Source organism: Fistularia commersonii, chromosome 6 (assembly GCF_037954325.1).
Source record: "Fistularia commersonii isolate RoL2024-O1a breed Wild chromosome 6, RoL_Fcom_v1.0, whole genome shotgun sequence".
Lineage (NCBI taxonomy): Eukaryota > Metazoa > Chordata > Actinopteri > Syngnathiformes > Fistulariidae > Fistularia > Fistularia commersonii.
The window spans coordinates 1866940-1992370 of NC_141289.1; the positions used below are offsets into that span (position 1 = coordinate 1866940).

The following is a 125431-nucleotide window of genomic DNA, read 5'->3' on the forward strand; positions in this document are numbered from 1 at the left end:
CGGCCAACTGCACAAAGTGCATGTATTCACATTGAAATTTAAATTTTGTTTTGTTTCTTTCTTTTATTTTAATTCTCCAAGCTTCTTGCCGGCGAGGTTTGTTTTTGTTTGCAGTTGCAGCACTTGCGTATCCTTGTCGAATGTCGTCCTCTCGTCTTCAGATCTAAAACACCAAGTTGGTCGTCGGTCCAAGTCCGGAGGGTTTGTTGTGTGAATGAACGAGTTATTGCATTATTTTATTGTGTAATTGTGTGCGTCGTTTGGGAGACAAAGATATTACTTGAAAATAGGATTTTTCTTCTTTTCCTCTGGGCTTTTCCCTTCAGGGGTCGCCACAGCCAATTAACCCTATTCTCTGTATCCTCCTCTCTCGCGCCAACTAACTTCATACCATCTCTCACTGCATCCATAAATCTTCTCCTTGGTCTTCCTCTAGACCTCCTACCTGGCAGCTCCACCTTCAGAAAACTTCTACCTAGATTTTCACCCTGATTTGGACGTGAACAGAGGAGTGTTCATGTCCAAGCCATCTCTTTGTCTTGGTCATACATGTCCTGCGCCCCTGTGACAAATTCTTCTTTTCCTTTGGGCTTTTCCCTCCAGCGGGTACCTCAGCCAATCAACCATCTCCATCAGCGTGTGTGTGTGTGTGTGTGTGTGTGTGTGTGTGTGTGTGTGTGTGTGTGTGTGTGTGTGTGTGTGTGTGTGTGTGTGTGTGTGTGTATTTGAAAATGTACATGAATTTCAGCAACTATTTTGGATGTTAACTTTATATATATGTGTGTGTGTGTATGTGTGTGTATATATATATAATTTTGTACATGTATATTTGTGTTTATGTATGTATGTGTACATAAATGTGTGTGTATTTGTTTTTATACAGGTATATTTATTTTTCATATTATGTCATGTTATTTAAACATACTATATAATATATCATATTATGTATTGTGTATTTATATATGTATTACTATGTATTTATATATTATTTATATCTATGTGTGTACGTAGGTATATATGTATGTGAATACATGTGTGTGTGTGTGTGAATATATTTACATACTCACATATATATACAGGTATATGTTTGTTATATGAATGTGTATTTATATATGTACAAAATTTACATGTGCACATGTTTTTATGTTTTTCTATTTACGTATACATATGAATTTATACGTGCATACATGTACAGGTATAAAAATACATATATATTCATAGGTATGTTTGTATGTAAAAACATGTGTACATTAATTTTTGAATGTCTCTCACATTAATATTGTTGTGTGTCTAAATGCACATACACGCTAACATATGTATGTATGTATACATATGTCTGTGTGTGCATGTACATACATATGTGTATACATGTGTGTGTGTGTGTGTGTGTGTTTACATTTATGTCTCTCTGTATATTAGGATATATTTATGTGTTTACATACAAATATATGTGTGTGTGTAAGTGTACATGCTTACAGATATTTATATAGGCACACCCATATGTATATACATACACATGTGTGTGCATTTGTTCATATGTTTCTGTTTTGGTTGTATGTATTTACATACACATATACTGTGTGTGTGTGTGTGTGTTTATAAACATATGTGTATGTAGGAAAGTGCATACACACATTTATGTGTGATCATAAATGTAGTTTTCATGTCTATGCATGTATGCATGTTTGTACATATACTGTACATCTATGTGTGTGTGTGTGTGTGTGTGTGCATATGTTTATATATGTATGTGTGAATGTATTTACATACTAACTGTCTGTATATACACCTTTTGAATATATATGTATGTATGTATATACATACATATATTTAACATACTTAACATATACTTATACATATGTACATAATCAAACATGAATACATGTGAACATGTATGTGTACATCCAAGTACATATGGAAACCAAATTATATATAATATTATAATTATAATTATTATTATTATATTGAAGTATTTGTTTTTGTATTAATACATAAATATGTGTATATGTATCCATAATTGTATGTACATACACACACACACACGTGTATATATGTTTGTGTGTAGGAATAAACGTGTAATATAATGTCCGTGTAATTATAAACGTATGCGTATATTTATTAACACATATATGTCATGTAGGTATATACAGTCACAAAGTTAAAAGTGTAAACATATGTTCATATATGTACATTCATATGTATGTTTGTATGTTTGTCGTTACACATATGTGTGTATTGATAAGTCTTTTACATATTTGTATATATGTACATATTTGTATGTATGTACATACACATATATGTTTTTGTATGTATATGTTTGTATGGACATATATGTGTTAATATGTATTTGCAGGTATGTATGTACATATGTCAGCATATCTACAAACATAAATATATGGTATATATGTCTTAATATAGATATTTAATATGTATATATATATATATGTATAACAGTGTGTGTGTTTGTGTGTATATACATAAAACAAACATGTGTATGTGTATGTATGTATGTATGTGCAAATGTATTTATATACACACATTTATACATGTATATATTTTTAAGTGTAAATGTGTATTCATGTATATATGTATGTACGCAGGAAAACGTGGAAAAAATATGTATATAAATATATACACAAACACATATATATATACATGCATGTAAATATAAAACACATAAAATTTATGCATGCATATATATGTTTATGTCAATACGTACAAAATACATTTATATATTTCAATACTTAAATATGTAAATAATTGCACATATATGTACATGAATTTCGTTTCGAATTTGAATTTGGTTATTACTTTTTATTATTATGTATAATTTTATATATAATATTTTATACTCTATTTTATATATATTTAAATTCTATACAGTTTACATATTCATATTAATTAATTTGTATTGATTTATAAATACATTATATCATGTATATATGTGAGAATGAGAACAACTTTATTTATCCCAAAGGAAATTGTTGTGCCAGAGTTTCAAGCAAAAACATTACAATAATAGATAACAGTAGGAAGGAGAGAGAAAATATTTAATTTATATATAGTAGTACGTATATGTATTATGTATTTTGTATATATTATATAAGTTTAATCATTTCATATTGTTATTAATTATTATTCTTCCTAAATATGTGTGTGTATATCTATTTAATGTATAAATATATAGATATCATATATATCTATATATATATTAGTGTATGTAAGTACATATATGTGTATGCATGCTTACATTCATACACATATATATACATACACACACATGTATATATTTGCTGTGTGTGTGTGTGTGTATTATATATACATATTTAGGTATTTACCTATTTTTTGTATGAACTTACATAAACATATTAATGTATGTATATTATGATTTTTTCATTTCTGATTTATTTTATGTTTTAAATATTGTATTCTATGAATGTATATCTTTTCATTTTATGTACACACATATATATATAAATATGTGTGTTTATTTAAAATTACGTATTTACTCATACATTTATGGATAGGAACATATTTGTACAAAAATATGTTGGCAGTGTATTTTTGTATGTGTACACACATACACACATGTGTGTCTTTATATATTTGTGTACAGATGTAGGTGCATTATTTAAATACATATATTAAATATACACATGTTTTATATATGTCTATATATAGAGAGATATAAATATATATATATATATATATATATACATATATATATATGTGTGAAAAACCTTGTATTTAAATGTTTATATTTATAGGCATGTATATCTGAATATATGTACATACACAAATTTTTTACGGACATATGTTTTTCTATCTCTGCACTGGATGTAAATTTGTCTTTATTTGTATATTTCTATATTAGTATTTATGCCAATGTAGAATGTATAAAAAGCACTATATATATGTATAAATATAGATGTATGTATGTATATACATGTATAAATGTACAAATGTTTACTGTGGATTCACTATTTTCTGTATTTTTGTACAATATGCGCACACAAATATATATGAATATATATACATATACATATATATATATTTGTATATGTATGTATATGCTTGTATGCTCATACACACATATGTTTATATATATATATATATGTGTGTGTGTGTGTGTGTGTGTGTGTGTTTGTTTGTCTTTACATGTAATAATGTTGTGTATCAATACACATATGTATGTTTGTATGAACATATAAGTTTACATAAAAATTGTTTGTATGTACATACATACATAAATATACATATACATATTGACATATACATACATATATATCCATTTGTGTATTTAAGAATTTTAGTATTTATGTGTGTGTATATATTCATGTGTACGTCATTATGTATATGTATATTTATGTACATATGTATGTATGTATGTATGTAAGTACGCACGCACACATATGTAGGTATAAATATTTGTAAATATATGTATGTATGAATGCATGTATTACCTATATATATGCATATTTATAAATGTATAGATGTATAGTTTTATGTATAATTATATGGATAAATGTACATGTTTAATTGTATGTACTTATGTAAAAATATTAAAAATATAAATATAATAATCCATGTATACACACACATACATGTGTGAAAATATAAAACAAACATACATTTAATATATACATACATATATACATATATATGTTTATGCAAGTGCATACAAATACATTTGCACTGTCGATACCTGGGTATTTAAATATATATTCATATATAAATGTATAAGTGTATATATGGAATTCAATTATTCCTTTTAATTTTAATTAATAATATATATATAAATATATATATATAATTTATAATATATAGAAACTATTACATGTATATATATTTAATATATATAATTTATATGTATATAATTTAATTTACTTTTTAATTATTAAATTTATATTTATAGCATTTTATATTATATTATATATATTTATATAAATTATATTTCATTTACATATTTATATTTATCGATTCTATACATATATTACACAATTTATATATTACTTTATATATATATACGTATATATATGTTATGTATTTTATAAATATTAAATGTAATAGTTATTTCTTAATATGAATTATTCTGTAATTCTTAAATCATATTCTATGAATGTATGTTTGTTTGTTTTAATGTGTATATATTTGTGCGTTTATATATTTACATATAATTGTACATTTTTGTACAGAAATATGCTGATTGTGTATTTTTGTGTATGCACTCATACATATATGGTGTCTTCATATATTTGTGTGCAAATGTATGTTTATGTATTTATATACATATATTATATATACACACATTGAATGTATATGTATGCATGTATATGTGTATAGGCATGTGTGAATGTATGTACATACATATACAAATGTATAAATGAACATATGAACATATGAACATATGTATACAGTGCATATATACACAAAAAAAAATCACACATATATGTATATCAAGGTGTGTTTTTATGTGTATATGCCTGTCTGTAAATCATTTGTATGTATGTATACATACACATAGGACACAAAATACACGTGTGTGTGTGTATATATGTATTGTTAAGTTTGGGTACATGTACATATATGTATGTCTATATTTTTATGTGTCTTTTTGTGAGTCTATATTTCATTTTTAAACACATTTATATATATATGTATATGTATATATAAATTTTAATTTTGCATTTGTGTATATATATATATATATATATATTTATATGTCTCTATGCATTTCTATACAGAAAAGTATGTGTGTATATGTAGGTATGTACATATAAACATAAAATTGCACATATGTATGTATGTATATACATATACACACAGATGTTCATATACATTTATGTATATATGTATACATTTATATGTTAACATCTTTATACATCAATCATTCGTATATGTTTGTGTTTTTATGTCTTTTGTACATGTTTGTATGTATGTGTATACACTTAAATGTGTAAATATGTATATATGTACATGTATGTGTAGAAATACTTACACCCACCTTTTTGGTTTGTATTTATGTATTTTTTCCATGTATGTATGTATGTATGTAGATACACATAAAAAAGTTTGTAAATGTGTTTTTAATGCCTGTACTTGTATTTACTTTCTGTATCCGTGTACATATGTATGTAAACGTACACACACATGGACACAAAATATATGCGTGTATGAGTATACCCACATTTTTGTATACATTTTTATCTTTCCATGTATGTATGTATGTACATTCATTTATGTACATATATTTTAATGCATTTTCTTGTATGTACTGAAGGTATGTATGTAAAATATGTATGTACACATACACACACGGACACAAAATACATGTGTGTATGCATATATATGTATTTATGTTTGTGTACATGTACATGTGTATGTGTGTATATATGAATATAAATGTGTGTGTATGTATGTATGTATGTCTATGTGTCTGCATGTACAAATATACATGTATATATGTGTTTATATATGTATGTGTGGACATTTGCACATATCTATATGTATATATATGTTTATATATATATATGTAATATATGTATAAATATGTGTGTGATTATATGTATGTATGAATGAACATATACACACAGATGTTCATATACATATATTTATACATTTTTGTGTATCTGTAAATCCACAAACTGACAAACTTGCATATGTTTGTGCATTTGTGATTATATCTATGTCAATATATACTTTATTGGTATGTATGTGTATAAGATAAAATTAATTGATCCCATAGGGGGATCCCTTTATATACACATATGTGTACACATGTACATGTATGTATGGACATATTTACACCAACTTTCTTCTGTACATAAAAATACATCCATATATATTTATATATATATTTATATGTATGTATATATATATATATATATATATATATATATGTATTTTATATATCTATATGTATCTTCCGAAGTATGTGCTAATGTACAAACAACTGCGTATTGATATCTCTGTTAATATATGTGCATACATAAATACATATGGAATACGTATATATAACATATTATTATATAAATATTACATATGTATATAAATCATATATAATTTATTTGAATGTATATAATCAAACTTTATGTTCAAATTTCTGTTGAAATTATATATATCATATTTTATAATCATACAATTCTATCATATTATATATATTTATATATATTACATATAATTTATGTATTTATATTAAATAATTTGTACTGATTTATGTACATATATAATTTATATATGGCTTTTTATTCGTTTATACATAATTATATAGTTATATAGTTTAATATATATATATTAATTTAATAATTTTTTTATTGTTATTCACAATTCTTTCTATACGTATGTGTATGTATATATACATATTTAGGTATTTGTTTATGTATTTTGTGTATACGTATGTATGTATGAATTTCTTTCATTATGATTAATTTTATGTTTTATATTTCATATTCTATGACTGTATATTTGTTTTTATGTACACACGTGTGTATACATACATATATATGTGTGTGTATTTATATATTTACAGATTAGGTATTGCATATACATATATGTACAGGCACATTGGTACATGAATAGTTATATGTATATTAACAGTGTATTTTTGTATGTGTATACACACACACACATATGCCTTTTTTTGTTTGTGTGCAAATTTATGTGTATGTATTTATATACATATATCATATATATATATATATATAAAACCTTGTACTTACATGTATATATGTTTATGCATATATAAGTGAATGTATATACACATAGTTATATAAGAACATATATTTTTCTATCTTTTCATGTTTATTTGTCTTTATTTGTGTATTTGTATTTATGTCATTATGTATTTATTGTATATATGAATGTATGTAAAATGTATGTGTAAAGCACTACATACGTACATATGTGTTTGTATGTATGTGTATATACACATATGTGTAAATATGTATATATATTTACATGTATGTGTGAAAATATTAACACCCACATTTTTGTATACATTTTTATCTTTCCATATATGTATGTATGTACACACACAAAAATAAGTTTGTAAATATGTATTTTAATGCATTTTCTTGTATGTACTGAAGGTATGTATGTTAAAATATGTATGTACACATACACACACATGGACACAAAATACATGTGTGTATGCATATATATGTATTTAGGTTTGTGTACATGTACATGTGTGTATATATGAATATAACTGTGTGTGTATGTATGTACGTATTTCTATGTCTATGTATATTCATGTATGTGTACAAATATACGTGTATATATGTGTTTATATATGTATGTATGTATGGACATTTACAAACATCTATTTTATATTTATATGTGTGTGTGTGTGTGTGTGAATGTATGTATGCACATATAGACACAGATGTTCATATAAATATATGTATATATGTATACATTTATATGTATCTGTAGATCCACAAACATAAAAACATGCATTTGTTAGTGTTTATACGTATTTATGTCAATATATACATATTTGTATGTATGTCTATAAGACAGGATCAATTTTATTTATCGACATAGGGGAGTTCCTTTATATACACATATGTGTATATATGTACATGTATGTATGGATATATTTACACCCATTTTTTTCTGTACATAAAAATACATCCATATATGTATGGATGTTTTTTTATATTTTTATATGTATCTTTCCATGCATGTATGTATGGACACACAATTGTGTATTCATGTCTGTGTATGGAAGTATTTATGTATTCATGTGTGCATGTATGTATGTACATACACATATTTATTTGTATGTGTAATTTTCTCTATATGTACATGCGTATATTTCTGTATTTTTTATGTTTATGATTAATACACATATATGTGTGTTTGTGTATACATATATGTATATACATGTATGTATACACATATTTGTTTATGAACATAACAAAAAGTGTATACATTTGTATATGAATATTAATGTATTAACATACATTACATGTTTATGTGTTTAAACATACATTATATATTTATATGTATTATATATTTGTACATGCATGGATGAAAGAATGTAAAAATACAGATATGTATATGTATATATATGTTTTTACATGTGGCATTAAGGTATGTATGTGTGAACATATTAATATGTGTATATATGCTTTTTTATGTCTGTATGTATAGGTGTCTGTATCTGTAAGGATATACATACATACATTTATCAAAATATATATGTATAAATCTATAGATTATTATGTATACATATATGTGTGTATATGTATGTATATACACACATATGTGTGTGTGTATGTGTGTGTATATATATATATATATATATATATATATATATGAATATAACACATATATACATATATATATATGTGTGTGTATGTATTTATGTTTATGGTTAAGTATGTACACACCTTTATGTACACACCTTTACGTGTAAATATTTGTATATGTAAATGTATTTTTCAGTGTATTTGTATATTTATCTGTTTCTATATATTCATTAAGATGTTTATATATAGGTGTGTATTTATATATGTGTTATTGCATGTATGCATATGCAAAGATATGTTTGTATATACTCTTGTGTATATGTATATATATGATATATATGTGTGTATACATATGTATGTTTGTGTATATGGGTATGTGTGTATATACATACACACATATGTTCATAGACATATATGTATATATGAGAAAATCTATATGTATCTATGTATATATAAAAACATGCGTATATGTTTGTGTTCATATGTAATTTTGTCCATACATACATGTTTGTATGTGTATATATGTACATGTATGTGTAGGACTATTTATACCCACTTTCTTCTGTCCATAAAAATACATCCATATATCTGTATGTATGTATTTTATATGTTTATATGTATCTTCCTATGTATGTTGAATGTACAAACAACTGTGTATTTATGTCTCTTTTTATATATGTGCATACATATATACATATGCAGTACATATATATAACATAATTTTATATACATTTTACAAAGGTATATAAATGATAATTATTTAATTTATATGTATATAATCAAATTGTATTTTTAAATTATTGTTGAAATTATATATAATAATATAATAGTTTATATCATATAATTATATCATATTAAAAATATATATTTACATGTCTATATATAGAGATTTACATATATATACATATATCTATATCTTTGTATATATATATACATATTAAGGTATTTGCATATGTGTTCTTTATGTATTTACATAAACATATATATGTATGTATGATTTTTTTTCATTATGATTTATTTTATGTTTTATATTTTTTATTCTATGAATGTATGTATATTTGTTTTGAAGGAAACACGTGTGTATATATATTTGTGTTTTTATATATTTACAAATTAGAATCGCACATAAACATATATGTATTGGTGCATTGGTAAATGTACATGTACACTTATATGTATATATTTACAATGTATTTTTGTATATGTATACACGCATACATATATGCGTTTATATAATTTGTGTGAATTTATGTGTATGTATTTATATACATACATTATATATTCACATATATAGATATATATATATATACATATATATATATAAAACTGTGTATTTACATGAATATATGTGTAGGTATATATATGTGAATGTACATACACACAGTTATATATGTATATGTTTTTCTATGTTTGCATGTATATTTGCCTTTATTTATTTGTGTCCTTGTATTTATGTCAATATACAATGTATGCATAAAACGCTATATATATATATATATACATGCATATATGTTTGTATGTATGTGTATATACACATATGTGGAAATATGTATAAATGTGCATGTATGTGTGGAAATATTTACACACACATTTTTTATGTATTTTATCTTTCCATGTATGTATGTATGTACACACACACAAATAAGTTTGTAAAAATGTATTTTAATGCCTGTACTTGTATGTACTGTACGCATGTACAGATGTATGTACACATACACACACAAGGACACAAAATACATGTGTGTATGAGTGTATATATATTTATGTTTGTGTACATGTACATGTGTATGTGTATATATATGATTATAAATGTGTGTGTATATGTATGTATTTCTATGTCTATGTATAAACATGTATGTGTCCAAATATATGTGTATATAGGTTTATATATGTAAGTCTGTATGTATTTATGGACATTTACACACATATATTTTATTTATATATATGTGTGTTAATGTATGTATGGACATATACACACGGATGTTCATATAAATATATGTATATATGTAATCTTACGTGTGTATAAATGTATTTGTATTCTTCATGTATGTTTGTATCTTTCTATGTATGTATATACATGCACACATATATGTTTATATTTGAGTATATTTGCTTATCTGTGCATGAATGTATGAATGTATATGTATTAGTATATGTAGGAAAATAAATGTTTATACATATGTATGTCTATACATATCTTACATATATATCTATACAACAAAATTGACAGTGTATTTGTTTATATTTCTATTTTGTGTGCGTATATACAGGTTTGTCCATTTATGTTTGTGTGTATATGTATGTATGCACATACACACACATGTGTTTTTAAATGGAAATTAAGGTATGTATGTGTGAATATATATACACACATATTTTTATGTGTATCTGTATGTATAGTTGTGTGTATTTGTATAGCTGTACATACATACATTTATCAAACTATATATGTATAAATCTATGGATTATTATGTATACATATATGTCTATATGTATGTATGTATGTATGTATATACACACACATATGCCCTTTGTGTGTGTGTGTGTGTATATATATATATATATACATATCTATTTATATATACACATATATATGTATGTATTTATTTTTCAGGGAAAGTATGTACACACCTTTACGTGTAAATATTTGTATATGTAAATGTATCTTTAGTGTATATCTATTTCTATATATTCATTAAGACGTGTGTATATATATGTGTGTATTTATATATGTGTTATTGCATGTATGCACATGCAAAGATATTTGTTTGTATATACCCTTGTGTATATATGTGTGTATATATATGTATGTTTGTGTATATATGTATGTGTGTATATATACATACACGCATATGTTCATAGACATGTATGTATATATGAGAAAATCTATATGTATATGTACAAACATGCGTATATGTTTGTGTTCATATGTAATTTCGTCCATAATTCATGCTTGTATGCATATATATGTATATATAGAAAAATTTCTACCCACATTTTCACATGTGTTTTTTATATGTATTTGTATCTTTCTATGTATGCATATATTTACATACACACATATGTTATTAAATATTTGTATGTATAGATATGTATTTAAAAGTCTATGTATTTGCATGTATGTACACAAATGTATATATGTATGTATGTATGGACATACACACATGGATGTTCATATAAATATATGTATATATGTATACATTTATATGTATCTGTCGATCCATGTAGAACTTGCATTTGTTAGTGTTTAAACATATTTATGTCAATATATACATATTTGTATGTATGTATATACGATATGATCAATTTTATTGATCCCCCCAGGGGAATTTCTTTATATACACATATGTATATATATACATGTATGTATGGAAATATTTACACCCATTTTTTTCTGTACATAAAAATACAGCCATATATATGTATGTATGTTTTTATATTTTTATATGTACACACATGTGTATTTGTCTGTGTATGGAAGTATTTATGTATATATGTGTGCATGTACATATGTACAAACACATATTTATTTGTATGTGTAATTTTCTATATATGTAAATGTGTGTATTTGTGTATTTTTTAAGTTTATGATTAATGCAAATATATGTGTGTATACATATATGTATATGTATGTATACACACATGTTTGTCTAAGAAAATAACACAAAGTGTATAAATTTGTATAGGACTATAAATGTATATACATACATTACATGTTAATATGTTTATACATATATTATATGTTTATATATATTATATGTTTGTACACACATGGATGAAAGAATGTACAAATACATATATGTATATATGAGAAAATGTGTATGAATTTATATGAAAGTATATATAAATATGTGTATCTGAATTAACACAGATAAAATGTGCATATATATTTGGATATGTATACGTATGCACATACATATGTTTACATATGTATATATGTACATAACTATATGTATGTATATATGCATACATGTACATATTGAAAAAAAAAATATATAGGTATGTATGTATGTATAAATATGTACACACACGTACATATGTGTCTATATATATATGTGTGTGTGTGTATATACATGTACATGTATATACATATGTGTAAATATATACATGTACATGTATGCATATACATATATATGTATATATATGATAAAACATATATAAATATATATATGAATGTATATGTATGTATATACATATACAAACATTTATACAAATTTGTGTTTATACGTTTATTTGTAAATCTGTCTGTACATATCTATAGGTATGTATTAAATAAGTATGTATGTATGCACACACATACCTATACATATCTGTGTATATATGTGTATTTGTATATGGAAGTTTTCCACCCTGATTTATGTGTGAAAAAATGTATTTGTATTCTTCATATATGTTTGTATCTTTCTATGTATGTATATACATGCACACATATATGTTTATATTTGTGTATATTTGTGCATGAATGTATGGATTGATGTTTGAATGTATGAATGTATATGTATTAGTATATGTAGGACAATCAATGTGTATACATATGTATTTATATACATATCTTACATATATATATATATTTATACAAAAAATTGACAGTGTATTTGTTCATATTTCTATTTTTGTGTGCTTATATACACGTTTGTCCATTTATTTTTGTGTGTATATGTATGTATGCACATACACACACATGTGTTTTTACATGAGGCATTAAGGTATCTGTGTGTGAATATATATACACACATATTTATATGTGTATATATGCTTTTTGTTTATCTGTATGTATAGTTGTGTGTATCTGTATGGATACACATACATACATTTATCAAACTATATATGTATTAATCTATAGATATTATGTACACATATATGTCTGTATGTTATGTATGTATGTATATATGTGTATTCACACATATGTGTGTGTGTGTATATATATATATATATAGTCATTAAGACATGTATACATAGGTGTTCATTTATATATGTGTTATTGCATGTATGAACATGCAAAGATATTTGTTTCTATATACCCTTGTGTATATGTATATACATATATTATATATGTGTGTGTATATATATGTATGTTTGTGTATATGTGTATGTTTGTATATACATACACACATATGTTCATAGATATATATGTATATATGAAAAAATCTATATGTATCTATGTACATATACAAACATCCGTATATGTTTGTGTTCATATGGAATTTTGTCAATATACATGTTTGTATGCGTATATATGTATATATGTACATGGTTCTATAGAAATATTTATACCCACATTTTCACATGTATTTTTTATACGTATTTGTATCTTTCTATGTCTGCATACATATGTACATACACACATGTTATTAAATATTTGTGTGTATAGATATGTATTTAAAGGCCTATGTATTTTCATGTATGTACACAAATTATATATGAATGTATGTATGTATGTATTATGGACATATACACACGGATGTTCATATAAATATATGTATATATGTATACATTTATATGTATCTGTCGATCCATGTAGAACTTGCATTTGCTAGTGTTTAAACATATTTATGTCAATATATACATATTTATATGTCTGTGTATAAGATAGGATCAATTTTATTGATCCCCATAGGGGAATTTCTTTATATACACATATGTATATATATACATGTATGTATGGGAATATTTACATCCAATTTTTTCTGTACATAAAAATACAGCCATATATATGTATGTATGTTTTTTATATTTTTATATGTATGTATGTATGTACACACATGTGTATTTATGTCTGTGTATGGAAGTATTTATGTATATATGTGTGCATGTACATATGTACAAACACATATTTATTTGTATGTGTAATTTTCTATATATGTAAATGTGTGTATTTGTGTATTTTTTAAGTTTATGATTAATGCAACTATATGTGTGTATACATATATGTATATGTATGTATACACACATGTTTGTCTAATGAAATTAGCACAAAGTGTATAAATTTGTATAGGACTATAAATGTATATACATACATTACATGTTAATATGTTTATACATACATTATATTTTTATATATATTATATGTTTGAACACATATGGATGAAAGAATGTACAAATACATATATGTATATGTATACATAAGAAAATGTGTATGAATTTATATGAACATATATATGAATATTTGTATCTGAATTAACACAGTTAAAATGTGCCTATATATTTGGATATGTATACGTATGCACATACATATGTTTACATATGTATATATGTACATAACTATATGTATGTATATATGCATACATGTACATATTGAAAATATATATATAGGTATGTATGTATGTATAAATATGTACACACATGTACATATATGTATATATATGTGTGTGTATATACATGTACATGTATATACATATGTGTAAACATATACATGTACATGTATGTATATACATATATATTCCACCCTGATTTATGTGTGTATAAATGTATTTGTATTCTTCATATATGTTTGTATCTTTCTGTGTATGTATATACATGCACACATATATGTTTATATTTGTGTATATTTGCTTATCTGTTATAATTGATGTGTGAATGTATGAATGTATATGTATTAGTATATGTAGGACAATCAATGTGTAGACATATGTATGTATATACATATCTTACATATATATATTTCTATTGAAAAATTGACATTGTATTTGTTTATATTTCTATTTTTGTGCGCGTATATACACGTTTGTCCATTTATGTTTGTGTGTATATGTATGTATGCACATACACACACGTGTTTTTACATGTGGCATTAAGGTATGTATGTGTGAATATATATACACACATATTTATATGTGTATATATGCTTTTTGTATATGTGTATGTATAAAAAAAAGATACACAAAAAGCATATCTGAATGTATAGTTGTGTGTATCTGTATGGATATACATACATACATTTATCAAACTATATATGTTTTAATCTATAGATATTATGTACATATATATGTCTGTATTTTTATGTATGTATGTATGTATGTATATATGTGTATTCACACATATGTGTGTGTATATATATATATATTCATTAAGACATGTATACATAGGTGTTCATTTATATATGTGTTATTGCATGTATGAACATGCAAAGATATATTTTTTTTCTATATACCCTTGTGTATATGTATACATATATTATATATATGTGTATATATATATATGTATGTTTGTGTATATGTGTATGTTTGTATATACATACACACATCTGTTCATAGACATATGTATATATGAAAAAATGTATCTATGTATATATACAAACATGCGTTTATGTTTGTGTTCATATGTAATTTTGTCCATATATACATGTTTGTATGCGTGTATATGTATATATGTACATGGTTGTATAGAAATATTTATACCCACATTTTCACATTTATTTTTTATACGTATTTGTATCTTTCTATGTATGCATATATGTACATACACACATATGTTATTAAATATTTGTGTGTATAGATATGTATTTAAAAGTCTATGTATTTGCATGTATGTACACAAATGTATATATGTATGTATGAATGGACATTTGCACACATATGTAAATTTACATTTATACATATAAACATGGCTGTTCATGGATGTATATGTAGACGCAACTATGTATTTATGTATATTTGTAGATTTAAGTTTGGAAATATTTACAACCACATTTTACATATATGTGTATGTATGTATTTTTATATGCATTTCCATCTTTGTATGTATGTACGTATGTACATACCCACATATATGTTTATAAATATGTGTATCTATATTTGCCTGTCTTTGTATGTATGTACAAAAATAAATGTATATGTATATATGTGTGTGAATATATGTATGTATTCATATATATATGTACACATGACATTAAATACGCGTGTGTATGTGTATATTTTTATTTATTTTGCGTACATGTACATATATGTATATGTTCATTTGTATCCGTCTATATCCGCCTGTGTGTATATATGATTATTAATGTGTGCATGTACTGTATATCTCTATGTATATGCATGAATGTACACAAATGTATGCGTTTATAAATATTTATATATGTATGAATGGACATTTAAACGTGTAAATTTATGTATATATTTAAATATATGTAGGTCTGCGAAAAACACAGATATTTATGTACGCATATGTATATATGTAAATTACATGAACATATACAAACGTGTATATGTTTGTGTTAATATGAATTTACATACATAGAAACATGTGTGTATGTAACGTATGTATGGAAATATTTACACCCACATTTTCTTGCAACATATATATACATGTATATGTATTCTTTATATGTATTTGAACCTTTCTACATATGTATATACACACAAATGTGTTTTTATATATGTACAAACACACATACATATGTGTCTATATGTATATGTCAGTATCTGTACATGTAAGTGTATATATTTGCACATATATATGTATGCATGCACGCATGTACATACACACGTTTGTGCATTTGTTTTTCTATATATGTATATATGCATGTTTATGTATCATACATACAGGTATATGTATATATGTACATATATGCATATGTGTGTATGTACATAACAAATATGAGTATAACTATATTTGAATAATGTATGTAAATACACATATTTCTGTGTATATGTATGTGTGTATATTTTACGTACATTCAAAGAGTTTATATGTGCATCTATATATATATATATATATATATATATATATATATATATATATATATATATATATATATGATATGCTTATGTAAGCACACATCTGTGTACGTATATGTACAAAACTATATGTAAACATACATACTTTTACATGTACATACATGTAAATAAATGTTATTTTATGTGTCTGTGTATTTTTTGTAGGCGTGTATCATACAGTTTCTGTATCATACAGATAAGTGTGTATGTAAACATATATACGTATGTACATAACACATATATGAGTATAAATATGTATATAAATATATGTTCATGGATGAATGTATGTACAAACACACATACATGTACATATATATAGATCATTATAGATATGAATGTATATTTTTATGTGCATATATATAGAGACGTTTGTAAACACACGCATATGTGTACATAACTATATGTATGTATACATACATTAATAAGTGAAATATGTGCTTATATATGAGTATAAATTTGTATAAAAATATATATGTTCATGGATGAATGTATGTACAAACACACATATGTGTACACATATGGAATAATATAGATTTGAATGTATATTTTTATGTGCATATATATATATATATATATATATATATATAAACAGATGTATGTACACACACACATGTGTACACAACTATATGTATGGCTACAATCATACATTAATAAGTGTATATATATGCTTATATATATAGGAATATAAATTTGTTTAAAATATATATATTCATGGATGAATGTATGTACAAACACACATTCGTGCACATATATGGATGAATATAGATATGTATATTTTTATGTTCATACATATATATAGATGTATGTACACACACATATGTGTACACAACTATGTGTATGGCTACATACATACACTAATAAGTGTATATATGTGCATATATATATATATATATGTTTGTAAATAGGATTTAAATTTTTACACGTAGTTAAAATTCTCCCCTGTAGATGTCGTTGTTGCTCACTTTACCTTCGGACTAACAGCGTCCTGTCCAGGAGGACGAGGCCTCTCTTGCAAGTGCTGAACCCTAGAAACACATTTGCACCATCAAATTTTCCCAAAACTCAAATGTTACGATATTCTTTCAATCCACCTCTCGGTCGCGACGGACAATCAAGATGTTGTTCTCCAGGGGGAAACATCTCAGTCACCTCCACAGAATCACGTAGGGCGATGGCGTAAAATATTAAGCGCCTCAAAATTCCTCGCTAACTCAAAAGGAAAGTTTCAAAAGTTTTTTTTTTTCTGCTCTCCCTCCCACGGCTCCTCATTTATTTCCGCAGTGGGAGATCCGGAGGATCCCGGCCGCCTGGAAGAGATGAAGGAAGTGTGGAAGGGTGGGGGGAAGGGCGTCTGATCTTTAATTCATACGTATGGAGGAGCTACAAAGGTCCTGCGCTGATCCGAAAGAGGAACGGTGATAAAACGAACGCCTGCTGTTCACTCTGTTCTTCCACGTGAGAGGCAGGAGAAGCGTTTGTCCAATCCTGAAGGGGAGTAAAAATAAAAATAAAATAGAAAACCTGCAGCGTCAACCTCTCCTCAGGCCTTTTCTACCCATCTTTGAACCTCTGGTTGTCCCGAGTCCTTGGCTTCTCCTCCGCTGCAGCTTCTCACCAGGCGTCCCACATTGCTACTTCTTCTAATAATATTAAAGCTACTATTGTAGCATGTTAGCGACTAGCATGTAACTGTAGGCGCTACTGTTATAAGTAGTAATAGCACTATGCTAGCACTATGTTCATAAATTTTCAATGTTTCAAACGTTGCTAAACCGCCTACTTCTCGTGTTTGCTTAATGTTGCAGAGTTCGTCAGGTAAAGCATCCACTAGAGAGTGCAGAGTTTACTTCCGACTTCTGAGTTCGGATGCTAATGAAGCTGGTGCCGGTGCAGGAGCTGGTTATCATGTAAATTTTAAAAGACAAAATTCGTCGCCTTGGTTATAATGACACCTTGTTGTCTTCTTCTGCTTCGCCACTTGAGCATACAAGTCTTCCCCCCCAAGGATTCTGGTGGTACCACTACGTTTGTTGGATGGATGGATTGATGTAATGATGACATTGACAGTGGGACAGACAAGATGGATGGACAGACGATGGACAATATTTGGTTGGACGGATGGATGAACAGACGGACGAGCGAATGGACGGACGGACAACAAAAAGACAATTGGGTGTTTGGCTTTATTACTGGATGGAAAGACAGACAATGGAGAGCTTTTAGGATAACGGATAGATGGACAGATATTTGAATGGATGGATGGACAGACGTACTGATGGACATTTGGACTGGTTGACAGATGGACACTACATTTGTGGGACATTAGTGCCAAAAGGTACAAAGTGAGCGCAGACGATGGACAGCTCGTCTCCGAGGCACGGCAGCCGCATTGCGTGGACGGACGATGGATGATCGGATGGTGGATGGATGTTTGGACTGATGGACGAGCAGATGGACAATGGACAGATGTTTGCATGATGGACGGATGGACGAATGGATGGACGAATGGACGGATGGATGGATGGATGGATGGACGAATGGATGGACGAATGGATGGATGGATGAATGGATGGATGAATGGACGAATGGATGGATGGATGGACGGATTGATGGATGGACGAATGGACGGATGGATGGATGGACGGATTGATGGATGGACGAATGGATGGATGGATGGACGAATGGATGGATGGATGGATGGACGGATGGATGGATGGACGAATGGATGGATGGATGGATGGACGGATGGATGAATGGATGGATGGATGAATGGACGGATGAATGGATGGACGGATGGATGGATGGACGAATGGATGGATGGATGAATGGACGAATGGATGGACGAATGGATGGATGGATGAATGGACGAATGGATGGACGAATGGATGGATGGATGAATGGACGGATGAATGGATGGATGGATGGATGGATGGATGGATGGACGAATGGACGAATGGATGGATGGACGGATTGATGGATGGACGAATGGATGGATGGATGGATGGATGGACGGATGGATGAATGGATGGATGGATGAATGGACGGATGAATGGATGGACGGATGGATGGATGGACGAATGGATGGATGGATGAATGGACGAATGGATGGACGAATGGATGGATGGATGAATGGACGAATGGATGGACGAATGGATGGATGGATGAATGGACGGATGAATGGATGGATGGATGGATGGATGGATGGACGAATGGACGAATGGATGGATGGACGGATTGATGGATGGACGAATGGATGGATGGATGGATGGATGGACGAATGGATGGATGGATGAATGGACGGATGAATGGATGGATGGATGGACGAATGGATGGATGGACGAATGGACGAATGGATGGACGGATGAATGGACGAATGGATGGATGGATGGACGGACGGATGGATGGATGGATGGATGGACGAATGGATGGACGGATGAATGGATGGATGGATGGATGGACGGATGGATGGACGAATGGATGGATGGACGGATGGATGGATGGATGGATGGATGGACGGATGGATGGATGGACGAATGGATGGATGGACGGATGGATGGATGGATGGACGAATGGATGGATGGATGGACGGATTAATGGATGGATGGATGGATGGATGGATGGACGGATGGATGGATGGACGAATGGATGGATGGATGAATGGACGGATGGATGGATGGATGGATGGACGAATGGATGGACGAATGGACGAATGGATGGACGGATGAATGGACGAATGGATGGACGGATGAATGGATGGATGGATGGACGAATGGATGGGCGGATGGACGGATGGATGGATGGATGGATGGATGGATGGATGGATGGATGGATGGATGGATGGATGGATGGGCAGGCAGATGGACGATGGACAGCTGAATTGATAAATGATTGCGGGACAGATGGATGGACATGAAGGATGGATGAGGGACAGATGGAGGGATGGTTGGATGGACAAATATGTGAATGGAAGGACGATTGCGGGACGGATGATGGATAGATGTTGGACGATGGACGTCTAATAGACAAATATCTGAATCGATGGGTGACTGCGGGACGGACAGATGGACGAGGAGATGGAAGGATGGATGATGGAGGACGGATGGACTAACAGATAAAGGTTGGACGTTGGACAGATGATCGGAGGGACGGACAAGGACTAGATGTTCGGACGATGGACGGCTGGATAGATGGACAAATATTTGAAGACGGACAATTGCAGGATGGACGGTTGGACGGACGATGGGTAGATCGTGAATGGACAAAAAGACTGACGATTGGACGGACAGATGGACAATGGATAGATGTTTGGAAGATGGATGCCTTCATAGATAAGCAGATATTTAAATGGTTGGACAATTCAGATGGACGAACCATGGATGCAACGTTTGTGCCGAAACGTACGAAAACGAACGCAGACGACGGACAAAAGGCGCCGTCTTTTGTCGTCTTATTGTTTGTCAACAAGACAAAGAAATCGTCAGTCAACTAACAGAAAGAGACAAATGGATTTTAAGAGATTTAATCTTCGGAGAACTTATTCCTGCGTGAACTGAATAATAAAAAAAAAAGGACACGAGGTGAGTGAGTTAGATGGTGGATGGATGGTTGGACGAGTGGATGGACAGACAGACGGATAGGTGGACAATGGATGCATGGATGGAAGTGACCAGGCTTGTTGCTCCTCATCAGTGACTTAAAGGTAATTAGTCCACGTTGTCACGGAAACATGTCTGAGAAATTCCCCGGATGGGCGTAAGGAAAGCCTGTCCTCCCTGGACTCCCTTGAGAAATTTAGGCCCAAAGTCAATGTAAGAAACCACTTTGAGGTCCAACTGTTGTCCATTTTTATTTTTATTTTGCTTTTTGACCACATGAAACAGCCCACCATGAGGTTCTAAGGCAACGTGTCCTTTCCCTGATGGCCTTGTCATCTGGAATTTTGTAGAAGTTTCCTTCTTTTGTCAGGATCCAAGCGCCAAAAGACGCATGAGCCTCTTCGGCAATGTAGGCACTTTTTGCAGTTCCTGGTACCTTTTCAGGAACTGGTCTTCTCAGCTCATCGGGGACAGCAGAGGAACGAGGGACAGTGGACCTCGACTCCTTGAACCATCTTAGCTCCTACTCAGAGGCAGGGTCTACTTAGGGTACCAGAGTAACTTTTGTGACGTGGGTGCTTGGTCTATTACCAGATGCTTCCAGTGGACCACAGAGCGTCATTTTTAAAAATTCAGTCACTGGTTGTCTGTTTTCTTGAGACAAAGTGGACGGAAGCGGCAACCTGGCTGACCTGGGAACGCCTTGGGATCCCCCAGAAGAGCTGAGCCAAAAGATCCCCCAGAAGAGCTGAACCGTGTGGCTTGGGAGAGGGAAGTCTGGGCCTTCCTTTTCCAGCTGCTACCCCCACAACCCGACTTCGGATAAGCGGTAGAAGATGGATGAACTCAAAAAGATGAGGGCAGGAACCTCAAAGAGGCGAGGTCAGTACCATGAGAATGCTGCGGTTCAGAAAGGTAGGTCCGGCCAACAAATCCCCAGGATGACTCGCCCAGCATCAGCATGGAGGGAGGGAAGATAGCCAAAGGCGACAACACCTTTGGACAGACCAAGAGAGCAAGGGTAGGAGTAGCCTCTCCATGCATACATAACAATGAGGAGTAGCCCCTGTACAAACATGAACAAGTGTAGTATGACCCGATATCTAGTCAGTCTGAGGCTTTTAAGCCCTCACTAATTGCAGGTAATAGGCGACAGCCTTGTGGGGAGGTGGGACTAAGACAGTACCCCATCTCTTTGAAGGGACTGCTTTAGATGTCCAAAGAAATCATATGAGACCACAATGGGGGGCAAAAATTGGAACTCAGCAGGGAAAGATGTGGTAGTCTATCCCCTTGTTGTCAGATGCTTGTGGGAAGCAATGCGGCTGGGTGCATGGTTGGCCAGGTCATACAAGGGGGCTGTGCAAAGACCCAAGTCAACAAGAACTTTTCACCCACAGAGAGAACGCAAAAACAAGTTTACTTCAGAGTCCAGCAGCAGATAAACAGGAAAACCATTGAGGGCAGGGACGGGAGACGGACATTTAGCAACGGGGCAGGGAATTTGAAGAGGCAACATCGGTATGGGGGAAACCCAGCAGGAGAATCGAGAGTTCAAAAATCAAATTTACTTACAGTTACACAAAAACAGGAGGCAAAGTAGGGGGACGCCAGGATACAACAACGAGGCAGAGAACTCGAAGAGGCTCGGTCATACCGGGAGGCCACGTAGGAGAAGGCTAAAGTTCAGAAAGTCCGTCCGACAAACCGCTGGGAAGGATCCCTGTCACTGGACCTGCAGAAAGAAGTAGGACAGAAAGGGAGACACAGCCCCTCCTAAAGGCTCAGAGTGAAAGGCGATGTCACCCAGGGAACAGCAAGAGGCAGCAACAAGGCGGCAAGACATGACAATGAGGCCCCTGGATAAACTCAGCGCAACAGCCTGAAGGGAGTGGCAGGACCTGGCAACTAGTGAGGCTTCTGAACCCTCACAAATTGCAGGTGATAGGCGGTAGCCTATACATGGAGCTGGAACCATGACAGCACCCCAACACCCCCAAAGGGGAAGTTCCAAGGGGGCAAACAACAGAACTCAAGAGGGTGAGGCGCAAGAGTCTATCCCCTTGCCAATAGATGCACAAGTTTATTTAGATGAAGGGCAGGAATGGGAGTCAAGGTAGGGTACACAGACATCCACCAAGGGGGCAGGAATCTCGAAGGGGAAAGGTCGGTACCGGGAGGCCTGGCAAGAGAGTGCTGAGGTTCGGAGGACTTCCTTTCACTGGTCCTGTAGGGGGAAGCAAGACAGAACAAGAGACAAGGCCTCTTGAACAGGCCCAGAGTGGACGACAGCAACATCCAGGGGGCAGGAAGGGGACTCGAAGGGGACAGGAAAAGTTGGCGATGTCCCTGAAGAGACCCAGAACGAAACAGAGGAAAACGAGGACAGAGGAGAAAGGAAGAGGAGTAGACTCCCCATGGAGGCGAAGCCATGACAGAAATAATCTTTTTAATTTTTTTTTATTTCAAATTTAATTTTTAAATAAGTCTTTCACCAGGACTCGGTGTACACTAAAAGAACCCGCTACAGGAATCAAACCTGGGACCTCATTGAGAGGAAAGCGCTAACCGCTAAATATTAAAAGAAAAAAAAACATATTTTTATTTATGATTTAATTTTTTTTTCAAATATTGCAGCGACACATGCAAAGCACATAAAATAACAGCTAACTGACATATATGCATATATATATATATATATATATATACATATTTTAAAAAGACTGATTTGAGACAAATAATGCATAAATTAAATACTAAATAAATTACCAATCTAGGAAAAATTCTCAGGAAATCATCAGGAAACGTTGAACTGAAAAGCTCCTCCCTGGACGACAAAATAGAAACTATACTTTATAGATTGCATTGAGTAATTGGATTAAATAAATCAATTAAAAAAAATTATTTGTGTTAAAAGTCATTAAAAAAAGATAAAGAAAAAAAAGTTTAAAAAAAGCTGATTTCACAATTATGAAAAATGATTAATTCTGCAAAAATGTATAAATTACTTTCAAAAAAAAATTTGAAATTGTACAGCTCTTTGAATTTTTCTCTTCATTACTTATAGTTTATTATCTTTATTTTTGTATTTTCTTATTTCATGAATATATGAATCAAAACCAGATTATATAATAAAAATAAATTTTTGATCCCCTGTTGGGAAAAAAAGTTAAAATATCCTTTGCTTGTGTTTATCATTTCTTTTTTCATTTCTATTTATTTACTACTAATTTATTCTACATTTTCAGTCAGTGGAAATCCTTTATATGCTCCATCATGCATCAATTTTTTTTTTTTTTTTAATTGTTAGAATTGGAATTAATCTGATTTGCTTCTCTGATCACGTCTGTTGTGTCAAATAAAATATTGAAAAAAAAAAAAAAAAAAAATTCTCACAGCTTTTCCAAAATGTCAGAGGAGGCATTCAGAGCTGCAGTCACTCTATTATTATTATTATTATTATTATTAAACCTGAAAATATAGATCATCCACTTAATATGTATGGAAAGACAGTGTTTAGATTCGGGGCGTCTGCGCTGGATCTAAATAATTCACTGCCTCCCACCTAACAGCCGAGCGCAGCGTCGCCGGGGGCGATGCATTTTTAATGCATTAAGACTTCATTATCGACTCTGGGATTTATTTTATTTTTTTTATTTTTTTATTTTTTTGCAGAAAACGTGTGAAGCCGTATCTAAAGTTGGAAGAAAACTTGTTCTTTTCAGTAATTATAAAGAAAAAAAATATGTTTTTTTTTTTTTTTTTTTTGGAGCAAGACAAGATTACGGGAAGGATTTTTGAAAAGAAAATTTATAAATCTGGGTACGGGCTAATTCCTGGATTTGAATTTTATTTCATGTAAAATCTTTTTTTGAAACATTCAACCCCCAGGAGGGAAGTCTTAAAATTGATAAATATACATAAATATATGAATTCTGTTTTTCCCTCTGATTCAGTTTTGTTTAAAAACTATAATTCAACATTATTAGAGCTTTTTTTTTTATTTTATTTTATCATTATTATTCAGCATTATTATTTTGCAGAAAAAGGAAAAACTTTGTATGCTGACCTCGCTCTTTTCAGTAATAATAATAAAAAAAAAAGTTTTTTACGAGCGAGAGAGGATTTTGAATAGCATTTCGTGAAGAATGTTCTTTAATAAAATCAGAATTTGGGTCCTAACTCTCATTATTTGACTGATTAATTCCTTGTGTAATTTTTCTTGTGTAAATTTTTATTTTATATATTCGACCCCAGGAAGAAAACGTAAAATATATGAGCTGTTTTTACCCAAAATTAATGTGATTGAATCGGTTTGGCTTGAAGATATAGAAGATGCTGGAAGTGGAGAAAACGTTGTAGACCAACCTTGTTTTTTTTAAGTTATAATTTTAAAAAAAAGACATTGAGAAAAAAAAAGAAAAAAAAAAAAGCCTTCATGAATTTTGAAGCGGGAGAGGAATTTGAGTATGAATTAGCAAAGAATATTTTAAAAGGAAAAATTAGAATTAGATTCCAATCTCGTTATTTGACGATCCCTCTGAATGTGTATGAAAAATAAAAATAAAAAATAAGGATTATAAAAAAAAACAGATCGGAGGCCAATTCTAATTTTTATTTATGAATATTCGTCACAAAATTATACTCAAATTTCATTCCCGCTTCAAAACACATAATTTTATTTTGTTTGTTTTTTTACACATTCAACCCCCAGGGAAAACTGTAAAATAATTTTTTGTTAATTTTTTTTTTTTTACATATTCAAAATAAACAAGAATTATATAATTCCTCACAATTAATATGATAAATCCGTTTGGCTGAAAAACTACAATTCAACTTTCTTGCATTATTTTCGTGCAGAAGATGTTGGAAGCAGAGAAAACTTTGTACTCCGACCTTGTTTTTTTTAGTTATGAAAAAAACAAAACTGTATTTTGAAGCGGGAGAAGAATTTGAGTATAATTTAGCAAAAAATATTTTTAAAAGAAAAAATCAGACTTGAGCTCTAATATTGTTATTTGATGATCGTTGTTTTTTTGTTTTTTTTAACTCATTCAACCTCAAGAAGGAAATTGTAAAACAAATAAATATGAATTATGCATTTCCTCTCAATTAATAAGATTAATACATTTTGCCCCCCAAAAAAAAACTACAATTAAACATTTTTTCAGTATTTTTGTGCAGAAGATGTTTGAGTTGGAGAAAAATTTGTACACCAATTTCTTTCTTTTCATCAATAAAGTACACAAAAAAAAAAGGATTTTTAAGCGGGAGTATATCTGAGTATAATTTAGCAGATAATATTTTAAAAGAAAAATCAGAATTGGGCTCTGATTTGTTATTTGATGATCTTTCTTGTATTTTTTAATTTTATTTTTTATTTTTTTTAACACATTCAACCCCAGGAGGGAATCTGTAAAATAAATAAATATGAATTTTTTTATTTCCTCTCAAATAATATGATTAATCCATTTTGCAAAAAAAAAAAAACTACAATTCAACATTTTTTCATTATTTTTGTGCAGAAGATGTTGGAGGTGGAGAAAAATTTGTGCACCAATTTCTTTCTTTTCATCAATAAAGTACACAAAAAAATGTATTTTGAGTATATTTGAGTTTAATTTAACAGAGAGAATATTTTAGAGGAAGAATCAGAATTGATGATCGCTGTTTTTTTTTTTTTTTCTAACTCATTCAACCTCAGGAGGGAAACTGTAAAATAAATAAATATGGATTATGTATTTCCTCTCAATTAATATGATTAATCCATTTTACAAAAAAAAAATAACTACAATTCAACATTTTTTCATTATTTTTGTGCAGAAGATGTTGAAGGAAGAGAAAAATATGTGCACCGAATTCTTTCTTTTCATCAATAAAGTACACAAAAAAAAAAATGTATTTTGCAGCAGGAGTATATTGGAGTATAATTTAGCACAGAATATTTTAAAAGAAAAATCAGAATTGGGCTCGCTGTTTTTTTTTAACTCATTCAACCTTAGGAGGGAATCTGTAAAATAAATAAATATGGATTATGTATTTCCTCTCAATTAATATGATTAATCCATTTTGCCAAAAAAAAAACAAACAAAAAAAAAACTACAATTCAACATTCTTGCATTATTTTTGTGCAGAAGATGTTGGAGGTGGAGAAAAATTTGTACACCAATTTCTTTCTTTTTATTAATAAAGTCCAAAAAAAAAAAAAAAAAAAGTATTTTGAAGCAGGAGTATATTTGAGTATAATTTAGCAGAAGATATTTTAAAAGAATTAACTCATTGAACCTTAGGAGGGAATCTGTAAAATAAATAAATATGAATTATGTATTTCCTCTAAGTTCTGCTTAAACACTATAATTCAACACTGTTGCTTTATTTAATTTTTTTGTGCAGAATACATGCGAAATCGCATTCACGTTGGATTTCCCTATTTTCCCCCTTTTTTAACCCTGCAAAAAAACAAACCGTAAAAAAAAAAAGCGGCGTCCGTTTTCCCGCGAGGAGCCGACGACAGGACGAGACTCGTGGACGAGAGTTAGACATCGTTTATTCCAAAATAGAAAGCTCTAAGGCAAAAACAGACAAGAGAGGAAAAAAAGTGAACGACGCTTCGTAAAAAGCGAAGATGGGACGCGGGAAGTGGGAGGCGGGAGAGAGTGTGTGCGCGTGTGTGTGTGTGTGTGTGTGTGTGTGTGTGTGTGTGTGTGTGTGTGCACCTCGGTTCTGGTGGAGGAGCAGGAAGAGGAGGAAGGCGAACTTCTCAAGTCTCGCCTTTGCGGGAGGGAGAGGACAGAAAGCAGGGTCACCGCGAATATCGACAGACGACTGTTGTACAGTACAATATTACAGGAAAATAAACAAAAACAAAATCAAAACAAGAGGCACCCCGAAAAAATTGTGCAGTAACAAACCGACTTCGATCTCCACTTTGTGTTGGAGGTGGAGGAAAGGGGAAAAGGGGGGGGGGGTCAGTCCCAGTGCTTAGGGCCGGCGAGGCCGCCCTGTTTTTCCGACGCGTCGGCGCGTCCTCGTACATAAATAAAACATCCAGACGGCGCTCAAGAGTCCGTGTGTGTGTGTGTGTGTGTGTGTGTGTGTCCACCTCGAGACCCTTCGTTGATTGTGTGACTAGCATAGTGTTCTGGATTGTGCATTTTTCGGAGAAAGGGAGGTTGGTGCCTACGACTACTTTTGTAAAAATCGGTTAAAAGACGCGCTTGCATGGTTATACACAAATGTGGGTGTTTTAAAAAGGAGACAGACGGAATGCTGCGCTTATTCGGGAGGCAGCGTCGTTTCTTCATGTCGCGTCGGGTTTTTTTTTGTTTATTTTTTAGTGTTTTGTTTTTTTTTTTTTTTTTTTTTTCGACCGATGAGTCGAGACTCTCGTTTGTGCTTCTTGGCAAAGGATTCTTAAGAAAAAACAAAAAAAAAACAAACAAAACAAAACACAGGTAAGGCCTTGTTAGTATCGTAAGTTTAAAACCAATTAAATAGCAACTTTTTTCCTTTTTTTTTTTTTTTTTTTAAACAGCATTCAATTTCTTTGTTTTGTTTTTTTTTAAACCTTTTTTTTTTACATTTTTTTTTTTTTTTTAGAAAACTTCAAAGAACCCCGGAAAACAGGGGTCGCTAGCTTTTTTTTTTTTTTTTTTTATGAATATGTACATAAATATTCATTACAAAAAAAAAAAAAAAAAAAAAAAAATACAACACTAAATCCATGTTTGTATATAAAAATAAGCATCTCTTTTTTTTTTTTTTTTTTCTTTTTTTTTTGAGTGAAGCTCTCGCGTCTGTGGAGTCGGTTTGTCGTAAGAGCGCGCACATCTACTCAAAACACAAGCATGCAAAAAAGTGAAGACAAACCCCTACAGATACATCTTTTCCACCGTTAGGAAGGGGATTGGCGAGAAAAAAAAAAACAAAAAAAAAAACAACAAATCAGTCAAACACTTATTAACGGAGCGTTTACGAAAAAACTCGCTTCAGGTGTTTTTAACACTATTTTTTTCTTTTTTACCATCTTAGTTTGATTTTAATCTTTTTTTTTTTTTCCGAGCTTAAATATACAAAAAAAAAAAAAGAAAAAAAAAAAAAAAAGTGCACTCGCCTACTTTGACTAAATCATGAGGAAGAAAGGAAGGGAAAAAAGTTTCTGAAATGAAACTCCTGACGTTCACACGTGCGGCAGGGAGAGCCGCGTTCAGCAGGGCGGCGTTTTGTTTTTCTTTTTTCGGAAGAGAAAGCAGGGACTTCCTGGTCGTCCTGTGGCGTTTGTGCTCTGTGGAAACCCAATATGTGATCGTTTTGCAAGACGGTAACGTGGGCTATTTGTTTTTTTTTTTTCGTGTGTGTGTGTGTCGTTTCCGCGAAACCCATTTATTCTGCACAGCTAATTTACACGTGCCTGGTGTGTGTGTGTGTGTGTGTGTGCCTGTGTGTGTCCTCTACTGCAGGGAGTCGCTGTTGTCCAGGCCCAGCCCGGCCATGTCGGCGTCGTCGTCCTCGTCCCCGCTGTCCCCCGACTCGTCCTCGCTGTGGCCGCCCAGCATCACCTGCTGCACCGCCAGCGTGGCGCTGTCCGACGTCAGGCTCTGTAGACCCTCCACGTTCATCGTCACCATGGTGCCTGCAGGAGGGGGTTACCAGGCCGGAATGAACGACTCGACGACGCGTGAATGAATGAGTGAGTGAGCGGTTGTTTGTAGCTCATGGCTAATTTCCATCCAAAATAGACAATATATATACAATATACAGATAGGCAATGAAATAACTATACGATATGTAAACAGGCGATAAAATATGTATTTTTGCAAGTTGAAAGTGATATTGTTGTGATATTATTGCTTTGGTCATCATGTTTATGACATGTGAATGGATGAATTGTTTTTTGTCTGACATGTGAAGAAATAAGTGAATGGTTGCGTCACTGATGTGTGAATGAATAAATGAATGTTTATGAAATGTAAAGGTTTTCTGTCTATATGGCATGTGATTGAATGGGTGAAAGTCTAGTTTGTACATGTGAATGAATAAATGAGTGAATATTATGACATGCTAAGGTTGTATGTCTACATGACATGTGAATGAATGAATGAATGAATGTCTGACATGTAAAGGGTTGTATTTCTATATGACATGTGAATGAATGAATTAATTTATATTATGACATGTTATGGCAGTATGTCTATATGACATGTGAATGAATGAATGAATGAATGGGTCCAAATCTATGACATATAAAGGGTTGTATAACAATGACATGTGAATGAATAAATGAGTTAATGTTTATGAAATGTTAAGGTTTTATGTCCATATGACGTGATTGAATGAGTGAATGTCTGAAATATAAAGGGTTGTATTTCTATATAACGTGTGAATGAACGGGTGTATGGCTGACATTTGAATGAATGAATGAATGAATATTATGACATGTTATGGTGGTATCTATGTGACATGTGAATGAATATTATGACATGTTATGGTGGTATCTATGTGACATGTGTATGAATGAATGAGCGAATGTCTGAAATATAAAGGGTTGTATTTCTATATGACATGTGAATGAATGGGTGTATGGCTGACATTTGAATGAATATTATGACATGTTATGGTGGTATCTATGACGTGAATGAATGAGTGAATGAATGAATATTATGACATGTTATGGTGGTATCTACGACATGTGAATGAATGAATGAGTGAATGAATGAATATGATGATATGTTATGGTGGTATCTACGACATGTGAATGAATGAGTGAATGGGTGAGTGTCTATTACATGTGAATGAATGAATGTCTGACATGTAAAGGGTTATATGTCTGACATATGAATGACTGAATGGGTTTTTCTCTGACATGTGAATGATTCTACATCTGTACATGTGAATGAACGAGTGAATGGTCGCGTCTCTAAATGACATGTGAATGAATGAGTGAATGGGTGAATCTCTACATGTGGTCTGATGAATGCTAAGATGGGCTACCGCACCCCCGCCGCCCTGACGGCAGGGTAAATGTATCCATAATGAATGAATTAATTCATTAATTAAAATAATTGAAGATGGTTCAGTGTATTTTCACGATTTCTGATTATTGAGTAAATGAAAAGAGGAAAAAAAGGATATATTTGCCACAGTAACGATAAACAGATTTTTCTTCTCCATTCTGTTGTCTGTTCTTATCCTTGTTATTGTTTACTGTTTTTTTTTTGCTATCTTTTGTCTGTTATTTATATTTATACGCATATTGATTGTCACAATTGCCATGGTTGCGCTGCTGTGACTAAAGAATTTCAATAAAGTATATCTTATCTAAAACTACCCTAAACAAACCGTTAGCACGTCCATATTAGCATCTTTAGCACGGAAGGGAGGGGGCGGGGATTCGCCATTTCTCCCTCCTCCTGATTGGACGGCTCCAAGCTGGCGTTCAGCCAACGGCCTATCGTGACACACACACACACACGCACACACGCACGCACGCACGCACACACGCCAGCCGAGTCGAACCTTCTCAAACGATGCAAGCCTTCCCATGAAATGCAACTTAAAAATTTGGTTTTTCGCATTTCTTTCGATTTTACGGTCCACTTTGTGCCTTAAAAAAAAAAAACAAAAACAAACGCCACGTACCGTCTGGCATGGTGACCTGCTGCTGGGTGCCGCCGCCCGCCGCGATGGAGTCCGGCCAGAAGCGCTGCAGCGGCCGGTTCTGAGGGGTCTTCTTTTTGGCTTTGGGTGTTTCGGAGGAGCTGGCGTCCAGCATGGGCTGCAGGATTCGCCTCCTCGCGTTTATGAACCTGGAGAAACCAGGGGAAGGTCGGGGTTAGCAGGTGATTCAGGAGGAAACTTCTCCAGACGCTTGCAGAAGGTGGTCGGCGACAAGCGGAGCTTCTTTATTTTGAGCCGAGAATCCTGAACTCGCGGCGTCCTCGCCGTACGAAGAGACGTTTCTCCAGATTTGGCCCCTGCGTCACGATCTTTTTCTAAAAAAGTCCTTCTCAAAAGTCAAAATCAGTCAGATCCTTAGGTGACCCAAAAAAAAAAAAAAAAAAAAAAAAAAAAGCTGAGCAGAAGACAGGAAAAGACCAGCGTGAATATATAAAATATATGAAATGATTTATTATTAGTATTAGAAAAAAAAAAAAAGCATTCCCTGGAAAGTTTTGTTTCCGTCGCTGAGGTGGGACAATTCATCTTATTATAATTTTTATTTTCATTTTTACCACCCACATCTTTTCCATTACCGTTCCCTGCACAAAGCATTTATTTTACCGTATTTTCCGGATTATTGAGCGCCCTTGAATATAAACTAGCTTAAAAATAAGCTAATAATCATACGTATAGATATAAAGGCCGTATTTGACTATAAGCCACACGTTGTAACGGGAGATATTTACTGAGAAACTTTATTTTTAAACATTTAATTAAATACATTACCGGTAACATCCACAAATACGTATATTATTATCTATAATGATAAATAAGACAAGTTAAAGTCAATCCTCGTCTTCTTTCTGCTAAAACCGTTAAAGTCGTCCTTTTGAGATGAGATGGAGAACAACTTTATTTATCCCGAAGGAAATTGTTGTGCCAGAGTTTCAAGCAAAAACATAACAATAATAGATAATAGTAGGAAGGAGGGAGAATAAGAAATACAATAAAATATAAATTGTCAAGGTTAAGGCTATCAAGTGTTTTAAGGTCTTAAATACAAAGATTTGATTTGACAAATCAACATTTTTCAAATTCAAATCAACACTTTTCGGTGTTGGAATTGAACGGCATCAGAATTTCATCGTCCCGAGGTGACGAGAAATATTTTGGCGGCGTGAAGCTTGAAAAAAAATTAAAAAAAAAATCCATAAATTAGCCACATTAAGCCGCAGAGTTCAATGCCTGTGAAAAAAGGAGCGGTTAAAAGTCTGGAAATAACGGTATTTCTTTTCTTATTATGTAATCTATTGTACATAGTCTGTTTATTTCCTTTTTTTTTTGCGGATTATTTGTATAATTCTCTACCCTCGAGTGCCGCCGCGACAACTGAATATCAAATAAATATCAAATCTTTTTATCTCCAATAAAACGTTCAATCACGTCAGCATTCAAACAAGTTCTCAAAAACGGCGACTGATTTTTTTTTTTTTTCCTTTCTTATATGTCATATGTACATTTTTAGACATTGTAAACACTCACGGAAAACCATCATCTCGCATCTAAAAACCAGGTTTTAGAGATTTTACCGAGACTGAATCTTCCAGGGTCACAATTTTTTTTCTTTTTTCCCACCATGCGACGTATCTTCAGAGCTTCTGCTATTTCATTCCTTCTCCACTGGATGGTGACACTTTGGAGAGCCGACGTGGTCCAACCCAAGTTGGATATTGTCGTAAAAACCAAGATTAGGAGACTGATCCAACACAGCAGCTTGGATTACCATTTTAGTCGTAACAACCAAGATGACGGGAGAATTAAGACGCCGGAGAAACTCCTAAAATTTCTGTTTTAAGTCTACGACAGCGAAAAAAAAAACGTTTCGGTGTGGAAAAAAAAAATCCTCTGCTGTCAAACGTCTAAATGAGCAAAATGGGGCGCGACGGAAACTCACCAGTTATTGACCTGCAGCAGCGTCAGGTTTGTCTGGGTGGCGATCTGTTTCTTCTCGTCCTCCGTTGGATACGGGTGCTTTCGGAAAGGTGGAAAACAAGCGAAATAACTTATTTTTCCACCACTCTTTTGAGTTTTTTTGTTGTTTTTTTTTTTTTTTTTGCTCGAGGCCCACTCACCCCGATGTGCTGGAAGAGCCACGAGCGCATGACGTTGGTGGCATGTTTGGGTAGGACGCCGCGTTTGTTTTTCGTGGAGCTGTCGTCGTGGTTGAAGAGGTTCAGGTCCTGGTGGAACTGCAGCTGGAGCTGTGGAGAGCAGCGGCGCATTAAAACCCAGCGTAGAACTCGATACGGCGATACATATTTTTAGAGGACAGAGGGTCCTGAATGTCTGGAACACTGGAGAAATAAAATAAAATAAGGAACGACAGTCATAGTGACGGTTCAACTCGTGTTTTAACAAAAAAAATGGGAGGTAGTATATGAGGGTATGTTATCGTATACTGTATTTTTTGGTTAGCGCTAGGCTAGCCCCTAGCTATGCTGCCATAGGAAGGTTATTCTCTCATTTTGTCATCAGTTCACGGTAGCTTTGTATCTTCTACCAAGTCCCTGGACTTGATCTACAGTTTTTTTTTTTCTTTTATGCATATCTGGGCTTACGGGCGCCCATAATCACGAACGAATCGGCCTACGAACAAGGTTTCCCATCAACGTTTGAATCACACAAACGCACAAACTAACCCACTGGCTTTCTGGGTTGTAGCATTGTAGCGTAGCGGCAGTCGTGCGCGCTAGCCTGCATTGTTTACATTGTTCAGTTCTGCTGTTATAATGCTTTATTTGTGCTTTTTTTTCAGTAAGCTAGGCACCCAAAAAGTTAAAAGTGCGGTTAAGGGGACCTGCAGAAGGAAATAATAGCTAAACGTGAGAGCGGTGTTTAAAGCAAAGGTCTCAACTGTTAGAAGATGTATAAAATGTATTAGTTTGCAGACACCGTTAGCGCATAGCATTAGCAAGGGTGTCATATGCGAGAAGGCTTTACTTTTGCTGATTGAGTGAGAGAAACGTTGCTGGCAAGAAAAGAAAGAATAGCAGAAACACTAGCAACGAAGCTTATCTTTAATTTCCGTATTATTGCCACTGATAAACCCATAGAAAAAGGTTCGATATGTTTTGGGCGCTGGAGAACGGATCAATGGGATTAACATTGATTTCATTGGGAAAAATTGATTTGGTTCAGTTTCTACCAAATTAGAGCTATTATAGTATCATGTCAGCTATTAGCATGTAACTGTTAGCGCTACTATTATTATTATTGGTGATGGTGATTATTATTATTATTTTTATTATTGCTTTTGCCAAATGCTTGCTCATGGGTGAATGTTAGGTAAATCAGCGGTGTCCAAATCCAATAAACAGTGGGCCAGAATTTTAAAAACGTATTGAAATGATCTTATTTAACATGCTGAACCTGGAACTAGCAATGCCTATCAGTTATAGTGTAAAAAAAAAAGGAACTAACAATGTATATCATAAAATAAATGAAATAAAAGCCAAATAAAATCAGTTGCACTCATCTCTTAAGGGTGTCTGCAATATAAATTCAAGTGAAAAGGTTTATCTGAAAATGTAAACAAGAGGGAAAAAATTAACGAAACTGCATTATGATCAGCTATTATTTAGCTATTATCGTGTCTGTTGTGATTTGGCGGCGTACAAATAAAACCCGACCTCACTGGAATTACCCTGCAATTAACTTTGAGGTGGAAAATATAGGTGTATTTAAAAAAAAAAAAAACTAATTTCTGGAACTGAGCTAGCAGCAAGGGGAAGTTGCTGTTGGCAGAGATCTACAATTCTGTAGGTTTGCGGTAATGAGCTGTAATTCCAATGCTGTTCTGGATGAGCAGAAAAGTGCAATTCCAGCGCCTGAATGCCGCAGACTTTACTGATAACTGTCGGCGCCGGAGGCTAAAGGAAACTAATGAAAGCCGTTAAAGTTGTACCAATGAAATGAGCACCGCGTTTCCTCTTTAATGTCTCCAGAAGGACATCGGGATTACTTGAGGATGTGTTTTTTTTGGCCCACTTTGGCCATTTCATTAAAACCAATCTCTTAAACCTCCAGGAGCGGATAAAAATGGCTCCCAGACGTGAAGGTCCCACGCTGGAGGCAAAGCGGCTCACGTGGCGACGTCCAAACCGACGTTATTTACATTCAAAGTGTGAAATGAAATGTGTCCGAACCGCATTTTAACACTATTTCGGAAAGGATTCACACAGTGACGCCTTGACTTACCGCATATCAAATTAAATGATCCCATTAAAAATCATATTAAAACGCTATTAGTCCGTTCCAGCAGCCTGTTTTATTACATGCTTTCAAATAAGAAATATTTGCTTTAATAATAATAATAATTATTATTATTATTGTTGTTATTATGGTTATTATTATTATTGTCATTATTATTATTGTATCGTATATATCTATATATATTATCTCTCTCTATATATATATATATATATATATACATATATACACATATATATATATATGAATATATTATACATATATTATACATCACATTTTTGCACTTAAGGCCTTAAAACACTTTACAGCGTTGTGACTTTGACACTTTATAGTTTTATTTGTATTTGTTATTCTCCCCCCTTATTTAAGTGTTTATACAATTTCCTACTATTATTCATTATTGTTATGTTTTACTTGAAACTCTGGCACAACAGTTTCCTTCGGGATATATAAAGTTGTTCTTATTCTTTTTATTATAAATAATAATAATGTGTAAAAAAATAAATACATAATACAAATTAAAAGCAAACGTAGAGATTGTTTAAATCAAGTGTATTTTCCTTGAAGATTGGAGGAGTTTTTCATTTAGTGCTTCTATCACATCACTTACCGGCTACACTTCACGCTACAATGTTTTGCTAACTTGCGCACTTTGCTATATTTTAAGGCTTCATTTAACGACGGAGTGAATTCCGCTCCTCTTTTTTCCTGATGCCGCTTCACGGAAAAGTACTGCTGAACGAACGCAGAGCTTTGACACGTACCGAGTCACGGAACCGATAAATGTGCATGCAGCCGTGTAGGGTTAAAAGAAAAAAAAAAACAAAAAAAAAAAGCAAGATGTAATACCTGATTGTTTTGGACGCGTATTGTCCCGGGAGAGAGGGCCTGAGTAACCACCTGGCCCTGGGGGGTGACGACCGTGACAGGCTGATACACGGTGCCGCCTGGAGATCAACACACACACACACACACACACACTCATTTAGAGCAATAACATACGCTAAAAGTGCAAGCTAGCAAATTCAGCTGAGATTTAAGGTCCCGCTAGGTGCGCGCGCAACATGACAACATGATCGGTGGCGGTGACAACAGTACAGTACCTGAGGGAGGGGTTGTATGCCATGGTGACATACCTGCGACCACCTGGGTGGGGTTGACGGCCGTCACCGTGACGTTCCCTTGCTGCAGGGCCGAAGCCGGCACCACGATTTGGCCCTGGGGACTGAGGGTCCCGGAGATGGAGCTGGGGGTCTGCGAGAGAAAAGGTCGACGTTGGTCGCCTGGGGTTCTGGGAGTGTGAACGGCGGGTTCGTTTGCGCGTCGCGCCGACCTGAGTCTTGGTCGGCGAGAAGCTCGGGGCCTGGCCTTGCACGGGGGAGTACGGGCTCCCGGGGTCCCCGCTCAGCAGGGTCTCGCTGTTCATCTTAGTCTTGAGGCAGGCGATGTAGCGGCTGCAGAAGTCCTTGCACAGGTCGCTCACCTTCTCCAGCTCCAGCAGGTGGATCCGCAGCACCTGGATGGCTTTCACCATCTGCGCGGCGGATGGTTAACAAGCGCAGAAATTAAAAAAAAAAAAAAAAAAAAAAAACGGTTCCCCTGGAGTTTGTACTGCAGAGCAGGTGGTTAAATGATATTAAGCGGATTTTACGGCTGTTTTTTTTTTGGATGTTATTCACAAATCAGTAGAACAGGAAACAGAGCGGTGAGCCGGGAAACGTCAAGAATAAATCAAAATCAGTAAATATTCAATAGCGCTTCGTTTGGACGTCAACAAATGCTCGACCGGCAGAAGCGAAGCGGGCTTTCAGAAGTATCGCTGTCCGTCTGTCTCCCCCCCGCCGCCTCTCTCTTTCTGCTCTGCTAAAAATAAGCGCCAGGTCTATTTTTGACAGGAGACGCGTTCGTTTACACCGAGCAGATGGATCCAGGGCACCGACAACGACAGCGTATCTGATCGATTTTCAAAATAAAACACCCCGCGAGGGACTCCGTACGGTCGACTTTCAACAGTGTGTGTGTGTGCGCGTCAACAATCTAAAACCTACGTTGGCTGATGTGCACAGATACGACAACTTTCCGCAGATTTAATGGATATAGCCTCCCGGGAATATTTGCGGAGGTTCGACGCCATTTGGAAAAACTTATTTTACATTACATTTAGCAGACGCTTTTATCCAAAGCGACTTACAATAGAGGACATAGGGACTGCAAATACACTTATTTTCGAGTCTGAGCAGGTTTCCGACCAGAATAAGCGATATAAAGAATGAATTTTCATTTAAAGCGGCATCGGGTTTCATTTTGCCTTCGAATCATCTGAATTCCCCGCATCGGGAATCAATCTGTCTCTCGGGATTCTGTTTGGTGGACAAATGAAGTTGAAATCTACTTGGATGGAAAGTTTAAAAGGTAAAGAACTCGTGTCCGGATAAATAAATCTATTAAAAAAAAAAAAAAGGGAAATCGTCCACGAGGGGATTTCCTCACCAGGTTGTCGAGCTCCGGGTCCTCGCTGAAGAAGGGCTTCCCCTCTTTCTCCTGGCTGCGGACGAAGTTCTCGATGTCCACGTCGAAGCTGGCCGAGGTGATGCATTCGGAGCTGAGGGTGGACTGTTCGCATTTCTCGAAGAGCAGGGCCAGCAGCGGGAAAAGGGGGTGTCTGCGAAAGGTCGGACGAGGTGTGTTTAACAGAGAAATTAATACAATTTAAAAAAAAAATAATAGTTTCTGCGACACGTCATGAAATCGGTGCGAATTTCCAACTGTTTTTGTTTTATTCGCGAACTCGAAATAGGCTAGATAACGATAGGAAGCGGCTGCATGCAAAACGGTTCGAGGACTTCTTTTTTTTTTTTTTTCCCGCCGAGCCTAAAAATGCAAAGATCCCACACACACACACACACACACACACACACACACACACAGTCGAGACACCCTGCAGAATGCGAGCGGCGGGACGCGGCGAGGGTCACATGAACAAATGGGGAGGACTCGGTGGACGTCATGAGGTTTCTTAGTGACAAGTTTGTTGTTTTTTTTTGACCAATCTTAAAGCAATGCCTCCAGGATAGGAACAAAAAAAAACAAAAACTCCATGTTATTCTCACTAAACGACAACACGGACAAGACACAAGAGAGTTAGTTCTACCGATATATGGAGGCTTTGTCCACGTCCATGGGCGTCTGTGGCTCTGTGAGTGTCGGGCTGGGCGCCTCTGCTAACGTCCCCTCAAACTTCTGCTCCGAATCACTGTCTACTTTTACCACACCTTGCATCTGCCGGGGGAGGGAAGGGAAGGGAAGGGGGGGGGAACAAAACACACAAAAATTAATGAGCGAAGGAAGCGATGGGAGTGATGGAGATGAGGACAGGAACTGACAGACGAGGTGAAAAGAAAGGCGGGGAATGGGAGTCATTTACACATCATGTGAAGGGTTGCTGGGGGGCAAAGACGCGATCAGACAGAGGGCCGCTTCAATACCAGCGCCCTGGAAATTCAAGATGACAAGAGTGTGAATGCCACTTCTTTTATAGTTTACGGTCGTCAACAACGCGGAAGAGCGAGGTTCTTGACAGCATCATGGGTTAGCGGATCCCGATGTATCCGGCTTTAGAATAACTTTATTTATCCCCGAAGGAAATTGTTGTGCCAGAGTTACAGGAAAAACGTAACAATGAGAAATAATATTAGAAAATGATTTGAACAGTGGAAAAAAAAAAAAAAAAGTGTATTAAGTAATGAGTGAAGTGTCTTCAGGTCGGGAGTGCACAAGAGTATGAAAAGTATTGTATATGTAGCTGTTGTAAAATGAAATATTGCACAGTTATAAACATAAAACAGATAAATCATTACAATTTACAATAAGTGGGTGAGTTTTTTTTTAAGTTTAAGATTTAAGATTTTAGAAATTGGGATTCTGGACATACCTGCTTTCACACTTGGATTTTTTATTTATACTTGAGGAAAAAGACAAACGGTTAACGCGGGTAGGGAAGTAAAAATAAAACGAATGGCGAGATGGGATCTTGGAGATAAATATGGAGTCATTTATGGGATTCATAGGCCTGGAAGAGTTTAAATAATTGTTCCTGCGAATGAGGAAAATAAATAATTGTACTGCTGTTAAGAAGAAGAAGAAGAAGAAGAAGAAAGTGCATGGTTTGAGTAGAGCTGCACATGATTTACTGCGTCAATACAATTCTCCCAGTGTTGCTCTGGTGACACTACAAACGCATCACAATCCCTCTACTGTATCAACAATGGACTTTTAACCTTGATTTATACGTAACGTTCGGCTCCCCCCGTGGAGGAAACCGTCCCGCTTGTCGCGATACACGCGAATCCCGAACTCATGACACGCGGTTACGTATCCGGGAGTCGGGCTGATTACGAAACGTGGAAAGGAATCGTCCCGACGCGGAATCCCACGTTAAATCACCGCGTCGTCGAGGATCGTGCTGGATTGTCACGTGACTGGCTTGCATGACAAATCAAAAAAAAAAAAAAAAAAAAAAGGCGGTTTGTCATTCCAAAGAAGACTCGATTTAAACAACCGAGTAAATGTTTTTAAATAAATTATCAATGAAATTCAACCCCCTCCCCCCCTCCCGTGATTTATAGCTTCATAACACTGCGCCAGACATTTTTAGTTACATCCTATTCCTAGCCTCCCTACCATGTACTAGATGTGCTTTCTGCTGAATCCTAATGACCTTTATTAACTTTATAATTTGATAAACAACCTTCCGAAGCCTTGTTTATTATTGTATCGGTTTTAATAATTAATACGATAACGTTCGACAAGATGACTGGACGACGTCCGGCCGAGTGCTTGCCCGGGACGATTCTGAACGAGGTTATATCTGATTTCGAGGTGAGAATATAAAACCAGAGAGTGTGTGTGTGTGTGTGTGTGTGAGCACTAATAAAAACGTCAAAATGTCAGCCCGGCCCACGTTCTGCTGCATCTAAACTGCGTTGACTCATTTAGAGACTTTTTTTTTTTTTTTTTTTTTTGGTATGTGTTCATGCGGCGGCTCTCTAGAAGCAATCCGGTTATTCCTTCCAGGAACAGAAATCCCATCCCCGGCCGTGTGACTGCGACCAACAATGACTTAGATTGCGTGAACGGGCTAAAAATAATCACTTGCTTTGTGTTTTAAATTTTTGCAATTTGTCACAGATGGCTCTAGGTGCCGGATTGCACACATTCGGCACTAAAAAAAGAAAACGTGCAAGTGTTTTGCATGGGAACAAACACCCCAAAACGAGACGCGACGCCTTTTCGAGCGGCGTTTCGTTCGACGTCGACGACTTTTAACTCGAATCCCGTCTCCGACATACATGCTACTTTCCCCGCGTGGGTTATTCTGAGATGTTCAAACTAAAATAACTGGTGTTTCCAAGGGTAAAGCGCCGCTCCGAACGTCACCCGCGTTCTTGTGTGTGTGTGTTTGTGTGTCAACTGGAACAGAGAAAAGCCAAAACAACAACGGTTAGTCCAGTTTGCACGAAGTGTGTGAACCTTAAGGACGAAATTTGTCCCTCTCACCCACCTGCTGCTCTCCCTTGGGATATTTGTCTATGGAAACCGAGTGGGCTGCCATCACGTTCACTGCAGCTGCTGCGAACACTGGGGCATTATAGGGAGCGTGGACAGGCGGCCCAACCTGAAGAATAAACAATTTTCAACAAAAATTAGGTTACCTGTCAAAAGATGTGATGTGGAAAGTGTCTGAGAAACATGAGGTCAAAATATAAACAGAGCTAGTTAGCAATGGGCTGATTCGGTGTGTGTGTTTGTAGAAGTTGGAATTGTTATAGGCGTGGATGAAAACGAAAAAAATGTAGTTAAAGGCAAAAACAGTGAAGTGAGAACATGTGAGATAAGATTTTAATAAGTGGGAGATGTTAAAACAAACAAAAAATGTGTTTTTTTTATGGTGAATTAGACCAAACAAGGGTAGAAGAGGGACCCTCGAAATCGACCCCCACCGGGGAAGGGGGGCGTAATATAATGTGAAAGGGTTAAATAAGTTAGTTTTTTTCCCATTGTCAATGTACATAAAGTTGTGGTGTGATTTATTAGTTTTTGGGGAGGGGTAGAAAACCCCAAAATGTATTAATATTAGCGATAATGATGTGGACGACGGCCGGCAGTCGCTTTTAAACACACCCACCACTGTGAAGTTAGCTTTCTGGCTACGTGCTAGTAGCTAGGAGCACTTTCTGGCGCCAAAAAAAAACAGTTTAAGACCGTTTTCCCGGTTCGGATCATTTAGCTAGACTTTAACAGCGACCACGTCCGAGGACAAAGCACCTCGGCCGGGGAAAACCCCGTTATTTCGCCCCTGAATGTGTCGCTTGCCTTCATCGCCGGGGAGGAGGAGAGGAGGGGGGGGGGCACATGCAACCGAGCTAGCTCGGCTACGGCTAACGTTAGCACAGTAGCTAACTTAACTGTTAACTTGAAATGTTTCTCAAGCTAGGCTCGGCTCAAGCCAGGAAAAAAATAAAAAGGCAAAACCGCCATATTTAGCGAGGGAACATGAGAGGAAGGAAGAGAGAGAGAGAACCGGCGCCTTAATGGCGAGCTAACCCCGCTACCCAGGTATCCAAAGAAATAACGCCGCCGCGGATTAATACAAAACGGAGCCGTGTGGCGAAATAACATCACGGCGTCGGGATGGATTGTGTCGTTTAAAAATAAAACAAAAAAAAAAACGAATCGCTTATTCAACTGTGGGTGTGTTGTAACTCCAGCGCGTTCGGAATAAAGGGCACTGGCTGTAGCCCAGTGTAGGTTGATCCCAATTCTTCCGACATCAGTCAATCATACGGGGGACAGCTGCCGTCTCCTTCCCCTCCCCTCCGCGCTAGCATTACAAACTGCCGGGCCTCGCTCCTTAGCTTTCGCCCTTTGCTTTTCCACAATCCTCCTCTGCCCCCAAAACGCCGACATATTTTTTCACCCCCCTCCTCCTCCTCCACTTCCTCCTCCCTCCCTTGTATATATTTTATATATATATATTCTTCCCGGAGCTCTTGCCACTTCTGCCTGTCTTCCCCCCCAAGAAAAAAAACAACAAAAAAAAAAAAAACCCAAACAACCCGTCGCTGCCCGCATCTACGTCCACGCTGCTCGCCCCGGGGCATTTTTTGCGTGCGGCCCAGATTGTTTGATTGATAGGGAACGGAAAAAGAGGGATTTTGAGTGACAGCTTACCTGAGTGCCAATCTTCGTCACACTGACAAGCGGCTGCAGCAATCGGGACCCGCAGTTGTCGCGTTGCGTCATCACGTAAGGGCACGCAGGGACGTCCGGCTCATGAATATTCATGAAGTGGGCGGAGTCATGACGTCCTGCTCGCCCTGTCCGGCCCCGCCCCTCCCCGCTGCACCACGCTGTGTTTTGTGCCTGCCTTATTTCTCTGGCGTCTCATTTATGTAATAACATTTTCCATGTATACACCGTCCTTCTTTGTGCACATTGCTTTTCACATAAAACAAAACAAAAAAAAAAAAAAAAAAGCACATAAACCCGCACACCACCACGCATCCTGCTTGTAAGCATAATAAGGGAAGCATTTAAAATGAGTGGAAATTGTAATGGCTAAAATAGAAACACAGATAACACGACTTGCACACTCAGCTCTATTCAAATGCCCCTGCACCCCCCCAAGGCAGAGGAGCTGCATAAAAGAGGTGTTTGATCTCCGTCTTATCCCTTTACATGCCTCTCCCCCCCCTTTTTTTTTTATTTTTTGCAACACAAAGCCTAGCGACACCAGACACAAGCAGGTCTCCCTTCTCGTTTTAGCGTTTTTAATAATGTGACATCTTTTTTTTTTTTTTTAACAAGCATATTTGACGGAGGGGGGAGGGGGTAACGTTACTACCATCGGCCCAAAATCGAGGCCTGGAGCCGGGTCGGATCCCCTAGTGTCGGGGCGAGGGTCTGCCGGAGGACGGCTGCGGGAGGCGATACTTGGCCATCTCCAAATCCAAGTCCGCGAACGTGTACGGGTTGTAGCCGTGGTGCTCGTAGTTTTTATACGTGCTGTTGTCGAAAGGCTCCTCGGGCTCCGGAGGCGCCGCCGCTGCCTCTGCGGAGAGGTGGTGGAAGAAGGGTGGGAGAAGACAAACACACACAAAAGAGAAGTATGTGAGAAACATGCTAATCCTGCATAAAAACAGTTAGCAAAAAAAAAACTGGGTCTCTGTTTTCGCTGCGACGCAACGAAGACCGATGCTTCGATAAGTTATAAAAAAAAAAAAGACAGATGCTTCAATAATTTAAGGATTTTTTTTTCTCTCCCCCCCTCTTTCCAGAGACTATGCATTAACATCTTCACACCTGCTGACAAAGGAAGTTTTACGGCTAGGTATTTCCTATGGCAGCAGGCTCCGTTGCCCCCCAACAGAGAGCGGAGACGCGGTGGTGTGAAAAGTCTCAAGAATCGGGTTTTCTAGAGGTTGGCGGGGCGGTGGGAGTGGAAACCATGTGAAAGTAAACATCAGACACCGAGGAAATCCCATAGCGGAGGCGATCCTGCACCCAAAAAAAAAAAAAAAAAGATTTTAAACTCGTGTTTTGAAAGAGGAGTCATGACCGAGGAGGAATGAGGAAGAAAAGAAACGGTGCGAAGGGAGGTGGGGTTCGTCCCGGGAAGCGGCATCGCACAGTTGGCCGGGACGCCGTGACAAATGGGGTTTTTTTTTTTTGTTGCCGTGGCGCCCGCCGGACGGAATATTTCCCTCCTCGGCGATTGAAACTTGTGCGATCCTGCTTTCCGGCGTCCTCCCTCCCCTCCCCTCCTCGCTCCGGCCCGTCCGGCCGCTTTCTCCGCTGTAATCATTAACGTTACCGGGAAGAAGGAAATCAAACATCAATATGCGGGAGAATTAACGGTAATCCTGGTGACACCTTATACACAAAAAACCAGAGGAACCGGGGGGGGACGAAAAATAAGGAAAACGGAGCCGCTGAGAAAGAGCGATTGAAAAAGAAAGTATGGGAAAATCTGTCGGATTAGCAGAGACACATGCGGGTTGATTACACATTGACGGCATCACTGTGTGTGTGTGTGTGTGTGTGAGACAGAGAAATCGGAAACTTGACCAGAAAGCGAAGGACGGCGACCGCGCAAACCAACCTACCGCCGCGCTGATCCGTTTTCATGCTAGCAAACTGATGTTTTGAATCACCTGGGTTGGATTAGCGGCGTGTTTTTTTTAATATTTTACAGGGTTGCCGCGGACTTTTCCGCAGCTGAGGCCCCGTCCAAACAATCAAAACAAATTTTCAACTTTTCATTTTGGAAAATCTAACAGAGACGCATCAGCGCGGGGGGGGGGGGTTTGCGACCGGTAGCCGCCTCGTGCACGATGACCGGACTGGAAAACAATGGCTTGGTTAGATGTCGATGACGGGATGATTTCTAAGGAGCAAAAAGTTGTGGAAGCAAAACAGCTGCTATGTGTTGGCGTCGGTGAAAACGCCTTAACGGTAACTGGTTGGAAAGCGGAGTCGTCTGTGCGGGCGAGAAGATCCGTATATGAGAGAAGGGGAAAGTATAGATTTGATTGGGCGGATCGGGTGGTGTGGTGTGTACCCTCAGGCGCTTCGGCAGGGGACTCTGCTTGCAGCTCCTCCCCTGCAGCTTCGGCTACAACCGGAGCAGGATCCGCCAGCTCCTCAGCGCTCCGTGGGGAGACTTCGGCCGCGGGGTCAACCAGAGGCTCCGTGGCGGCGGCGGCGGCGGCGGCGGCGGCTACAACGGGGGGTTCTGCAGCTTCAAAGATGGCTTCCGCAGCTTCGGCGGGCGCTTCCGCAGCTTCGAGGATTTCTTCTGCAGCTTCGGCTGGGGCTGCTACAGCTTCAACGATGGCTTCTGCAGCTTCAGCTGGCGCTTCTGCAGCTTCAACTGTGGCTTCTGCAGCTTCAACTGTGGCTTCTGCGGCTTCAACTGTGGCTTCTGCAGCTTCAACTGTGGCTTCTGCAGCTTCGGCGGGCGCTTCTGCATCTTCACCTGTGGCTTCCGCGGCTCCAGCTGTGGTTTTGGTGGCTTCTACGGGTGCTTCTGTGATTTCTGCCGGGGTTTCAGCGGAGGTTGCGACAAGTGCGGGTTCCTCGGCTGTTTCTTCGACCGCAGCAGGAGGCGTCGGGTCTTCTGTTAGCGGTGAAGAAGCGTCGGCGGTGGAAGTGTGTATCGCAGGAGCGGGGTCCACTAACTCCTCCGGGACACTCTGGGCGGCTTCTACCGGCTTCTCGGCAGCACGGCTGAGAACTTCTCCGGGTTCCGGCGAAACCTCTGTTTGAGAGTCGGCCGCTTCTACCTTCACTTCGGACGCGGCGTCCGACGGCTTCGCTTCTGACTTCTCGTCGTCCGAGTCGGAATCGGAGTCCGAGTCGGAGTCGCTGGAGGATGAAGACGCCGCCGCGTCTTCGGAGGGGGCGGTTTTAGCGGCGTCATCTGTAGCGGAAACCTCAGGAGCCGCTTCGGCGCTAGGCGGCTCAGGAGCTGGATCCGAGGAGGCCTCCGGTTCGGATGCAGCCGCTTCGCTTCCTGCGGCGACAGGCGCCGTCGCCGTTGCGGCTGCGACCGATTCGGCCGCACCTACGGACTGCGGGAAAACTCCGGGGATGGAAAGTCTAACGGGAAAGGCAACTTGGGTCTTGTAGGCGAGCAGGGTCGCTCTTTCATCGGGAGCCTGAGCTGCTGGGGGGGGGAGGAGGTGGTAAACGGGAAAAGGGTGGTTAAACAGAAAGTGACATCTCGCCGGCTTGAATGGAAACGAAACAAACGTACAAAGTGAAATACAACACTGTATCTGGAGCGGGTAGCCGAGTAGCATGACAAGCTAGGTTTTTTTAGCGACGCCAAACACAGTTTGAGGCTTAATGTAGCTTTGAGTGTGCAAAGCAAAAGCAAAAAGAAGCCAAATTGTATTCACTTTTAGCATTTTCACAAGGAAAACGAAGGGAGAGCTCGGCAGGCGCCTCGGCGGAGGAACGTGTAGTGTCGCTTGTCATCCACCTGGGGGCAGCAGAGCGTAGATTTGGCATTTTTAGGGGTTTAATTGTCTCCGGACTGCAAAAGGTTCAGGGTAAAAAGATCTTCGGAGCTATTTTTCGTCTGCTGCCTTAAACATCTTTACGCGTGAAGCTGCGTGTTGTGTTTCACTTCACGTCTTTGACTTCGACCTTCGCGTCGGCGTTTTAAAACCTTATAAGATTTCCAAAGTCGATAAATAAAAGCGTCATCTCGAGCCACGAGATGCCGCCCTGGAATATCAAATATTGAACCTTAAACACAAAACAAAAAGACGGGGAATTGAAAATACCAGATGCCGCTATCCGTACCATGAAGTCAACATACAGGCAACTTACACACAATTAAACATTTTCTATAAACTTAATTTTAAAGTGGAATTCTGTATTGTCAACCAGGAGAGTCAATCATGGAAATTATTTTTTTTTTTTCTGTGCTCAGGAAGAAAACTTTTACATCAGCAACTCATATGGAAATTATCCTTTTCTCAGAAAGTGGGGAAAAAAAATAAAAAAATAGAAAATCACCGCATTCTTCACATGTTTATTTGTAAAGAAAAGACTGACGATCTTACTTTTGTTCACTGCGTCTTTTTTCGTCGTGGGTTCTTCAGCCTGAGTGCAGAAGGAGGCGGCTGTGCGGCCCCTCAGGAGCCCCAAGCGCCCTCCCCGGAGACACTGTGGAACACACACACACACACACACACACGCACACACACACTTTAGCACAGGTTGTCCTGGATCGACACGTCAGTTGAGAATAACATTATTGTTTTTGTTATGATCAACAAAGAATAAGACCGGCGGGAAAAAATCTGGTAAGAAGATTAAAAAACAAAAAAAAAACAAACAAAAAAAACAGCCGTCTGTTGCAGCCCTCGGGTCCCAAAATGCTATTAACAAAAAAAAAAAAAAGAAGAAATTTAAGTGTTTTTTCACTAAAGTCTTTGAACAGCCTGATTGTGAACTCACTGATCTTCAGATATGACTCGGTCCCTTTAAACTTTCACGTTTATTATGTTTTTTTTCATCAAAAAAAAAAAAATCACAAAATAATTAATTTGAGAAAAATCAACATTAGCAGTGTGTTGGTGTGTGTCCAAGCAGACCCATTTAGATTAATATAACAGGTGGTGACAATTTGCTTTTCTTTCTTTGGTTTAAATTGGTCTTTATTTTTAGCCGAGAAGCTTCATGTTGTATCTTCAAAGTGTACGGCAGCTTATTTTATCTGCACAGGTGCACCGATGGTGAATGTCTGGTGTGTGATTTTACTATCACTGACATTATCCGCCACCTTTGACCTTTGGCACGTCTCGAACACACGAAACAGATTTTGTCTCAGTGCTGCACGATTGTGCGACTACGCACTAGCTAAACACACATGCATGCAAACACTGTGCAACGATAGCAATGAAAATCCGATTTTCTCTTTTTAATAGTGTTTCAATTACTGCTAGATGTCAAAATGATCATCTTGCATGCATTGGTTTCCAATATTGAAAACCCGACAATTCCGACTGATAATAATAACAGCAATATATAAAATATCTGCAATATGACTTTCATCATCATGGGCTAGATTATTTTTTAACATCATTTACAATATTAATCTCCGTACGATGAGCTATCTTTAGTTCAATATCACGAGCAATATACTTCTCTATTACGTCACGTATTTATTCGATGTGTATTTTCACTGCTATGCACGATATTAACTTTTCAATTTTTTGAGCCATCTAGCGCAAGAATTTCCTTGGGGATAAATTTTTTTTTTTTTATCTCATCAATAAGTTGCCTGATTACACTTTTGGGGAAACGCTAAAGGATTACAACTCTGAGATTGACATTGTTTCCATTTTAAATCCAAACCTGCAGGTGAATTCCTTGTATAAGACAAAAAATAATGCTGGATTAAACATTACTTATTACAATGACTGCTGAGTTAAAACAATGTTGCTGAGAGTTTTGGCCGGGGATTCACATTTCAGTATTATACTTTCCTGGTTAAAGTTCATGTATTTAGTATACACCACACATATTCTATGTATTCTATTTTATTATCAAATAAATATATATTTCAAGAACTTAAAATGTGTAGCAATGGGCTCGAATTACTGTGCAATCGTAGTTTACCTATGAAATAAACAATAGCAACTTGACAGCGGAAGTGGGACAATTATAAAGGCAAACAGCAAACACACAGGCGTCTACGACTATGAATTATTCACTGCCGTTACTCATATATGTGTGGTTTCTTTGCGTCGTTGTTTTGGTTTTTTTTGTTGTTTATTTGTTTGTTTATTAACTATATAAATACTGTGTGGAATAATTAAACAGAAGAGACAGCTACGTTAGCTTGCGAGTTAATCGCTAACGTTAATGTGATGCTAATGCTAAATTTCATGAAGCCAAAATGACGGTTTTAATTATATAAAAGTCACAATAGTATGTGAAGCATTTGACATACATTCATCAAATATCAGAAAAAAAATAATTTAGGTTGTGTCGATTATTAGCAATAGTATTGATAGTTCTTTGCACCTTATCCCTACAACACGTCAAGTGTATATGTTATCATTGCCGCTCTGATTTTCACCTGAGACAGACAGACAGACTCTAAAATAAAATAAAAACTTCTTAAATTCATTCTGAGGGTGAAAAAAGACACACATTTAAAACAATTTAGTTCACATTACCTTGAGAGGACCCAGTCGCCCTAAGCGTAGCAAGGAGGCCGCCATTTTGTGTGTCCCCAGTTTAATGTTCCGGGTGGAAACAATGAGAAACATGTAATGGTTCCAATTGAAAAAATAAAACTAAAATAAAATGAAATGAAATAAATATGTAGACATTCATTTGTGCTTTTAGACATGTGCTGAATCTCATGTAAATTTAAAAAGATTTTGGTGTGTGTGTGTGTGTAAACAAATCTGAACAAATAGAATCTCTATAAAAACTTCTCAACTGATTGAGTCATTGGATTTTGATTCACTTATAGAATTATTGTGTTGTAAATACAGCCAAACAGTAGAGTTTAGTCATAATCTGTGATTATACATAGTTAAAATTAAGATTATAATTTTTGTGCATGATTGAAAGACAGGTTTTTACAAATCACCATTATGTAGATATTTACCAGACGTGTATTTCGGTTCTAAAACCAGCAGGAGGTTCACTGAGTCACCTTTTCTCAAGGATTAAAATTCCACATATTTTTCAAGGCAAAATAAAGAAAAAAACAAAAACAAAATCGTTTGGTTTGAGCAGGTTGCCTTTATTCCAATTTTTCAATGCCGTACAATTAAGATGCTAGCAGTGTGATAGCCGAGTACTTCCGGGCTAACGGTAAGCTTCCGCATTTAGTGACATCATACTAGTTGATGGGATTATGGGAAATGTAGTTCTTTCACCGGACGTGGCGCTCAAAACACCTTTCCAGGCTTGTAATTTTTTGCATTCGCTGCAAATTTTCGGTATTGTCTTTTCCGACACCGGCGTGGAATATTTGCGCATAACGACAAAACATGAGGTGAAAATACATATTGGACATTTGTTCAACAAAATGCTAAAAACACGCATTTCCCCAACAATAATGACAGATATTAATTACGTTCAATCGCAGAGCCACATATTTAGACAAACAACCATTCACCCACTCATTCAATCGGGGAAATAAAGATTAAAAATGTATCAATCAAAATATATGAAATTGAATATAAAAGTATGAAAATATAATTTACTTAAATGCGTTGTCACGGTCTTATCTGATGTTTATAAAGTATCTCAGTACCTGGCGTAGTGCAGAGGTTTAGCTCAGCGGTTACTTCTCCGAAATCCTGAAACTATTGTCCTGCAGGACAAAGGTTCAAGACCGCGGGCGCTGTCCTCTGTTTTGTTTCTTTCCATTTTCCTTAATTTTCTGATGTTTGTTCTCTTCAAAACAGCAGAATTATTTCTACTTCCTTGTTATCTTGCCAAACATTGCCTTACACTGTGTTTTAATGACATGTAATTGAAAAAAATTACCTTACTTACAGGACTTTTTCAAAATTTTCATTCACGCATACAGCTTGTGAACCTTGGTGTCCAGCAGAAGGCACTGTTTCTAAATAATTTTCTTTTAGACGAAGTTCAAAGATGCTGTCTTGATCCCCATAGGGAAAATTCTTTTGTCACAGCAGCATGACAATGAGAATTATCAATAAAAGAGTATAAATATAAATGAGAGACAATTAAAAGACATGCACAAAAAATAGACAGTAAAATGGACAACAACAAGGAAAGAAATAGACAAAAGAATATTAAAAAAAAAAAAAGGCAACAGAAAGGGTGAGAATAGTCAACCAAAACGACAACAAGGACAAGAACAGACGCAGAGTGATAATTACAAAAATAAACTGGTGGAGAATTGGAGTGACACCAACAAGGTTAGGCAATGGAGTTTGGGTATGACTCTTGGGAACAAGTGAGGTAGCGGTAGCAGTGCTGTCTGGACTGCTGTGAACCGTTGGCTGAAGGAGCTTCCCATCAGCCACAGCTCGTGGTGCAGGGGGCGGGAAGGATTGTCCAAGATAGCTCCCGGTTTGTCCTTCACCACCGATTGGAGACGGTCCAGGTTGAGTCCAATTTGTTTGTTGAGCCTGTTGACCTCACCAGTCCTGGCACCACCCCACCAGTATACTATAGCCAAGAAGGTACCATTGACGGTCTTGAGGAGCCAAACAACCTCGGTCTCCTCAGGAAGAACATCCTTCTCTGACCCTTCCAGTAGAGTACATCTGCGTGTCCAGCCCAGTAGGTCTTTGCTAATGTGGACCCCAAGGTACAGTACTTGTAGGAGTCCACGTTCTCCACCTCCTCCTGGGGTATATCTAAAGAGCTGTCCAGCTCGACTGTCCTTCCAAGACAATGGACTATCAGGTGGGTCCAAGCGTTTTTACCTTCTCCCTGGACTGCTTTGCCGTGTGAAGAACCCCGTTAGCTAACTCCACACTTATTTTAGCCGTAATGTTGACATTCTGAGGCGTAGCAGCCCAGAAGAGCTTAGACCTCTTCATCACTCCACTTTGTTGCTTCGGTCCATTTTGTCACAAGAAAATATCTGACAAGTGACCGCAAGGGTTTTTAAAACTGTCACGAAAAGAGATACAGGGTTACAAGTTCCAATCACTTGTTTGGAACTTGATTGGAACTCCAATCAGGAGTTCCTATGGAACCGTAAGAAGAGCTTGCAAGGGGTTAAAGTGGTTCTAGGAACTCAAGACTGTGGTTCCAAGACAAAAAAAAAAGTCCCTGGAAAGGTTCCAGGAATTGGTGCCAAAGTGGTTTTCCGATCCTGCAACATCACCTGAACAAGCGGTACTGCATCGGGAAGGACTGCGCTATTGTTACTGTCAGCAACTTGCGATGGTGATAGCAATGCAACTTCTTGTAACTCCCACTCTGGTACACTAATAACTTGGAGTTAAATACTACAATATCAGCATTTCACTCACTGCTTGTATTTGGGACTGATGAATGAGATCCCCCCCTTAAAACGAGGCGGAAGCGCAACAGAAACCCCGAAACAAACCTGGCGGAGACGTGCGTGGAAATAAACTTGTTTATTATTTTCCCTTCCACATTCAGCGCAGCAATGGATCGATCTATACAAAACTTTTCACCGCGGTAAGCCCACTTTTGTCAAGACAAAGACTGATTTGTCGCTTCATTCCCTTAAAACATTAAGCCACGAAATACAGCTCTACTCTCCTGGTGTACAGGGGCTAGAAGGCGAAGGCTCAGCGGGACGACTGCTCTGGTTCTTACGGAGCACGGAGGTACGAGGAGATGACGACAGTAGAAAAGGTCCGTTCTAAAAAGGTAACTATGCTCACTTCTGGGAGACTTCATCCAACTTGGGCTCTGGAAAGGGAAAAAAAAAAAAAGGGAAACTTTCAGGTTTGTGGTTGAATGAACATGTTCTATAGCAGGCGTGTCCAAAGTCCGGCTCGCGGGCCAAATGTGGCCCGTGTTCAAATTTAGAGCCTCGGTCATAAAATCGACAATAAAATCTAATTTAGTCTGTTTTTCTATTTTGTATTTTTGATCTGAATCTAAAATTGCAGTTTTTCCTTTTTAATAAGGAGTCATACAAGGGCTCATATTGTGCACTCCTTACCTCACTTGTTACTAAGACACTTATAGTTTTATCACTTGTTTACTAAGACACTTTACAGTTTCACTGAGACAATTTATAGTTTATTTTTATTTCTAATTCTGCCTTTTCTTTTTATTGTTTATTACGGTTATATTTTCTGTAACTCTGGCACAACAATTTTCTTCGGGATTAATAAAGTTGTTCTTATCTTATCTTATATAGCAATCAATGTTTTGTACTAGTGAATAAAATCACAGTGTTATTTTTAATTTAGAAATGCATCGTGAGCGTTTAATCATGAATAATATGTAATGTCTAAAATGATTCTTGATATAATTTTTTTTTTTTTTTTGCCAGGCGACCTTTTCTTCATTTTATGTTGTATTCAAATGTGAAAAACAGAGCGATTTTGGTAAAAACTTTAGATTTATGTTCTGTGTTAAGACATGAAAACTATGCCATTTGCAATAAAAAATAAAAATAAATCCTGAATTAGTTTGCATTTCACCTCACCAAATATGGCCCTCTTTGCAAAAACTTTGAACACCCCTGTTCTGTACCAATGTTACTTTTAGATTTAATTTGTTCTCTGACTCTGAATTAATTTTTCTCATTGATGTCAATCCTATTGATCTCTTCTCCAGTACAAAAAAAAAAAAAAAATCTACTGAACTCTTTTGGAACTTTTTTACCGGTTTATTTGGGGTAAAATTACCGAAAGGAATTAAAGATAAACTTAATTATTACTGTTTCTCTTCTTGCCAGCACTTGTACTTGGCGTTTCCTTCACTAAATCAGCAAAAGTAAAGCCCTCTTGCATGAGACCCTCGCTAATGCTATCTGCTAACGCTATCTCCACTAACAATAACTTTCCTTTGATAGCGTAGTCACCCCTTTAGCCACATCGACCGTCTTTAGCACATCGTTGCTCTTCAGGAATATACTGATGGTTGACTTATAGCGCTTGCCAAGATCTGGAACATGAGCACCGCTCTCAAGCTTATTTCCTTCTTCAGATCGGCTAACTCTTAACACCGCTATCACTAGCAACTTTTACTTTTTGGGGGGCCGTAATGAGGGCTAGCTTACTGAAAAAAAGTGTTACAACAGGAGACTACGACGACGTAAAGAATGCGGAGTAGCGCGCACGACTGCCGCTACGCTACAACATCATAAACGTAGAGTCTTGTTCGCAGCTTGATCCAAAATTTGATGTAAAAATCCGATTTGTTCGTAAGCCAGGGTACCACTACATTCATCTACACTAGTTATCCTGCATGTAGTGTTTTGGGTGGCTGGGGTTTGCGAGAGGTGGGGTTCACCCTGGACCAGTCGCCAGTCCATCACAGGGTTCGAATGCAGACCTACAACCATTCCCCAACCGAAGCATACAACCCGAGTGCCTTCTTCTGATTCCCTACAAAGTCTAGTCCATGTTTGTACAATGTTAGGACAAGCTAGCCTCTGAATAGACCACACAAGCAACAAGAAGGAAAACAAAAAAGCATCTAAAATTGGAGAGGGTCATGGACAACGTTGGAAATGGACCAATATGGTGAGAGAACTTTGGTAAACATCTCCCAGAGACGTCACAATAAAACAACCTCTACATGGTGAGTGTCCTCTGTACTTTCTTATGAGACAAATCCCAAATGCCAACCCTCCCGTAAGAATACTTTTCATACAGATGAGCAGTTCTGCATTTCACTCAAGGTGGCTGATCACACTTCTTGGAATCAACTGGACGTGAGATTCTGTCCCTTGGTTGTTGAAGTTGAGGGGAAACCATTGTGTCCAGCGCCACTTTCCATGCTTCCAAAAACCCAATTTCAGGGCAACTTAACAGTTTTTTGAACAACCAGGGGTCTTGGAGCGACCATCTTGTTGGAGGACATGGGGTAATCTACAGGTATCAGGTAGAGCAGCCAGAGGCCATACAGATTACTGTACCGATCAAGAGCGTGGCCTAATGAGGACGACAACATACCTGGGAAGGTGAATTCTGGGAAAGATGTGAGGTCACCGCCACCATACAGCCTCTGGAGCTTTGCAATCTCCTCCGCCAAGGCTTGCTCGTACTCAGAGCCGGCATCCACCAGCCCCCCAGTGGCCCTACAGCAGGAAAGATTTCATTTTTAGAACAAGTGAAGGGCGATTTCCTTCCAGGTTGGCCCAGGGATGGGAGTTTTGGGACATTTGCATGAACAACTGAGCCTGCATAGCGAAACCCCTCTGCCAATCCCGTATGCCTAGTTACGGCCCACTGGTGTAGTAGGAACCCCAGGGTCATACATTAGCACTACAACGTTGGGTCTTTTGGACAACAAGAGTACCTTTTTGCCCTGTCGTTGTGACCTTCGCGAACCGTTCCAGAAGGGTCAACCTTCACCGACTTTATCCGTGGAGCAAGAACGCTACAAAACTTTGTTGCTAACATTCAGTTTTGTCCTCTGCTCCTTGGGTGGCAAAAAAAAAACAAAAAACCCTGGATGTTTTCAAGCCCTGTCGGACTTCTTGAAGTGTCATCTGACTAAACAAGTCGTCTTCTCGAGGTAGACCGGATGTGACTTGTACTTCTCTGGAGGGATCCAACTTAGGCCTTCAAGTGAGCTGATGACATCTAGGGAGTGAGCCTGGGACGCTGGGATTCACAGCTGAACCCTCTGGAGATGTCATGGGCCAATCAGCGAAATATCCATGAAGGAAGGCATCGCTCACTTGAACCCCACAGAGTCTCATCGGTGCCTTAAGTATGCTTTTATCAAGGAATATCAACACCAAGTCCTACACAACAGATCTGTGAAAGCAATGTCTCTCAGGGAGAAGTAGTTTGATCCCCATGACTTACGGGAACTTGTAGTTCCACGGTTCAACCACTACATCTATTTGTCTCTATGGGTGACTTTTTCCGGAGTCCTGCACTTTGGAATTTGGTTTGAGATTGATCCTCTCAATCTTGGTTTCATCCTGAGAAGGGTTGGATGCTACAACTCTCCAGCTGCACTGGCATTCTGGCTGTCTTGATACCTCATTGTAGCCTAAGGTGGTGTTTTGCCTACATTGTTCTTGGTCTTCTGCTTCTGTGCTGAGCTTCCATCAAGTAATAATCTTTGGATGGTTTTCTTTCGAGGGAAGCGGATGAAAAAAAAAAAAAAATCTTAATTTGGATGATCTTGAAGAGGGGTTGTTTGGGGTTGCCTCTTCTGAGGACTTCTTGGCTCAGAATTCTGTCTGTCCAAGCAATGTTTAGCATTCTTGTATGCATGCTCCCCAACTTGAGGAGCAAAAATTTGAACGTAGACTAAGAGGTACTACTTACTGGCTCTTCTCAGAGTAAGTGCGTATGGAGTCCAGGAAGAGCTTCTGAATTGGGTCCATTGGAGCTGAGAAAGACAGGGAATTCAAAATGAGTTGACAAAACCAGGATTGGGCATCCCTTTTTAGGTGACCCTCATGCACAAGACAGAGCCAATGAGTGGTAGAGAGAGGAACCAGACAGAAGGTTGAGAGGTCAGATCAACTGAAAGGTTAAAAAGCTGCTGTGGGCAGATCATGCCGGATTATATACATTTGCAGAACCGCAATACGGTTGCTGGATAGCGACTGCCTCAAGAGGTATCAGCCTGGTTCCTGTGCCTAGCACGCTAGTAAAATGGTGCAACTAGTGCCGGTTAGCGTGACAGGTTTCATTTCTCCACACGGCAATCAGTCCGAGGGCACCTCTCCCAGGTGTTCGGACGGTGAAAGAGAGGGGAGTTAAGATTACATTTACACATTATCCACAAAAGAGAGACATTTCCGATGTTACACATCGTACCAAGCGACCCTCTGGAAAGTGTGAGAGTTGCAATCGGAGAAAAACCCCTCAGCATCGGAACAGTACCTTTAACATTAGCATTCGGTATCAGTACAAAAAAAAAAAAAAAGCCCAAAAAGTTTAGTACAACAGAAAACAGGGGGGAAGACGCTGAAATTCCAAACCGAAGAAATCAAGAGTTATGAGTAAGACGGGGAGCGTAGAAGGAAATTTGACAAATGTTAAGCAATCCAAAATACCGTAGGGGGTTAAATTACATGCAAGACATGACGGACGGCTGAAGTAGGACAAAGACATTAGGAAGACCATTGGTGGATATAGCAGAGAGACGAGTGAATGTTGTGAAATGGCTATAGTGCACCAAGTAACACTACAGAACTACTAGGAAACCAGCGGTGCAGTGCTGAAAAACAAAAGTGAGGTTGGGTAACTTTACAGTTTATCCTTACACTCCTCACAAATGACTATTGTGCAGACATTACTTCAGTAAAATGTAGAAAATAGGGACGAGAATGACTGCTGGTAGACTGCAGGGGAGTCCACATAGGAAAAAAAGTAGGATTGTGGGGATGGGGGAGGTTGTTGTGTGTACCCTCTGGTGCGTCAACCGGTTCAGGTGGGATCTCTGTTTGCGGCTCCTCTCCTGCGGCTTCGGCTACAACCGGAGCAGGGTCCACCAGCTCCTCGGCGCTCTGCACTGGGGCGGAAACTTCAGCAGCGGCTGCAGATTCCACAGCTTCCACGGGGGCAGGTTCAGCGGCAGGTGTGGCCTCAGGGGCAGCATCCGGCGAAGCTTCGGCAATGGCTTCAGCCACAACTTCTGCGACTGCTTCGACCACTGGTGCGGCTTCAGCCACAACTTCTGCGACTGCTTCGACCACTGGTGCGGCCTCGGCGACAACCGCTTCAATCACCGGTGCGGCCTCGGCGACAACTTCGGCAACCGCCTCAGCCACCGCCTCCACCACTGGGGCGGCTTCGGGGACAACTTCTGCAGCTTCTTCCAACACGGGAGCAGTTTCAACCACTGGTGCAGCTTCAGGGACAACTTCCGCGACTGCCTCCACCACTGGGGCGGCATCAGGAACAACTTCTGCAGCTGGTTCCACAATTGCGGCAGCCTCAGGGACAACTTCCGCAGCTGCCTCCACCACTGGGGCGGCTTCAACCACCGGGGCGACTTCAGGGACAACTTCTGCGACTGCCTCCACCACCGGGGCGACTTCAGGGACAACTTCTGAGACTGCTTCCACCACCGGGGCGACTTCAGGGACAACTTCTGCGACTGCTTCCACCACCGGGGCGACTTCAGGCACTACTTCTGCGACTGCCTCCACCACCGGGGCGACTTCAGGCACTACTTCTGCGACTGCCTCCACCACCGGCGCAGCTTCTGGGACAACTTCTGCGACTCCTTCCACCACCGGGGCAGCTTCTGCAACTGCCTCTACCACCGGGGCAGCTTCTGCAACTGCCTCTACCACCGGGGCGGCATCCACGACTGCCTCGGTAACTGGCGCAGCAGCCGCTGAGGCCTCAGCAGCAAGGATGGCTTCCTGAGGTGCAGCAGCAGCAGCGGAGGAGGTGGGCTTAATAGCAGCAGCTGCCGCCATGGCTGCTGTTGAGACATCTTTTTTGGGAGGCTCGTAAGGCTTGTGCTGGACAAGTTTCTCTATATCGAAGTATGTTTTACCCGGGATTTTGTCTGGGATGGGGGAGCCAAGCAGACAGGCATTATTGCATTTAGCATGCGTGATTTTTTTTTTTTTTTTTGGTCTTACATACGAAACATACGGTACAAGGACAAATGACCACATTAAACCCAAATTTTTCAAAACAGATCAGTATTGCCGTATATCTGTAGCCATTACTTATCCAAATGCATTTAGCACAGGCATGCTAGGGGCAGATAATGTAAACATTTCTGTGTCCACTGGATGATTTTCAACCAAATAAGGGAATAATACGACAAAAAATTTTTGGAGAATAGGCACCACCCAAGCTGAGAGAAACAATTGAATGTTCCAGAACATAACACCATCTTCACGCTGAGAATTTCTATTTCAATTAAATCGAAATAAAGAGAAACTCAAGTCAACAAATGGGAGGGGGAAGGGTTAACGAAAGAGCCAAACCTTGGCGAAAAGAATTTTTTTTTTTTTTTTTTAGAAGTTGTGTCTTATTGTTTTTTTTAATTATTTTACAACCTGTGAGAGTGAAAGATTTTCTCTTTTTTTTAGCTTTTCAAAGCAAACGATGATTTTCATTTTTTTTTTTTTTTAATATTAATGAATTTCTCCACAGTTGGCGGCTCTTCTGTGTGCGAGAGTTTACATTATTACAAGTTTAACGGGATCTTGTGAAAACATACATCGGCATCTCATAAAATGAAATACCACGATAAAGCTAAAAAAATAAAAAAATAAAAAATTCTATACAGAGCAGTTGTTATAAAACCGGTTAAAAAAAAAAAAAAAAAAAAAAAAAAACAACTGGAAATGAACGGTAGTTGCAGCCCGATGAAAAGTCATGTGGAAATGATCCGATTTAAAAAGTGAAATAAATGCAGCAAAAACTGCGTGAAACCTACCCGCGTTCTTTTTGGACTTCTTGGATCCGCCAGACTTTGAGCTCAAAGCGGCGGCGACCGGCGTCCTGCTCACGGTGGCCCAGCATGCAGGCTGCAAACACTGCAGAGGCACCGACAAAAACACATTCATACAGAGTGTATATAGGTATTGTGTATATGTGTGTGTGTGAATGTGTAGAAATACATTCACACACACATATATACACACAAACACAAATATATATATATACACACACATACAAATATATATATACACACAAGCACACACATACATGCATGTACACACACACGCCCCACATGCATATATACAAATACACACACACACACACGAATACACACCACACACTGCATATACATGCACGCACACATATGTATACATACAAACACACACACGCAAATACACCCATATATATATATATAAATATACAAACGCACACACACACACAAATATATACACACACACACACATACAAATATATATATACACAAACACATACATGCATATACACACACACCACACATACGCACATATATATGTATATATACAAACACACACAGGCAAATACACACACCCGCCCATATATATAAACACACAGACACACACACCACACACAAATATATATACACAAACACATACATACATGCATATGCAGACACATCACACATACATATGTATATATACAGACACACACAGGCAAATACACACACCCACACCCACACCACACACAAATATATATACACAAACACATACATACACACACACACACATATATATGTATATATACAGACACACACAGGCAAATACACACACCCACACACACAAATATATATACACAAACACATACATACATGCATATACACACACATACTCACACACATATATATGTATATATACAGACACACACAGGCAAATACACACACCCACACAAATATATATACACAAACACATACATACACACACCACACATACACATGTATATATGCAAACACACACACTGCATATACATACATATACACACACGCATATACACACACACACACACACACACACCTCTTTGTGTGTCTCAGTAGCTACAGGTGGACCCAGATCACAGCTGCGTCTCCTCCCCCGACCCACCCCAGCCGGTTTTTCTTTAAATAGTCGTGTGTCCACATGAACATTGTACATGTGAACATTCCTCCTGGACGGGGTCACCGAAGTGTGTGTGTGTGTGTGTGTGTGTGCATGTTACATCCAAGTGCCGGGGTCAAACTCCCAATGTCACGTCAACCGCAGATTTAAATGTATAGCGACGTCAAACGGCCATTTTTTTTAGTTGTTTGACCCAAAGTAGGTCAAATTAAGACCTATTATTGCATTAAATTGAGCTTAAAATTAGTGGATTTAATTTAAAAAGATTTTACACGATCCGTCGACGTTTAAGAGGCTCGGAGAGACAAGTTTTGTTGCTTTCGGTCTCTTACATTCAGGAAAAAGAGCGTGACTAGCTTTCCTTGCTCAGAAATTCCCACAAATCCACTTTCTAGATGTTAAAATGTCACTTTTCCCCCCAAATTTCCCATGTTTTCATCCAAAAATGACCTCAGATTTTTTTTAATTCAGTCACATAAACAATTCCAGACACAGTCCAGTTTGTGGGGTGTCAAAAAAAATAAATGGAAACCCACATTTCATTCATTCCTCACCATATATTGTGCTTATTTCCTACATCACCCATATTTCTATATGCTACAAATTCAACAAGTTTTTTATTTCTTACACATTTTGCAAATTGATAAATCTATCAATTTATCATGTCTGAGTTTTGCATGATGGCGAGAGGCCACGAGTTAGGAGGGTGGAGGGGTTGAGAAAAAAAAAAAAGAAAAAAAATAGCGATTGAGTCCATAAATGCAAAGTCGTAAAAACAAAAAAAAAAAAAAAAAAATGCGTGTTTTGCGTGAAATGGTGCGTTTAAGGGGGTTCGCATACCTTGATGCATCCCAGTCGTCCTATCCTCAACAGGGAGGCCGCCATCTTTCTGCGTGTAAATACCAAAAAAAAAAAAAAAAACATTTAAAATAAATCCCACTGGGAGCTGCGGAAGCGTAATAAACAAGACCGTGAACGCATCATTTGATTGAAAATAATTGGAAATACAAGTTTAGGGGATAAAAAGACACGAAAAGGGGGAATTGAAAAGGGATTTAATCCCTTAAATGGCCGCTGAGGGGAGGTTTTGTTCCGTTTGCATGGATAAATCCGGTTCCCCGGGGCTCTTACCTCTGCAGGCCGGGTGTTCGCGGGGCTCCTGGCCGGTGCTCAGACGTGCAGCCGCGGGTCACTGCAGCGGCGCGGAGACGCTCAACTTATCCCCTCCGGTTTATGTAACAAGCCGACGTGAAACATCCACGCCAACCCCTCCCCCTTCCCCCCTTTTCCAATCCCCTTTCCACACACACGCACATATTTGTTTTTTTCACTGTCAAATCCGGTTTGAATTGTATTGCATTTTCCTTATTTCCAATATTTTTCCTTGCAGGGAGGCGTTTGTTTTGATGGTCTGGGAGATTTATTGACCCACATATTCATGTTCAGATGCACCATTATGAGCTGTTTTTTTTTTTTTTTTTGTCATGCGTTGGTGCAAAAGGAGACAAAAGTAGTCTTATTTCACGGACAAAGGCGTTCTTTGCCCTCTGAAGGGACATTTCGTTGCGTTTGTGTACATTCTGTACTTTCTTGAGGGGGGTGTGTCGCGTACTATTACGGGCCGTGGGAGGTTTCTGCGCATGCGCGGATAAAAACAAAGATGAACTAACAACAAGATGGTTCACCCTCGGTGAATTCACGTGATAGTTTTTTTTTATTTATTCACCTGCGTCTTTTTATAATTAGATTGCAGATTGAAACCCGTAAAATGTCGCTATTTATTTTTTAAAACAATTTTTATATTCAAGTCCCAATTGAGAATTGATTTTTATGCGAACCGCGCAGCGTTTCAAAGTGGTGCGTTTATTCACTAAACATATCATCTTTGGATACCGGAAGTATCCGAAGAAGTATCCGGAAGTAACCAAAGAAACACAATGATCGATTGTTTTAAAAAATACAAAATAAATGCTAAATAAGAGATGAGAATAATGAATTTGAACATCATGAGTGTCAAAACGAAGATAAAAAATAGTCAAGTAAAATAATTAAATGAAAATGTTTTGTGTTTGTACAACCATCTGCCATTGGATTGAGGACTTTTTGCAAACTGTCGAATACTAATCACCCCAGCGTATTATTGATACTTATATTTATACATTCTTCAAGTGCAATATATGTTAAGTGCTATACACCTCAGCATGTTTACAAGAGCTTCTGTTTACAAGGGCATTACAGATTACTACATTCGAGCATCTCACTTTATTACATCGCTTTTTGTTCATCATCTCGCATTATTTAGAAAAATGTTTTATTTTTGCCTTTATCCACCCTTTTGTGTGCTTCCCACATTGTGGAACAGCATTCCAATATAGTTGTGTTTCTGAAACGGAATGACAAAAAAGGTATGTATTCCATCCTAAAAAAAAAGATGAAAAAAGTGGAAAGCAAGCGCAAAAAAATAAGAAATAAAATAAAATTAATAGAAATAAAATGTAAAAAATTAAATGAATCACATCCGCACATGCGCATTAGACGACGGCTATGATGACGTATATTTCCTGCGCCAGGAGAGCAGCAGGAGCGGCGAGTCGGACGCGCAGGCGCAGTAAGCAGCGAATCCCCGCCGTCATGGCCGCCGCGGAGTTCTGCGGACGCTGGTTCTCCGTCGCCGGAGACACGAAGCTGGTCGCGGTTGACCGCCGGGAGAACAGGTGGGGCGACCGGGCTTTCGATCCGGGGGAAACACGGGGCGCCGTGCGGCCACCGGAACCGGAAATGATACATGCTGATCCGGCGGGTGTCGCGGTCTGTGACGTCGGTGTGAGAGTATTTCACTCACTCACTCACTCACTCACTCACTTATTTATTCACTTTTTTCTCATTCATTTATTCAGTAAGTCATTCATTCATTCAGTCAATTTTTCTTTAATTCATTAATTCATCATCTCTACCGCTTATCTTCCACTCGGGGTCGCTAAAGGCTATCGCTGCTGTGATTGGACGCTTGACCTGTCAATCACGCTGTCAAACGGAAACCGTTTTTTAATTTTTATTTTAATAATTTAAAAAAAAAAAAAAATTTATTCTATACTATATTTTTATGTAGTATAACAGACATAACACATGAACAAAACAAATCTGACATACAATATTCATTCTCTCATTCCCACGTTATTTACAGGTTCAACAATTCACTCATTCATTCACATCCTATAAAGACATACAACTATTTTCCTGCTCAATCGCTCACATAAACGCAAAACCATTCACTCTTATAGACATGCAACATTCACTCATTCATTCACAAGGACCGCAAGAAATACATTCAATCTTGTCAGTCACGTGTCATTCAAATGTTCAACAATTCACTCATTCATTCACGTCCGATTGAGACACACAACGAAGCGTCACTTGGCGGCGAGAAATAATAACAGCGTGCAGAAAAACACGTCTGAATGCATCTTCTCCCCCTCAGAGAGCCGTTCGTGTTCGACTGCAGCGCCGCGGCGAGGAAGCCGAAGGATGCAAAGACGGATGACGGGTCAGGATTATGTTTAAATTGAAATTGCTGTTGCTAAGGAGCGTTTGTTTGAAGACTGTTTTGTTTTGTCATCAGTGACGGCGCCGCCTCGGAGGAAACAGGAAGTGACCGTATCCTCGCCTTCGCCGTGTCGCCGTCAGGCAAGCTGGCGGCGCTGACTGACGACTACAAGCGCCTGATGCTGTTCCAGTGCGAGCCGTCGTGGCGGTGCATCAGCACCAGGTAGGGCTCGGGCGCCGACCTCCGAGCTTCGTCACCGAGTAGGAAACGAGTGTGTGTGTGTGTGTCAGGTGGGTGGCGAGGCGGTGCACGTCCATGGCGTTCAGCGTGCCGGAGGACGAGCTGCTTGCGGCGGATAAATCCGGAGATGTTTACTCGTTCTCTGTGACCGAACCGGAGAAGCAGGGCGAGCTGAAGATGGGCCACCTGTCCATGGTGCTGGCTGTGGTGAGGAAACACACACACACACACACACACACACACATGGTGGTGGAATCTTCACGTTTGAAATTCGAAGGATAATTCCAATTTTTGCCGCTTTGTTAAAGTTGGAAAATCAGCAGACCGCATATGGAGACATGCAGCAAATTCACCCTTTCATTCACATGTCATAATTACATACAACCATTCACGTGTCATAGAAATGTACAACCGTTCATTTGCGTCTTATGAGAAACACACCAATTCAGCCTCTCATTTATGTCATATAGTGACACAACAATTCACCCTCTCGTTCACACGTCCAGCATGGAAATACAACCGTTCTCCCTGACATTCACAAGCTAATCAATGTATAACCATTCACCCTGTCACTTGTCAAATAGAGAAATACAACAATTCACCCTCTCATTCACTTGTCACACAAGCATACAAGTCATCACCTTCTCATTCACTTGCCATACAAGTCATCACCTTCTTATTCACTTGTCATACAAGTACTCACCCTCTCATTCACTTGCCATATAAGGATACAAGTACTCACCCTCTCATTCACTTGTCACACAAGTACTCACCCTCTCATTCACTTGTCATACAAGCATACAAGTACTCACCCTCTCATTCACTTGCCATACAAGCATACAAGTACTCACCCTCTCATTCACTTGTCAAATATTCACCCTCTCATTCACTTGCCATGCAAGCATACAAGTCATCACCTTCTTATTCACTTGTCATACAAGCATACAAGTACTCACCCTCTCATTGACTTGTCATACAAGTATTCACCTTCTCATTCACTTGCCATACAAGCATACAAGTACTCACCCTCTCATTCACTTGTCATACAAGTACTCACCCTCTCATTCACTTGTCACACAAGCATACAAGTACTCACCCTCTCATTCACTTGTCATACAAGCATCCATTCACCCCCTCCTGTCGCTCCGCCTAGGCGACATCCCCTGACAACAGGTTCATCATCACTGCCGACCGGGACGAGAAGATCAGAGTGAGTCACCTCCGGAGCCCTTACAACATCCAGTCCTTCTGCCTGGGACACGAGCAGTGAGTCCACCGGTGCCGTGGCTAGCTTGAACTTCCCCAGACAATCCAGACGTTCGGCGGTGAACCCTCCTCTCCGTGTTTCCCTCTCAGGTTCGTCAGCGCCCTCCTGATCCCGTCGGGACATCCACGCCTCCTGCTGTCAGGGTCGGGGGTAAGCGCCTCACCTCACGCCACAATTTTCACCCATTCGTAACATCCCCTCTCAGGAAACTCCCGTGAAAAGGTCACTGCTTTTAGCTGCCAGGCTACCATGGAGTACAGTTTTTTGCAGATGACACTGTGACGTGGAGTGAAAAGCAGGGAGCAGATGGAGGAACATTTGGAATGAGAGGAAACCAAGGGGAACAGTGAGGCTACAAGGAGTGGAGATGAAGAAGGTACAGGGTCCAGAGCAATGGAGAGGGTGGAGAAGAGGTGGAGATAAAGAGTATGAAAGGGAAGGTGGAGAAGGTTTGGAGCCACTGAGGAGAAGGCTGGAGGCAGAAGAGATGTAGAGGTTCTTGTTGTGAGTGAGGAGAATGGAGAGGATCAGGGATGAGTCTGTCAGAGGGACAGCACATGGTGGACGGATGCTAAGGTGGGAGCTGCCAGGCAGGAGGTCTAGAGGAAGACCAGAGGGATGGACAGAAAGAGGACATGGAATTACTTGGCATGAGGGGAGAGGGTAAGAAAAAGGAGCAGAACTTGTATGCTCTGGCAGCCTCGCTCTCCATATTGTACCGTATCGTCACCCTTTTCTTCCATGGTATGTTTTTGAGTGTGGACATTCAGGAACACGTCCCTCACACCCTACCGCAGTACCTTACCTCCTGTGGGAATGCAAAACCAAGAGAGGAGGCTTGTTCCTGGAAGGCAACCACAGCTGGACAGTCCTTAGAACTCTTACCATCTGAAAGCAGCTCCAATCATCAAATAAAAAAAGTGCTACAAAAACTTTTATGCCATGTCAATTCAACATTTATCGGCGTTTCACTTCGTCGCGCACTCGGACATAAACATCTTCATGGTTTTCATCTGCTTTTAAGTGTTTCTTCAAGACAAAATAGCTTCACTTCCACTGGTGTCCACCAGAGAGCGCTGTCGCTCCAAATGACACCGTGTTCCGCGTCCAAAACTCTCCGACCGACTTACCCAAAAGCGCGTTTTGTATATATTACTTTTTCTTTCTGGTCAGGACGGGACGCTGAAGCTGTGGGACTTCACGTCAGGCCGCCGGCTGCAGAGCCTGGACCTCCAGCAGCTCCGGGAGGGAGGCGACTCTGAGGAGGAAGAGAAGAAGGTCACAGGAGGCCAGGAAGCAGAGAACAACAGCGAGCAGGTGGCGCAGTACCACTCCGGTCCACTAGGGGGCGCCAGATCCCAACTGTACTGCCCAAATAGGTGATTATATTAAGCAACAAGCTAGCTGGAGCGCTAATACTTATTATTGATTGCAGATGCTAGCAGTGTGCCGCATCTGCAGCTCCCCGGACGGCCGGCACATCGCTGTGCACTGCGAAGGGTGAGCAAGCACACACACACACACACACACACACACACACACGTACGTGTACTCGTGTTTTGATTCAAATCCATATCAAACATGGGCTCAGCGTTGTTAGCGTTAGCTTCTAAAAGAATGCCGTCTGGACCAGATGCTTTGGTTGCCATGACAACATCTCCGTGCGCGCGCGTGTGTGTGTGTGTGTGTGTCCTCAGGCTCTCCGCAATTCAGCTTTTCACGTTAGACGACCGCCGCGAGGAGACGCTGGCGCCGCACGGCCGCCTGACCCTGCCGCTCTGTCCGCTGGACGTGACCTTTGACCCCGAGGGCCGGCTCTGGGTCCTGGCGGACTCGGCCGAGGAGCCGCTGAGGGTCTACAGGCTCCTGGAGAGCTCCTGGCAGGTGAAGGAGATGCACGTTTCCGTCCGTCTCGGTCATGTCGACGTTCTGCCTCCTCGCTGGTCCTCCTCTGGTTCTCCTCCGACCTCGGCGTCCTTCTCGCAAGATCTTCTCCATCCTTCTGTCCACATCCAAACCATCTCTGACTATCTCAGGAACATCTAGCACGTGCCGTCCCTCTGATGGACTCCACATCTCCATCTCCTGCCCTCGCCTCCGTCTTCTTCTCCGTCTGTCTGTTACCATGGTTACGAGGGAGTTTGTAAACAAATGTCACTTCCTGAGCCTGAGGGGATCTTCATGGTGTCTTCATGTCCTCCTCACCTTCTGCGTTCTGACTTCCAGCGTGAGGTGGATTGTCCTGAGCTGTCCAGGGTGGCCGCCGCCCTCAAGCCCCGCTGGGACACACTCCGCGGTGAGACGTCACACACACACACACACACACACACACACATACTGGTTCCTGTCGGAATGCTGCAGGATAGTGTGAAAGAAGCTTACTCAAAACACACACACACACACACTATACAGTATGAAAGAAGCTAGCTGAAACAGACACACACGCACACACACCACACACAAACACACACATTCTCACACACACGCTGGTTCCTGTCTGAATGCTACAGGACAGTATGAAGAAGTTAGCTTAAACACACACAGACACACACACACACACACACACACACACACACACACACACACACACACACACACACACACTCACACTGGTTCCTGTCTGAATGCTGCAGGACAGTGTGGAAGAAGCTTGCTCAAAACACACACACACACACACATACAAACACTGTACAGTGTGAAGGAAGCTAGCTTAAACAGACATATATATACACACACACACACACACATAACTTTCTGTCTGAATGGTGCAGGACAGAGTGAAAGAAGTTAGCTCAAAATACAAACACACACTGCACAGTATGAAAGAAGCTAACTTTCACACACACACACACACACACACACACACACACGGACAGAGCTTCCTGTCTGAATACTGCAGGACAGTATGAAGAAGCTAGCTTAAACACACACACTGCACAGTATGAAAGAAGCTAACTTGAACACACACACACACACACACACACACACACACACACACACAGCCTCCTGTCTGACTACTGCAGGACACTATGAAAGAAGCTAGCTTAAAAAAACACAACACACAAGAAGATAAAAGCATTAAGCCGCAGTCAAACACTTCCTGTCCTGACCCCTGACCCCTGACCTCTGACCTCTGACCCCCCACAGCCTCCGGCCGAGCCGGCGGCCGCTTCCAGCACCTGCACAAGTCCAGCTTCGACAACGTGACGGTTTACCTGCAGAGGAAGCAGCAGCGGCTGGAGGAGCAGCGGCAAAAGCGGCGGAAGGTGGACGACGGCGAGAAGGCGGAGACGCAGTGAGGAAAACCTGGAGAGATATTTTTTTATTTTATATATTTTTTATTTTCACGCCACAGATGAATTATTTGAAGGCGTGCGAGTTTTTTTTTTTTTTTTTGCAATAAAATTTCCATGAAAAAGTGTGTGTGTGTGTGTGTGTGGACTCACCGCTGTCAGGGTTGTGGGAGGAGCTTCCGCCTATCTCAGCCGTCATTGGTCGAGAAGCACGGTTGCCATGGATACGGATAAAACACACAAGCATTCACTCTTTCATTCACATCTGCAGGTCATTAAAAAGCATTAAAAGTCAAAAAGAATGAGCAAAAATGCCTTCGAAAGCATCAAAATGCATAAATTCAATGTCTAGAGGAAAAAACATTTAAATAAACTTGATTTATTTCAATCAGGCGAGAAAAACGTTTAATAATTTTGATCAGAATAGCGCGATGATCGGGGACGAATGACAATTGGATTTTTTTTGTATTGCTTACAACGGAGTTGGAGCAAAAGGGAAATATAAAAACAATATACATTTAAATTCATAAAAAATAAATGCATCAATAATCAGACACAATTTGAAATCCCTGTGATTGGCATAATTATAAATAAACATCTGCATTTGGACACGGGCATTAAATGTGTTTAAAGTTGCATTAAATTAGCTTTTTACGTCCCATTTGCTCTTTTTATCCGGCCCACCACCTATGAATATTTTAATAGGTATTTTCAATCAATATTGAATTTAGAAACTCCTTTTTTTTTTCCTTTTGTTTACTTTTGTGTGGATGATTCCATACAAATTAGTGTCAGTACATTTATATGATCATTAATGATTTTAAAGTTGAAATAAAATGCCAGAAAAATGAAAATATTTAAATTGCAATTTTCATTTTGTGAGGAACCCAGTGCAGAAAGGTCTCTATTTCATTTCAAAAATGAAATAGTCCCAGTTAAAAAATAGAACTCTATATTAAAAATAAAGAACAAAAATAGCGAATAATAAAAAATAAAAAGTAAAATTACATAAAAAAATATGTGATGTATGTACTTGTAAAACCACATGTATATACTTATTTTTATTAATTTGAATCTTTACTGTTTAATTATTCACGATTTTTATTCTTCATTTTTATATAGAAGTCTATTTTGATTCTTCCCCCGTATTCTGATCAAGAGTAAATAAATTACCAAAAATGTAATAGTCTTGGTTAAAAAATAGAACTTTATAAAAAATACAGAATAAAAATAGCACATAATAAAGTAAGAATCAAAATAAAGTCAAATGTAAAAATATATAAAAATATAAGTTATGTATGTACTTGTAAATACACATGTATATACTTATTTTCATCTATTTTGATCTTTACTGTTTTTTTTATTTCTATCTTTTATAATTCACAATTTTTATTCTTTATTCTTATAAAGAATTCTATTTTGATTCTTTCCCAGTATTTTGATCGAGTAAATAAATTACCAAAAATGAAAGTCCCTATTAAAAAAATGAACTCTATAAAGATAAATAAAAATAGCAAATAACGAAAAATAAAGATCAAAATAAATAGTTAAATATAAAAATATATAAGAATATGAGTGATATATGTACTTGTAAATACACATGTATATACTTATTTTTATTTATTTTGATCGAGTAAATAAATTACCAAAAATGAAATAGTCCCTATTAAAAAAATGAACTTTATAAAGATAAATAAAAATAGCAAATAACGAAAAATAAAGATCAAAATGAATAGTTAAATATAAAAATATATAAGAATATGAGTGATATATGTACTTGTAAATACACATGTATATACTTATTTTTATTTATTTTGATCTCCACCGTTTTTTTTATTTTGAATTTTTATTATTTGCGAATTTATTCTTTATTCTTATATAGAATTCTATTTTGATTCTTCACCAGTATTCTGATGAAGATTAAATAAATGACCACCCTGATTTATTAAAGATAATAACAACAATAATAATAATAATAATAAAGAGCCAATAATCAATCAATGCATGACTTTTTCATTTAAAGTAGTGCCTTTTATTATTCATTTATTTTCGTAGGAAAAAAAACAAAAAAAAACAAATGAATATCACTAAAAATCTGTACAAATCTGTAAAAAAAAAAAAAAAAAAAAAAAAAGAAAAAAAAAACTTTTCAAATACGAAAGGGGAAAAAAAATAATAAAATTCAAAGTGTGTGTCCTTAAGTTCACCGCAGGATTCTGTACAAGAGGTTTCAGAGCGTCCGTGGAGGATCTGGGACCCGACAGGAAGTTTGTAACTGGAAAAAAACGGCGCTTTCGGGGGCCGACGGGTCCTGGACGTCTCTTGGTTTGGACGGGAGTTGGGCTGGAAAACACACACACACACACACACACACACACATCAAACTATTGCAGATTTAAATGCTGTAAAACTGTTGATGCAACTGCAGTTTAGCACTTCTTGTCACTTTAAAAATTCAAACTAACCTCATCAACCTCGGCGTAACTTGTATTTTTTTTATGCCGTGACAAATTATTTATAATTGTTTTTTGTTTTTGCATCGTGGGTGTTTTAATGTGCTGTGCGTGTGAACGTATGGCAGTATTTACTTGTTTTAAGGACATAAAAATCACAGTTGGTGTGTTTTTCCATTTTAATTTTGAGTGTAATTCAAAATCTAGACTTTCATGGGTTCATAAAAAGGGGAAATAAATTCCCTGACATTTATGTCAGGAAAAAAAAAGGAAAATATATGAATATGTGAATGTGAAAAAAAAAAAAAAAATCCATGAATATTATGTTGATCATTTTTGTGTGATTTTGTTGTTACATTCAACTATGTAAAGGAAAAAAGAATTTAATAAGAATAATATAATTTATTTTTCTGAGCAGCATGTTATCTGTTACACAACCCCGTTTTAATTATTTTATTAAATGAAATTTAGTTTAATTTTGCTATATTTTTGTAACTGTTTTGTTTTCTTTTAAGGCTATAATATAGGTATTTTGTCACAATTTTTTTTTTTTCAAAAACTGCCAAAAAAGAGAAAAAAACGTAAGAATGATAGATTGCGGGAACTGACAAAGTAGCGAGGACGCAAAAACCGAGGAGTTAGAATATGAGAGTTTAATCCCGAAAAAAAAAAATTCAAATACTGCAAAAAAAAAAGAAAAAAAAGATAAATTGTGAGAAATGAATTACAAAAAAAATGAAAATATTAAGAATCTAAAAAAATAAATTAAAAAATTGGTGAAGTAGCGAGGGTGTGAAAGTCAAACCACTAAATAGCGAAGGTGATAAATGAAATAAATAACTAATAAATAAAATAGATAAATTAAAAAAAGCGGCAGAGCAGCCAGGATACAAGGGTATATCACGGATAAAAAAATTCAAATACTGCAAAAAAAAAAGAAAAAATTATGAATCGTGAGAACTGAATTACAAAAAAAAAAAAAAAATATTAAGATTAATAATAAAGTCAAAAATACTGAATTACAAAAAAGAAAGAAAACAAAGGTAAAAACAAACAAAAAAGAAAATCTGCGAAGTAGCGAGGGCACGAAAGCTGAATATCACCGAACAAATTTAAAATACTGCAAAAAAAAAAAAAAAAATTAAATCGTAAGAACTGAATTACAAAAAAATAATCAAAAATATCAAAATCAATAATTAAAATCAAAAATACTGAATTACAAAAAAAGAAGGAAAAAAAACTATACAATACAAAACAATAAATCGGGAGAACCGAATTACGAAATAAAAAACAAATAAAAAAACGAATAAAAAAAAAAAAAAAAAACTGAACTGTAATTTCCAGCCTCTAAGCCGCTACATTTTCGAGAACCTCCAACAAGCAAAGTCTTATAAACAAGGATTCCCAGTCGCTGTAAAATCTCAGTCTGACGCTAAAAACCAATCTTTCGTCGCGAGACGACGGTTTTCTCGAATCTTTAGACGTTTTTTTCGTGTTTCTGCGAGTCGTGATGCGACTCACCTCCTCGCCTTCTTTTCTTCATTTCTTATTTCTTCTTCCCTCCCATCGTCAAGTTCTCGCTTTTCTTTTTCCGCACCTGAAGGGGGAGAAACATGGTTGGTGTGAAGACGGAGGGCGGCGTGGGAAAACACACACACACACACACACACACACACACACACACACACACACACACACACACACACACTCCGCTTACCTCATTCATGGCGTCATCAATCTGTTTGAGTTCTTCATATCGGTCTCTTGACTCTCTGAGTGGCTGCACCATCGCCTCCTCAATCTGTGGGAACAGCTGACACACACACACACACACACACACACACACACACACACACACACACACACACACACACACACACACACACACACACACACACACACACACACACACACACACACACACACACAAGGAGTATCAGTATCATTTCACTGCATATATTGCTTTTTGTTACCTTTACATTTTGTAGAAACGAGTGTGTTTCTAATGAAATTCACAAAGTGCTACGGAGAAAATGTTATTTTATTTATGGGATTAACATATTTTGAATATTTTAAATTTTTAAAAATAAATTGGGAAAAAAAAAATCACTGTAAGTAAAGAGTAAAAAATAAATATTTGGAAAATATATTCATAAATATTTATTTTACCTGGTTTATGGGACTTCTGCTTCTTAACGTCTGCGCACAGAAGTGTTTATTTTATGTTTATTTTGAGCGAAATAATACATATAATTTTATTTTTATATTTCGAGATGACAATAATCTTCCAATTTTGAACTGAAATTAAGAAAAGGAGCTAAAACATATAAAATACACTTATAAATATTTATAATTTAATTTCCCAAGAATGAGTTGGACGTGAAGCTACAAGGAAAAAAAAAAGCTTTGTGTGTGAAATGCAAGTATTTTATTTTTATTTACTGTTTTTTGTTTAATTTTTTTTTACATGCATAATATCTTGTGCCGACCCGGCACGTCTGTAAAATTTTAAAAGTCATCGCGGATCCTGAACCAAAAACTTTGCTCAACCAGTCATTCATTCATTAAATAAAGACATAAAACTATTCATTTATTCATTCATCTAATAGAAATAAACCATTCATCACATATAGACATAAAATATTAATTCATTCATTTATTTATCTATCATATAGAGCATTCATTCATTCACTCATTAATCATATTAACATAAAAAAATCATCAAATAGAGACATAAAGCATTAATTCATTCATCTAATAGAAATAAACCATTCATTCATCACTTATAGACATTAAACATTTCATATATTCATTCATTCATCACATATAGACTTAAAACAATTCATTCATTCATTTATCATTTGGAGACATAAAAACCATTCATTCATTCACTCATTTATCACATAAACATAAAAAAATCATTTATTCATCAAATAGTGACATAAAGCATTCATTTATTTATCATATAGAAACATAAAACCATTCATTCATTAATTCATCACATAAACATAAATTAATTCATTCATCACATGTAGACAAAAAACAATCCATTCATTTATTTATCTATCCTATATAGACATAAAACAATTCATTTATTCATCACATAGAGACATAAAACATTAATTCATTCATTCATCACAAAAAGACAAAACCATTCATTCATTCACTCGTTCATCACATTAACATAAAAAAATCATTCATTCATCAAATAGAGACATAAAACAATTCATTCATTCATCTAATAGAAATAAACCATTCATTCATCATATATATAGACATAAAACATTAATCCATTCATTTATCATATAGGGACATAAAACCATTCATTCCTTCATTCATCATATGGACATAAAACAATTCAGTAATTTATATATCATATAAAGACTTAGTGGAAACTAGACTGAGAGCAGAAGTCAGCATTTGTGAACAGCAGTATGGCTTCATGCCTCGGAAGAGTACGACAGATGCAGTATTTGCGTTGAGAATGCTAATAGAAAAGTACAGAGAAGGCCAGAGGGAGTTACATTGTGTTTTTGTAGACCTAGAAAAGGAATATGACAGGGTTCCAAGAGAGGAGCTCTGGTATTGTATGAGGAAGTCTGGAGTGGCAGAGAAGTATGTTAGACTGGTGCAGGACATGTATGCTCGCTGTGAGACACTGGTACGGTGTGCTGTAGGGGTAACAGAGAAGTTCAAGGTGGAGGTGGGACTCCATCAGGGATCAGCTCTGAGCCCCTTCTTGTTCGCAATGGTGATGGACAGGCTGACAGATGAGGTTAGACAGGAATTTCCATGGACCATGATGTTTGCAGATGACATTGTGATCTGTAGTGAGAGCAGACAACAGGTAGAGGGAAATCTAGAGAGGTGGAGGTATGCTCTGGAAAGGAGAGGAATGAAAGTTAGTCGTGGAGCGGTGAGGCTACAGGGAGTGGAGATCAAGAAGCTGGAGGATTTCAGGTACTAAGGGTCAACAGTCCAGAGCAACGGAGAGTGCGGAAAAGAGGTAAAGAGACGAGTCCAAGCAGGTTGGAATGGGTGGAGAAAAGTGTCAGGGGTACGAAGTGATAGAAGACTATCAGCCAGAATAAAAGGAAAGGTGTACAAGACAGTGGTGAGACCAGTGATGATGTTTGGACTAGAAACTGTTCCAATGACCAAAAGACAGCAGGCAGAACTAGAGGTTGCAGAGATGAAGATGTTGAGGTTCTCTTTGGGAGTGACCAGGATGGAGAGGATCAGGAATGAGTCTATCAGAGGGACGGCACATGTTAGATGTTTTGGAGAGAAGGTCAGAGAAGCCAGACTGAGATGGTTGGGTCATGGACAGAGAAGAGATAGTGAATATATTGGTAGACGGATGCTGGAACTGGAGCTGCCAGGCAAGAGGTCTGGAGGAAGACCAAAGAGAAGATTTATGGACGTCGTGAGAGAGGATATGAAGGTAGTTGGTGTGAGAGAGGAAGATCCAGAGAATAGGGTTAGATGGAGAAAGTGGACTCGCTGTGGCGACACCTGAAGGGAAAAGCCGAAAGAAGAAGAAGAATAAAGACTTAAAACCATTCATTCATTCATCTAATAGAAATAAACCATTCATTCATCACATATGGACATAAAACATTAATTCATTCATTCATTCATCATATAAACATGAAAAATTCATTCATTCATCAAATAGAAATAAACCATCCATTCATTCATCATGTAGAGCAGGTTGGCAAATTCAAATATGCAGCGGCTAAAATTCAAAACTAGGATAAAGTCGCAGGCCAACATTAATATTTATTAAAAAAAAAAATCTTCCTCCAGTTTTAACTATGAACCTTTACTTTTGGACCCAAACTGAAATCTGGAACAAGCAAAGCTTTATTCTATACAACATTTCACTTAATATTGCAGACGTGCAAAATCAAAATTCAAAATTAATTCATTTCGTAAATAGCAATTACATTAAACTTGTAAACCTCTTCATATGCAGCCTTCTGAATTAAATTTCAACATTAACCTTTTTCCACAGGCTAATAACAAATGTGAAAATAAAATAACAATAATAAATCAATTAACTAATAATAATATCCTATCGCTATCTTGGGCTAAACTCCTGCGCACTAAAACCGTCAAAGGCGTCTCCTTCGATTTCGGATAATATAATATAATATAATATAATATAATAATAATATATAATATGATATAAATATGCAATTAATAAAATTAAATAAATATAATTAATTAAAAAAAAAGGTAACATCTTCCCATACATAACGCAAATGCTTTTCCTTTAACAGATGCTAAACTTACATGCTACATGCTACATGCTAGCTGACAGCAGTTCTATTTCCTTCTTCGACAGCTAGACCGAGCGCTGTCGACCAGATAGCATTTTTGCGTGTCTTTTTCAAGACGGAATTCAAAAAGAATTATGATAAACGCGAGCGGTTTTGCCGAAACACTTTCATTTGTCTACTGTGACGGTGTTAGCGGAGGGAAGCTACCTTATAAAAATCCATAAATTAACCATTCACCCTCTTATTCATGCCATATAGATACATGTCCATAGCATCTATGCTAATGCATGTGTAACATTTTGGATTTTAATTCTTGGGACAATGTGTTGTTTTTCTGGAAGGCTAACTTTAGCATACTTAGCTCCGTTTTTGGTGTCAAATTAGCGACATGGGTTGTACTCTGCTACGACCGACGCTGCCTCTTAACACAAAAGGCATACCGTTTTTTTCTTTCCTTAAAGTACAAACATGTATTCGCCTTCCCAGCTTTCTTGAAACCGCCTTCTATCTGCATCTTTTCTCTTTGCGGGTCACAAGATCGGCATGGATTGTGGGAAATGTAGTTTATGGTTGACTTTTTTTTATTTAAAGACGTTCTCGCGGGCCTCATTTGGCCCACGGGCCTCGAGTTTGACAAAGAAACATTCCCTTACTATCCCTTATCAACCTGGAGGAGAGCATGGAGACTCCACACAGGGGGGTGTCCAACCCTGGACCTCCTCACTGGGAGGTCGCTGCACCTCTGAAGACTCGCTCGGACAACATTTCTTCCACGGGCAACTCCCGCCCCGTTGGATACTCACCTTCATCACCGTCTCAAACATGGGGATCAGGACGAACTTGATGAAGCCGATCTGTGCCGTGGGTTTGGTCACCTTCTCCCTGTCCATGAATGGAGCCACGGGGAGCCCCTCGGACTTCTCCCTGTCGCTCTGAGCAGAGGAACCTTCTCAACAACCTCAGCCAGACAAGGAGAGCATACAAGTCGCTGTGCTCGAGGGGCCCACCTGCATGAAGTACTCCTCCAGGAGGCAGTCCACCCAGGGCTCGGCCACCTCCATGGGCCGCACCTCGTTGGAAATGTCACAGCACTTGATGAGCACCATCTTCAGCTACAAGAGGGGGAAGGAGCGAGGTCAAAAGGTCACGAGGGAAGGTTTTTCCATAATATATCCAGAAATATGTCTTCGGGATCCTCACACAGGTGACGTGCTCCTCGTCCGCGTAGTCGAAGGTGTCGACCTTCTGCTTGAAGGAGTCCAGGATCTCGCCGTGTCGCGCCATGTCAGTGGCCAGGATGAGCGTGATGGTTCCCTGGTGCCACAACAACAGCAGTTCCTCGGTCAAACCCCCTATGAGTATGTTTCTCCCCGCTGTTCCTTCCTGTTTTCCTTCATACCCCTTTCCCTTCCAAGTTCCAACAGTGCATTTTGTGTCCTAAAGGGACAACAAGGCACTTTGTGTCCTAAAGGGAAACAAAGGTATTTTTTGCACTCTAGGAACTCGTTCCAGTTACTAGAACCTTTTCAGGAATTAGGCCGTTCCATCTGGCATTTGAACAGCAGAGGAACTGGGGACCACGTACCTCGGTTCCTAGAACCACTGTAGCTCATGTTACCATGTCTTTCCACAGCTCTGTAGGAACTCATGTGACAGAGATCCTTGTTGATGGGTGGAACTCACAAGACACACCCACTATCAGATACTACCCAAGTGTGACATCTAAGGTGCACGTCAGTGTTGCAGATGCTTTGTCTCTTGCTGCCTGTGCAGGTGCAGAAAAGCTAAGAGCTCACCTCCATCTTTGACAAAAGTTAGTGACCACCAGCCCCTTCACACTGTAGGAACTTTTGAGAGCTCCGAGGCTCTTAATAGGAATTGTCACTGTGCCTTTTGGACAGTAGGGGAACCAGGAACTAGGACCTCTGCTCCTAGAAGCATTTCAGCACCCACTCCAAGGTCTTTTTACGGTTCCATAGGAACTCATAGGTGCTTGGTGATTGGTGGAACTCATAAGCCATACCCATTACCGGATACTTCTTGCGGGCCGTTTTGAAAAACTACAGAAGAGGACCAAGCTCTTGCGACCTGCTACGCCTCAGAGGGATGTCCAGAGCTCGCAGAGAAACATCACCATTTTGGACCAAAATAAGGGCGGAGTTCGTGTTCCTCAGTATGGAGCTTATGGTGCACGTCACATCGGTACTCTTACTGCCTGTGGGAATGCAAAACTAAAAAGTTCCCCTAGGAGGCTACTTCCTGGAACAACATTGGAGCCCTAATAGCTAACTTTTGCTTGTCCTCCTTGCACCCTCCATGTTGTTGTAGTTCTTCATTCAATGCTAAATTCTGTTCCGCACTACGATTCTTCCTTCAGTTTGGGTTTTTCAATTTATGTTCTCAACTTCCTGTAAGAAGGGAGTACTTGACGCCCAACCTGACGTATCTGCTTGAAGGCCTCCGGGTCGAAGTTGGAGAAGATGTTGCAGTCGGGCTGGGAGAAGATCTGGAAGGCCACAGCGCAGTGGTGGTTCTCCAGCGGGGAGATGTCGTTGTAGCGTACCGCCAGCTCCGTCCTGGCGTTGATCTGGTACCTAAGACAACATGGGACAGACGGACAGAGCACAGAGAGGAGTGAAGGGAGGAGCCAAAGAGGGAGCTAGGAGGCGGAGAAGGACAATCAGGAGGTGGAGGAGATAGGAGGTGGCAGAAGAGGAACAAGCTAGTTAGAGGAGACTCGGAAACATGAAGGTCTGGAAGAACCAATGATCTTCTATTTTGTAGCGGGCGGCGCAGGGGCTTAGCAACTCCACCCAAAAGCAAGAAGGTTCCCAACAAGAGGCCTTTCTGTATGGAGTCTCTATGTTCTCCCAGGGGTTCCTCAGGGTTCCCCCCCAGTCCAAAAACATGGAGGAGGTTCAGTGGACACCCGGAGTAGCCCGGATGTGTGAACAACAGGGTGAACGGTGGTTGTGTCCATATGACTTATGAATGAATGAGTGAATTGTTGAACGCTTAAATCATTGGTGTCAAACTCTGGTGTTTTGGCACGAAAATCACGAGATGACCCATAAATGTCTTCTCCTGTGTTGACAGTTATCATAGCAACTTTGATAATGCTAATGCTAATACTGGTCAGGTACTACCCTTCTGAAAAATAGCAAAAACAAAGACAGATGATCAGAGTAGATTAGCGTGTAGCTAGCTGAGCTACAATGAATGTTTTCTTGATGCACTATCATTATTATTATTTCATTTTTACATTTATTATCAGCCTGTCGTAAAAGGTTAAAATTTAACTTAAACGTTAAAACCATAAACGTCTTCTCCTGTGTTGACAGTTATCATAGCAACTTTGATAATGCTAATGCTAATGCTAATACTGGTAAGGTGCTACCCTTCTGAAAAATAGCAAAAACAAAGACAGATGATCAGAGTAGATTAGCGTGTAGCTAGCTGAGCTACAATTAATGTTTTCTTGATGCACTATCATTATTATTATTTCATTTTTACATTTATTATCAGCCTGTAGTAAAATTTTAACTTTTAAAATTTAAAATTTAAAATTTAAAAACATTTAAAATTTAACTTAGAAGGTTGCAAATAAAAAGAAGCAAAATAAATAATAAATTTTAATATCAAGTTATATATTGCATAGTATTAAACTTTGCTTGTTCCATATACAGTTTTTAAGCACGGGATGGAGTTTTTTTTTTTTTTTTTTTTTCTAAGAATAGCAACAATAAAATCGCATTCGGACGTCCGATCATTTACACGTACGAACATCTCCGTAGGTGTTTTCTAACACTTGTCCAAACGAAAGGCTGAGCAAGAAGTTCAACCTCTTCATTCATGTGTTCATGTCAACGTCGAGCTAATCTATTATTTTCTGCTAAGCGCTACATACGCTTCGCCATATTTCCTCGTCTCATCATCTCACCGCCTTTCTTATCATCCCTGTTGTTTTTCCACGATGTCTCTTGAGAGTTTGTTCACTGCATTTAATATTTCCTGTGTGTGTGTGTGTGTGTGTGTGAATGCTTGGTGCAAAAAACATAACAAAACCTACACCGTTGAGCTAATGCTACAACATTAGCATCGCGCCCACTATTTGAGAAGCAATGACCTTCTGCTCGCAGCCTGTGACGTCTTTATCAGATATTGAGGAAATCAAAAATACTGAATTACAAAAAAAGAAAAAAAATGTAAAAAACAAAAAAAGAAAATCTGCAAAGTAGCGAGGGCACGAAAGCTGAATATCACAGAACAAAATTAAAATATTGCAAAAAAAAAAATATATTAAATCGTAAGAACTGAATTACAAAAAATAATCAAAAATATTAAAATCAATAATTAAAATCAAAAATACTGAATTACAAAAAAAGAAAAAAATGTAAAAAACAAAAAAAGAAAATCTGCGAAGTAGCGAGGGCACGAAAGCTGAATATCACAGAACAAAATTAAAATACTGCAAAAAAAATATATATATTAAATCGTAAGAACTGAATTACAAAAAAATAATCAAAAATATTAAAATCAATAATTAAAATCAAAAATACTGAATTATAAAAAAAAGAAGAAAAAATAAATAAAATCAAACAAAGAAAGAAAACCTGTGAAGCAGCGAGTGCACGCAAGCTGAATAAGCTGAAAAAATTAAATACTGCAAAAAAAAAAAAAAAAATTACAATTCGTGAGAACTGAATTACAAAAAAAATAATCAAAAATATTATGATTACAAATAGTCAAAAATACTGAATTGGAAAAAAAAAAAAAGGTAAAAACAAACAAAAAAAGAAAATCTGTGAAGTAGCAAGGGCACGAAAGCTGAATATCACAGAACAAAATTAAAATACTGCAAAATATATATATATCTATATATATATATATAATTCCTGAGAACTGAATTACAAAAAAATAATAAAAAATATTAAAATTATTAATAGTCAAAATTACTAAATTAAAAAAAAAGAAAAAAAAAGTAAAAACAAACAAAAAAAAGAAAACCTGTGAAGTAGCGGGTGCCTGAGAGCTGAATATCACAGAAAAAAATTAAAATACTGCAAAAAAAAAAAAAAAAAAAATGTAGAAGAACAATAAATCGGGAGAACCGAACTTACGGTAAAAGGGGAGCTGTGTGTGTGTGTGTGTGTGTGTGTGTGTGTGTGTGTGTGTGTCTTACGTGTTGTTGTATCCGGGGTGATCCAGGTCGTGACAAACGGCTGCAGTCATAAGGATCAAGATGTCCACTTGGGTGAACTTCTCCTGGAAGACCAAACACACACACACACACACACACCGCAGGTCATTTCCACATATGTGTGTGTGTGTGTGAACTCATTAGCAAGTCACTGGTGCTTCTTAATCAACCATTAGCAGTGAATAATTAAAGCTCCAGTGAATAGAGCCTGACAACAGGGGAAACAACATGAGTCAGACAAAGGAAGACTCTTTTGTTAATTTCCTTAATCATGTTTTTTTCTGGTTTCGTCATCATCTATAATCAATAATCCCAAAATGGTTTCCTCCATCCACCAATCGGATTGATGGATCAACACGTCCTGACCTGTGAGAAGTCGTATTTCCTCACCATCTTAGCAGGAAGTGAGTATCTGTGCAAACTGTGCCTTTATCCTAATAGAATTCATTGCTGTTATCTGCGTTACTTTATTTTTTTTTTTTTTTTTTACACAAGATTATCTATATTTTTTATATTAAATTAGACACATTATTATTAATATTATTATTATCATTTATTATTATTATTGTTGTTGTTAATATTATTATTATTAATATTATTGTATATTCTTTTTTGCATATTTATTAACAACTACCTCGATCAAACTGTCAACTTTCCACTGTGTTAATTAAAATTTACACAGAAAAAAATTAAATTAAAATTTATCTTTTTTTTTTTTTTTTTTAATATAAATTTATTTTTTATATTTGGAAACGTTAAGCGAAAAAGGCGGACTACTGGTCGGGTTGGACGGAGGGGCGCAAAAAATAAAAATCTCCACAATCTTGAATTTCTTTCAGTGAAAATGACAGAAAATCTGTTGTAATTTTCAGCACCTAAACACAATTTAACTCTGTTTGTATATAAATAGGATATATGTAATGGTCTTAAGGCTAATTTATGCTAACTGTGCGTATGTAAACAGGTATGTCCTTTTCAAACGTCACTTCCCATGAGTGCTTTGCATCACCACGGCCTGAAGGGATCACTGGAGGGCAATGTAGAGTTCAGAGTTCACTTCCAAATTTCTGATTCTGCAGTACCAAGCATGGCAGCAGTGGAGAAGCTGGTGATGGTGAACATTCTGTACGTTCATTAGATACACCAGATACAAAATTCATTCATCTCCATGGTTACACCGACACCATGTTGTCTTCTGATGGACTTCCAATGGTACTGTCCTGTTTGCGGAGCTAGGCTACATGTCCACAAGATCCCCAAAAAAGTCTAGAATGACGCAGAAAATGCATGCAGAGGACGGACAGAAGGCTACCTTCGTATACTTATGGAACTCCCGGTACTACGCCACGGCAAATCAACCTCCTCTTCTCTCACACCTTCACATCCTCTCTTGCTCTATCCATAAATCTTCTCTTTGGTCTTCCTCTAGAGCACGGGTGTCAAACTGGAACTTCTTGTCGTGAACACATTCTGTTACCATCGTAGTTCGGCTTTTACCGTATTTTTCCGGACTATAAGTCGCGGTTCTTTTCATAGTTTGGTGGGGGGTGCGACTTATACTCAGGAGCGACTTATGTGTAAAATTGTTAACACATTATTACCGGTACCGGTATATCATTTCACATGTTATTTTCACATTGAACCGCAAGAGGGCGCTATAGGCCTGTGATAATAATTTCAACATTAGCGAAGAACTTAACAAAAGCTGATTACAAGCTGCGAGTAGTAAAATATGCGGCCGAAAACAGTAATCGAGCTGCAGAGAGAAAGTTTGGAGTTAGCCAGAAGCTTGTAAGAGACTGGCGAAAAGCGGAGGTAACTAACTGAAATGAAGACAACAAAAAAGGCTAATCGCGGGCTAAAAGCCAGGTGGCCACAGCTAGAGGAACGAATGCGCCGTGCAACTTTGGTGGAAGTTATCGAATAGATGAAAAAAGCATGGGCTTCGGTGACGACCGAAACCGTTCTGGCAGGATTCGGAAAGGCTGGAATAGTTGGAACCGGAAGTGACGAAGAGTCTGACGGAAGTGACGTAGAAGAGGAAGCGCCGCATCTTCTACCTCCGGAGTTAGCCGAGTTGATGAGAAGTGACACCGAGGATGAAGATTTCATGGGATTTTAGTTACTTGGAGTGACACGGATGGTTTGGGTAAACTTCTTATCGTGTTATTTATGCTAGAGTTATCGGAATAACTGTTAGTATGTTATGTTAACATACTACGCACTTTCTCAGTTGTGTCATGAAATGTAAGCATACCGTTCAGCCTGTTGTTGCCTCTATTCTATTTTTATTTTAAATTGTTCATCATTAAAATTTTAAATGACATGTCTGTTCTTGTTGTTGTATTTTATTAAATAAATCCCCCCCCCCCAAAAAAAATGCGACTTATACTCCAGTGCGACTTATGTATGTTTTTTTTCGTTCTTTATTATGCATTTTTGGCCGGTGCGACGTATAATCCGGAGCGACGTATAGTCCGAAAAATACGGTAATTCTTGGACAATTTGTTGTTTTTCCGGGAGTCTATCTTTGGCATACTTAGCTCCGTGTTTGGTGTCAAACTGCCGATGTAGATTGTACTCTTTGACACCTGCCTCATGATACGAAAGACATACCGTTTTTTTTGAAGTACAAACACGTATTGGCCTTCCCATCTTTCTTGAAACAGCCTTCCATCTGCATCAACTTTTCTCTTCCTGGACATTTAGGGATCATGTCTGTTTCTCAATTCCACTTGTTGAAAATGCAGATACTCTGCAGTTTAATAGCGGGATGCCGTCACTTGGCGGGTAACGTGATCGGCATGAATTTTGGGAAATGTAGTTTACGTTCAATGCCCGCATTTGACATTTATTTTGAGACAATCAGACCTTTTAAGATGTTCTTGCAGGCCACATAAAATGAATGGCAGGCTACATTTGGACCACAGTTGACATGTGCGCTAGACCAACTCCATCATCCTAACAATATATTCACTATCCCTCCACTGTACATGACCCAAACATCTCAGCCTGGGTTCTCTGATCTTCTCTCCAAAACATCTAAAATGTTGGACTCATTCCTGATCCTATCAGTTCTTGTAACTCCCAAAGAGAACCTCAACATCTTCATGTCTGCTACTTCCAGCTGCTGTTTTACCTTCAATGCCACGTTCCCCAAAGCATACAACATCAGTGGTGTCACCACTGACTTGTACACCTTTCCTTTCATGGGCTGATACTCATTTACCACGGGTTTACCATGACACTTTTCTCCTCCTGTTCCAACCTGCTTGTACTTTTTTTTTTCTTCACCGTGGATTTAACGTCAAGCATAAATGAACCTTTAGAGGGCGCATCAACTTTTGCGGCTTTGCCTGTTCTGGTTTTTCAAGAAAATCGAAGGTCTTGGTAGACAAAGCTCTGGGAGTTGCATTTCTTTAGCAGCGTCAGGTATCCTATTAGCATATCAACCAGCAGGGCTAATGTTAGGATAGTGATCTGGAGCCTGGTCTGTAGTGGATCCCATCCCAGAGCAAAAGGACTTAGTTCCCATGGCAAACGGACCGTCCGTACCCTGCTGCGGTGACTCACCGATCAGCTAAATATCAGCCATCCAGGTCCTTTTTTTGGGTGACCAATTTAACCGAAAATACAACCCCGAACTAGCGGTGCGCCAAGAGGCCCAAAAGTCCAATTGGTAGGCTTACATCAATTCTGTACATACAAGGTTTTATTATCCTTGCCCATCTATACTCGACCCTTCGAACGCAACCGACATGCAAAGGAAAACCTGCAACCCTTGCTACTTCCAGAAGCTAGCTGGAACTGAGTCCTACGATCGGACAGCAACGCTGTGTTTCGGTTGGTACCTGAAGGCTGCAGAGGCAGATCATGCTGTACATCATCTGGGTGACACAGAAGCAATGTCGAAAGTTGTGGAAGGGGTTATTCCTGTAGTTGTCGTGAATGCACAGCTGCGGAGAGGAAGCGGGTTTAAAAAGACGCCGTGCCAAAGAGGGCGATGTTGCTCCTGGCGTAAAGCTCCTCACCAGCCATCTTTTGAGCGTGATGGGGTTTATGTTGAAGTCTTTGACCAGACCCAGGTCATGGTACATGTGTTCCAGACAGCTCAGCATCTGTATACACAAAAGGGATGATGATGATTTACTACATCCCTTCATAAACCACCCGGGTCTTTGTTTAACTCGACACCCCCGCTACCACCTTTTTAAAACACGACTATAAAAAATTGTTTAGAGTAACGGCTGGCCAACCGGTGAAAGCTTAAAGTAATTTACGTGTCGTCAGTACAACTGGAAGCGGTTCCACGTCGAAGAAACATAGTTCCTTGAGGCGCGTGAAGGCTGCGCTGATTAACCAGGATATAGCTTTCGGGGAAGAAAGCTACATCCCGCCGTTGGGTTCCCGAAACGGAGTTCGTCTGGCACTTTGAAAGCGGACATTTCTTCGAGGAAAGCAATGACCGGTGGCCGAGACACTGTCGAACGCTTAAGTTACAAGACATACAAGTCTCACCTCATTGGGTTCCCACTGCCAAGCATCAAATGTAGGCAATCTAAGAGCTTCTATTGTCTCCTTAGAAAGATGGTACTACACAAAAACACACACAAACACACACACAACAAGGGGGAGGGGGGGGAGATGGGAGTCGTGGGTGAGTCGGGGTTCATCTTACCTCATTGGCCTCCCACAGCCAGACGTCGAAGGCGGGTTTTTTGAGGGCGTCTATGGTCTGTTGTGACAGCATGTACTGCAGACAACAGAGCTCCCAGTTAACCCAGTCCGCCTCCGCCTGGCTCGGGGGCACCTCATTCACTACCGCCCTCGACCACTAGGGGTCGGGGTGGGGGGTACCGTTAGCCGTTAGCATGTCATTAGCGTTCAAAAACACAACTTACCAGTGCACACGTCAGTGTACATTTCTTTAGATTTACTTTAAGTCCTCATTAGAACAGAAGAAGGTTGTTTAGGTATTCAAAGAGAGCTTGGTGTGCTTATTGTTTTATGTTTAGCGCTGTTTGAATAAGCAAAACACAAACTTAAGCTAATTAAGTCACTGAAAAACACCCTGGAGTTGCTGTTTCTTATTTGAAACTTAAATATACTTGGGGGCTGAGCCGGTCTGCGGCAACAAGAAGGGTAGCTAGCAAGTAGCCGAAGGAGTTAAAAGAGAGCCAAACTCGTTAGCTTGCTAGCCGTTAGCGTAGTTTGCTGCCAGGTAGCGACTACTGGACTTTGTGCAGGGGGGGGGAAGGAAAGTCATGAAAATTTTGAAAAATCATTTAATTGAAATTAAAATAAGCAACAAACAGCCATGAACTGTAGGGCGGCTTAAATCCAGAAAGTGTCACGAGACTGTTCGGGTTTTTAATTATTATCTCAAATTTAGTTAAACAGAAGCAAATCTCATATGACTTCGGGAACCCTTATCTTATCTTACTTCATCTCATCTTATCTCAGGTAGGAAAATCCTGAATTCATCCACAGCTATCAGCTTTTATGCCTTTTCCCCGACTTCTTACGGTGGAGCAATTTGTTTCAACAAAAAAAAACGAGCTTGGGAAATTTCTGAAATGCTAGTTTTGCAACATCAGCTCTTATTTTTTGGGCTATCCGGAAGAAAACCCAAAGTTATCTGGATAAATTTGGAACAAATCCCCGAAGCTGCTTCCTTTGTCTAAAACCATACAGTCTCCTTCTTTGAATATTTGCCAAAGTCATTATTTTGACTTTTTGCCTAAATACAGTCCTTATTCAACATTTTCCCCTTTTTCTGGTGGGGGGAAGACTTGACTTGGGTGCAGATTTTGTGAGAGTTTTGGGGTTTTTTCTACGACGCTACACTGCTGAGTCTCATGGGAAATGTGATTACGTCCGCAGGCTGGGAAAGCTTTGTCTACCACGGCCTGCTGATGAGGAGCTAAAAACTCCTATTTTCACTCCAGTGTTCCAGCGAAAGCCATCCCCGGCATCGGTAGGGGGGTGATTACCTTACCTTGGGGTAGGAGGGGACGTCTCTGCGAGGGGTCAGCTTCTTATTATCTTCTAGGAAGTTGCTAAAGGAAAATAAAAGAAAGGTGAGGCGGTGCAAAACAGCCTTGGGGTTGAGAGTGGGGAAAAAAAAGGCAGATACCGGTAAAAAGACTTAACATTTGACTTTTAATGACCCTACTCGTGGTCCCTGGAGTCTCGGAAAGCAGAACGGGAGCATCCTCTTTGTTAAAGAACCGGCTTCTTTTTGGGAAAGCTTACAGTTAGTGCTAGGCTACCCCTTGTTATGTAGCCATAGGCTTACCCGCTAAGGGACAACCCATGATGCCCATGAACCCTCTCATGCCCGTTCATCAGTGCATGATAGTAACCTTGTACCTTCTCTTGAGGGACGACTCTCTTATTTCAGGAGTTCCCGAGGGGGGGGGACTTCATCTACTACAGCTTAGCATGTAACTGTTAGCGCTACTGTTATCGTTAGCATGGGATCATCTGTGCTTGTCCTTCCTACCCCTCCTCTAACTATCTTTTTCGACCCCGACCGGTCGAGGCAGAAGGCCGCCGGGATCCGTCCGAGGTTCCTGCGCCGGTTCAAGGCAGTTTTCTCGCTTCTGTCGCCAACAGCATGCTCGTCGGGGAACCGCTGGGTTTCTGGGAGTGCGGTCTGGACCTGCTCTGCATGGAAAGTGTCTTCTTGTGATCTGGCGCCGTATAAATAAAATCTGACTTGGCCCTTTGGCGTGTTTGGAGCGGAATATAAACAATTCTAGCAGCGCAGGAATTGCCAGTTTTTCCTGATGACAGCTCACTGATTCAAGCAGAGACTCTGCTAAGTGTTCATTAGGTCCGGAGGGACTAAATAACATATTTGAAGGTAACAGGGAACAGTTGCTATTACAAAACCTTTTTTTCTTCATAAAAGGAATTCAGTAGTTGTTTTAAATCCATCCAGTTTAGCATTTGCAAGGGTTAGCAACTTTGCCGGATTTCTATTTCAGGATTGGGGGCAAAGAAAGTCATTTGGGCCGTGCTGTGCGGAGTCACCTGTTGTTTCTGGACGCCATTTCCTCACGGAGTTTCTTGATGTCGTTGCGACATTTCTCGATCTCCACCACCTTCATCCCCTCCACTGTGGGTGGACAGACAGACAGACGTGGCGATCAGGCTGAAATTGTCACGAATAAAAACACAAAACACAAGCCCAAAGGGGTATGAGCTAGGCAGAGGGTTGTGCCAGGAAGGCCATCTGAAGGAATACCCGTGCCAGAACACCAGAGGGGGGAATAACCTGCAGGGTACTTTTGGAAATTGGGCTACTGCTTGTAGAAGAAGGAGAGGAAGGCGGAAAGGGAAAGGGATGGAGTCAGGACTTGGATGGATGGATGCAGTGAAGGAAACCAGGCGGAAAAGTTGCAATGCTAGAACGTTCAGAGCAGGACTGAAGTTGCCATGTCAGGTACTGATGGAAGAGGAATGGAGCAGGAAGTTTCTTGAGTTTGTTCGAAATGTTCTGGGGGTGAAAAGAGCGTCATATGAGTACAAGGCTGAAAATTGAAGGTATGATGCTCAAGGTTATTAGTGGCTGTACCCGACAGGTGGGATGCGAGTTAGAAAGAGACCTGGGAAGCAGAATGTCCCGAGATTTGGGAGATTGGAAATTGGTGCAGACTTCAGTGGACACGTTGGCGCAGGAAACAAAAGGCGATGAAGGAATCACAGGCAGGTTTGGCATCCAGAGGGACAGATAACTGTAGACTTCATGAAATCCTGAAAACGGAAATGGCTGCAGCGAACTCTTTCTTCCAGCAACATAGGGTAGCCTATGAAACCACACAGGTAGACTACATCTTCTACAGAAGATGTAATCGCCAAATGGCAGAATGAGGACTCTGGTGGTGAGGAGGATGAAGGAACCAAGGTAGAGCAGAGAGGTTGGAAAGAGGAAGGGTGTTGTGTAGTTTTCAGCGAGAAAAAGAAGAGAACAGGTGGAGGTATACCCTAGAGAGGAATGAAGATGAGCTGAAACAAGAAGGTGAAGGACTTTGCATACCGGGGGTCAAGAGTCCAGAGCAATGGAGAGTGTGAAGAAGAGGTGAAGAAATGTGCTGGAACGGGTGGAGAAAAGTGTCAAAAGTGGCAAAAGAAGGCGACAGCAGCCATGTTGTCTGGTTTGGAGACACTGAGGAGAAGACAGGAGGCAGAGCTGAAGATAGGGAGGTATCTCTTTGGGAGTTAGCAAGATGGATAGGATCGGGAGCATGGAAGATCCGGGTAGAAGGGTGCTCAGGTTGGAGGACACCTCGCTGAAGAAGAAGAAGAAGGTTGGGTGGGTGGAGGCAGTTGAACCCTGAAGGAGGGCTCTTCGCAAAGGAAAAGAGGCCACAAAGAAAACCATGACCCACAATACAAGTTGAGACAACATGATAGTAATAACAATCACCTCGACCCGGTGGCTCCGGACTTTTATGTTTCCACAAACAGCAGATACGTACAATCTAAAGTCGGATTCGATGCAATAAAATCCGGATAAGGGCCATTAATAAAACAGGACACATTGCAAAGGGCACCTAGCTGCTAACATTAGCTTGACTTCAAAAAAGGGAAACAAGCTGATGTTACGAAGCTCCTGGAGGGGGTGAGTCATTCATGACTGCGTAAAACCAACCAAACACCAGGGCTTTGCTTGATTGTGTTTACACAGTGTCGGATTCAGGCACAAATAAGCGTCGCGACACCCGATCCCCGTCCGCCGGCCCGACATTTCGGGGACCGCTGGCTCTACAGCAACTTCGGGTGGATCGTAGCCGGTTGCCTTTTGGGTGGGCGATCGTTTGTCTTGGTTGGGTTCCCCCCCCCCCCCTGGTTCCACGGCAGCCAGGTCGCACTTTTGTTTTTTTTTGCGGTCGGTCTGACTGGGAGGGAAATGTCGCGGAAACGTACGAAAAACGGCTATACCTCCCCCCGCGCCGGGCTGCGGTCGTGTAGGGCGGTTACGTAACAGGGGAGGATTGTGCCTCCGTAAGGGGTGAAATCAGGAAAATCTCTCTCGAACCCCCCCTGAGAGGAACGACTAACCATCCTCCCGTCCCCCTCCTCTCGCTTTTCATCAATCCACCTCTCCACGCCGACACGGAGGAGGTCAGCTCCAACAGCACTCCAGCTCACATTAGAAAAAAGGTGGCCATAGCGACCAACGAGATGAGAGGAGGGATATCTGTGTGGGTGCCACGCTGTTGCTGTAGCGACCAGGTATCCAGGCAATCGGGCGAGCTAGTGTGAATTGACTTCGCATCGGAGCTGAGACGACGACGGCGCCGTGAGTCAGGGAAACGGCAGCGATGTCTTCTCAGGGTCGGGAGGGGGACGGGACGACTCCTGTGAACGTCCTCATGCGGGAAAACGAGGAACCGGAGTCTTTGCAAATAATATTTTACAGGAATGCGTCGGAGTCGAGCTCGAAATCCGAACCGTTTCGAGTAATCCATCTCAACGGAGGGTCGCCCCCGAAAATACCCGAATGAGTCGCCGACTTGCTAGGCCAAGAGGGTTCGGGTTCTGCGCTTCTAACATGAGACAATCGGACCAGTATTACCGATTTTTCTCTGTCCGAGGGTTCATTCATGCTCGTAGGAAAACACTGTCGTCCGTTTCAAACGTTTCCACCGCCGTGTTTGTGGTTGTCCAAAATGGACCTTGGGAGGTGAACCCTGCACTGCCCCCTAGTGGACATACGGTACGGAACTTGGGAGGTGAACCCTGCACCTCCCCCCTAGTGGACATACTGTATGGAACTTGGGAGGTGAACCCTGCACTGCCCCTTGTGGACATACGGTACGGAACTTGGGAGGTGAACCCTGCACCGCCCCCCTAGTGGACATACTGTATGGAACTTGGGAGGTGAACCCTGCACTGCCCCTTGTGGACATACGGTACGGAACTTGGGAGGTGAACCCTGCACCGCCCCCCTAGTGGACATACTGTATGGAACTTGGGAGGTGAACCCTGCACTGCCCCTTGTGGACATACGGTACGGAACTTGGGAGGTGAACCCTGCACCTCCCCCCTAGTGGACATACTGTATGGAACTTGGGAGGTGAACCCTGCACTGCCCCTTGTGGACATACGGTACGGAACTTGGGAGGTGAACCCTGCACTCCCCCTAGTGGACGTACTGTACTGCATGCATGGGAAGTACGCGGTTGTGACCTTCGACGACGTTCAAGACGGACATACCCATTTATCCAGCTTCTTGGGACAAGAGCAAGACCAAGGAGAAGAGGTGGACAGAAGAGAACATGAAGTTAGCTGGTGTAAGAGGAGAGTACACAGAGAACAAGGTAGCCCCCTGATGGGAGCAGCCCAAAAAAGAAGAGGACAAACGCTGGCCGTGAACTCTGCCACCTTCTCTGCGCAGAGCAGCTCTCCGAAACCCACCTAAACTACACAAACTACATCAACTCGTGGGAAAGTGTTCTCGTCAAAGGTCGTCATTAGTCCAAGTATGCGTTGGAGAAGCGATAACGGCAGGCCTTCGGTGAACTTGTGTCCCTTCACTGTTTATGATGGGGATGCGATTAGATTAGTCCAAGCTGCAAAGGTAATGCGGACCGCTAATACCACCGTCACAAGCCGACCCTCCAGAGAACAACTAGAACCTGCTGAATACGGAGTGCTTTTTTTTTTTGAGGTTCCTTCAAACTGCCACGGTTCGGGGTTCCCCTCAGCTGACATGCATTTAAATTTATTAAATGCATGGCGGAAGTGGCTGCGTCTGGGGCCGTAGTTTTTATCTATTTATGACTTTGGAGCGCTGCAAAGACGGGGCAATTCTCAGAAGATAAAGTCAGCTGTTCCGAGTGATTATTAAATGTCTGGCTTTCTCGTAGCGCTTTGCTTGGTTTTCTTTTTATCGCGTGGGTCTCCGCGTTCTTCGTCGTCCAAATCCGATTTGTTAACAAGTGATCCTTTTGTCACCGTTCTTTGCAAAGCTGTGATAAAAAGGTCAGAGAAAGTGTATGTTTAATGTTAAATTTAGAATACAAACAGTGCTTTGGGTCACTTTTCCCACTATTTCGGGATTGACGACCCATCGGATTGAAGCAGGTCACCTAAAAAAAGGACTGGACAGCTGCTCTTGAGCAGATTATCGAGTTCCACTGGACGGTAACTGGTTACCATGCTAATGAAATACCTGATGATGGTCAAAATGCAAGTTCCTGCGGCTTTTGCCTAAAAAGGCCTTTGCTTTTCCTGAAACTTGGATGTTTCCGGAAACAGATGAAGGTACTAAATATCACGTGCTGTCTAAAGGCTTATTACTGCTCAACGCTGAATAGGCATACCTACGCACCCTTCTGTCCGTTCATTCCCTGCGGAATCCTGTACATTTTTCGGGGAGCTCGGGGATGCGGTATGCTTAAGTGTGACCGGGGAAAGTAGCAAAGAAGTAGAAGAAGACAACATGTCGTCGATATAACCAGGGAGGAGAATTCTCCGTCCACACGCAGTCTACTGCGCTGCCTCTTCTAGGAATGTAGATTATCGACAGCTCCTCCACCGGCGCCATGATTGTTATTGTCCGAAAAGGGGCTCGGAGGTGAACTCAAATGACCCTTAAGGTACACTTCCAGTATGTGGACTGCGACTTTCAAAGTTTCTGCTTTTGGCCCCTTTCTGACATGCAACAGATCCTAATCCCCTTCCTGTGATGCTTTAAGAACAAACCCACCAGTGACTTGACGGGCATAATGGTATTGTTTTTACGCACATTCTGACATGGGATGTGTCCACACGCCTTCACCTGCATGCCCGACATAAAGGTCCAAAGACGATAGGGCCGAATGAGCCTGATTCTGCACTGACTTTCCTGCCACTGCAGTGGCATCTGGTGCAGAGAGGACAGATTATCTCAGTGTAGGACCTTTCTGCTGTTCCTAGAAGCTCTTCAGGAAGTAGTCAATTTCTTCCTGCATTTGGGTAGCATAGTAACCGAAGACCGTGAACCTCAACTCCTAGAACTGGCAGGGTCGTATCACAGATCCACAGATGCTTGTTGATTGGTAGAAATCCTAAGCCACCCCTATTGCCACCTACTTCTGCAAGTGGCATTTTTAAAATCAATTGTGGTCACTGGCCACTTGTACTCTTGCGTCACCACAGAAGTAGTCTCGTAGTGGATCGCTGAAAAGGTCCAAGCACTAGAGGGGTTTCCAGAGGTAACAGAGGCTAAAAAAAAATTGAAAAGTCCGGAGTTGGCTAGCGGCTAACGGGGTTCTTCACACTGGATGGCAGTGCAGGGAAAAGACAAAAACCCGTCAACTCATCTGATAGTTATTATTCAGAACATGCAGAATATGAACTCTGTGGCAGCTTCTGTGTCAACGCCCTCTTTTCCTTCTTCTTCGGTGGTTTGTTTTGGAGTATGGCGCTTAAGGTACATGTTTCGCACCGGTCCCTTACTGCCTGTGGGAATGCAAATTAACGGTACATTAACTGGATCCAAATGAACCTTTGAGCTAATTAGTCCAAGTGGACAAGGTGCCAGACTTGAAATCTCTCCAAAAACTTCCTTAACGGACACAAAGCTAACATTGGCGTCAATCGTCAGGCTACTTTTGTCCTAACCAGAGAACCTTTAACAAGCCTCTGGTCTGTTTTCCACCAGATCCCCAGTGGCTGCCTGGGGGTAAATCTGCTCCTCCTTCCCAGAGGTGTTCATTAGAGACGGCTTGTAATCTGATTACTCTTCTGAGCGAAGGGGGCGATCAGCAGAAGCACACTGCCGCCTGACGCCATAGCAAGGTGGCGCCGACCTGTGGTGACGTAGTAACTGTAGCTATGAACAGATAAGGAAATGCCCCGGTAGCCTACTGGTCAGTGTCGGCTTTTTTCCTTTTACCCACTGAAGCCGAAGGCGGGCGTTAAAAAAAAAAAAAAAAAGCAGGTTATTGGTTGATTGCTTGCTTTTCTGCAAGGAGAAAACTTCGGAGTTGTTCCACTGAAGTAAATAAAGGGATTCTCAAGCTTTAGCTATGCTAATCTTTGGGTCACCTCAGCTGCCGCTTGAACATTTCTGGTGTGGAAACTAATAAGGGGGGGAAAAAAAGCAACTCCACAATCTAATTTCCATTGGGTGAGTTTGAAATCCCCGGGCCTAAGCTAGCATTGTCGCGAGCGTACAATGACAACCGGCGCCGTAAAGGCGCATACCTGACAGGTTGGACGATTTGAACTTACGCTCCACTCGCTTCTCTAGCATGGCCAGACGGTTGGTGACCTCTGTCTTCAGCTCGTTGATCTTGAACGCCCTGCGGAGTCACAGAAATGCAAAGCCGTGAGCTAAAAATCACACAGACAATAACGGGACGGAGTGTCTATCCAACGGGAAGGTGTACAAGTCAGTGGTGAGACCAGAGATGCTGTATGGCCAAGAAATTGTTTCAATGACCAAAAGACAACAGACAGAACTAGAGGTTGCAGAGATGAAGATGTTGAGGTTCTCTTTGGGAGTGACCAGGATGGAGAGGATCAGGAACGAGTCTATCAGAGGAACAGCACATGTTAGATGTTTTGGAGAGAAGGTCAGAGAAGCCAGACTGAGATGGTTGGGTCATGGACAGAGGAGGGATAGAGAATATATTGGTAGACGGATGCTGGAATTGGAGCTGCCAGGCAAGAGGTCTTGAGGAAGACCAAAGAGAAGATTTATGGACGTAGTGAGAGAGGACATGAAGGTAGTTGGTGTGAGAGAGGAGGATACAGAGAATAGGGTTAGATGGAGAAAGTGAATTCCCTGAAGTGAAAAGCCCAAAGGAAAAGAAGAATTTGTCACAGGGGTGCAGGACATGTATGACCGAGACAAAGTGATGACTGAGATGGTTGGGACATTAACACTCTGTTCATGTCCAAACCATGGCGAAGAGGATACGAAGGTAGTTGGTGTGAGAGAGGAGGATCCAGAGAATAGGGTTAGATGGAGAAAGTTGGCTCACTGTGGCGACACCTGAAGGGAAAAGCCGAAAGAAGAAGAAGTGTCTATCAGACGGTAAACAGAGGAAGTAGAGGAGGGGCTGAAATCCACCGTTGTACCTTTCATTTAAAGCCAGCCTTTTCAAAAGAAGAGAATTTCAGTACAAAGCAGCCAATCTAGGGCGTCTAAAACACGCACACATCCCACGGTTAGTTAGAAACAATGGATGTGTGCGAGTCGGGGGGGTGAGATTGTCTCTGTGGTCGAGTGTGTGGTTGGCGATGAAGATTTAAGGGGCTGTTTTGTTTGAATGTGCGTCAGCAGAGGCTGCGGTCACAGCGTGGCGACACCAGTCTGGGGAAAGTCGGCTAGCGGAGCCTTCACGTCTGACCCTGGACTCAGATCTCTCCAGTAAAGGCTTCTCCGCACCGGCTCCAGAAGAATTTAAGAACCTTCTCCTCGCCTATGAAGCCCTGAACGGATGGATACCATTGTATGTCAAGCAACTCTTAGAAACCGATCGCCCGCTAAGATGTCTGCGCTCTCTGGACGCAGGGTTACTCCTGGTCCCTGGAGTCTCCAAAAGCAAACTGGGAGCCACAGAGTTCGGTTGCCAAGTTTCTCTTCAATGGAACCATCTTCCGATCTCCATCCGGTGGACGGAAGTCCTCCCTCTCTTCCTTTAACGACAGGCTTAAAACCTTCCTTTTTTTGAGAGAGCTTACAGTTAGCTCTCAGCTAGCCCCTTGCGTTGCCCCCGTAAGCTTACTCTGCCGAGGGATACCCCATGATGCACCTCTCCACTCTTGTACCTCCATCAAATCTCAAGTACCATCATACCCTCTCCCCCAACCAAGGCCCTCTCATTTTGAAGGTTCCCAGGGGGCGTGGCCTAATCTACCGCAGTCCTGCCAAGCTAGAAATGTATCATTTCAGTTACTAGCATGTATCCGTTAGCGCTGGGTACTCATAGAAAGAGATCATTTGGCCTTCTTGCAGACGGCCGTCCACATTGAGCTGCCCGAGCTTTTTGGGCAGTATGCTTGCCTCTGGAGGGCTCTTGTGTTTCTGCAGATCATCTTCAGTAGTGGTGGTGCAGACCTGTGTCACCAGGCAACTGTGTTTGTTGATTTGGTGTCGGGTAAATATAATCTGACTTGACCTCGCCGGTTGGATGTTTGATCCAGAAAGACTCCCACAGAAACTCGTCCCGAAGCATCGGAGGAGCGTCTTCCATATAAGGCAGCTCGAACAAACGCTCCCCCGGACCATAAAAACCTCGTTGTGGATTATAAAATGTGGAATTTGTGAAAGCGAGGCCTTACGACTTGTAAAACCACGATGATTTAAACACGGGCCGTAAAGAGCGACGCTGTTTTTGTTCCGTCTTCAAAACAAATTAGCGAGTCGTGGAGTTTAGTCCACTTTTGGATACGTTCTTGCGTCTCCAGCCGCCTCCGAAGACCTCGTCATTTCAGAGGCTTCATCCGGCTTCTCATCCGCAGTTGTCCAAACCCTGCGCCTCACCAACACATCCGCTTCCAGCTGAGTTCAGGCCTGATCTCTACGGTATGCTTAGCGGATTTTGGCGCCCACTCTTTTAGCCAAAGGCGCTCAGGGAAGGGAATGATTTCTGGTTTGGCTGCGTAAGTTGCATGAACCCACCTTCGCGGGCACCCGAGCCGGGTCGTCCTTGCGCTGTTTTAACAGCATCTCGGCATGGAAAATCTCAAGGGTGCTACAAGTTGTTTGTTTTGCTTCTCTTGACTTGGAAAACTACAGGCCCGGTGGCAGGGAGGGGACCAATAAACGCCATCCCCGGGGGTTTATTGTCTCTCCCGACTCTGAAATGGGACCATAATTTACAAATGGAACATCCTGCTGCATTGAGGAGCACCTCAAAGCAGATACCGGGGGTCATAAACCCAATTTTAATGACTCCGTAAATCAATTTAGTCATTTTCCAAACACCTCCGGGATGTACAGCTTGTCTTCGGAGAAGGAATCGGGCGGGTTCATTACTTCATGGCAAAATGAGTCAAAGTGGAGCGCCGTAAATATCTAATCAGTGGTGACAATTAATTATTAGGTGAAATCTTATCAATGTCTCCTATCAGTCCCCGGAGCCGGGGTGATCGATTACACAATTTCACATCCTATCTGTGCTATTGATTATCCAACAGCTGCGTCGCAACGGCACAATCGCCGTGTTATGTCTGCGCAGTATCTGCAGTCCGCTGGACTCGGATTTTTATATCTTAACCGGGCCGAACGATTTTCTCCGTCTTTCCCGGAGCTGAGGGTGACATTCGTGTAAAACACAGTTGCTAGCGTGCTAATTTGTAGCAGCTTGTTTTCGGCTAAGACCCCGATGCTAACACGCTACAGAAAAAAAAAACGGAGGAAGTGCGACATTATGCAGACGATGCTCTGATTAACCCGCAATTAAATGGAAATGCTATTAATTTGTTTTATTTCTAAAGAAAATTGTAAATAAATACTGAGTGAATAATAATAATACTAATAAAAGTGCATGATAAAACAGAAAGCAAAGAAATGATACCTCATAGTTTCATGTTTACTATCTAATGTAACAGTGCACTTTACTGTTAATTTGTACTCTATTATTATTATTATTATTATTATTAGTATATTTTTATTAATTTCATGTCACTGTGAGGACCGTCTTCGCTTCTGTATGTCCAACACCCGGGGAGAAATTGACAATAAAGCTAACTGACTTTTTCATTTCATGCTCTAGAAGTTAGCTTAGCGTACATGCTACACTTGATTGCTAAATGCAAACTTTGCTACACTTTACAAGCAGGGGTCACAGAATTGAAACAATATTTTGGGGCCCCCTGCCTGAAATCAAATTTTTGTGTTAGCGTAGCTCGCGAGTTTTATACACTGGGTTTCAAAAAAAAAAAAAAAAAATGGGCAAGGAAAACATGAAAAAGTAACTTAGCAATGTATTTTTTGCTTCAAAATTTGAAAAACAAAATAATATTTTGCGAAAAAAAAACATCTCGTGACGTTGTTAAATTTATCTTTTCTTATTTCTATAAAAACCATAAAAACAGATAGCAGAAATACCCCCAGCAAAATTAAAAAGATTGATTCAAAAACCAGAGTAGCCTTGTAAACATCACACCTCCATTTATAAATGCTACCAATCAATTTTCTTTTAAATTCTAGCGGCAAATTTTCCCACTGTGACAAGATTTTCTGTTTTAATTCAGAAATATTTTTAAGGTGACATTTTTCTAATTTAACATTTTTTTTTTTTTTTAATTTTTAATATTAATTTGTCACATATTTTTTAGAGGAATATTTCAATGACATATAAAGATTTTTATTATTTACCTGTTTACCTCCTTTACGCTAAAACAAAGGAAAAATTTGGACTTAGTGTTACTTCTAAGTAATGACTTTACTGGTTACCTCGCATTCAAATTAGGCAGCCAAATTTTTAAAACCGTCTGCAACCGGCTTTGAATGACGATATCCCGTCCCTTGACGGGAAGCGTCAAACGCCAAAACAAAAAGGTTTGCAAGCTGATGCACTCGTAAGCAAATAAAGAGCAAAAACACCCCCCCCCAAAAAAAAAAAAAAAACATACAAGTCACGCTTCCTTACCTGGAGAACTGCTCCGCCACTTGCGTCAGGACATTCTGGAACAGCTCCTCTTTATCTGCAGGGGGAAAAAAAAAAACAAGTGCAAAGTCGGGTTAAGTCGCGCCCGGCGGCGACTCGCGCTCGCGGCGCAAACACTCACACAGGCACGGCGACATGGGGTGCGAGTTGAAGTGAGGTTGGAAACGGGACGTCTTCGCCTGCGGCCTCGACATCTGAGCGATCTGACGCGTTTTGGCGCGGCGTTGTTTTTTTTGCGACCCTTCCTCGCGCACGCATGGCAACACCGACGAGCGACGTTTGCCATTGGCCGGAAGCGCCAGTGTCGTGGGCAAAGTTCGCCGGCGGCGGCCAATCGACGGCGCGGGGGGGGGGGGGGGGATTGTAAAAAGAGGAGGAGATGGGCAAAAAAAAAAAAAAAGAAGAAGGAATGGTAGCGGTTGTACATTGTGTCAGTGACATTCCATCTTTCACACAGGGGTCAGAGGTCGGCGCAGGCTAAAAACAGCGTTGTTAAGAAATTCCTCTCTGTGATTAATTAAACTAGCTCACACACACACACACACACACACGTACCAATAAACAAGCGCTGGCGCTCAAGACTGCAGCGCCCGAATGCAAAGTCGCTAAAAAATGTTAGCGGTGCGCATCTAAACAGGATGTGACATCACGGCGTGCAGGGGGCGAATGCTTTCTGGTTGGCTGGACGGCGGCGCCGTCACAAAACGGCATGAAGAAATTAACCAAGAGGTGCAAGAAACGCCTGCAGGGTTTACCGGGATTTTGACCTTTGACCTTTAGCAAAAGGGGAGTCCGTCCGATCGCCCGAGCTTCCCGTGAGGTCACCCTGACCTTGACCTCCGCCGAGGTGTCACAGGTTCGTCCCTGGACTCCGGACCCACGGCGACGGCGTTCGCGAATCAAGCCGGCGGCGATAAAACATTGTTTTCCGCGAGGTTTCATATTCAGGAGTCGCGTCCTGCAGCGGCGACACCATAAACCCACCAGCGCTGTTCACTTTGGGAAAGGAGGAAGCGCGTTCCCCTTGCCGGGAAACCAAAGCGTGGAGGAAAGCAATTTTATAACAACGTCCCGGATATAGGTTTAGTCGCCGTAATGTTACATGGGAAAAGGTTCGCGCTTCTTCCTCCTATTTTTCGCACTATAAGGTGCAATTAAAATCCACTGGTACTCTAACATCTGTCAAATTGTTTTAGTGCGACTTTGGTAAGCGACCAAATATGGGTTGCGACGTCAGACAACGTTAGATAACTAATTACGTAGTGCTGGAATACAACATTGTTCCAGGTGTGCACTGTCGCTAGCAACCAATCAGAGAACGGTACATAGCACGCTTCCCTCCGCCACTTTTTGTCATAGTGGAGTTACTGTGCTCAACACAATATTACTGAGGAGTTCAAACTAGAGCAGCAGGGAAAGAATTCTGGCTTTATATACGGTATGCTTTATCATGCGCCTTATAATGCAGTGCGCCTTATAGTCCGCAAAATACGGTATGTCGTGTGAATGAGAGGGTGAATTGTGGTATGTCTCTATATGTGGCCCTGTGATTGGTCCAGGGCTAACCCCGCCTCTCGCCCAATGACAGCCCGGTTAGGCTACATCGATAATGAAAGAATTAATGAATGTTGTATCATCACACGGGCAAATGCGGGAAATGGAAAAACAAGACTCCAGCGGTCCTGAGATCAACTCGGCTGGAACGGCTTGTCCTGATTGGAGGAGACCAGGGGGAGGAAGTGACATCATCACACTGACGCAGTTGGCGCTCCCTCCCCCCCCCCCCCCCCTCGGAAAAACAACAGGCAAACCGATAAATGACCGAACCGTAAACTTTCACGTGTCCCAGTTTGGAGGGTTTGTCTTTCTGTAGACGGATCCCGGAGTTTTCCGCAGGGGAAAAACAAAAAACAATGGACTACGTTGAGCAACGCAAGTATGCGGAGATGATTGTGGGTGGAAAATTCTGTTATGAACGAATCCACTCTGCAGAGTCGCTAAAGAAGGGGAAGGCGTGGAGAGTCACATGTTGTGATGGCGGAGAGATGATTCATGGGAGCAGACAAAACTTATTATATTGTTTGCATTTTTTTTTTTCTTTTCTGTTTTGCAGCATCTCAAGCGTCCTGCTGCCGGCCGCGCCGGGAACCACTGAGTCACGAATCCGCTCAATTACCGCGTTTCTGGGGGAGGAGCTTCACACAGGAGGTACAAACCCATCAAAGTGAACGATCGTCCCTAAAGACACTCGTACTAAATCTATGGGTTGAACGTTAAATGACCTCAAATTCAATTCAGATTTTCGGGGAGGTGTGTGTGTGTGTGTGTGTGTGACAGTGAGTCTTACCGTGTGTGTGTGTGTGTGTGTGTGTGTGTGGACTCACCAGCGAGCTGTCCTCCGGTCAAAGGCACCACTCGGTACGGCGACCTTCAACACAACAACACATAAACATTAGTTAGTAAAACTGTTTGGAATGGGAAGGGTGAGGTCACACACACACACACACACACACACACAGACACACACACACACACACACTGTTTACACAGATTACCTCCAATCAGATGATGTTTGTCAAATAAAAGGTTTCAGATTCCAGCCTCAGATAAGAATGAAGACACACACACACTTTCACACACGTGTGTGTGTGTATTGATGCATAACATTGTGTGTGTGTGTGCGGTTTCGGCGTTGTGTAATGACTACTTGGTTATTCTTTACTCTTTTAGGACTCTGCTCACTTGTTTGTGTTAATTTTGGGTGGGAGAGGACGTTTGCTTTGCGCCCGTGAAACAGCGCCAATCCGTGGGGAATCGTTTGTAAATAAATACATAAATCGGGATTTACTTGTCGGAAATATGTATAAAATTATAAATCAACCTCAATGAGCCAAGTAATGGGTGTCACGCTTATATTAATATCATACAAACTTGAAAAAAAAACAAAACAAATTCCAATAGAGTAGATAAATAAATCCGAAAACAGAAGCCGACCGTTCAAAGTGTCTGTTCGAGACAGGATGAAAAACTTCCTGCTCAGGACAAAAACACCTCAGATGCAGCCAAACCTTGAAAAAATATCACTTCACAAATAATAAAAAAGAAATTTTACTTTTCCGTGGAAAAAAAAGGTTCCTCGAGGAACCAGGTGGAACCCGGTTCCCGACGGCAACATTTGTCTGAACATTTGTTTGGATGGATTTTTTCCTCCCAGGTTCCCTGGAGGTTCCCCAGCTGGCTAGCTTGTAGCTTGCTAGCTTGTAGCTAGCTAGCGTGCGGTTCATTTGCGCCATGAAGAACTGTTAGATCAGCTAAGAAAACATAGTAGGATAATCAATTTTAATGATAGCTAATGATGCTAATGCTAGTCAGGTCAGGAGGCCTCAACATGGGGATTATTAATGATCATCCAGCAGCTGATAATGCTAATGCTAACATGTCTGTTTAAAGCGGTCTAGTCCATCCGACACTAACTGCTCTGTCACTTGAATTTATTTATCTTTTTACTTATACAACTTTGTCATTTTTCTTGTTTTTATTTTTATATTGTTTACGGTGTTGGGTCAGGGGCTATAGATAATGTATTTTTATTATTAGCGCCATTATTATTACCATTAATATCAATGCTAACTATGCTAATCCACCAGCATAATGATTCTAATCAACTTTGTCATTTTTCTTGTTTTTATTGTTTACGGTGTTGGGTAAGGGGCCATAGATAATGTATTGTTTTAATTAGCATCATTATTATTACCATTATTATCAATGCTAACTATGCTAATCCACCAGCATAATGATGCTAATCAACTTTGAAGGCCTCGACAAGGAGAGCATTGATGATCATCCAGCAGCTAATGATGATTGAGCTAACAATGCTATTCTAACAGCTATTGATGCTAATCAGCATCAAACAGCTTGAACAAGGGGATCATTAATGATTAGCCAGCAGCTAATGATACTCATGCTAACACTAATAATGATAATAAACATGAGCCAATGATGCTAATCAGATCGGAAAGACCTCAACAATGGGATAGTAATTGACCGGCAAGAAGCTAATGATGCTAATGCAAATGTTCAAAGGCCAGGCTGCCTGCACGTGCTAGCGCCAACCTCAGCGGGTCAATGAATAACTAGCGACTGATCAACTAGATATTGATTTTGGCCTTTATGAATTTTCGAACCTCGAACGTCCCTGTGTTCCAGGAACTCCCATCAGGACGGAGAGCAGAAACAAGCTTCCAGAGAGTAGCCTAGCTTATCACGGAGGGAGCTAAGGGGGGTCAGAGGTCAAACCCGCCATTCCTCGCCCACCCATCCTCCATTCATCCCCCCCTCGGTACCTCTCGGTGTTGTGCGGCATGGTGGGGTCGATGGACACCATGGCTCCAGAAGAGTCCAGCAAGGACAGATTGGTGTTCCTGGAAGAAGACGAAATAAACAAAACTGATTTTGCGGATTCCTTTGGAGGCGTGGCTTGCAGCATCTCGCCAGGCGTCCGCCATTTTTATTTCTTCCAAGAACATTTAAGCTATCATTGTATCACGTCAGGTATAAGAATAAGAATAAAAAATAAGAATAAGAATAATTGTTGTGCCAGAGTTTCAAGTAAAACATAACAATAATAGATAATAGTAGGAAGGAGGGAGAATAAGAAATACGAATAAAATATAAAGTGTCAAAGTTATAAAGCTATAAAGTGTTTTAAGGTCTTAAAAAGTACAAAAAGTAAAAAGATTTGAATATTCCCTTCGGCTGAAGGAAGAGGAATTAGCATGCCATATTAGCACGCCGTATTAGCATGCTAGCATCCCTTTTCTACCCCAAGTGGTCGAGGTCGAAGGTCGCCAACGTCAAGCCAACGAGGTGAACAAATTGAAAATGTATATATTTAAATATTTTTTTGGCATTTTATTTCAATTTTAAAATCATTAATAAGAGCATAAATGTACGGACCGACATTATTTTGTATGTGATCATCCATACGTAATTAAAACAAAAGGAAGAAATATGTTTCTAAATTCAGTATCGATTGAAAATACTGAAAATATTCTGAGAAAATTGTTAAAAAATATAAATAAAAGATAAAAAAGCGGCTCACTTATGAATAAATAATAATAATAACAAATAAAATGCCCAATTATTCGCCCATACATTCACACTTTGATTCACCTCCAACTATTCAGCCTCTCATTCAACCATCACATAGAAATTCAACATGAATCTCTGTGCTTTCATTGGCCGCCCCCGGTGTCCACCTGATCAATGGTCAACCAATCACAGAGCGCCGTTGGACCACCGGACAAACAAGCCCGCTATCGCAGTTTGTCGCTAGCCGGAGGTCGGTTAGCGTCTCCTTGTTCGCCACCTGGTCGTTCGTCTGGATGTTTTCTCTCGACGGCGCCAAACGGCTGCGCCGCCAGATGACGAGCGAAATGTGGAGAAAAATAAGTAAATAAAAACTAAAAATCTGGATTGGAATGGTGTTTACCCAGAGCTTCCCCCGGACATACTCCATGCTGGCTAGCGACAGAGAATGATTGTTTTTCAGGGAGGATTTGATAAAAACCATGGAAACGCCACATGGTGGGAGGCGGGGCTTAAGCCAATCGGCACCAGGACGCCCAAAAAACAATCAATTATTTCCGTTGGATTTATTATCCGAGTCTGAACAATCTTTATTTTAAAAAATGACCGGAATCACCTGGGTACATGTCGGTCACTTGAGCGCCAAAAATGTTAGCTAAAGCTAGCAAAATGAGTAGAAAATAAAAAAAAAAACAGATGTCAAACGAAAAGTTTCTTTTTGAAGGGGAAAGACTACAACTTCCAAGAAAAAGAAAGATTTTAACAGATAATACCTGGAGTCCTACTTGAAATGTGGATTTATCGTATTGATTCTGCAATGATGTGGCAACAAAGCCTTCATTACATTACATTACATGCTATGTTGTTAGCGCAATGTTACACGGAAGCGGATAATAAAGTAGCATACGAGTACCCAGTGGATTCACGTTTATTATATAAACAATCTATGTGGCCCGCGGTGATAGAAAGGTTGGGGACCACTGATTGTAGACTATTCACAGATTGACATTTGGCGGACGCTTTTATCCAAAGCGACTTACAAGAAGTGCAATTCAGTCACCGAAGATTCAGAAGTAGCAGTAATCGGAAGTCAGAAGTGACCACTCCACCAAATAGCCATCTCAGAACCATGTACATATAACTTCTTTTTTGGGGGTCGGGTGCTAAGCACGATTAGTAAGGTAGTGCTTGGTGAAGAGGTATGTTTTCAGCTCACGGCAAAAGATGGGCAGCGACCCCGCTGTTCTGACCTTTTTCGGGAGTTCATTCCACCACTGGGGAGCCGAGACGGAGAAGAGTGACGGGGTGGACGGTCGCCCAGAGGTGGCAGATCGGAGGGGACGGGTAGGGACATGTAGCTTGACCAGAACCCGGAGTTGTACCATTCACCGCCCGGTAAGCAAGCACCGAGGTTTTGAACTTGATGCTGGCGGCTAACGGGAGCCGGTGTAGGGACATAAGAAGGGGAGTTGCGTGGGACAATTTGGGACGGTTGAACACCAGGCGGGCTGTTGCCTTCTGAATAAACTCCAGAGGCCTGATGGTCACCACTAGGGTACCCACAAGGAGGGAGTTGCAGTAGTCCAGACATGGGTGACTAGTGCCTGGATGAGTACCTGCGCTATTCACCCTCTCATTCAAGTGCCATGTGAATAAACTCCAGAGGCCTAAAGGTCACCACTAGGGTACCAACAAGGAGGGAGTTCCAGTAGTCCAGACATGGGTGACTAGTGCCTGGATGAGTATCTGCGCTATTCACCCTCTCATTCAAGTGCCATGTGAATAAACTCCAGAGGCCTAAAGGTCACCACTAGGGTACCGGCATGGAGGGAGTTCCAGTAGTCCAGACATGGGTGACTAGTGCCTGGATGAGTATCTGCGCTATTCACCCTCTCATTCAAGTGCCATGTGAATAAACTCCAGAGGCCTAAAGGTCACCACTAGGGTACCAAGAAGGAGGGAGTTCCAGTAGTCCAGACATGGGTGACTAGTGCCTGGATGAGTATCTGCGCTATTCACCCTCTCATTCAAGTGCCATGTGAATAAACTCCAGAGGCCTAAAGGTCACCACTAGGGTACCAAGAAGGAGGGAGTTCCAGTAGTCCAGACATGGGTGACTAGTGCCTGGATGAGTATCTGCGCTATTCACCCTCTCATTCAAGTGCCATGTGAATAAACTCCAGAGGCCTAAAGGTCACCACTAGGGTACCGGCATGGAGGGAGTTCCAGTAGTCCAGACATGGGTGACTAGTGCCTGGATGAGTATCTGCGCTATTCGCCCTCTCATTCAAGTGCCATGTGAATAAACTCCAGAGGCCTAAAGGTCACCACTAGGGTACCAAGAAGGAGGGAGTTCCAGTAGTCCAGACATGGGTGACTAGTGCCTGGATGAGTATCTGCGCTATTCACCCTCTCATTCAAGTGCCATGTGAATAAACTCCAGAGGCCTAAAGGTCACCACTAGGGTACCGGCATGGAGGGAGTTCCAGTAGTCCAGACATGGGTGACTAGTGCCTGGATGAGTATCTGCGCTATTCGCCCTCTCATTCAAGTGCCATGTGAATAAACTCCAGAGGCCTAAAGGTCACCACTAGGGTACCAACAAGGAGGGAGTTCCAGTAGTCCAGACATGGGTGACTAGTGCCTGGATGAGTATCTGCGCTATTCACCCTCTCATTCATGTGCCATCTGGAAGCATACAACCATTCACCCTCTTGTAACTATGTCATTTAACTATTCGCTCACTCATTCAGAGACCAGTCACCCTTTCATTCACACCAGTATGGACAAACATCCGCCCTCTCATTTGGGTGCCAAAAAAAACAGCACCATTCACGCTTTCATTCACGATTATAGGCACTCATTCACCCTCTCATTCACGCGCCATTTAGAAACATACAACTAGTCTCCCGTTCATCCACGCTACTAGTCAACCTTTCATCCACGCTACTAGTCAACCTTTCATCCACGCTACTAGTCAACCTTTCATCCACGTCATCAACAAAACATTCACCCTCTCATTTGCAACCATACATAGAGACAAAGGACCCTTCACACACTCGTTCATAGATCTGTGCAATTCAGGCCTTGGACACGTCGCGTTACCCGGGAACCATGTTCGGCATCCACGAGTGCACGTGTGTGTGTGTGTGTGTGTGTGTGTGTGTGTGTGTGTGTGTGTCAAGAGTCGCTTTAACGATGAACCCATTTTATCGATCCTTCACACCAACAGCTGTTTTTACAAGTAAAAACATCGATTAAGATGTAGTCCTCGTGTGTGTGTGTGTGTGTGTGTGTGTGTGTGTGTGTGTGTGTGTGTGTGTGTGTTACCTCGGCACACCCACGGCTGTGCAGAACAACTCCTTGATGTCACACGGGCTGCAGAATCTGCTGAACACCACCTGGGAGGACACACACACACACACACACACACACACACACACACACACACACAAAGACAAACAAAAGGCAAAAGTCATAGCAGGTAATCAATAATCAATAATTATGCTTGACATTAAAAAAAAAAAATCTAAAAAAAAGGGGAACACACACACAACACACACAAGGCAATGTCATAGGGGGTAATCAATAATCAATAAGTATGATTGGCATGAAAAAAAAAAAATCTAAAAAAAAAGGGGAACACACACACACACACACAAGGCAATGTCATAGCGGGTAATCAATAATCAATAATTATGATTGGCATAAAAAAAAATTCTAAAACAAAAAAAAAAGGTGACGACACAGAAAGTCCAACTGCTAACTCTTCACCTCAAAAACACACACACACACACACACACACACACACACAGACAAACAATAGGCGATGTCATAGCGGGTAATCAATAATCAATAATTATGATTGACATAAAAAGAAAAATTCTAAAAAAAAAAAAAAAAAAAAAGGAGACGACACAGAAAGTCCAACTACAAACTCTTCACCTCAAAAAAAAAAGATAAAAAAATAAAATATTTAAAGCACTTAATTCTCCCCCGGTCGCACGAGTTGCTGGAGGCAGCGTGACGTCCCGTGTGTTGCCACGGCAACAGCGAACTCACGACACGGCGGGTGAGAGGAAGACGGACGCCGGACATGAAAAACAGGGAAGGGGGGTTATGGGATGAAAATTCATTCACACACACACACACACACACACACACACACACACACACACACACACACACACACACACACACACACACACAACTGTGTGACAAGACAACTAAAAAAGCAATCTAATAGGTTACAGTTGATGCAGTGACTCTACTTATTAATGCAATAAAACCAATTAAATCAAAACAAAAAAGTCAAACCACATGGTATAAAATAAAATGAAAAAAAGTTAAATGAATGACTTGAAAAATTATAAAAAAAGAATTAGAAAAAAAAAAAAGTAAAAACAGATGGATGAAATGAAATATATTTAAAATGAAATCAAGTTAAACCACAAGCCACATGGAATGGAAAAAAAATTTGATAAAAAAAAAGTTAAATGAATGAATTTAAAAAAGTTAAACCAGATGAATTAAAAATAAGTTTAAAAGGAAAAAAAGCAAAACACACACGTTAAATGATTGAGTGAAATTAATAAAAAAAAAAAAAGTTAAAACATATGGAAAAAATTATGTTTAAATAAACAAAAAAAACAGATGAATGAAATAAAATAAATGATAAGGAAACAAAAACTAAGTTAAACCACATGAAATAAAAAAATGAAATGAAATAAATAAATAAAAAAAACTCAAATAAAATTGAGTCAAGCCAAATCATAAATAAAAATAAATTGAAATCAAAAACCAGATTGGATTGGGGAAAAAAAAAAACAAAGGAAATAAAATAAAAATAAAAAAAATACAAAAAAATAAACAGATCAAAAAATAAATAAATGAATAGAATTAAACAGTTCCTAAAATCATGTAGAAAAGCTACAGGCGGCCCGACAGCTCAGAGACATCAAACTGCGGCTCCAGAACTAGAAGAAGGTCTTAAACCTCGCGAACAAGTCACATGACAGGAAGTGATGCTGCCCTTTAAACAACCAGACGCTAATGGAAGCTTCGCGGGGCGCCGGCGAGAAAGTGGAGCAGCAAAAAACACTTGTGACCCACATAGATAAGGACATTTTTTTTTTTTTTTTGCATGCGATGGGCTGAAGTTCCAGGATGACATGCATGTGTGTGTGTGTGTGTGTGTGTGTGTGTGTGTTGTTGCAGCTGCAGGCATTTTCAGCTGACTTTCGGCGCCGGAGGCGGAGCTTGACCCAGACCTGTCAATCATTGTCACGAGGAAATATCCGACCGTTCGATCCCTCGATCTCACTTTGCGTGCACGATTATTCGTTGGTGAATAATTCACCCTTTCATTCGCACGTCACATTCTAAACAACTATTTCATTAATTCGTCAATTTACGGATTGGTTTATTTACATGTCCTACGGTGACATGCGACTATTCATTCATTCATTCATCATATAAAGTCAAACAATCCTCTTTCACACGTCATGTAGAGGCAAAAAATTCACCCTTTCATTCGTTCATCGGGTAAATAATTCACCCCTTCATGCACGTTTAGAGACAAACAACTATGTGCCCGTGCATTTATTCGTCGTAAACAACAATTCACCCTTTCATTTGCATGTCATATGGTGACACGGATATTCACCCTTTCATTCATTCATCGTGTGGAGACATGCAGCTATTCATCCTCTCATTCATTCATTCATTCATCATAAACAAATGTTCACCCTCTTTTTCACTCATTCACTCAACATAAACAACAATTCACCCTCTCATTCATTAATTCAATCATCATAAACAATTCACCCTTTCATTCATTCAACATAAACAACAATTCACCCTCTCATTCAATCATTATTATACAATTCACCCTTTCATTTATTCATCATGAACAACAATTCACCCTTTCATTCATTCAACATAAACAACAATTCACCCTCTTTTTCATTCATTTATTCGTCATAAACAACAATTCACCCTTTCATCCATTCATTATTATACAATTCACCCTTTCATTCATTCATCATGAACAATAATTCACCCTTTCATTCACTCATTATTAAACAATTCACCCTTTTATTCATTCAACATAAACAATTCACCCTTTCATTCACTCATTATTAAACAATTCACCCTTTCATTCATTCAACTTAAACAATTCACCCTTTCATTCATTCATCATGAACAATAATTCACCCTTTCATTCACTCATTATTAAACAATTCACCCTTTTATTCATTCAACATAAACAATTCACCCTTTCATTCACTCATTATTAAACAATTCACCCTTTCATTCATTCAACTTAAACAATTCACCCTTTCATTCATTCATCATGAACAATAATTCACCCTTTCATTCACTCATTATTAAACAATTCACCCTTTCATTCATTCATTATTAAACAATTCACCCTTTCATTCATTCATCATAAACAATTCACCCTTTCATTCATTCATTATTAAACAATTCACTCTTTCATTCATTCATCATGAACAATAATTCACCCTTTCATTCATTCAACATAAACAAATGTTCACCCTCTTTTTCACTCATTCACATAACATAAACAACAATTCACCCTCTCATTCAATCATTGTTAAACAATTCACCCTTTCATTCATTCATCATGAACAATAATTCACCCTTTCATTCATTCATTCATTCAATCATCATAAGCAATTCACCCTTTCATTCATTCAACATAAACAATTATTCATATTACATTGAGTAAAACAACGATTCATTCTCACACAGATACGCCACCATTCACACTCATTCCCCGGTGGACCAACTAGAAGAAGCGGTAACCTCGCGCTGCACCGACTGTAGACTGCTATGAATGATTAAAGAATCTAATATCTCGCCCTCTGCTGCTGCTGTCGGAGAAGTTTACCCTCGGGACTCCCGAGCGATCGCTTAAATAATTAACCCACTGAACTGCAAGAAAAAAAGAAACAGAAACAAAATGGGATCAGCTGTTTTTGTGACCCTGAGCGCAGCGCAGAGCGTGGCAGCCGTCTGCAGTCACTTCTCCACACATATGGAGGTGGAAATGAAAAAGACTTGGGCTCCAAGACTTCTTGAGTGAATGCACGATTCACTCTTCGACAAGAATCACCGTTTCTCAGTTGGTTCACCTTATTTGTGCGCTTGACGTGAACCTACACTTGGAACGACAGCAAAGCCCATACAGACACTGGGGTTTGGGCTCGTCCTGCAATTTTAAAGCGCTTCACACTAGGTAGCATTCACTCACTCTCACAGCGATAGCTGCAGAACTGCATACCGCAAAGCATACCGTTAGCATACCCTTAAGCATACCCTTAAGCATACCGTTAAGCATACCGTTAGCATACCCTTAAGCATACCCTTAAGCATACCCTTAAGCATACCCTTAAGCATACCGTTAAGCATACCGTTAAGCATACCGTTAAGCATACCGTTAAGCATACCGTTAAGCATACCGTTAAGCATACCGTTAAGCATACCGTTGGGAGCAACTTGGGTGTCAATGCCTTGCACAAGGACGCTTTGGCGCGCAGACAGAAGGAGATGGGAATTGAACCGCAAGGCGCGCCAATCCCCAAACTGCGCCAACAGCCGGGAATCGGCCGACGAGAATCAAAATTCGTGTCTTCCGGTCTCTGCTACCCTTGGATCCTTTTTCCAAGACTTTTTTTTTTTTGTAAAAAGTCGTAACAAAAATATTCACCTTTAACTGAACTTTTTTTTCCCCTCGACTTGTCGGTTTAAAAAAAAAAAAAAAGAGACTACAGTCGGCAGACGTGTGACAGCGGCGGCGGCGCCTGAGCTCCCACGGGTCGACACGCCACTCTTCCGAAATGTGAGACCCGGCGCTGCAGACACCAAAGTCTCGCCAAGTACAGAACTGAAATAAAAGTTCCTGTGACACCTGACGCGAGACGGAATCAGAGCGGGGAAAGTTTGCTCGTTATTATTTCATTTACCGCCAGACAGACATCCGAACTTTCTCCGCGAAAATTCCGTTTTAAAAAATAAATAAAATGTCGACGTACGAGGCGAGAAAGCCCCGCATTTCATCAAAGATTCGCTCCGACGGGTTTGCAGAGCCCTCAGGTTTTACCTGAACCAGTTTGCCGAAAGCGTCTTTCTGAAGATGACATGTTGACTGCTGATAGCGGGGACCTTCTTGCCGTGGTAACGCATGTTCTGTCATTATGGGATGGATCAGGATTTGCTCGATTCATGAAATGGATACAGCTGGTGTTAGCGCAAATCACCTCGAGGTCGGGAAGTCCCTTGTTCAATGCGCGAAATGCCCCGAGGCTGATGGCGATAATAAAGGAACTGAGGCACTTTGGCCTACAAATTTCATTCGTCCTTCAACTCCGTGGGTAGACTGCAATATTCGCTAACAGAATTATTTTCCAGCCCCTAAAACACGTTTTTAAAGCTTTAACTTAGTCGCCCCTTTAGCCACATCAGCTGTCTTTAGCACATCTTTGCTCTTCAAGATGGTACAGATGGTTGACTAAACACCAACACCGCTCTCACGTTTAGCTATTATTTTCTTCTTCTGGCTCAACTGTAAGCACTTTTAACCTTTTTGGGAGCCACAGTGAGGGCTAGCTTACTGAAAAAAGCGTCATGAGGCGAACGCAACAGTGAAAACAATGAACGACCGCCGCTATGCAACACCACCACACGGTGGGAAAAGTGCAAGGTTGTTTGCATACGTGTTCAGGCACCGAGCAACTGCTCACAGGTCGATTCAAAACTTTTTCGAAAACTTCTTGGGTCGATTTGTTCGCGAGTAGTCCCTAAGCTAAGGTTCTGCTATATTTCTTCCTCTACATCTGACCATCATCCAAGCAATAGTAGGGAAGCAGTACTCCCACTGCCGGTGGCGATGCTGAGCGGCGAGGAACGGGTCAGGAATCCGACCGATGTAGATATCTCAGGGTAACAGGGGACACGACAAGGAGCAGAATCAATCAGAGGGTCCTGAGATTGGAAGAGACTGTTTTCCAGATGAAAATACTCCTACAGCTCCAAGATGTCAGAGAAGCTTCACTCCACAGGGGGTGGCCATGTCGTTAACTTCGGATCGCCTTTTCTTCACTTGGTCCTTCTGAAAGTCTTGCCCACTAGGCAGATCAGGGGCGCAGTTCGGCACACGCCCCAAACCATTTCAGCCCCAAGTTAACCGGTGTGCCTTTTTGCAAGGCTACCCAGAGTAAAGGTGAGTTCACAGTCCTGGTGACAAAGATGGAATTAAAAGTTGCACTGGCTACCAGTAGCTGCCAGGATCAAGCACAAGACCCTGACCCTGGCATTCAAAACCACCTCAGGAACAGGTCCAGCATATCTGAACCAAATGATAACACCTTATGCTCCCGGCAGAGAGCTGCGTTCCTCTAATACAAACCTACTAGCGGTACCTTTTGCTCGCTCTAAGCGATCTCAGGCAAAACTGTTCTCAGTTCTACTACCTCAGTGGTGGAACAAACAAGACTAGCATCATCTATCTCAACCTTCGAGAAACAGGTAAAAACTTTTCTCTTTCAGGACTTTTTACTGCGCTGATGCTTGAGCTGCCCCAGATCAGGTTAGGCACCAAGTTAGGCTGTAAGCTGGAGCCTACCCCAGCTCTCATTGGGTATGTCCCTATTTGTGGCCCTGTGATTGACTGTCCACTAGTCCAGAGTGGACCACCCTTCTGGCGACATGACAGCTGGAGTAGACCCCAGCACCCTTGCGACCCTGAGCATACGATGAGCGGTACGAATGAGTGAAGTCACAAAGAAGGCCCACCTGGAGTTTCACCTGCACTCCCAAATACAGAGAGGCGAGCCATGTCTGCTGTTATTGATCACCGGGAGAACAAATCACGGGATGGGAGTATGGGAAGAGAAGAGCCACCCTTGAGGGGGCGCCCCCTACAGCGTGAGGCAGAAATGATGGACGCCGTACAGCCAGCTTCAGCCTGAATCCCATGCTAAACGGAACAGTAGTCCTATTTCACAAATGCAGTACCCAACGCTACTGCGGTAAAGAAGTAGCTCTATGTGAATAAAGAAGACGTTCTGAGCATGAGACACCATGACAGAACCCTGTGTACAGTGTCTAGTGGGACGACCCCCAGATTAAGCTTCCATGCTATGCTAACAAGTGTGTAAACCATCGTTCTGTAGGACCTGTGGGAACTCTAACCTGAGTCGGTAGGTTTCTTTTTCCTTCTGAGACTCAACCATAACTCGCCCCAGTTTCGGCATGTGAAAATATCCATACGAGTGAACGGCATACATGTTTTGACAGATACACACTCTGGGGGAACTCCATAAAGAAGACTAAAGCACAATAAATGCAAAGATCCACTCAGGTATAAACATCTTTTTATGGCCTTTTATGAGCTGCCGTTCCTCCTGCGTCGGCTCGCCAGTGCAAACAGAGTTTTGGCTTCGCTCCTCCGGCTCCAAATGCTCCGGCCAGCATCGAGCCTTCAGCAGCAACAATGGAACAAATCATCTGAAATGTACACCGGCCTTGACTAGCTATGGCTGATTATGAAAGTTCAAGATGGATCGGGCTGTTTTTAAGGAGTCCTTTGCGCAGCGGTTTGAAATTGTCTTTGAGATACCCAAGATATGTCTAGCTTTTATCCGAGTAGGCTTACCGGGGTGCGGTCATCCAAAAGTTAGCAACTTTGTTTATCCTTTTACTGACAGGGCTCTCCTGGGTCACCTCAATTTGATATCCTACTTCAAGGGTTGCCTATTTTCTCAGCAACATCACTTTTCAACATGAGCTTAATTTGAGTTGGCTATGTTCCGTTAGCTAGCAGAATTTAGCTAGCTATCATTTACTTTGGTTAGAATTAGTCTGATTCTGGTTTCTGTAAAGGGTCATTGATGCTCAACATAACATCTCCATGAGGACATACGTCCTCTGTGCTCATTTCCTTCAGAATCCGGTACGATTAGGGGAAGCTTGCAGAAACATAGCTAAACGCAACACATTGAGCAGCACAAGTGTGAAAGGAACAGAAGGATACAATATGGCAGCGGTACAACCGAAATACTTTGTGCTTTCGGACAGCTGAGGAACCAGGACATCAGATCTTAGCACCTAGCATTTAGCTCATATTCTGACACAAGGTCATTCCACAGCTCCACAGGAACTCATGTGAACTAGATGCTTGGTAATCGGTGGAACGCATAAGCCATGCCCTTTACCAGATACTTCTAGTGGACCGCTGAGCGCAGGTTCAAGACACCATGTCTGCTCAGCTGTTTTCTTGCAACTAAATGGACAGAAGCCGCAAGAAATGGACCGAAGAAGAGGTCCAGTGTCTTCTCAACATTTTTGCCAAAATAAGCAAACGCACCAAGCTGAGCAGTATCGCCAGAAATCATGGGGGGAGCAGTGTTACCAAGTGTGCTCAAGTGCAACCAGGGAAAGGAACAAAGACCAGGAAGACAACATGGCGTCAGTAGAAGAACCAGACAGAAGAATACTCTGTCCAACGGAAGCACAAGCCGCCACCGTCCATTGCGCTGCCTCTGTCTCTGAATGTACATTATCTCCAGCTTCTTACTGTCTGGAACAGAACCTGGCACTCGGAAGGGAACTCTGAACTCTGCACTACCCTCTAGCGGATGTATTGCCAAACAAACAAGGTGGCAGTGACATTTAAAACAGACATACCTTTTTACCCACAAAGCGTTAGCATAACTGAGCCTTTAGCCCGACATCTGTGTCAATGACTGACGGCTAAACAAACAGTTTGCCATTCTGCATTAGCCTAGAACATCCTGGTTACAAATCGTGTCCGCCAGGTCGCCGGCACCATTGAATGTTTGACAGAAAGGTCGCGAGAAGCCGACCCCGTTTTTAATTTGCATACATTTGATTTAATTGTGGACTCGCTGCAACTCTGGGAGATTGATCCGCCTGATAAAAAGCACGTCCGCTCAGAGGCTCGGAGGTACGGGAATACGCTCGTTTGCATGTTAAAAGCGTTTGGAAGTTGGACTCCGGGTTACTCTTCAACCACAGCGGCGCCCCGGTGGGACCGCCGGAGAGGAAACAACTCTTATTCAAGCAACTTTTTTTTTTTTTTTTTTTTTAAAAAAAGTCTGATCAAATTAGATTTCGCAGACCGTAATCGGTCGCTAACGCTAACAAGGGGTGAAAACACTCGCGCGAAAGGCGGTGATTCATGCACATCTCGCAAAGGACGATGTTTGGCCTATGGAGCGCGTGAGAACGTCCGCTAGTAAACAGCGAGGTGACATTTCCACCGGGGGGTTTCGCAGGCCGTTCGATGTGATTCGCTGCAAATCGCCTTCCCGCTGATCCCTGTCGTGTTTACGGCCGCCCGGAGGGGCGAATATGCTACGTCGCGCTTCGGAAACGCTCCTCTCTTCCTCCTCTGGTGTCATGACTACACATCAGAACAGTGACATCTGTCGTGACGTGGAAGTCACACATCTATTCTTGACGAATTCATATCTAATTTTAGCTAAACACCCTTTGCTCGCTGGAACTACACAGCCTACATTAACAACTCCCGCTTCGAGTCATTTAAACAACAGTAGCCCCCTTCGGCACTGGAGGGAGTTTTTGCAATTCCTGAACCCTTTTCAGGCACGACACCGTTTGTCGGTACATCGGAACAGCAGAAGAACCAGCGGTCGTGGACCTCAGCTCCTTTTAGCATCGCCTCCAAGGCAGGGTCTATCGGAACTCATGTGATGTTTGGTACGATTGGCTAGCTCTTTCATGGCACTTTCATGCTAAGGGACTACTAAGGTACCACCAGAAGTCCTAGGGTTTGGGGAGTTGCGCCGTATGCTCAAGTGGGACCACTTGGAATCAGGAAAACTCAGTTCCTGTCACCATTTTAGCTCCTACTCCCTTGCAAGGTCATTTTACGGTTCCAAAGGAACTCCTATGTGTGATTACCAGATACTTCTTGGGGACAACAGGGCGCCAACTACAAAATCCGACAACCTCGAGCAAAAGAGAAACAAAAAGGTCCAAGCTGTAGGACTTGGACCTACAGAGGGGGTTCCCACAGAAGAACATAAACATTTTGGCCGAAGAAGTTAGCTAACGGGGAGGTTCTTCCGAGTGCAGGGAGAAGATAAAAACACTCCAACCATCTGATGGTCCGTCATTATTACTCCATGAACACTGTGGCTTCTTCTTCTTCTTCTTCTGTGGTAAAAAAAGGCTCCCTGGAGGAGGCTACTTCCTGGTATGAAGTTCGAGCTGGGCACTGTTTTTGTTCGTATGGACTAAAAAGTACTAGTGAGGTGGATGCACGGTACTTTACTGGATGAAACAGAAGATTTAAAATTTATTATTATTATTATGACCCAGGATTAGTGCATTATCTAAACAAAATCGCATCTATATTTTCTGGTCATTAATCAATCGGAAGCGGCGTTGCTACAGAGCCACAAATCTCTCTTTGGAAACTGGAGACGTGTTTGGAAATGAGTCAATACACTGCTGGGGTTGGTAAAACACACACACACACACACACACACACACACACACACACACCTGGATCGCATCGGTTGTGATGGTTCAGCCTCGTCAATGACAAGAATCACTCAATGTTAAAAACATCAAGACAATAAGCGTTTTGGATGCGATTTAAATGTTTTGCACCTTTAAATGCTTTGTTATTTTTATCAGTTACAGCCGGGTGATATTTGGATAAATCAGTGATGTTTTGGGAATAAAAAAAAAAAAAAAAAAAAAAAAGAAAATTTGTCAGTGGAACCATTTAAACCTTAAAAAAAAAATTAAAAAAAATAAATAAATAAAGTGACACAGAATTATTACTATATCGAAGCTTTGTATTGTTAAAAAAAAAAAACCATTCGAGACATACAATCCTGTTGATAACTTATTTGAAAAAAAAAAATCAAATTTAGCTTTCATCAATATTTTCTTGCAGATTCACAAAAAATATAACAATTTTGAAAGCCATTTGTATTGTTCCCACTGTTTCAGACTGGATATAAATTGTCATTCCCGAACCCAAAAGTGGCTGAAAAACAATTAAAACCCTTAATACTTGCAAAAAAAAAAAAAAAAAAAGGTTATTTTCCCGATTATTACGACATTTCACTGAAAAGCATGAGAAAACTGTTCGATTTCTGTTCTTCTGGGGAAAGTTAAGAAGGGCGGAAATAAGGATTAAAATCCAAATAAAAACAAAAAAAAAAAAAAAAGTGTTTCTCCGCTGGAGTGTGTGTGTGTGTGTAATTCCTCCGGACTTCATACCTTCTGGATCCTGCCGTCCACGTCCAGGTAGATCACCCGGTAGGAGGACGAGGCGGAGCCCATGGTTCTTCTCCCCCTCCTCCTCCACCTCCTCCCCGGGCTGCCGTGCGTCCCTCGGCGGCTTGGTGCTCGGCGCCGGAGGGGGGAGGAGGGGGCCGGGGCTCCCGGGCGACACCAGCCGGCCCCGGAGCCTTCCTCCCGGGGAAGCGTCGAGCGAAACCCCGCGGAGGTTCGGCGAGGAGGATCCCGCCCGTCGACTTCGCCTTCCGTCCTTTTTGTCCCTCCTCCCCCTCCGTCGTCGTCGTCGTCGTCGCCTCGCGTCTGTCCTCGCGCTATCTCCACGCGCGGCATCTGATAAAGCGCCGGCCGCGCGCGCGTCCCCGCCTCCGACATCCAGCGCGGACCTCCCGGGGTCGCGCGCGCACCCGCGCGAGAAAAGTTGCGCGCGGGCGTCTCAGCCAATCACAGGCAGGTGCGGCTCTTAGAGGGGCGCGAGGACACCCCTTCAATCACTTCCTGGTTGTTCGAGGAACGAGCGCGCAAAGATACCTCGACTTACGAGCAATTCAGGAACATTGAATCTAAACTCAATAAAAGTAAAGCTAAATTGAATAGATTAAATGTAAAGAGATTTATCAATATTAGGCCGGATACATTTGACTAAAATGGAATGTTTATCCAGATGTTTATACCCAATGTATTCCAATGCTGCTCCAAATCAACTCATAACATCTATTAACCAAGTAAATTTCAACTTTATCTGGAGGAAAAGACCACATTATCTAAAAAAAAAATCCCATATGGTGAAAGAACAAGTGAAGGAGGGCTGAAAGTGATAGATTTGGGACATTGAAGGTGAACTGGTTAAAATCCTGGATCAAACATCATCATTCTTTCTGGTATTGTATTCCAAACTACTTATTCAACAAAGTCGGTGGCCTAAGTCTTCTGCTAATATCAACAAGATCCCTGTCAAATGTTCAGAGTTGCATAAACAAATATTATTGTACTGGAAAATTATATATGTACACGGTACAATAATTTGGAACAATAGATATGAACTGCATGGCAACAAATCTGTTTTTACAAGGAATGGTTTGAGAAAGGTATATAATTGACTTGATGGATGACAATGGCAGTGTTCTAGACGATGAACAATTCTGAACTAAACACAGATTTAACCTTCCCGTATTAGAGTTGATAAAGTTACGAAACGCGCTGCCTCGACAATTTGTATTCCTGACCAAAAATATAATGACGCACCGAACCGCACAACCGCAGTTACCCCGACTATCACTCCAGGGAATCTCAATTCTGGACAGAAAGCGCAGCAACTCCTTTATTAGGAAATGTTTTACAGGAAACTTATTCCCTGGACGTCAAAACAAAAATAATATTTTAAATAAATTTGATAATTTATTTGGAACTATGTATCTGACTCTAGCCATACCTCCCAAGGCAAAAGAGACCCACTTCAAAATTATGAATAACATCTACCCATCTAAGGAATTATTAAGGGTACGCTTTAATTTTGAAGATAATATTTGTACATTTTGTGAAGACATCATTCAAACCACTTATCGTATATTTTTCTCATGCAAAAAATTACAGGGCTTTTGGGCTAAAACTCAAAAACGGGTTAAAACCTCGTGTGATCTTAACATTGTGTTTACTTTCCTTGTCCTACGGGTCAAAAATGACCTATAAGACAATCTTTGCACAGCCCACATGGAAACATAAACAAAAAAGAAGTATCACTTTTTCTAATTATGGGGTCTCTTTAGGAAAAGTTATGAAATTTAAAGTTGGAAAAACAATAGGTTAAGGTGTTTTTTTTCTAGTTAAACATGTTAGTGGGTCACTTTTGATCCGCGAGGCAACACAAGAGATGAACTATGTGAACTATGAACTATAAAAACAGAATGCAAAAAATGTTCCCCCAATTTTATGTTCTTTATAAACGATTTTGAATTATATAAAAAAAAAAACGTAAAATTTATGGAAAAATCCAAAAAATATACAGTTTGATGTCTGAGATTTCTTGTGAACCACCAAGTTAAATATATGTTATATTCCCCTTGCAATTTTTTTTTTTCCCCCTTTCTTTTTAATTTTACTTGTCTATCTATTTATTTAATTATTTTCTTTTACTTTCTTCTTTTTTGTCTAGCATTAAACATTTCTCACGAACCATTAAAAAAAAAAAAAAAGATTTCAATAAAAAAGATTTCAATAAAATTTTTTTTTTTTTTACCGGAAAACCGGCTGTGGGGTGTGTTCTGATGTTTGTCCGCGATCTATGTGCAAGAATATTATATCCTATTTGTGATTAAATACCCTTTTGTTGAAAAAATAAATAAATAAAGAGTTCGTATCTCAAGTTTGCGCGTAAAACTTATGGAAAAAATTCAAAAACCAACAAAATATATACCACCATGTATTTAACCACCATGTTAAATACATATTATATCTTTGCATCATATCAGATGTATTACATCTTTCTATTATATATATATATATATATATATATCATATATCTTTCTTTTATCTTTGTGCTTAAGACCTTAAAACACTTTATAGCCTTGACTTTGACACTTTATAGTTTTATTTGTATTACTTATTTCCCCCCCTTTTTTTTATTTTTTATACAATTTCCTACTATTATTTATTATTTAATATGTTTTACTTGAAACTCTGGCACAAGAATTTCCTTCGGGATAAATAAAGTTGTTCTTATATTCCCCTTGCGAGTTGTTTTTTTTTTTATTTTATTTATCTATTTATTTCTTTTCTTTTACTTTCTTTTTCGTCTTGCATTTAACATTTCTCACAAACTTTTAACACTATTAATTTGCACAGTTAAGTGATTACATACTGTACGGTACGAATTGCAAATATGTACAGGACTGTCTCAGAAAATTAGAATATTGTGATAAAGTTCTTTGTCTTCTGTAATGAAATTAAAAAAACAAAAATGACTTTTTCATGACATTCTAATAATTTGAGATAGGATTTTTGAGTTTTCTTAAGACGTAAGCCATAATCTGCAATATTATAATAATAAAAGGCTTGCAGTATTTCAGTTGATTTATAATGAATCCAGAATGTGTAATATTTTTGTTTTACTAATTGCATTACAGAGGATAAAGAACTTTATCATAATATTCTAATTTTCTGAGACGGTCCTGTATATCTGTTTATACTATTTATGTTCAATAAAAAAATAAAAAAAAATCTTCCTACACAAAAATGCAAAGAAAAAAAAAAGCATCTCTGCTAATTGTCTCGGTTGGAAAATTACCAGAAAATTCCCTTCAAAATAAAAGTTTATCTCATTCCTCCACAAAAAAAAAAAGAAAAAAAAAAAGTTTGCTCATTTATCCAATTAAATTTTCCCCATTGAAAGTTGAAATTAAATTGACATTTTTGTTCCGTGTTTTTAAATGAGAAAAACTAACAAATGATGGACATAAAAAAAAAAAAAATACAGAACAAAAGTGAATGGAGAGAAACTAGTGATTTTAATCGTATTTACCCAGAAGACCGAATGAAGACGCCAGCGGCCGCGGACTTTTGTCATTTGATGCTCTGTCGTTAAACTTAAACTACCGACGACACATTCAATGCTACAGTACCTTGCACACTTTTGCTAAACTTAACTTAGCGACAGAGTTAATGCCGCGCCTTCTTGCAGATGATGCTCTCCAGCAACTCTCTTCGGGAGAAACAAGAGTTTCCCTGGGCCACCTAGTGGCGTCAAAACAAAACAAAACTACCGAGCAACGGCTCATTTCCCAATAGATGATCAATATTCAGGGAGAAACTGAAAGCCTTTCCCATCGGGTGAAGGGGTGAATGCCTAAAACCCTTTGCAAAGAAGTAGAAGCACCATCCCTGTAGCCTCCTGTCACTTCTGGCTCACCAGTCAATGTGCGGTCCACTAGTGCTGAACTGCGTGATACATGTATGTCCTTCCCCATAGCCAATCATCTGCCTCCATCTAACCCTCTCCTCACACACCATGTAACTTCCTGTCCTCCTTCCCACCTCCCATAAACCTCCTCCGTGGTCTTGGTTCTCCTCCATCCAACCTCAGCATCCTTCAACCCAGATCCATGTCCAAACCATCACGGTCTAACTCCACCTCCAGAGCATCTAACATGTGCTGTCCCTTCCTCTGCATCCTCCTCCTTCCCAACAAGAACCTTCACATCTCCATCTCTGCTGCCTCCAGCTCCGCCTCCTGCCTTGTAGCCTAACCGGACAACATCATTGCCCTTACGTCCGTCTTCTCCGCCTTTCCTTACATACTCTTACCGCAACGGACTCTTTTCTCCGCTGGTTCCAACCTGGATCCTCTTCACCCTCTCCATCCTTTGGACCGTTGGTCCTCGGTACTTCTTCTTGTCTTCTCCCTGTAGCCTCACCATACCTCTTGGTTCCCTGTCATTCAACTACATGTATCCTGTCTCGCTGCAGCTAGCTTCCACGCCTCTCCTCTGCTGGTCATACCTCTAGATCAGGGGTGTCAAACTCATTTGTCATGGCGCCACATACGGCCAAGGTAGATGTCAAGTGGGCCGGGCCGTTAAAATAATGGCATACTCAGCAATAAATAACCAAAATATCATGTCTTTCCTCTGTTCTGGTGTAAAGAAGTACAAGGACATTAGGAAAATCTTGGAATTTCACGAACAATCCTTTTACAAAACATTTCATGAAACACCTCATATTTCCTTCGACAAAAGAGAAATTTACTTCTATCATTCACATGTTTGCATTGCAACGGATCCCACTGATCGTACAAAGGCACAAAACTTTAACAATTGGTATTGAAAAATGTAGTAATGCACTTTAAGATTAAATGAGATTTATAAAGAAAGGGATTTTTAAACCATTTACA

The 125431-nt window shown here is 39.6% G+C and overlaps 5 protein-coding genes across 10 annotated transcripts; 1 reads left to right on the plus strand and 4 right to left on the minus strand.

The window, feature by feature from the left end:
- Positions 1 to 30896: 30896 nt before the first annotated feature.
- pknox1.1 (pbx/knotted 1 homeobox 1.1) lies at positions 30897 to 44796 on the minus strand. 3 transcript variants are annotated; one of them, XM_086147710.1, is made up of 11 exons: positions 44722 to 44796; positions 43052 to 43165; positions 40643 to 40770; positions 39982 to 40153; positions 38825 to 39025; positions 38628 to 38745; positions 38341 to 38438; positions 35355 to 35483; positions 35177 to 35253; positions 33202 to 33368; positions 30897 to 31195 (listed from the first exon to the last, which is right to left on the minus strand). In XM_086147710.1, the coding sequence occupies exons 1-11, from the start codon at positions 44791 to 44793 to the stop codon at positions 31014 to 31016; spliced, it is 1458 nt and encodes a 485-aa protein (XP_086003836.1). In that variant the 5' UTR covers positions 44794 to 44796; the 3' UTR covers positions 30897 to 31013. The 3 variants fall into 3 exon arrangements, with proteins under 3 accessions (XP_086003836.1, XP_086003835.1, XP_086003837.1); XM_086147709.1 differs by having other exon boundaries at positions 38595 to 38745; XM_086147711.1 differs by lacking the exon at positions 44722 to 44796 and adding an exon at positions 43957 to 43975 and having other exon boundaries at positions 38595 to 38745.
- A 510-nt stretch (positions 44797 to 45306) lies between these two features.
- Positions 45307 to 51308, minus strand: ndufv3 (NADH:ubiquinone oxidoreductase subunit V3). 3 transcript variants are annotated; one of them, XM_086147713.1, is made up of 4 exons: positions 51249 to 51308; positions 49125 to 49227; positions 47111 to 48214; positions 45307 to 45601 (listed from the first exon to the last, which is right to left on the minus strand). In XM_086147713.1, exons 1-4 carry the CDS (start codon positions 51291 to 51293, stop codon positions 45435 to 45437), a joined length of 1419 nt encoding a protein of 472 aa, XP_086003839.1. In that variant the 5' UTR covers positions 51294 to 51308; the 3' UTR covers positions 45307 to 45434. The 3 variants fall into 3 exon arrangements, with proteins under 3 accessions (XP_086003839.1, XP_086003838.1, XP_086003840.1); XM_086147712.1 differs by having other exon boundaries at positions 47111 to 48217; XM_086147714.1 differs by lacking the exons at positions 49125 to 49227; positions 51249 to 51308 and adding an exon at positions 48453 to 48951 and having other exon boundaries at positions 47111 to 48217.
- A 2832-nt stretch (positions 51309 to 54140) lies between these two features.
- LOC147233154 (uncharacterized) lies at positions 54141 to 63512 on the minus strand. The gene is made up of 7 exons (XM_086147715.1): positions 63362 to 63512; positions 63071 to 63119; positions 61099 to 61198; positions 59101 to 60213; positions 58011 to 58074; positions 56679 to 56803; positions 54141 to 54456 (listed from the first exon to the last, which is right to left on the minus strand). Exons 2-7 carry the CDS (start codon positions 63113 to 63115, stop codon positions 54425 to 54427), a joined length of 1479 nt encoding a protein of 492 aa, XP_086003841.1. The 5' UTR covers positions 63116 to 63119; positions 63362 to 63512; the 3' UTR covers positions 54141 to 54424.
- A 1294-nt stretch (positions 63513 to 64806) lies between these two features.
- wdr4 (WD repeat domain 4) lies at positions 64807 to 70699 on the plus strand. The gene is made up of 11 exons (XM_086147718.1): positions 64807 to 64944; positions 65709 to 65774; positions 65850 to 65996; positions 66065 to 66221; positions 67168 to 67280; positions 67371 to 67431; positions 68455 to 68598; positions 68717 to 68781; positions 68979 to 69165; positions 69508 to 69577; positions 70429 to 70699. The coding sequence occupies exons 1-11, from the start codon at positions 64862 to 64864 to the stop codon at positions 70578 to 70580; spliced, it is 1245 nt and encodes a 414-aa protein (XP_086003844.1). The 5' UTR covers positions 64807 to 64861; the 3' UTR covers positions 70581 to 70699.
- Positions 70700 to 72583: 1884 nt separating this feature from the next.
- Positions 72584 to 120851, minus strand: pde9aa (phosphodiesterase 9aa). Of its 2 annotated transcripts, none has more exons than XM_086147716.1 (19): positions 120529 to 120851; positions 109552 to 109622; positions 105477 to 105554; positions 103518 to 103561; positions 101116 to 101170; positions 96743 to 96813; positions 90551 to 90635; positions 89511 to 89571; positions 88031 to 88105; positions 87544 to 87630; positions 87364 to 87468; positions 83495 to 83577; positions 80750 to 80906; positions 79513 to 79626; positions 79320 to 79424; positions 79116 to 79244; positions 74745 to 74840; positions 74549 to 74624; positions 72584 to 72917 (listed from the first exon to the last, which is right to left on the minus strand). In XM_086147716.1, the coding sequence occupies exons 1-18, from the start codon at positions 120589 to 120591 to the stop codon at positions 74574 to 74576; spliced, it is 1530 nt and encodes a 509-aa protein (XP_086003842.1). In that variant the 5' UTR covers positions 120592 to 120851; the 3' UTR covers positions 72584 to 72917; positions 74549 to 74573. The 2 variants fall into 2 exon arrangements, with proteins under 2 accessions (XP_086003842.1, XP_086003843.1); XM_086147717.1 differs by lacking the exon at positions 88031 to 88105 and adding an exon at positions 88191 to 88265 and having other exon boundaries at positions 120529 to 120724.
- Between the last annotated feature and the right edge of the window lie 4580 nt (positions 120852 to 125431).

What these genes read in the sequence shown, in the direction of transcription:
- pknox1.1 (XM_086147709.1), bottom strand. Translation starts at nt 44,793, where the DNA reads ATGACGCAACGCGACAACTGCGGGTCCCGATTGCTGCAGCCGCTTGTC. An exon ending in ACCCGGAGCTCGACAACCTG is followed by an intron (nt 39,026 to 39,981) that starts GTGAGGAAATCC and finishes TCCGCCGCGCAG; the next exon opens with ATGGTGAAAGCCATCCAGGT. An exon ending in GCATACAACCCCTCCCTCAG is followed by an intron (nt 38,439 to 38,594) that starts GTACTGTACTGT and finishes GTTGATCTCCAG; the next exon opens with GCGGCACCGTGTATCAGCCT.
- ndufv3 (XM_086147712.1), bottom strand. Translation starts at nt 51,293, where the DNA reads ATGGCGGCCTCCTTGCTACGCTTAGGGCGACTGGGTCCTCTCAAG. An exon ending in GGCGACTGGGTCCTCTCAAG is followed by an intron (nt 49,228 to 51,248) that starts GTAATGTGAACT and finishes TGTGTTCCACAG; the next exon opens with TGTCTCCGGGGAGGGCGCTT. An exon ending in AAAAGACGCAGTGAACAAAA is followed by an intron (nt 48,218 to 49,124) that starts GTAAGATCGTCA and finishes TCCCCCCCCCAG; the next exon opens with CAGCTCAGGCTCCCGATGAA.
- LOC147233154 (XM_086147715.1), bottom strand. Translation starts at nt 63,115, where the DNA reads ATGGCGGCCTCCCTGTTGAGGATAGGACGACTGGGATGCATCAAG. An exon ending in GACGACTGGGATGCATCAAG is followed by an intron (nt 61,199 to 63,070) that starts GTATGCGAACCC and finishes GTGCCTCTGCAG; the next exon opens with TGTTTGCAGCCTGCATGCTG. An exon ending in CCCAGAATTCACCTTCCCAG is followed by an intron (nt 54,457 to 56,678) that starts GTATGTTGTCGT and finishes TTCCCTTTCCAG; the next exon opens with AGCCCAAGTTGGATGAAGTC.
- wdr4 (XM_086147718.1), top strand. Translation starts at nt 64,862, where the DNA reads ATGGCCGCCGCGGAGTTCTGCGGACGCTGGTTCTCCGTCGCCGGAGAC. An exon ending in CAGAGAACAACAGCGAGCAG is followed by an intron (nt 68,599 to 68,716) that starts GTGGCGCAGTAC and finishes TATTGATTGCAG; the next exon opens with ATGCTAGCAGTGTGCCGCAT. An exon ending in CCGCTGGGACACACTCCGCG is followed by an intron (nt 69,578 to 70,428) that starts GTGAGACGTCAC and finishes GACCCCCCACAG; the next exon opens with CCTCCGGCCGAGCCGGCGGC.
- pde9aa (XM_086147716.1), bottom strand. Translation starts at nt 120,591, where the DNA reads ATGGGCTCCGCCTCGTCCTCCTACCGGGTGATCTACCTGGACGTGGAC. An exon ending in GCTAGAGAAGCGAGTGGAGC is followed by an intron (nt 90,636 to 96,742) that starts GTAAGTTCAAAT and finishes GTCCACCCACAG; the next exon opens with TGGAGGGGATGAAGGTGGTG. An exon ending in TTGATGACGCCATGAATGAG is followed by an intron (nt 74,625 to 74,744) that starts GTAAGCGGAGTG and finishes CTCCCCCTTCAG; the next exon opens with GTGCGGAAAAAGAAAAGCGA.